General features: G+C 35.8%; 3 protein-coding genes across 5 annotated transcripts; 1 reads left to right on the plus strand and 2 right to left on the minus strand.

Moving 5' to 3' along the window:
• Positions 1 to 6,973: 6,973 nt before the first annotated feature.
• Dnaaf10 (dynein axonemal assembly factor 10) lies at positions 6,974 to 29,326 on the minus strand. Of its 3 annotated transcripts, none has more exons than XM_076833450.2 (8): positions 29,063 to 29,326; positions 22,440 to 22,540; positions 20,010 to 20,140; positions 17,163 to 17,264; positions 13,983 to 14,098; positions 13,047 to 13,181; positions 10,750 to 10,847; positions 6,974 to 8,093 (listed from the first exon to the last, which is right to left on the minus strand). In XM_076833450.2, the coding sequence occupies exons 1-8, from the start codon at positions 29,243 to 29,245 to the stop codon at positions 7,886 to 7,888; spliced, it is 1,074 nt and encodes a 357-aa protein (XP_076689565.1). In that variant the 5' UTR covers positions 29,246 to 29,326; the 3' UTR covers positions 6,974 to 7,885. The 3 variants fall into 3 exon arrangements, with proteins under 3 accessions (XP_076689565.1, XP_076689566.1, XP_076689567.1); XM_076833451.2 differs by lacking the exon at positions 29,063 to 29,326 and adding an exon at positions 23,932 to 25,499; XM_076833452.1 differs by having other exon boundaries at positions 7,969 to 8,077.
• Positions 29,327 to 29,670: 344 nt separating this feature from the next.
• On the plus strand, positions 29,671 to 39,871 carry Pno1 (partner of NOB1 homolog). Its single transcript, XM_076833070.1, has 7 exons — positions 29,671 to 29,944; positions 30,161 to 30,310; positions 32,962 to 33,045; positions 33,225 to 33,285; positions 33,519 to 33,636; positions 38,156 to 38,226; positions 38,788 to 39,871. The coding sequence occupies exons 1-7, from the start codon at positions 29,741 to 29,743 to the stop codon at positions 38,853 to 38,855; spliced, it is 756 nt and encodes a 251-aa protein (XP_076689185.1). The 5' UTR covers positions 29,671 to 29,740; the 3' UTR covers positions 38,856 to 39,871.
• Positions 39,872 to 43,465: 3,594 nt separating this feature from the next.
• Ppp3r1 (protein phosphatase 3 regulatory subunit B, alpha) lies at positions 43,466 to 102,894 on the minus strand. The gene is made up of 6 exons (XM_076833205.2): positions 102,328 to 102,894; positions 74,427 to 74,466; positions 52,520 to 52,696; positions 51,303 to 51,362; positions 50,515 to 50,699; positions 43,466 to 45,606 (listed from the first exon to the last, which is right to left on the minus strand). Exons 1-6 carry the CDS (start codon positions 102,328 to 102,330, stop codon positions 45,559 to 45,561), a joined length of 513 nt encoding a protein of 170 aa, XP_076689320.1. The 5' UTR covers positions 102,331 to 102,894; the 3' UTR covers positions 43,466 to 45,558.
• Between the last annotated feature and the right edge of the window lie 33,583 nt (positions 102,895 to 136,477).

Raw genomic sequence — 136,477 nt, forward strand, 5'->3', positions numbered from 1 at the left:
AACAGCAGTGATATAGACAATGAACTTCCTAAGAAGTTCCATTTAGCCAGGCATGGTGGTACACACCTGTAATCCCAGCAGTTTGGGAGGCTGAGGAAGGAGGATTGTGAATTCAAAGCCAGCCTCAGCAAGAGCAAGGCGCTAAGCAACTCAGTGAGACCCTGTCTCTAAATAAAATACAAAATAGAGCTGGGAATGTAGCCCAGTGGTCAAGTGCCCCTGAGTTCAATCCCCAGTATGCCCCCCACCAAAAAAGTTCCATCTGGCAGATTTGGAAAATCCATAGCATTTGCCTTAAGTGGCACTTAGTGGATTGGTAGAGACTGTGGCCACCAATGTTGCCCTGCAGAGACTTCTGTGACTGTCTTCTAGCCTGTAATCTGTAGGAGTTCAGCACCTCCTCTGAAAACTGGCATAATTTCTCCTAGTCCATTGTTCCTGAACTCTGGTTCAGGCAGGTATGCGGACCAGGCCAGTGCTCAATAGGGTCCCAAACCTGTTTACTGCAACCACATTCTCCCTCTGAGTGTGAATGCTATCTCTCACCAGATAAGGAATGTGCTCAGCCCAAATCAAACACTTGTTTATCTATTGGGGCGGTGAGAGCCAAAGCTCTGCTTCTGTTCCTCCCTGGTGGTTTATTTGCTTACCCTTATCACCTCTGAATGGTGGTATTGTTTGCACACCTGTTTTTAGTTTCCAGCTGGTTAAATTGAGAGGTTCCCTGGCTTCTTGGGGGAATGGAGGATTGAGCAGCCTCCTCAGGGAGGCTCAGAGGAAGAGCTCTGGACTATAGGGTCAGGACACCGAGGGTACAAATGAAGAGAGAGGGTACAGCAGTCCCAAAGTCTTCCTCCAGCACTGACACTTGATTGGCTATTAAAGACTTAGGTGAGATAAAGAAGAAAAGGCAAAGACGACTCAGAATGAGGAGTAGGACATGTGAGGGTCCTCAGCCTCCTGTATGAGGGAGAACTATGAATCTCTTTTGATCACACCATTTATTCTATGTTGCTTGTTCATGCTGTTGGGGATGGCAGGGGGAACAGGTTGAAGGCTCCTACTCACTAACTTGCTAGTGCAGGAATGGCTTTTAAAATATCACACACAGATTCTGGGGCAAGGAATGTGGGGAGAAATACTAAAATTCTTGCAGAAAGATAAGTGATGGTATAAAGGAGTCCTTGATTTGAGACTACCTCATTAAAATCAGAACTTCAAAATAAATTGGTGGAGGGAGGGTGAAAAAAATATATATATATGCACACACATACAAACATACATATATATATATATATATATATATATATATATATATATATACTATTTAGTTTATAAAATAATTCCTTGCTTTATAAAAAGCCAAATCTTTTCTCTTGGAGGAAAACTTTCATGATGCTAGAGATAGATTGTATCTATAATAAAACAATAATAAAAGTTGTCTGATATACCCATTGTGTAAAATCAAACAGCATCCTATGTTGTGTTATCATATACGAAGTGATTTTTAGGTGTACATTTTTGGGGAAATTTCTATAAAACAATGTATTCCTCAATGTCCAATTTGACGTATGTGCCTCTTGTGAATTAGTGCAGATTTTTGCAAAACCCATTTTGTGGTGAAATGCATGCAATGCCCACATTTCCCACACGGGGGCAGTGCACCCTAGGGTCTTCAGTTACAACAAAGGCCTGGGACTGGGAAGGCGCCTTTCTGGGAGACAGCACCACCCTCCCAGAGGGAGGACAAGTCACTAAATCTTTTGAGAGGCAGATCTGACAGCGCCTCTGCAAAATTGAATTTCATGTTTCCTGAACTCTCAGTATATGCCATAAAATTTTGCCTTCCCAGTAGAAAAAGGATAAAATCACTTTTAGTGTTGGGTAGTCCTTTGGGGTTCCCAGAAAAAAACAAAACAAAACAAAACATTATTTTTCTGTATAAATGTAAAATGTACCCCTTGAAATCACCCTCAAAATTATTTAAGGCAGGTGCAAATATACACTGGATCATAAATATACTGTTATCCCTTCAAGTTTCATTTGTGTTTATGGGAATACCTGAGTGAAGTGCTCCATTCACCTTTGGCATGTGTCTAGACTATCTCTGAACAGAAAAAGTATTTAGAAATTAAAAGAAAGTACAAGGTTAAAAAAAAATCCAAAGAAAAGAAATTTAGAAGATCAATTCCAGTTTGCGGGGGCAGGGGGTTCCTTTCATATTTTTGTACTGGACTGGGCTTCCACTGCATGTGAGTAAAGGATAATAAGCCATAACTGGGTTGATGGTGCATACCTGTAATTCCAGCCACTCTGTTCAGGAGGCTGAATAGAGGCCAGCCTGTTCAAGGCCAGCCTGAGCAACTTCAGGAGACTCTGTCTCAAAATTAAAATTACAATGGGTTGGGAATGTAGTTCAGTGGTACAGTTCTTGCCTAGCATGCTAGAGGCTCTGGGTTCTATCTCCAGCAAAACACACACACACACACACACACACACACACACACACACACACACACACATACACAGAGAGAGAGAGTTAAATAATGATAATAAAAGTGATTCAAAGGAGAATGAGGAGTGGATCCTCTGTGTCTTATTTATACCATCTGATAGAGAAGATTCAAAAGGGAGTATTTAATGCCAAGACCCAAATATGGCCTTAGAGAAGCATGAATAAATCACACCCTAATTTTTACCTCATGGGAGAACTTAGCTGGGGAAATAATATGCTGGACTGACTGGTATACTGTGGCAGAATCCACATATGCCTACTAATATCTACTTCCCTGTTTTCCTCAGGACCAGAACTCCTGAATGTCTGTTGATTATATTTCTTAATCTATGATAGGTGCTACTACATGACTATCATTACCAATATGCAGAAGTGATATTCTTTAAAGTAACAAAGTGTCCTTTCTCTTACATTTTCCTATTTTCTTGCTGATGTGGATGTGATGTTTAGAGCTGGTGTAGCCAATTAGATGGTGAGTTGTAAGATACATAATTAAAATGGTGGAGAAACAAGATAGAGGAGCTAAGGGCCTGGTCATTGTGGAGCCACTGTAGTAGAATAGACTACCTATTCAATTTTGATGAGAGAAAAGCAAAAATCTATGTTTTTAATAACTTACCATCAAAACTAATCCTACTCAATAGTGATGAGTATAAGAAATCAGCCAGAGGTAAGACTGACCTTTTTTCCACTAATTACTTATTTTGTCATTATGTCATTTTTATTACACATCACTGAGTGATATAGATTGATTTTTGTTCTTGTTGTTTTGTTTTTTACAATGCTAGGGATTGAACCAGGGGTGCTCTATGACTGAGCTACATCCCCAACATATTTTTATTTTATTTTTTAAATTTTGGAACAGGGTCTCACTAAGTTGCTGAGGCTGGCCTCAAACTTGGTATCCTCCTACCTCAACCTCCCAAGTGGCTGGGATTATAGGTGTGTGCCATGGGATACCCTGCTGTGACATGATTTTAAGTTGGCTGAAGGATGGGGTTGGATCGTCAGGACACCATAAGCAAAGTTCAATTGTTACAGAATTCTTGTAAAAATTGCCCCAGCATTCCTGCATAACTGCAGCCATATTTGGTCACAACCATGGCTGTAGTTGTCTCTAGTTTTTCCATAGGAGCAGAACTTGTGTTTATCCTGAATCTCTCTTTATCATTTGAGAGCACAAAATCAAAATCCTCTTTCTTCATTCGAGCTAGATGTTTGATGCAAAATATATAAAACCTGTGGACAGCTGCATTCATGGCTGTGGCGTGGTGAGGACAGCCTGTATCTACCCTCCGGACTGTTCTGATTAATCACTGCTGATGGAGGATGTTGTGGAGTTGAGAATGGAGTGGAGTTTCCCCCCCTCTCGACTCTTACCCAGGGGCACAGATTCACAGGGTCTAAACAAATCATTTTCAGGCTACCACTTGTTCCCCCTACACCCTTAGGGAAGATAGAGGGGCGCCTTCGGGACAAAGACTTTCCCACCACTCCAGCAGTATTCAGGGAATAGAGGCCATCGTCCTAGCAAGAGTCCTCAGCTGGCTAGACAAGGGATGGAACTTCTGTTAACAGGTTCCAATAGTCAGAGCAGCACAGACCAGTGTCTCCAGGCTATCTCAGGAGAACAGCATCAGTTCCCCTGTTTTCTTGGGACTGCTGGTTCTGGCCCATCTCACAAGGAGAGTTCTGTGCAAATAGGAGCCTGGTAACTTAATCCCATCAAGAGTAGTGAGGTGGGGTTACACACTCGATGAGAATGGCTAGAAATATAGGGATGGGGTTGGTAAAAATAACCAGTGTCTTTAAAAACAAAAGTAGGTAGGTCAGTGGTGCATGCCTGTAATCCCAGCAGCTCAGGAGGCTGAGGCAGGAGGATTGCAAGTTCAAAGCCAGCCTCAGCAACTTAGTGAGGCCCTAAGCAACGTAGTGAGATCCTTGTCTCTAAATAAAAAAGGCTGGGGATGTGGCTCAGTGATTAAGTGCCCCTGGGTTCAATCCTCAGTACCAAAAATTAATAATAATAAGTAAAAGCCAACTGCACATTTATTTTTCAAACTAACCATAGCTCCTGATTGCAGATTATTATACTATAAAAAGGTTGCACAACCAGCTTCACATCCAAAGCCTACATACTTCACTCACTTTAGGGCACAATCTGGTAACCTAATGGAGAAAATTCTTACCTAGAAGGTCATAAGCTCCACAATATAATTCTCCACCACAACTAGAGAAGTGCTATATGTGGATGCTGAAAAAACAGTGCAGACAGACTTGCACTAAAAATGTGCACAAAACCCTAGAGCTTCACTGTTCAAATATATGTCTTTAGGTTTCAATGAAGCGTGGATGAGTTATTTGAGACTGTCAAAATCTATGTCTAATTCTACACTTACAGGAAGCCTTCAGAACCATTATATAGCACCTGAGACAAACTGACATGAACAAGAGGGTGCACGAGTTGGCAAACTTGGCATTATGGTACCTGAAGGGCTCACCCCTTATTACTTACGAATGAAGTGCCATTTTGGAGTTGGCATCTGTTTGTTTTACATGGCAGAGTGTTGGAAAGTCTTTTCATCTCTTGGCTTACTCAAATACAAAGTCAAGGATGGGGGAGGGGTTCCAATGACGACTGGTCTAGAGGATGGCTGGCTTCTTTAGGCATCATTCACTAGACTTAGGATAGTAAATAAGTTTGAGCTCACCTGTCAACAGTTGGTAGGGTCTCCTAGAAGTGTGATAAGGCTTCAGAGACTCAGTAATTAAGTGCCCTTTAATCAGGCTCAGGAAAAGGGAGCACCATTAATCATGTCTGACAGGTAAGGGTCAGAGAAGGGTGCAGAGAGGTGGGTGGGATGCATTCTAAGTAACGTATTTCAACAAGCACATCCCCTCACATGTATGTGTCCATGAAATTGGATGTATCATATAATCACTGCCAGATTGTATTTTCCAAAAATAATCACACTATTTCAAGTCTTACCTGCTCTTCCAGAACCTAGCCAAGTCTCCATCAAGGAGTGGAATTTATGTCTCCTCACCTTGAACTCTGGGAAGGGGGTTGTGATGGCCTCAACTAATGGAGTGTGGTGAAAGTGATGCTAAGTGAATCATGAAGCCAGGCCATGAAAACACAATGTGGCTTCTGCCTATTCTCTTGGAATGCTCACTCACATTTGGAATCTGGGCACCATGCTCTAAGGAAGTCCATGTCACATGGTGAGTCACCAGAATCTCAGGTCTGGATGAGGTACCAGCTATCACCTAGTACCTGTACCTGCATCATGCAAGTGACAGCTTGAAAGCAGATCCACCAGTACTAGGTCAAGCTGCCTGCCTGGTACTGCATGGAGCACAGATGAGCCTCCCCTACCAGGCCTAAATCACAGACACCTAAGCAAAATAAATGATTGTTACTGTTAAAAGATAAAATATTTTTCACTGGTTTCCTAGGCAGCAGTAGACAACTAAAGTTAATAAGGTCAGCCAGGCAGAAGCCATGACAAGTGAAATTGCTTGCATCCATACAACAAACCTGGTAGAATATCAATTAATTGAAAGAAGACCCTGAAGACAATAGTGTATCAATAGAAATGGTACATTACCAACACTTAATGTACAGAGGACAATATTATAAGGAAAAACACGATTACTAATGACTCTGAATTCAAAGTGATTTAGAAGAAGAAAAGAAACAAGATAAAAAAAATTTTGAGTGATAAAGAAGGATGAGACTCTGAATTTGGAAAAATGTGAGGAATGCCCTACCAAATTAATTTTGCATATATTTTTTTCTTTCAAGGATGTGCAACAGTGATATAAGAATGAAAAATTACAATTAAAAAATTCTATTTAAAAGAATACTCAGGAGCTGGGCAGTGTAGCTCAGTGGAACAGCATGCACTTAGCATGTGTGAGGCTGTGGATTTGATCTCAGCCCTCCACACCCCTCAAAAAATTCAATTAATATAAGATAATCACTAATAAGAAAAGCACTGTTATCATAGTTTCATTGGCAACACTGTTTTGCTCAGTGGTATAGGACAGTTCTATTGGGAGGGAAAAAAAACATGGCAGAAAATAGACTTTTTTAAAGTTCAATTGATTTTTACTTTTATAATTATGCCCACAAAGCTGTCTTATAAAACAATTTGGGAATTAAAAGTTAGTTTTCTGAACTTAAGAGTCCAAACAAGCAACTTAATCCTTAAGCCCTGAAATCACATGAATTTTTACATACTGTACATGTTCAGTGGCTCTGTTCTCTTGAAGGGGTTGAGGAGAGGAGGATTAATGAGTGTGTCATCCGTCAGTACCTCCCCAGGCTTAGCTAAGGATGTGGGAACAGAAAAGAAACAAGGTGAACCAAGAGGTACTTGTTAAGCACTTATAAAGCACAAAGAAGTGATGGTGTTGGCTTTATTACCACTGCTAACAGAATCAAAGCTTCCACAGGCTTCAAAAAAAAGTTTATTTATGAAATATATTTAAAACCTTTAACAAAAAATAAAGCTACAAAATCCCCGGTCTTCTAGATCTCATCATCACTTACCACAGTAAATGACCAAATCTCACTAACTCAACTCCCATATTTTAAGTAAAAAGAGGTCTTTGTAAATCACAGTATTTCATCTTATAAGTTATACTACTGAAAGCAGTGACATAAATCCAGTTTGACAGTGCCATTTTTGATACATCATAAAATAATATTCTGTACAGAAACAGACACTAAAATCTCTCAAAATGTATCTACAAAGGTTAATTCAGAGTAGTTTTTCTAAGGCAAGTTGTTTTAAACCAGGTGAAATGATTCCTACAACATAAAACACCAAAATGCAACACAAGTCTAAAGATAAAATATGGAACTCAGGGGATACAGAACAAATTTAAAATATATTTAAGTATAAAGAACTATGAATTTTGATTTTTTAAAATATATTTTATGTTATTTATTTAGAGTGTGTGGGGGGGTCTCACTATGTAGTGTGGGGGGGTCTCACTATGTATTCCAGGCTGGTCTTAAGCCTGAGGGCTCAAGTGATTCTCCTGCCTCCACCTCCTGAGTAGCTGGGACCACAGTAGGGTGCCAGGGTGCTGGGCTCTTGACTTTGATGGCAAAATAGAGGGGAGAAGAAAAGAGCTAGTCCTGGAGATGTGGTGCCCCCAGATGCAGCAGCAAGCCAGTGTCCTGTCAGGCCACCAAACATGCCCACAGAGAGGCCAGAAACTGGCCTGGAGGTTTATGTCTGGGGCCTTTACTCGTTAGCCAAATCCAGCATTGTTCAATGAGGGTCAGAAGATCTCAGAACATATCCTGAATTCTCTTGAGGCCTTCTGGAAATTTTCAAGTCCCAAGTCTTCACATCAAATTGTCTGGAGTTTTGTAACGATCAGGACTCTCACCGTCTGGTCAAATGAACTACAGATGCACAACCCTCTTTTGTCTGGACTCCAGTCCAGACTTGAAATGGGCTGAGTAGACAAGGTGACGTTCTGCAGAAGGCTGACAGAACCTGCGACTCCCATCTCTACTCCCTCAGAATCTTTCTTAGACCGCTGAACAGGGTATTCACTGAAAACAAGATCAAAGAGGGAAGAAAAGACAAATCTCCACATTCACCATTTTAGTTTTTTACATCAACTCCAATGACTCTACTTTATTTCTCAGTTACTTACTAACACTTCAAGAATCTTTCCAATATTGAGTTGTGAGCAAATAAAGAGAAGTTACTTCAACCTCAACCCTGTTCACAAAAGGTTTCACAAAAAAGGGTTATTTCTATTAAAAACTTTTAAATGTCATCTCTGTTCTGCATTTGCTATATTTCTTTTAATATGAAAGTTGTAGGTTATCTAGCATCTTCAGTAAACTGTCTTGGTATATAATCTTTCATTGTAACTGGAATTATCTCTAAATTTGAACTATACATATGGGCAAGCAGCACATGGAAAGGCAAGAGCTGTAAGAACATTTGCAGAACTTCATCTAAACACCTCCAGAATGGAGAACTGACCCCACTTTCTGAGATCCATCATATAGATCCAAGCCTAAGGATCTTTTGTGTACCATTTCCATGGGAAGGAGCTACTGGGGAGAGATTTTAGACCTAAACATCATTGCTTAAAAAAAAAAAAAAAAAAAGAACAATTCCATAAAAATACTTCTTGATTTAGATTTGGGAGTGGTGGGGGAGAAATCCCTTCCACTAAGAAGATGTGTTCTATTGAATACAGGGGGACTCCTCCTCAGAAGGCCTTTTAAGCCTTTTTGGTGCAACGGGACTTTTTATTTGATAAATGTTCAAAAAAAGGCCCAAAGCTTAAGAGCACAAAGCACATCAGGAGCAGAGCAGAAATCAAGGAAGAGGCTACAGGTAAAAAACCTACTATTTCTTTCTCTCAAACTTTACATGTTATTTTAACTAGAAGTTATGAATAAGCAGTTTAAATATAGACTTTTTTCATATGTCTCTTGGCAAAGGCTGCAGTTATTTACTTGGAAAAAGGTACACAACCACCGCACCCTGCTTGACTCCCAGCAGTTTTTATCAGATCTTTTAAAGATGTGTTCTAAAGTGTCCATATTATCTATTAAAATTTTAAACATATATGTGCATATGTGTTTCAAATACTCAAAAAATCAGCATGTTGATGACTTTTCATTCAAGAAATAAATTTCAAATAACTAGATGAGTTTCTCTAGGAAACCTTGGTTAAGTTTAGCTCAATAAATATTTACAATTTAATTGCACTGCTATCAAGGCAGATTGGCAAATGGAAATCAAGATAAACATTTTACTTAGGCCAATTTTCTTTTCTGGTACAATACTTCATAGCAAAGTTCCAAACCACTTGAAAATTAGACTAGACACTTGATATGGTAAGAATTAAAGTTCATATTAAGATGAATTTGAAATTCTAACTCCATACAGACTCAACTTTACTGATATAATTAAATCCTTTATAGTAAAAAATTCTAGTTGCAAACATGTCCATGTGTGGATACAAAGAAAACTGGTACTTACTTATTCTTCAGGCGAGCAGCCCAAAGAGTTTGGTCATCATGGTGCTACTGTATAGCTTAACTAAGTGCCTGGCAAAGCCTAATATGGGGTAGCCTGCTTTGGCAGAATCTAGGAAGAACAGTGGGCCAAGGTCCTGGGCAAATTACCAAATGATCTGTCCACCTGCCATTCCCCAGAACGCCTAAAACTTTTCTTCTGTCTTTTGCCCACAGAAACCTATTGTTTTAGTCAAAAGCATTGCTCTGGGATTTTTTTTTTTTTTTTTTTTTTTTTTTTTTGCCAGTTATATCACTTAAATACTTTAACAAGCACTTTCCGATTGTAGCCCTGTTCTTCCTTCCAGTTTCTTGAAGGAGCTAATACATAGAAAAGGATTTTGTATGTGAAAGTCTCAGACATTGAAGATGGTGATTTTCTTCTTACATTATTAATCAAACTTCACTTATGGGCTTCTGTTTTTGTTGTTTTTGCTTTTTACTTATTTTTAGAGATGGAGGTCTTGCTGTATAGCCTGGGCTGGACTTCAACTCCTTGGCTCAAGTGATCCTTCTGCCTTTGCTTCATGAGTAGCTGAGACTACAGGTGCAGGCCACCATATCCCACTTGACTCCTATTTTTTTATCAGACCTTTAAATAAGTATCTAACATGGTATCTACTACCTTACGACCCTTGGGATTCTCAAGGGACAGTGCATGGTCACAGCTCTAATTGTAACTCTTCATTTGTCTATGTATGTGGAAAGCAAATTTAATGACAAAGTTTCTCCTGGAAATCAATCAGGAGCCCTGGGCTCTTGTTTTGATTTCATCTCAATGATGTCATATGAATTTAGGCAAATGAATTATCAGGATCTAAAACTACAAAATTTAATTCTATTCCTACCTTATAGAGGTAGTGTTCTAATAGAAGAGGATATTTGACAAATTCTTGAGTCAGATTTATATATATACATACATAATACTGTTCCTAATCTGTTTCGTGTATCGAAGGCACAATATGTCAAAAGAAGGCTAACAATTATTAAATGTAAAATAAATACATCATTTAAAAATACTTAAAAAAACAACAGTTATGTAACACCTTGAATGTTTAAATCATATCAAAATGAAGTCAAAGGAGGAAAAAGACAAAAAAGTTCAATCTAATCCTACTTTACACCCACAAGTAACTTAAAAAGGAGCAGTGTGCACTGGTAGACTTACTACTTCCAGAGGTGAAGGCTGCCGGCGCCTCCAGCTGTCAGAAAGAGCTCTCTGTTCTGCGGCAGGTGGCGGACCTGCCATACGGTCGATTTATGGGCCTAGACAGGATGAGAGACACACAACTGGTTTATACGCCGCATGGCATCCTAGATGAGAACCTTGTAAACAAAGAATTTTTACTACCATAACTTCAGCTGTTAGAACAGGAGCTAAGATTATTTTCTGGCACATCTCTTTATAAATGGCTATAGAACTTTATAGGAGTCCATCAGAAATTAGGAAAAGCATCAGTTTTCTTATTGCTCTATGGAAAAAAAGTTCTAGTGGATTAAAAAATATATTAAATCAAAAGTTCATTTAGTTTATAGTAACATGCATTATCAGAATAAATTTTATATATCTAAAAATCTCTTGTTACATTATTAATCTTCTTACATTATTAATCAAACTTCATTTATGGGCTTCTGTTGTTGTTGTTGTTTCCTAGGGGAAAAAAGTAGCAACTGATTTTTTAAATAGACTTTCATTTTTGAGAGCAGTTTTAGGTTCCCAGCAAGACTGATCAGAAAGAGTAGAGTTCCCATTTATAGACTAAATTTTAATTCATAGTTCCAAGAGCTATATCTTCAATTTACTCCCATTTGACTTGTCCAGTCTTCAAAATGAGGACCATGAGGTTTTAGACAGTGTTTACTGTCTTAAGAAGCCAAGGCCTTTATCAGTCTCATTAAACAAAAAGAAACATGACAACCCAAAGGTTAAGGGTTTGTTGGCACCTCAACAGCAGCCAGTAAATCAGTCCTGGCAATGCTATCTATGTTTCCTGGGGCGGGGTGGGGGGGGGGGTGAAGCTTGAGCACAACAAGAAGGGAGGAGGGAAAGAGCAAGGGATGAAAGAATGACTTCAGCTTTGCAAGCAGTGGGGCTGGCGGGCCTCATCTAAGATAAACTCATACACTTCACATTGGTGAGGGATCGGATTTGACATTTGACATTTGTAGTAGTCTGTGGAGGGCATTACAATTAGCAGATTAAAAACACATATCTCAAAATATACACTTTAAGTATATGAAAGTTCCCAAGTGATTAGGTTCAAGCTGTCAAACCTTAATAATATTTTACTTTAGCTTAAAGTTCTCTTTTTTCTTTTAGAAGTTGAGGAAAAATACAAAAGAGGGGAAATGCCCTCTTAAAATATACCAGAGTCATTTATTTCACAGATTTAGCAACTATTAGATTAAATAAACATAACAAAAAAATTTGGGAGAGGACACTACTATTTGTAGATAAGGAGAATTGGGTTGCCAGCTGTATATGGACAATTTAGTGAAGTGCTATATGTTGTGGATAGACACTTAATATGTTCTGAAATGACAAAGGAAAAGCAATATTACAATTTATGACTCCCTTGTTAAGAACTTAGCTCATTAAGCAGTTACAGTAGTTTATACACAATAATAACTGAAATCACAGATAGACAAAATAGAAACGTTTGAGAAATCCTACAGAATCCACAGTGAAGGAAGAGGAAGCAAGGAGGTGAACTGCTCAGCAACTTGTACATTTTAATCTTATGGAAACCACCAGTCTGTTGATCTCCCTTTCTTTTTATATCAAGGAAACTCAGAGTCATATTTTCAACACATCTCCTGCAAGTAACAGGACATTTCAGCATGAATTTTATGTACTTTCTTTACTTCAGAGGTTATCTTCTTCTTTTTATCAGTATTTTCCATTTATCTTGCTTTCCTCTTCTATTTTTCCAATGCTATAATACCATATTTCCCTTTAAGCTACCCCAAATATATGGCAAAGTAAAATCAATAAATTAAATAACTTTGAATATTTGCTGTGGTCTAATGACAATCATTGGTGCTTTAAATAATTTCATTTAATATAGTAAACTAGAATATAAAATAAAATGTGATAAAATGACATAATAGATATATACTGATATATTTTGAAAGGCAAGCCATTAGGTATTCATGCAAATATATTTATTAGAAAACACAAGGTTGGGTTTTGTTGATCACATTCCTAGGTTTTTTGTGATTGTTCCTAAACTACAAAAGTAGATTCCTATCTGAAGACTTTATTATAATCTAGAAATCTAAAGTTGAGACATTCTAGGAAAGTACTCTTCACATAAAAAAATTTGTCAAGATCCCACAAGAATATAACAAAAATAGCTCTCCCTTCACATAAAGACCTGGAGGAACCTTGGTGACTAATTGTATTTATTCGCCTAAAACAAGTTATTATTCCACTTCAGAGAAAGACATTTCCCCCATATTTACCTTTTCTGAGACAGAGGCAAAACCCTTCGTTGGATGCTGTGTTCTCATGTCAAAAACGTGGAACTTTCCTTCTAAAGATGTAGCTACTAATTTATTCATACTTATGTCTTTTCTGTCAAACTCCAAGCTGCATACCTGAAAACAGAGAATACTTTATTGGTAGGTTTGCTATTATTCAAGAGGCTCTTTTAAACTAGGTTAAACAGCTTTACTAATATAACATGATCAAGTAAAAGCATTTAATCATTTCATCTATTGCATGAATACATGAAGTATTTCTATTATTAAAAAAAATGATGGGGTAAAAATGGGAGCTCATATCCCACTTGAATCAAAGTGTGAAATATGATATATCAAGAACTATGTAATGTTTTGAACAACCTACAATAAAAATTAATTAAAAAAAAAATGCTTCTCTGTTAACACAATCAACAAAACCATCTTGGGTTCCCATGATCAGTGACTGCATTTAGAAAATCAAAATGTAACTTTTTACATTATTTAACACAGGTTAGCCAGAGTTACCTTTAGAAAACAAGAAGGAACCATGTTTTCCAGTCAAAGTGCACAACTCAGGAACCAAAATTCCAAGGTAGTTGGGGATGCTGTTATTATTTCAGAATTTCTGATATTAGCAGACAACAGGGCTCTTACTTGCTTATTTTAATGTCATACTACATGGCCTACAGATGGGCCCTCTGGGGCTGGTGGACTCCCTGGCATTGTGCATACCATATTTGAGTATGCATGCATTTTCTGAAGAAAGGATACATGATTGGCATTAGATTCTCAAAGGAGTTTGGCCCCAAAAGGTTAAGAATCATTGGCAGAAGAGTTAACCGAGATAGGTTAAGAGAGGTGTTCTCAGAACTTCGCAGTAATTCAAGGTGGACAAAAACATGCAGAGAAACTAAATAGCATCAGAATGTACATTACCCCATTTTTTATGTTTGTCTCCCACCGCAGTGACATATTTCTGAGATCAAACAATTTGATATCCCCATTGTCATAGCCAGCACAAACAACACGTTCCTCTTGATTATAAGCATTGCCTAGAAACCAAGATACAACATTTCAGAAAGTCTGGCATGATGGTAGATGTCTGTAATCCCAGCTACTTGGGAGACTGAGGCAGAAGGATCATAAGTTCAAGACCAGCCTAGGCAACTTAGGGAGGCCCTGTCTTAAAATAAAAAAGTAAAAAGGACTAGGCACATTAGGCACATTGCTCAGTGTTAAAATGCCCCAGGGTTAAATCCCTAGTACAATGAGGGGAAAAACTGTGTGTGTGTGCGTGTGTGTGTATATATATCTATATATACACACATTTATATATATGTATATATACATACATTTATATATGTGTATATATACATTTATATATATTTAAATATACATTTATATATGTATATATATACATTTATATATATATGTATATATACATTTATAAAGAAAGAACTAAATATATATAAATGCTAATTTGGAGGCTGCTAAAAAATATTAAGAAACTACACAAATAACTTATACCAAATCTAATTTTAAAAAATCACACTGGATGGAATCCCAGTTTATCAATCCTGACAGGCTAACAAGATTATTTATTTGGTATTTAATATTTTTAAAAAGTTGACTCATTGAAATTCTATACTTCAGGGGTACATAAAAGGGTTTATGAAATTCTAAGTTGAAAAAAAAATACCCCATACTATATCTGCAAAGTCTAGTAGACCAACTACAGTTCAAACATAGTAGAGTCTGGGAAGACAAATGCAGCTATGTTTCTAATGCTTTCTTCAGCAGTAACTATATGTGAGTGTAAATAGAAACTACTTGAAACTTATATGTTTTAATGTTGTTCTTGTGTTATTCTGTCTTTGCAAGGAATAAAGCCAAGTAGGCTGTAACATATGTTTAATATATGGATGATCACACCTGAAATAAGTTCATAATCTAGTTAAATTCACTATGCGAGGATCCAGTTTTATTTTGTTTTCTTCTTTTGGTACCTCTTGCTATGAAAAGAGTGACAAGAGAGAGGTAGGCTATCTGGACATTTTATCCCAATGCCTTCATTCTGTACTGCCTCCAACTTCCTCCTCAAGAATTGCAGCCCTGCATTTCCCTCTGGATGATACACCAGCATCTTAACTCATAATATCCCAACCAGACCTCACCATTTCCCTTATAAACCATACCACCCCTTCTGGAACTTTCCATAATCAGTCTCAAAATTTAGTCATTTTGGACATAATTCCTTTTCTTGTTGCTCTTTTCCAAAAGATTGTCAGATTCTATTTGTTCTACCACAATATTATCTTCTGAATCATTCCCTCTGCTCCATTCTCACTGCTCCTAACCTCTCTTTCCTGGAATACTGCACTCATATCCCCAGCACCACTCATCTCTACCATCAGACATCACCAGTTAATATTTTTAAAGCTCAGACCACATCTCATCCATGTAAAAACCTTCAAATGCCTACTATTACCTCCAGACTTTCAAACGCCTCTGGCCACAATCAGAGACACCTGGAAAGCTATGACCACCGCTGTTCCCTCAAGGTACTTTCTTGGGCACTATCCAGTTATTCCCCATGCTTGAAATTTCCTCCCAATTTCAGTGGTTAAATCCTGTAAATCTTTAGTCTGAGTTCAAAATGCTCTTCCTCCCCAAGAGTCTCTCCCTCTGGATTCCTTCGACATTTACCTATCCCTCTTGGGATCTTTTATTACTGCTCTCTTGTACTGCATTTAGTGAGGATGTCATGTCCTCTTCACTGAACTGTAAGCTTTTTATTTTTTTTCTTCCTGGTACTAGGAATTAACCTAGGGATGCTCTAGTTCTAAGCTCTTCCCCCAGCCCCCTTTTACCAAAAAAAAAAAAAAAAAAAATTATTTTGAGACATGGTCTCACCAAGTTGCAAGGCTGCCCTCAAACTTGTGTTCCTACTGCCTCAGTTTCTTAAAGCTAAAATACGTGCCTGTTCCATCCCTGCATGCCCCCAGTGCTTTGCACATACTTGTCATTCACACACACAAAAAAAATTCTCAAGGCAGGCATGACGCTATACGCCTGTGGGCCTAGTTATTGGGGAGGCTGAGGTAGGTTAAAATCTAATGTCCTTTTATGTTCACGTTGTACTTATGTCCCTGAGATCAACAATGAAAAGGCTTTCATGGATCCAAAGATAATAACATATCAATTCAAAAATAATCATTCTAAATGCTGATCCTAAAATTTCCCTAAGTATATATATCTTAAGTTTCTATTACTGCTCACAGTTATTCTCATACAATAATCTTTTAGAAGTTGGAAATCTAAAATTTTTCTAACTAAATAAGTCTAATTAAAAAAAATTAAAAATTGAAGTGTTCATATATACTGTCAAATCCTACTTTTTATCCCTGTTATCTCTATAGGATTAAACTAAGTAAAAGCAGGAATAAAATAGAGGATCAAAACTAAAATTGTCACATGTCCTTTTCGGTGTTCAGTAAGAAATCAAAAATCAAGCCTCAATTCATCCTACAAAGCCAATATTAATATATCAATAATGAATAAATGAACAGTTATTGAATTTTAAGAAATAATTTTGTAATGGCACGTATTTTCAAGAAAATAAACACTCCGCATAAGATGTAAGATTTGTTAGGTTATCATTTGCATTTGAGTTTCTGCTTAGGCCCATTAATGGTAGTGGTTTCTAAATTAGGTTAATATCATCTAACTAAACAGAAGCACATAATAATAATAATGGAAAATTCTTTGAACATTTAATAATCTGAACATAATTCTAAACACTTTACATGTATTAACTCACTGAACTCCAATCTTACTAATTTGTATAAATCAGTAGCTTCTCCTATTAGTTTCACTTTGTAAAAGAAACAACCATGGAACAGAGTAATTTGATAGCTTGCCCCCAAGCCACACAATAAGTAACAGAACGAAGATTCAAATCCTGGCCCTGGAGGCTGACATTAATCACTATATTTGCCTCAATAAACCATCAGAATAACCCACAAAACAAACTATTAAGGGGCTACTGGGAATTTTCTGAAGCACTGGGCTTTTTTCCTTCTGGACTTCAAATGTGAGAGTTCTTCAACGATTTACCAAATGCCACAGTCCAACAGTCTCTCTTGTTTTCTCCCTGCACAGGCTCCATATTTGCAACAGGATCATCTTTCTGCCTTGGGTCCCATACCTTCACAGTTCCTGTCATGAGTAAAAATCAGTTGGCAACATTAAATAGTGAATGATCACATTTTCTTTCTGTATTCTCTTGCAATGGCTTCCTGGGTACATGGCAATATTATAGTTATTAAGATATCTGAAAAATATTCACTTTTTAAAAATTCATATGGTTAAGTTCTATTTGATGAGAAAAAATAACACATATGTTACCGTCTGACATGATTTCTAAATTAATGAATACACAGAAAACCTAACAACTGTTCCTAAGTTATCTACAAGTTATGACTGATAACACAAACACAAATGTTATGTAATTCAAACCAAGCCTTATTTTGTTTGGGCTTAAAACTGATGTATTATTTATTCAGAATAATACCAGTGTGGTTTTCATTTTTATTTTCCCTTACTATCCATATAGCCTTTGACATTTTTTTTACACAGAAGAATAAGCACTAATTTTTTACATCCAAGGTTTTTTATATGTGTTTAGACTACTATTTCATATACAATTAAGTTTAATTTCCCTGGAGCAATAGTGAAGAGGGAACTATAAAGTAAAATTAACAAATATTTCTTCTCAATTTAATTTCAACTTCCTCCTGTTAATTCATATTAGAGGAAGTACTAACCAGTGTCCCTGCTTATAAGAAATGCAAATGCATGAAATAAAATGCCCCCAAAGGCAAGTATTGGGGGAGAAGAAGAAAAGGGCAAAAAATCCTTCAAAGGAATAATAAACTCAGAAAGGGGGAAGATAGCCTACTGGATTTATCTTCAGGGATAAAATTGGTCATTAAAAGCCTCCTATAAGGAGGAAAAAAATTCCCATAAATATCACAAGAGATTATCATCTTACTCTACAGGGTTTATACAAATTAGTAAGATTTATAGTAAATTTGCAATAGTTAAATTAGCAAAGAACATAACAAAAATTCTTAAACTAGTAAATAAATGTAGAAAAGCACTTATACAAGTTGGAATGAAGTGCCATTTTCATCTATAAAATGAGGGGAAAAACAAAAAGAAAGTCAATGCCTGTAGGATAAAATAAAAATCTACCTTACTCACTATAGCTGACAATGTAAATAGGTACTTTGGGAAGTTTGACATCAAATTTTAAGAATCATAAAGTATGTTTAATCCAAAAGAGTCACATACATACCAATAAGCATTTCTTATTATTTTTATGTTACTCTCTTAAAACAATAAACAAAACACTTAAAGCACACTGAATGATTTTTAACAGCAGCATGGTTAAGTACACTATGGTAAATCCAAACAGAGGAATATTTCACCGTCATTAAAATAATAATATGGAAAGAGCAACATTTGCATATGACAAACATTAAATGAGCAAAGTAAGACACGTAGTAGCATTCATGCTTATAACTATGCAAATTATATATTGTGGGAGACCAACCTTGCACGTGACTGGGTCACACTCCCCGGCTGGGTGCTGAGGTGCTCAGTCACAGAAATGTGGCAGAGCTTTCCCCACCCTTCTTGGGTTCGAGGGTCGGTGTCCCGTGCATGGGTGTGTCTTGCTACAGCCCCATGGGTGGAGCTAGGCTCACCTGTTCCTTTGTAATATAACCTCTTGCCCTGTTTAGGATAGAATCTTCCATGGAAGTGTCTTGTGTGTGTCCCCTTGTCTTACTGTGCCCTTTGGTGTGTCCTACCCAGGTGTCAGTCAATCTGCTGACAGTGGACATCATGAAGATAGACTCAGCCCCCTGAAACCTGACCCCTTGCCTCATTTGAATAGCTTCTCCTCAATAAAAGGGGTCAGCACGTGCTCTTGCTCTCTCTCTTCCTGCGGACCCTTAAGGTCAGAGGAGCCGTCACAGCGACCCTAAAGAAAAAGGTATTTGTGTCTCTTGTGTGGTTATTTCGTGCAGCCCAGTCAGCCCAGTTCAACTGGAGTGACCCCTGAGCCTTTTAGTCACAAGAACTGAAACCTGGCAATATATAAAACTGGAAAGGAAAAGAAAAATCTAATAGTGGTAGTAATGTGATAGACTGTTATTTTTCCTTCTGTTCCATGTTGCTTTTATGATTAGAAAAAAAAATTGATTTCTAATACACAGCTGCCCTCACATAACTAACAGAAAAATCACATTTTACTTTTCTTTTAAAACAATTTCGTCAGTTTTGAGCAGCCATTTAAAAACTTGCCAAACCAACTAGGCTACCAATCTCTCCTGGAGCCCTTGTGAAAGCAACAAAAACTGCAGATTCCATGAGACTGGTTCAGAACAAGTTTGAACACCAAGAGATCTGTCCCCTGTCAGCATTGTAGGATTCACAAGCCGCACAGGTGCCCTTGAAGCTCTCCCTAGTGCTCAGTGGATGGACTGCAGACTTCAGTTTTCCAGCAGCCGTCAATATGACAATTTTCACAAGTACTGATTCTGCTTTTTAAAAAAAGAAAATGAAAAGCTGCCACCCACATTATATCGTCAGCTGCCTCAAAAACCTGTAAAGACATTTTAAATCCTTCAAGATTTAGAGGAAACTATCATTGTTAGTAGTTGAATTATTCAACACTAAAATAGTAAGTGCTATGCCTCTATCTTAAAATACCAGAAGTCTGAAACAACTAGGGATATGCAGTCAAACTTGCTTATTAAAAATGTGGAAGCAAAACTGTTAGATTTAGAGGATCAAGGTGACCAAAGGGGATTTCTAGGTAGAGATGATATACTATTGCACAGAGATCTCCATTTAAAAAAAAATTTTTTTAATTCATAGAATACATTGACTCACCATCTCGGCTTCCGGTCACAATTTCGGGTGCTCCTTCCCCAATTCCTAGACCACCTATACCGTCTATAGTATTTATAATTTCCTTATGACCTTTTACAGAATACACTGGTATCTCTGGAGCTTCCAAATTCCTAAACAGAAAACATAGCTTTTTACTTAGATCACATGTCCCAAACATTTAAGTCTTCTACTAAATTATAAAATGAACACCATACTTAAATTTTTGTTTTAAAAACAAGGATTTTGCTATATTCAAATTCTAAATTTCCTCTCCACTTCAGGTTCTTTCAAGCCCCCAATGAGAAATGTCATTGTTCAACCTAGAATTTGAATTCTTGAATCTTCTCTACTTAGTGTTCTTCAAAGATGACCTATATAGGTCTTCCACAAATGAATGATCAAGTGTGCTTGTTAATAAATGCAGATTCATGGGCTCATCCCTAATTATCATTAATCAGGATCTCTGGGACTGAATCCCAATCTTCTAGTTGGTATATTGCAGTCTGATAACCACTGCTTTAAATCTAGAGTAAAATCAAAGTGATTTAAATGCTTCCAAAATAAGTCTTGGTAGTTTGATCTTGAGACCCTTTCAAAGGATAAATTAAGAGTAGTGTTCACTTTGTGTATGTTCCTCACTTTATAATGTATTCTCACTGAATGCCATACTTATTTTCATCCACTGACATAGTGTTTAATGGTTCCTTATGCCTGTCACAATAAATATATCCCACCTGGCTGCAGTTCATCTATTCATGGTTAGTGCATAAAAAGGCATCCAGATACCACCTACCACGTGGGCTTATATCTACACTAGCTGGCTGGGCCATGATTGGCTGGCCAAGATTATGCTCACACAGACCTTTATTGCCTCCCTCCATTTCCCTCTTTCTTTTGCTTTTCTATGGTAGCTTCTTTCCACAATTTTCTTAGTAAGTCAGTTTTCAAAAACTTATATTTTTTAAAAAAGGTAAGTGACTATTTATGAAAAGTAATTTCAATTTATTATTAGATTAAGACAAGTAAAATCTCACTAAAAAATTTTGAGCTAGTTAGATGTTGTTTAACTTTTATACCATCATTATGAAAAAAATCAAGACACTAAACAGGATTGTACTTCCACTTAAAAGAACAGTTTTACAATTTTTATAGACTTTAAAATGTGACTTATTTTAAACATGAAATTAAAAGACATCAATGAAAATAAGTTGGTAATATTTGTACTCTGTTAGGGAGATGTTTAACCATTATGTTACATATTCTTGTATAGAAATATATTTATTTAAAATGCCAGTCTTCTTTTCCAATTTCTTTGAAAGTACATGATACAGTATATAAAAAATGAAAAATAAATACTAATTACTAAGCAGTTAAAGCAAGGAGAAATTAGTTTCATTCTGTTTTATGTTATGATTTTAAAATAAAGTAGCACATTCTAAGTGAGAATAAACAAAGGACATATTAGAAAACAGAATGAAGGGCTGGGCATAGAAACACATGCCTGTAATCCCAGCCACTCAGAACGTAGAGGCAGGAGGATTGCAAGTTCCAGGCCAGCCTGTGCAACTTGGTAAGACCATGTCTCAAAAAATTAAAAGGGCTAGGGGTATACCTCAGTGGTACAGCGTCCCTGGGTTTAATCCCCAATACCACAAAAAAGAAAAACAAAACATGATGTGAGAAATATAGATTTTCCTAGAGCATTATTTTACAGTTTAAATAATCAAAATAACAGATTTTCCTGAAAAGTAATTAAAGAGGAATTTCAATTCATTTAACTATAAATATGAAAAAATAGCTCTAGGGAAGACATGAAAATTAAAGTCATTTGACAACAATTGTGATTATGCTTGTTCAAAACAGATTTATCTTGAGTTGTTCAACAGATGTGTTCCTAAAAAGTTGTGCTTAGGTGTTACAGCATTAAAAAAAAAAAAAAAAAAAAAAAAGCAAACTTTATGCCTAGCATGTATGAGACCCAGGGTTCAATATCCAGCACCACACACACACACACACACAAAGCAAACTTTAAATGATTAAAAATTAATAGAAAACTCAGGGCATCATTCTGCAATGCCAAGTCTTTTGCTGAAATGTAAACAAGATCTAGTTTTTCAATGTTATATATGTGTAATTCTTGTTTACTGTATCCTAAGCAGGAATAGAGTATAAAATGCTAGCAACAAGCAGCATATGAAAAAATAAATATTGAAAATATTATTCAAAATATCTAAATGAAAATAGGTTAGAATTTTAAGTGGATTTTCCATGTGAAGCTTAGAAATATATATAAAATAGAATTTTCCATACTTTTATAATTAAAATTGAACAAGGAAAGGGACATTTTACAATTAAAATTCCTTCTGAGAAAGAGTAGTAAGACAATCAAGAAAGTACTTATCTGTCTGAATACTGATTAAATAATCTTACCATATATGAAGGTTTCCATCAAAATCTCCAGTAGCTAAATATCTCTGCTGTAAAGATGTTGCACCAAATGTTCCACATTTAATGGGTTTGGCCTTTTCAATCTTGATAGCAGCAGGGAAGAGGGGAAACATTATTTATGTAAGCAGTTATTTATAATCCACAACATTACAGCTCTATTATGGGGTTTAAATAAGACACATAATATAAAGGCAATTAAAACATTTTCTGATTAAAAATTATCATGTTCTTTCTTTAGTCATTTTCTCTAATTTAAAAGTATATAACTGTCAAAGAGTTTTAATTTGCTTTTCTTATCTCTCTAATGAGACATTCAAATGCTGACAACTCTGCCATCTCCACTGGTTTGCAAATATGAGTGTCAGCATTTAATGTGATAGAGCCTCAGTAGAAATGAGACCATAATGGAGATACTATTCTTTCCAGATGGCTGCAGGAACAAAGATATCTTATAGTTTTCTTATAAACTGAAGATGCTTATGTCCCACTTGCTCTGGGAACTTTTTTGGGGGGTAGGCAGGTACAAAGGATTGAACTCATGGGCACTCAGCCACTGAGCCATATTTCCAGCCCTATTTTGTACTTTATTTAGAGATGGTCTCACTGAGTGTAGCTTAGCACCTAGCTTTTGCTGAAGCTGCCTTTGAAGTTGTGATCTTCCTGCCTCAGCCTCCAAAGCTGCTGGGATTACAGGTATGAGCCACCAAGCCTGGCTTGGAAACGGTTTAATGCAAAGAAATTTGTACACCTGTGTGTACCAAAACACTACTATGAGTATGGATTAGTTAATCTTTTGAGAGTTCTTTCAGTTAAAAGGCTACTGTGTTGCATATAATCACATTAGTAAAACTGCTTTTCCTGCTGCTTTGGCCCCTAGAAACTCTGGAATCTGGAATTCGATGAGGCTACTACTGATGCCTGCTCCACACCACACTCTTGTCCTATAATAACAACTCCTATTTATTGACAGCCTCAACAAGACACAACTACTCACTTATTCAGTCTCTTGTAATCTTTCCAATTGAGAATTCTTAATGTTTACAAAGACAACACATTCTCTACAGAATTTAAACAAAACAAAAAATGGAGGAGAAAGATGAGTCCTTTTTACATTTTTCAAAAATAATCCTCTTCATTAGAGACCATTTTCTGCATATTTAGGTTTATTTCCTATGCTGAGACAGAACAGACTACTCCGATATTTCACGATGTCCCCAAGAGTGCCACAAAGAGCAGATTCTACCAGTTAGGCACACATCTGACAATTGATACCTTCCAGAGAAAAAACTGAAGACCAGTCTATTACATAACAGGCATTATATAGACTAGATATTTTCAACTTTGTCACCGAACAGATTCTAAAAGTAAGGAAAGAAGTAAAATGTGTCTATGTTTAAGAGGCACAGGCTCATGGAGTGGCTTCCAAGTCCTAGGAGATACCTAATATACAAAGTGCTTTGAAATCTGCCCTCACCTGTCTGTGACTGTGTCCTGCTTCTCCCTTTCTCTCTACTACATTCCAGCCACACCAGTCAGTCTTCTCTTTGTTCTTCAGACACATCAAAGTTATTTCCACGGAAGGTCATCTGCATTTACTGTTTCCACTGTTTGTGTTGCTCTGTTACCAGATCATCATGCTTCCCTCCTTCTTCTATTCAGATTTCAGTTCAAATGCAACATCCTCAAAGAGACCTTCCCTGCCCCTCCAATCTTAAGTGGAAACCTCAGATCTATCTCTCTCTATCTATCTCTCTCTCTCTCTCCTTAGTCTTTTTTTATATATACCTTTATTTTATTTACTTTTATGTGGTGCTGAGGATCGAACCCAGGGCCTCGCACGTGCTACATGAGTGCTCTACCGCTGAGCCACAACCCCAGCCCTCTACTTAATCTTTATTGTACTTATTCACTGAATTATCTATATCCTTCCTTTCTAGAATGGGAGTCCCATGAGAACAGGACCTTCTCTCATGTGGTGAACACCTAGTTGGTGCTAACCCTTGTTGAATGAAGGTATACATGAACATCTACAAGTCCCTCAGCTCTAGTGCTGGGGAGTGAGAAACCAGTGCTGGAACTAACTTTTTTCCTTCTCTTTTGTCCCAGCAGGTTTTTATGTGCCACAGCTCTGAAGCTGTTTCTGGTAATCATTTATGTGCAATCATGAAAATAGCATGCATATATTGAGCACCTATATATAAGGTACTGTTTTAAATGTTCTTCCAAAAGAGACCACCCTTTGTCTTAGTAACACTACAACACTGCAAACTAAGTATTGGGAACACCACTTTCAAGAAAAGGAAACAGCTTCAGCAAACTGAGTGACTCGCTTTAAGTCCCAATAGCCAGGTAGTCTCCAAGTTCTTTATATTAAAGGATGCTACTTATGACAGGTCTATATGTGAGTTTTTAAATGACAATTTTATTATTATATAATTCCCATTCTGTAAACAAGAGTCATATCCCAAATACCAAATAAATGAGCCAGTCCTAAAATGAATTAGTGAGCTAAATGGCACAGGTAAACCTACATTAAACCTACATTCATATTTCTCTGTATTTTATCCTTATTTGTCTTTTTTGGGGGGTGGGGAGGGAATGAGATTTAATCCATCTGTGCTTTACCACTGAGCCATATCCCCAGTCCTTTTTATATATTTTAAAAAATTTGAGACAGGGTCTTACTAAGTTTCTAAGGCTGGCCTTGAACTTGTGATCCTCCTGCTTCAGCCTTCTGAGTCACTGAGGTATATTCCACTATACCTTGCTCTCATTCATACCTTTACAGGATCAATATATGGTATTGTGCTCCCATGTGTTCTTTTCTGTCTTTTTGTATCAAAGAAGCACAGTTGTATAGGTACTAATGATCTGTTGGGCAAGAATCAAATTAAACTCAAAATATATTAAAAGCAAATAAAAATATATTAACACCTTGTCATCTGCATGCAGTGAGGTCTGCATTTTGCACAGAAGGGCTGAGCTTGTGAGAAAACAGACTCCTAAAAACAGGCACCTAATTCTCTTTCCTCAAATATTCATGGAGATCATAATAGCAACTAAACTGAGATGACACTATGGAAACTTATTTTTTATATTTTACAAAAGGTCTCCCTCTCTAATTGTCAAGTATTTTACTTATGGAAAAGAAAATATGCACAGAATTTGTTAATGACTTAAATTTTTTTCTTTCCAGAAAACTGACTGGTTAAAATTAAATGGAGATCTATTTGGCTGAAGATTCTTTCACACACACACACACACACACACACACACACACACACAGTAATATAAATGATTTTTGCTATTTGATACTGAAAAGACAATCAGTGATGGTTTACCTGGCTTAGCTTTTGGTATTCTTTGCTACAATGATATGTTAACATGATTACAGAAGCCCATGATCGATAATTCCCATGCAAGCTATTTTTGTTCTGTCTGTGGGTGGGTCTAGTACAGCTTGTCAGTATTTCCTCCTCCACATCCTGGCACTACTTAATTAACATTAAAAGGTTAGTCAACCAAATGCTAACAAGCAATGAATTCAGTTGCATGGGGGCTAAAAAAGCAGAACTTTATTAGGTTACTACTAATTTTTATAGTATAAACATCCACAAGCATGATTCCATTTTTCAGGGCCATCCCTGTCCTTATGGTACTTCTGTGCCAATTAGAAAAAAAGTGGCACTTTATAAACTGATGAAGTCTCACACAGGGAAGACTTGCTGAAGGGAATAGAGATGAAAACACCGGCTACTCATACTTGATGTTGTACAATAAACTTTTCAACTGTACTTGGAGGTCCTGTACTCTGTTCCGTACCAGTCCTTTGAGTAATGAGACAAGGGTGACATCAACAAAGACTGACTTGCTTCCTTTGCATCTTATCTTAGGTGCATAGACTTTGGAGCATATCTTCAATAGCTCCAACATGATAAATAAAGTATGTTTCCTAATATTTTAATAAATTATCCATCTGGCCCAATGTTTCTCAACTCCAGAAATCATTAGAATCACCTGGCACAAAAGAAAAAAAAAAAAAAAAAACATTGAGACTTTAGTTTAGACTAGATGCAACAAACTACCACTGCATCAAGAATTTTTATGGGTGGGACCAAGACATCAACATTTTAAAACATGCACACTCATATACAATAACAGCAACAAAACATACTCAGATGATTCTGATGCACAGTAAGAGGTGTGAATAAAGAAGCTGTTCTCTTTTCACTATAGCTAAATATAAATGAAATTCTTAAATGCATTTTTTATTCGCTTTATCCTCTTTTTAGGCAGTAGGCTTTTTATGAGAAGAGACTCATCTCCCAAGTACCTTTGGCCCTTTTTTAGCACAGAATCTTGAAACAGAAAGTTCTCAGTAATTGATAGTAGAAAAAAAGAAGTTAAGGATTAAGTTGAAAATTTTAAAAGTGGTTATACCCAAGATTGAGATTATGGGTGATACTTTCTTCTTTTTCCTATCTGTATTTTCTAAGTGTTCTATTATGAACAGATACTACTTTAGTTAAAAATATGTGATTTGCTAGAATTATCTAGAAACTCTAAGAGATAAAGAATGCTATTTCACTTGCTGAAATAATTGTATAACTGAAATATGTACAAATCATAATTCTTATTAATAAAAAGATCACAAGTCTATAGATGCTTTCTGGTTGAACTCCAATTAGCACTTGTTCCTAATACTTCATTTTTAGGTTTCTGGTATTTCAATGTTTCCCATTTGTTCAAGTCCCTGACCCCAACTTGACTAATAAACACTAAATCAATATTGAAAATTCCCAACTTATATCCTATTTATAGACATACATTCACTCATCCTTTTAATAAATAGTTTATAGAGCAGCTGCTTCTTACAAACCATACTAAACACACACACACACACACACACACACACACACTGTCTACTCTCCAGGAGCTTACAATCCAGTTAGACAGAAATGGCTCAGAATATATATTTCTGCACAGATGATAAGTACTATAGGAATGCAATGTAAAGAAAAGTTACTTTGGGTGCAGATCAGGAAGGTCTTCACACATCAGATCATCTTAAGTGGGCACTGGAACAGCAACAGGTGGCCAGGCATGGTGGTACACTAATACAGCAACTCAGGAGGCTGAGACAGGAGGATCACAAGTTCAAGGTCAGCCTCAGCAACTTAGGCAGACCCAGCAACTTAATGAGGCCCTGTCTCAAAACAAAAATGTAAAAAGGACCAGGGATGTGGCTCAGTGGTAAAGTGTCCCTGGGTTCAATCTCCAGTACAAAAAACAAACAAACAAAACTGGAAGCTAAGTGATGAAGAACATAAAGAAAGGTGGAAAAAAACAAGCCATGTTTGGAATCTCTGAGTAGAATTCCTGGCTAGAGAACTAAACAAGAAAACAGGCACTCGGGAAAGTTTAGAGTAGGTAGCACCTCAAATACCTTCTTATCTAAGTTGGCCTATCCAAATGGTATTCATCTGTCTCCTTTAAGTTGGTTCTCTCCCTAGCTTTTGATTCCTAGAGTTTCTCAACTTTCCCTGCCCTGGAAGTCTATTAAAACTCTATGCATGCACCTGGTTAAGGCTGATAATTTTTTGTCAGGGAACCAAATTTAAAAAATTGTAAACAGCTATAAGATACTAATTATTAGTCTGGCATGGCATTGTGTGCTTGTAGTTAAAGCTACCCAAGATGTGGAAAGGATCCCAAATTCAAAACCAGTCTGGGCAATATAGCAAGACCCTATTTCCAAAAAAAATTTTTTCAAATGCTAGTGTCATTATTCTCTAATTCTTTCATTATTAATCTTTACAAAACTTGTAACTCTGATCTTGCTAAACCTGCAAGAATGTCCTATTTTTCTTTCTTTAAAAAGAGATACATTTTTAAATGTTCTACAGATCTTGCTACTTACTGTTCTTATTTCTTAAAGATATAAACCATCTTCCATCACTGAGCTTCCACACATGCTGTTTCCTCTGGAAACGTCATTCTCTACTCTAGTCAGCATCTATTCAGTCCAAATCTGTTTTTATTCTCACAGAACCGTGTTTGTTTGCGTTAGAGAACTCGGTTTGATTTACGCATTTTGGTTCGTATTAAACTGATTATCCCTCCCCCTAGAAAATTTACACATGGGAGAGGCAGCATTGCCATTCACATGCCTGGGCATACCAGGCACTGGGTTGACACTAGTTGAAAGAATGAGTGTTAGGTTTCTCTTTCAACTACACTGCAGGTATGAATGAACAGCCATTTCTTACATGTGCTTACTAAATACTCTTCTACAAACAATTGCAAAATGCCTAAAAAGTCCTGAATTACTTGCGAAATCTTAACGTCACTTGGGTTGGCAGGGCCTGTAGGTAGTAGCCCGAGGATGAGAATTCAGGACTTGAAAGACATGCTTTAAATCCGAAGCATTTCTCAATCTGCAATCAGCTTCTTTCGTCCCGCGCAACTCAAGATATGCTTTTGGGGGACGCTGGACGAAGACTGTGACAAAGAGGAATGTATTCACCAGGAATGACCCCAGGAGATGCACTCGCCCGCAAAGGCAGTCCGTAGCCTGGAATTAGGTCATCTCGACCGGCACCCACCTCCCGAAGCAGCTTCAAGTCGCCGTGTTGGATCTCGTACAGCTGAATGACGCCAGTGCCCCGAGCGAAATTGCCCATAGTCACAAATTTGGCGCTGCAAGGCACCCACTTACAGTCAAACACCGTGTAGTTGAGGCCTTTCTGGATGTGGGCAATGATCTGAGGCTTCTCGAAAGCCGACATGGTTTAGCTGATTTCACTTCTAACAACAGCCACACCCAGACAGACAAAAAACTAACCTGGAAACCAGGCTCCAAACATTAAAGACAGTTTGTCCTTCCCGCTAGCCGTACTTGGTCTCCAGAAGCCCTAACAAGTTGGACATAGTTATCTCCAAAAAGGACAGATGTATTACTGAGATCGCACGAGACGTTTCTGCACAAACACAACAAATGATTTATCGCTTTTACCAACCATCCTCATACATACACATGTTAGAGATTATTAAGTGGCTTGGCTGTGAGTTGAACGGCTAGAAGGCAACCCTAAGAATCAGGCATATTTTAGGACAGCTCAGGCATACGCTCTCACAAATTCTGCTTCAGGACCCCGGCGTGGGACCTCTTAGAAAGGGGGCGGAGCCCCGGTGTTGGTTGGCGAAGGCTGGCTCCTGTGCGGCGCGCCTGCGTAGTGCAGCAGCGCACGTGTTGGAGTTGGAACTTCTGGTCCGCCGTAGAGATGGCCGAGATGGAGACACTGAGTGCTGGGGCTGAGGACGGCTTCACCCAGGTCACCCGCAAGGGAGGCCGGCGGGCGAAGAAACGACAGGCAGCGCAACTGTCCGCAGCAGGAGAGAGCGGGGACTCGGGCTGCATGGACACTGAGGAGGCCCGGCCGGCGAAGAGGCCCGTCTTCCCGCCCCTCTCTGGGGACGGACTTGTGGTACTTGTTGGGGGACCAGAGGCTGATCAGGCTGGTAGTCTTTGTATGATATTGAATGTGGGGGCTCTGTTGCCGTGAAGTGACTCTTCTGAAGTTTAACTTGGTTAAAGAGCAGCGTTTTGTAAGTCTGCTGTCATTTTACAACCCCGCCCTCCACCCTCATTCCTCCTCGCGTCTCCTGAGTTTTTTTTTTTTTTCTTTTTCCTTTAATTGCAGGGTGGAAAAGAAGAAACGCGGAAAATTCCAGTCCCAGCGAACAGATACACACCATTAAAAGAAAACTGGATGAAGATATTTACTCCTATTGTAGAACATTTGGGACTTCAGATACGCTTTAATTTGAAATCAAGAAATGTAGAAATCAGGGTAAGGAGAATGTCAGCTATTTCCATATACAACAAGTTTTTCTCTACTCCAGGGATGAAAAAGTACAAGCAGATTTTTTTTCAAGGGACCTGTTTCATTAAATGGTTTTCTTCAGTTTTTAAAGATATCATAATGAGTTTGAACTTACCAAGTGTATTCAGAATCTGCATTTAATACAAATTCAAATTGCATTCCAGAACTGATTCCGATATCATATTAAAATACTGGTTACCTGTGTGTATTTTCTATAATGTTTTGTGTTGATGAAAAGCAAAATAAAGAGATTGCCATACACCCAAGGGTATAAATAATAAATTTAAGTCCTTGCTGTAGTACAAAACACTTTATTCATTTGCCTTTTTATTTATTTTTGGTACTGTGGATTGAACTCAGGAGTGGTTTACCACTAAGCCACATCCCCAGCTCTTTTCATTTTTAAAATTTTGAGATAGGCTTGTCACTAAGTTGCTTGGGCCTCCCTAAATTGCTGAGGCTAGCCAAGGTCTTGAAATCCTCCTGCCTTAGCTCCCGCGTCACTGGAATTACAGGCATGAACCTCTGTGCCTGGCTCAAAACACTATATGTTTTAAAGGTACCCTTTTGATCTGTGTTACTTTGAGAATGAATGTTGCACACATATGTGTACATGTTGTCATTCCATGGTGTCACTCCAGGAGTTAGACATTAAAATTTTATTTTAGACTTTTTTTCTGGGTTCCAATTTTGTATGAGAATCAGTAACCAACATTAATGTATTTTCCTTTCTGAGGATTCTTATATTGGCATTAGGACAAAGAGGCACAACTGTAAATAATTGGTATGTTTTAAAATATCTTAGCTTGTGATGGTAGAACCCCTCTTTGTTCCCATCATCACTTGCATTCAGGTGTTTATGATTTCATGTGAAGACTTCTTGTTTCCTTGTAATTCCCCCACATCATTGTTTTAAGTCTTTCTCTATGTCATTTGTGCCAGATTTTCTTAGACCACAGTACTTATATTTTGATGTCCTGGTTTCCTAAGCATTTCTAAAGAATAAATGTTAAGTGTTTCACAGCCTTTCAAGTAGGAGACCCTATCATAAGTTCATCTCTCACCGTTTCTTTATGTCCATACTTTTTGGTTGCTTTGCTTTCTGAAAAAGGTCTTCACTTCCCTGCTCATTTTCTCTTCCTTCTTCAGTTCCAGTCATCTTTCAAGATCTAGCTCAAGTTTTTTCTCCCTTATAAGTCCATTTTCAGTCTTTTCTTCAGTGCCTAAGCTTTTATTGTATTTTGCTCTTGTTTATTATAGGGTCATCACTTTGGTGATCTTCAATGATGCTGCCATATAGCAGGCACATAGTGGTACTTTAACATGTAGTACATTATTTGGTCTTTAGGGCAGCAGCTCTGAGTTAGATGATTATATTCCACTGTTATAGATATGAGGACACAGCATTAAAGAAATGAATTATCTTGGCCAAAGTAATCAGGCTAGTGTGACTATTGATGCTAGTAGGAACCCTTAGGACCTTCCTTTCTGACTTTATTTTATAAACTTAAGTCCTGGAGTACCTGTGAGACTTGCCCAGAGTCATGTATAGGAATCGTATCTGTAGTCTAGTTTTAAATGTGAAAATGCAGGATACTTTCCATTATATAGTCCTGTATGGTTTTAAATTTGTTAAATATGTGATCTCTTCAAACAGATTGTGAATCTGGGTGGGAAAGTAGAAATAATAGTTTTGGAGTCAGTGTTTAAATCTTATCTATTTTTACTGTTTAGTATTTTAGTTTTCTAACATATAAAAGTATTTATAATTAGCTAGGCACAGTGGTGTGTATCTATAATCCCAACTACTCAGGAATCTAAGGTGGGAGGATTGCACGTTCAAAGCCAACCTGAGCAACTTGGCAAGATCCTGTCTCAAATTTGAAATATTAAGGTCTGAGAATATAGCTCAGCGGCAGAGCACTTGTCTAGCATTACAAGGCCATGGATTCAATCCCCATTAATACAAAAAAAATTTTTTTTATTTATATCACTTAACATTCAAGGTTGCAAGGTTGTTACATAGATCAGAGGTATAGTGTCAAGTATGGTATTTACAGTGTAGGCATTTTATCAATAGTGGCTGTTTTTGCTATTATTAAGTAAATAATTTGATGTCAAAATCCCTGCTTAAAACTTTCTTGGTTTCCCCTTCAGTTCCAGGCATGCATGTAGTTAGGACCAGAGTTATTGATTGGAAGATATCAGCATATATATAATTGAATAAAGAAGATTAGGTCAGGATTCTTAGGGAAGACAAAGGAGAAGAGAAGATGATGAGCTTGCGCATTGAAAGGGTGGAAAAGATGGAGGGCTTTCAGAGTGTGATCCTTTGGGCTGGGCCACAGGAATGTTGTGGTAACCTCAGAAGCCTGATCAGTAATGGAATGCATCCAGTCATTTGACAATCTTTGGGTGGAACTGCCCTGCTAGGGAGCTAGGAAAGTTTTGTTTTGCAAACTAAAGACAGTGTTCCCAAAACTGGGTTGTAGACTATGCTGGAGAAGGGTGATGGTGAATGGAGTTATAATAATGGGGAAAATTATTTGTAGTATTTTGTTAAAACTATTTTGTTTTTCATTGCTCTCTGTAAATCTGTATTCTTTTCCCCCACCCAGACTTGTAAAGAAACCAAGGATGTTAGCGCTCTGACAAAAGCAGCTGATTTTGTGAAAGCCTTTATTCTTGGGTTTCAGGTGGAGGTGAGTGATTTCATGACATTTAAATGGGAACCTGAAAAATATCCAATGTGGACATTTCATTGGATTAATCAATTTTTAAAAATGTGTCTTCTAACTCTAGAGTCTGAATTTTAGTTCCTGTCACTCATTCTTGGTGTCTAAATGGGATTGCCCTCACAGTGTTTATTTTTATATTCTAGGATGCTCTTGCCCTCATCAGATTGGATGACCTCTTCTTAGAGTCTTTTGAAATTACAGATGGTAAGCATGTCATGGTCTTCTTGTGAAATACTTTTCTTTTTTATTGCTGACTTTGTATCATGTTGTAACTTTAAATTTTCTAATAGCATCAGTAGAACTGTTATTAGCACTTTTTAAAAAAATATAAGTCTATATTATTTAATAGGGAAATTTGGTTAATTATTAAACTTTATGTGGAATGGGGTGATGCCCTGGAGTAGGTTACCACCTGAGGTCTTGCTTTTCTTCTCTAGTTAAGCCCCTAAAGGGAGACCACCTGTCAAGGGCAATAGGAAGAATTGCTGGCAAAGGAGGAAAAACCAAATTCACCATAGAGAATGTGACGCGGACGCGGATAGTTTTGGCTGATGTGTAAGTTTCTGATCATGAGAAAATTATTTTGTCATAATTTATATTTGATCTTTTGTTAGTTTCAAAAAAGTCATGTTATATTTTATGCTTAATGTTGCCACTAAATATTTGTCAATATATGGTTCTGAATGAGTAGTCATCTGTTTTGAGATTAAAGTTGTTGAAAAAAATTTTAGTAATTTTAACTTTTTTCTCATTTAGCAATAATAGAAATATTTAGAATCACTATTAAAAGAAACTGTATTGCAGATAAATTAATCAGGGAATCTATTGATTCGTTAGGAGAGAATATGAAGTAGGTATTTCAAATATCATTGTGAGGTTTTCCTTTAAAATCCATAGCTTGTATTTTTTGTAGATTTATATCTGTGTGTGTTTGTGTGTGTGTGTGTGTGTGTGTGTGTGTGTGTTTATATTTCAAAGCCTTTCATAAAAGGAAGATGCATATTGTGCATTGGGTAAAAATAGCTATCAAGTAGTTATGTGTGATCATAAATAAGATGATATGGGCTTAATGAGGATAAGGGTGCTGAAAGCAAAGCTGGGATTACCCCTCTCTAAGGTTGAATCTTCTCTGCTGCCAGGTTGTGGATTGTACTGGTACATGACTTGAAGCTTATATAATGCTATGAAGTTGAGAAATGAAGCAGTTGATTAAGGGGAGGAGGGACCTGCTTGCAATTAAATCCAGAAAAATTTTCATTTAAGATCATCTCACTTTTGCTCTAAACTCAGGAAGTCATCATTATTTAGATTCTAAATTTTAGACTTCCATTGTACTTTACAGATAACTACAATACTGTGTTGGTGGCCCTCTACCTGACGCCAGGTGTATTCTGTTTTTGATCTTTTATGGATTGAGCCTAGAGTTGTTAATTTAGAACTCCAAAGATAAAAATTATTTGCTTGGGAAGTTATGGCTTAAATTTAATTATTGTTAAATTGCTAATTTGTAAATTTAGAAGTGTTAACTTAAAACTTAAATCATTCTTTAACAGTTTACTATGGCATAACTTATATACGATAAAATTCACCTATTTAAGTGTCTGGTTCAGTGACTTGGGAAATGTAGTGTAGTCCTGTTGCCCCATTACAACCTCATAGTTCATACTGAAAGTTCCTCTGTGCATCTTTTCAATGTTCCTTCACTCACTGTGTTCTCAGGGAAGCACTACTTTACTTCCTATCACTGAGTTTTGCCATTCTAGAAATTCATGTAAGTAGAAATATACAGACAAAGGCTTTGGTGTTTGACTTCTTTTAATTAGCATGTTGTTTTGAGTTTCTCCATTTTGTTAGTAGTAGTTGCTTTTTGTTGCCAACTGTTATCATCACATAGACATTGCATTTTGTATATCCATTCATAGTTGATAGATATTTGGGTTATTTCATTTGGGGGGGTATTATGAATAATGTTGCAATAGAATTACTTTTTATATCTTTTGTATTTTTGTTAAACTTATTTACAAACTACTTGAAATTTGAGATGTGCTTGTTTTTATAAGTTTTTACTATAAATAGACTAATTGGAAACCCAATGTGTAACAGTTTATATTGTGAAATAATCATAAAGTAGACTATTATGCAGCAGTAAGTGGTTGTTTTTAGTTTAATGAATTGCTAATAACCTGGCAAAGTGCAGTACAATGTGAGCAATATATAAAAATAAAAACATTTTTTTTGAGATATATTCAGAATACCAGATCCAATGCCTATGTGCCCTGAGACCTTTATTCCTTTGCAACTATTACCCCCACCCCAGGTTACTTTGGTTATTTTAGTAGCAAAAGTAATCCTATTTTATCTGTTCTTGTTTTCTGTATTTCTTCATCTTTCGTGCTGCATTTTATCAAAGTGTGATATACATGTAATTTGAAAAACCAAAAATGTCTGGCATATACCTCCATTTCACCCTCTTCAGAGGAAACAAATTTCATTTCTCTTAGCTAATTTTAAAATGTATTTTTCTTGAGCCAGGTGCAGTGGCAGGTGCCTGTTATCCTAGTTACTTAGGAGGCTGAGGCAGGCAATGGTGAGTGTGAGGCCAGCCTGGATAATGTGAGACTCTGTCTCAAAAATAATAATAATAGGGCTGGGGATATAGCTCAGTTGGTAGAGTGCTTGCCTTGCATGCATAAGGCCGTGGGTTCAATCCGCAGCATAATAATAATAATAGTTGCTGTTGTTGTTATTATTATTATTATTTATATCTATATTTCCATATGTCTTCCTGACATACAGCTTCTCAATTTATTTTTCAGCCATGAAAGATGATATAGCTTTCTTTCACACCCTCTTCTGTCTGCACTGCATACACTCAGCTTCACTAGCACTTCCAACTTATTCTTCACCATACAGCCCCTTTGTTTTTTCATTAGTCCAGGGTCAGTGTCACATGAAAACAGAAATCAGTGCTCAGTATATTCTATAGCTGAACCAGGTGGTCTCTCTCCTTTGCAACTTTGACTTCACTTGAGCAGGTGTGTCAGTGTGTTTTCTTAATTTTCAGTGTACTGATTCAGCAAAGAGCTACTCGTCATTTATATCTCCTCTTGGTCTGTTTGGATGCATCAGACATTTTAGAAATCTCTCCTGGAGCCTTCTGTTCCCTAAGCACCCACCCAGCCTCTCTCTATCTCATACTGACTTCTCCTTTCACCTTTGCCGTTTTTGCTATTAGAATCCTTGGTTCCCAGTGTCTTTCCTTGAGTTTTGCTTCAGGATGTTCCCACTGCCGAGTTAGGTGTCAGGTCATTTGGGTCTACAAAGTTAATTCCCACACATCTATCTGCCTTCCACCTCCCAGAATGTATTACTTTCATCAACTTCTTCCTTTGGGTTTAGGTCTGAACTGTCATTTTAGTGGCATTTGAGGAAGGAACATACTTATGTGTTGAGTCTGTCTGCTGGTATCTGGAAGAGGAGCATTTTAGAGAGAAGGAAAAACATGAAGGTCCTAAGTTGAGGGCATGTCTGGCAGCATAAGGATGCCTTATGGGCCTGGTAAAGTAGACCACAGGGGAATTAAGGATGTGAACAAAAATCACTGCACCATGGGGTCACTGTAAGAACTTTAGCTGTTACTGTGTCAGTGGGGAGCCATTGGATGAGTGTGTTCAGTTGAGGGAAAGCAGGGTGTGTGTGTTGGGGAGTTAGGGATGGGGAGGGAGGTGTAAAGATTGGTAAGATCAATAGATCAGAGGTCCTGGCGGGGCTCTGGACTACTGATGTGTGTGCATTAAGTGGTATGAAATGAAATGACAGAAGGTGATGGAGACTGAATGTTTGAAATTGAAAGTGTGGAGGGGTTGTAGTTTTTAGTAATGACAAATCCAGACTGTGACCACAGAAGTGAAAGTTTGTGGAGTAGCTTGGAAAACAAGATCCAATATTGGTATAAAATATGTCAGGGACCCAGTAGGCTAGGCTAGGGTGTTAGAGTTAGTTATCTTCATAGATATTGAAATTATCAGAAATTATGATGACAGTAGTCAAAGACAGTGAGCCAGGAGTGAGCTAATGTTTTTGAGGATGATCTGTGGGGACAGCTGAGGACCACAGCAAAGCAGGTTAGTAGGTCTGAAGAGAGTAGATTCAAAGCTAAAGGTTTTTAAGGTGGTGAGTGTCTGAAGATGGCAAGAGAAGTCAAGAAGGCCCTACCCCCTCCAGCCTCAGTGGTATATGATTCATAGAAAAAAAACTGGCTGCATTTGAGAGGTACGTTTTTGTTAAGAAATGATGTAAAGGGGATGTTAACAAAAGTTGAAGATATGGCAGATTTAGCTCATGACTATTGTAGAGGACACAGTGAAAATAGACTCAAAAAGCAAAATTATTACCAATCATTTGAGTAATTTCATGATGAATAACTATTAAAAACAGTCCCATGATCCTCACCAAAAAAAAATTTTAGATGATCTTTAGAAAGCTTTGCAGTTGAAACTGAGGTATGATGTTATTTAACTACACTTTTACTTGTATTTCTGAGTGTTCATTCACCAATTTTGCCAGTGTATAGTCTTGGATAGGCTTCTTGATTTCTCCCCAGTCTGGGTACTGATGATTGAACCTCAGGGCCTTGTGCATGTGCTAGGCAAGTGCTCTAATACTAAGCTGCGTCTTCAGCCCTAGGTTTCTTGATTTCTTATAACCTTCTTATGTGTGCAATGGGAATAACTTCTACCTAGTAAAGTTTATGTGATGATTATGTGAACATATATATAAAGCCCTAGCACATGAAAGCACTTGATGGTAGCCCTAGTAAGAAAGAATTTTGAAGAAATCTTAGTTTTTAATTTTTGTCTTTTCTGATAATTTTTTATTGGGATACAATTCATATATCATAAAACTCACTCTTTAAAAATTTACTCTTTAGGATGTTTACAGAGTTGCATGGCCATTACCCTTGCCTTCATGTAGAAATGGGAATCTTATCATGATTCTCCAGAGTCTTTGGATTATAGGATTTAGGTAAGGAAATGCTGTTTGTGGCTAACTGGTCTCACTTTATCTCTTTCAGGAAAGTTCACATCCTTGGCTCTTTCCAAAACATCAAGATGGCAAGAACTGCCATTTGCAACCTCATCCTGGGTAATTGCAGTGTACATTTTTTTTTTTTTTTTTGTATTTTCTCTTGAAATAATAGGGAATTTAGGAATTCAAACCCCATTTGCAAATTAGTTTAGGTACTATGGAGAAGCTCTTCTAAGTTAGCAGATATGGACCTAGCGAAAAATGTTGAAGTATTTGCTTAGATTCATTTGTCTTCTAGAGAAGATAAAGGTTTTATTGGGTAATATTACTTAAATCTCTGGTGCTGTTCCTTGAGTAAGTACATAATAAACCATTCCAGAAGAGAGAACACCAGGGGAACTGCTGAAAAGCTTTAGTCAGTTTGTTTCCCTTAATCCAAGTTGCTCAGAAAACCTGGGGATTCTCCTGTTGCTGACAGGCTCCTTTTTGAATTATCTTGATGTTCAGTGCTTTTAATTGAGAATATTTGGGTATATTTTTCTGTAGGTTCTTTTCATGATATAAAGTAAATCCAATTTTAAAAATGGATCTTGGTCTTTAATGAGTTGTAGACTTTTTTTCCATAGAGTCTATGTGAGTATATCAGTGTATGTAAACTACTTATTTTTTCCTTTACAGGAAATCCTCCATCAAAGGTTTATGGCAATATTCGAGCTGTGGCTAGCCGAGCAGCAGATCGGTTCTGATTTCAAATCAGAGACTTTTTATCTCATCTTTGGACTCTTAAAGAAAAAGACCTTGTACCCTGAAGGTGATCGCATGAAACCATGTGAAGTATTTTTTAGTCACTTTGAGACTGGATCCTTTCTTCTGTTCTCAGCAAGAAGTATAAACAGGAAAGATTTAATAGAATTCACACTGAATAGCTTTTTGGATAATTTAAGTGACAGAATCTAATATTATTATTATACCTACACGTTAAGCTTTATTTTTTTGTTTTTTGGTTTTTCTTTTTAATGCTGGGAATTGAACCAAGAGACTCCTCGTGCATAGTAGACAAACATTCTTCCACTAAGCTATAGCATAACCCTTCTTTACTCTTTTTTTATTTATTTTTTTTTTTTTGAGATAGGGTCTACTTAAGTTGTCCAGGCTGCCTCAAACTTGCAATTCTCCAGCCTCAGATTCTCAAGTAGCTGGGATTACAGACTTGTGACACCACAACCAGCAATTTATCGTGTTTTTTATTTTAAATCATAGAAAACAGATTTGCAATTTGGAATTCTCTCATGCAGAGGAAATTTCTTGCTTCTGTATGAATTTTTAAGTTTTTATTTATAAATTTATAAACATTTCTGTAAATTGTAATTAAAAGAATTACCTCAAATAACCTATGAATCATGACTTTTCCTTAATACTGGTATTATGGAAACACTTTAGAATCAAGTCATGAGCAGCAGTTTTGACTCTACTGTATGAACCAATAACTGATAATCTTTTATACCAGTTTTGAAGTTTGTAAAATTAAAGACCTGCATCACAAGGTTGATGTGAAAGTTTTTCAAATATTTAACAAAGTAGTCAAAGGATGTTGAATATATTTCTCCTAATCAGCAAAGTAGTAAAAAAAAAAAATCCCCTCCTCAAAAAAGCTATTCTGCAAATGCAGTGATAAACTAGTGTCTGAAAAGCTACCCCATAACTCATTTGATGTTGATAACTATTCTCTGGTACAAATGAATAACACTTGACCAAACTTTTAATGATGGGAGTAACAGAAAGTTCACTCAAGAATTAAACATATTCTTATTAAACTTTGTTTGTACTCTATCAGTTACATGTGTCCCAAACTAAACTGCTTTTTACATTGCATTGGTTGGAATCCAACCAAAAATCCAGCTGGAAATTGCTGAGTGTGTCCCACCCATTGGCATGGAGAATGTGTATGTGTAGGTATTATAATCCTGTACTTGCCTTGTTGAAGTGTATCTTGGGACTTTGTAGCCTGTACAATCTTTTTTTTTTTTTTTTTTTTTTTTTTTAAAGTGCTCTACCGCTGAGCCACAATCCCAGCCCAACAGCCTGTACAGTCTTTAGGCATTATTACCCTTCCACCCCACCCTTTGCCCAGGAAGGTACTTTCAAAACTGTGACTACTCCATAGTATATATTTTTTTGGGAAACAAAGTTGACAGCTTTAATCCAAGTTCCCAAGCAGTTAGACTGAAGTGAACCATTACAAGGCAACTATAAATGTTTTGTGTTAGTTTTTAAGGAACTGAGGCAGGAAGTAAAGGGCATAATTTTGATTAGAAAACTTTGGGTTCTCTATTAAAGTGAAATAATGTTTTGGTTTTGTTAGAATATACTTCCTTTTAAGGATTTATTATGTAGTTGCAACTATCAGTAATACAACAGAGCAAACATGTTTCCTTGGTATCTAAAAATTTGGGATGCTGAACTTGAAAGACTTGTTTTGAGCCCCTCTTTAGTCAAGAATTTATCACACCCCTTCTGGGGGGTGGGGCATAGTAGCACTTTGGGTTTTAAAGGAAGACAGCATGTTAGAGGGTAGCTGATTGTTGGAACAGAAATGGATGAAGAAAGAATGAAGATAATAAATTTGACTATATCACACTGGTAGTTGATCTCAACAGCCTGGATCAGATCACTTTAAACCCTTCTCTTTAAGGCAGAGCACTAAGTCTAATCTCAAAACTTATCCAGGCTTATCCACATTTCTATAGCATTTGTTTTGTTTATTAAAATTATCATGAATGCCTATTACCCTAAGGCCTCTTATGATTGTCAGATATCAGTATCACAATTCCTATTCTGGTTTATTAGTTTACTGATGTAATTAATACATGCCTGGGGGATGGGCCCAGAAGTATTTTCTTAGGTATTCTATGGCTAAGGGAGGAGACAGGGTTTTCTCCACATTCCAGAAGACTTGGGCTCCAACTCTTAGGCTGCCTGGAACTATAATGGTAGGTAAGAAACTTAATGTTTGTTGATCATGTGAGAAATAGCCCTGATTTTCCTGATCCTAGAGCCATATTAACCATATTAAGACGGGAAGCATGTTTAATGTTAGATTCCTGAAAGTATACAGTGACAACACACATAAACATTCTATAACTTATAAAATACTTGTGCGAAAAATCAATTACTTGGTCAAAGAAACCAATGAATTCTACAGAAGGCTTGAGAGATCAAGGACTCACCCGTTTGATTTGGTTAGCTGATAGATTTTAATGCCCAATGAAAGTGAAAGATTGAAATAGCAGTGGACTTAAATGTTTAGCTAATAATGCAAGGGGAAATTTTTTAGTGTTGGGAATCTTTGAAGACTAAGAATATTTCAGGACCTGAGCTTGAACACCATTTTTTTAGTAAGTTCTGAAAACTACGAAAGAGAAATTCTCTTACCATCTATTAAAAAAAAAAAAAAAAAGTTCTAAAATAGCTTACCACTTTAAACCATTTTTGATTGTACATACAATTGGGTGACAAAGTTCATTGAAGCTGTTGTGCAGTCATCACTACTGTCAATCTCCAAAACTGTTATCTTCTGCAACTGAAACTGTACCCATTGTTTTAACATTCTTAATTCTCTCCCCCCAGCCTTTGGCAGCCACCATTCTTTCTTATTTACTTTTTGTCCAGAATCTCACATTTCATTTAACATCTTTGAGGTTCACCCATGTTATATAACGTGTCAAATTTTTCTTTCTTGTTATGGCAAAAATCCCATTGTATACCACCTTTTCTCTATCTGCAGAACACTTGGGCTGCTTTCACCTTTTGGTGGAATATTATGAATGCTGCTGCCCAGAACACAGGTATACAAATATATATTTGAGTCCCTGCTTTTATTTCTTTGGGGTATATGTACACAGAAGTGGAATTACTAGATCACATAGTAAATTGTTTAATATTTTTGAGTTTATGCCATATTCCTTTCCACAGTGGTTGTACCATTTGACATTCTCACCAGTACTGTCGTCTTTCAATTTTTATACATCCTCCCAACTCATTCCCTTTTTGTAATATTCCATCTGTTTTTGTTGATGGACATCGATGTATTTTATGGTGCTAAGAATCAAACCCAGTGCTTCACACATGCTAGGCAAGCACTCTACCACTGAGCCACAAACCTAGCCCTGTGATATTCCATCTATTACAATTAGTAAATGGTATCTTATTGTGACTAATTTGCATTTCCTTCACAACTAGTGCTGGTGAGCAACATTTTCTGTTTAGTGGTCATTTCTATATCTTTGCAGAAATGTGTATTGAACACCTTTGACCATTATTTTAATTAGGTTTTTAGTAGTTTTTCAATACCTCCAATACATGGTTAGCAAGTATTTTCTCCTATCCATGTGTGTTACCATTTTACTTAATGGAGAGAGATCCTGTCTACACTTAAAAGACAGTTACAATCAGATAAAGGAGATCGAGGGCTTAAATGCATGTTTGCTTAGGCTGAACTATTCTATACACCTCAGATATGGAGGAGCCACATAGAACTCAATGTATAAATCTCTCATAACTAGTGAGTTCCTGACAATATGGATGTTTCAGGTGTAAAACATACCCAATGTTCCATAACTTAGCTAGGCCAGGGATAACATTTACCTGTCAAGAGTATCTGAAGTACCTAATACAGTGATGTACATTCAGGGACTCTATAATTGTTGAATTAATGTCTTAATACTAATTTTCACATTTATTCAGGGTGATAAAGTACTATAAATCACATAAAATCACAAACCATTTAATCCCATTTAATAAATGGGATCACATTTATTAAATATCCAGCCAACACTACAAAACTAGGTAATAAGAACCATTGGAGCTCTCGGCAGAAAAAAGAGACAAATACCAATCTGGTGGGATTTTCATGCAATTTATTCTAGAGCCAAGGAAGACAAAATACATAACCATGTCAGAAATAGGGCGAGGAGGATGAGTGGAGTAAAGGAGACCCAGGGGTATGTGTATTTTTAAATTGGTGACCAAAAGATGAGAGTAAACTGAAAGCCCCAGGTACTACAAGGAGGCTAAGATGCCTGGAGAAAGGGTAAATATTGACAGAATAGGTAAGTAATAATGGGGGAGTACTATAGGGCTTTGTAATGACCTGCTGTTTTACCCAGCAATAAAGCAGATAAATTTTACCTATGAGTTAAAAATCTTTTTTTACCCAGCAATAAAGCAGATAAATTTTACCTATGAGTTAAAAATCTTGAAAAATCAAACATCATTTTATGAGAGCTTTTAAGAAATATAAAAGAAGGAAGAAAAACTGAGCTGTGTAAGTCTATCAAACACCACTGAAAACATTCAAGCATGTTTCAAATATTTTATTTTCTTATTCATACAGTATGAAGTTTTCTAAAGATCCCACAACATGACGTATCATGCAGAAGAAAACTAAACATTCAACATAAACCACCCCCTCCCTTGCCCACCCTTCACACAAACTAAAAAAGAGGAAGAAAAAAAAAAAAAGGGGGGGAAAGAAAACCCCTCATTCCCCAGTAAGGAAATAATGTTTGCACTATTTTTCTATAACGCCAGCCAAGATATGCACAAGCAAGAGAAATAGAAAGCATTTGCTAAAATATTGGTAACAAATAATTATGTACAAAAAATTCACAAAAGACTAGTTCCCCCTTGAAGCAGAGCACATGGCAGTTGACACTGGAACAGATCAAACCACTGGCTGGAATTGTAAGCCACGTACTGATCCAGAGGAAGAAAGTTACATGTAGTGGAGATTTTCAGTTTGAACATTAACATTTCCAAAGTTTGGCAACATCTTTTAAAATTATGCAAATTATGTAAACAAGAGGTACATTTTAAATCGATCTACATGCAAAACTCCATGTCATGCAAGGACACCAAGCACCGGGATTTTTCTCTCACAGACAGAGCCCATGATGTGCAGCACTCAGTTGAAGGAACAGCGATGGCAGGCAATTGTATTCAATTTAAGATTCATCCACCTTGATTTGACCTGCCCTTTACCACTCATGATTTCAAAACCAGTTTTTATAGAAAAACTATATAGGGAAAGACTATTGTCATATAAAGCTACCCAAAATGTTTTTCTTCCAGCCAATAGTACCTTTGCAGAAAAGGGAAGGGATAACATCAAGTGGTGGAACATGATACACTACTTTTATATCACACAAATTTATTAAGTTATCATCCATTACCAATTGTATGGGCAAACAAAAAAAAAAATCATGTGCTTCCTATGCCTTATAAAATTTATGCAGTATCAATTTAGATAAAATTTTGCTCTTCTGTGGCATATAGATTAGCAAGATTTCTCCCATTTAAATCACAAATGTGTGGGTGTTTAGATACATACATGCACATTAATGTCACCAGTTTCTTAGATTAGCTGCAAGTCTTTTGAAACACAGAAGGGAAACTCATGATTCAAACAGGACTTTAAAGACAAATTATTCATCCATATATAATGAAACAAAGAGATACCGTAAGTAGTTACATGATTATTTCAGGTTTTCATTAAGTAATGCTAAAGAGAAATCATGAATGCCTCAGATAGCTTCTGGTCTTTATAAAACCACAACTGAAAAATTATGTTTACTCAGGGACATTTAATAAATGTAATGGCTCCTACTCACAAAGTAACAGAAGGAAGCAGCCATAGCGATGTGCAGTCACTATATGAACACAAGAACTAGCTCTTGGCAGCAGCACTGAACTATACTTTCTCCTCAGCCAGAGATGGATTAAACTGCTCAACAATGAGACTTAGTCCCTGGAAATATATTCATAGGTATAAATAAAGTTATAGACTCCTTTGTTACAAAACTGTAATTAAGGTAAATAATAGGACATTAACAAATGCTTTGTCAATCTCTCAAAGGAGAAAGCACAGGAAAAGAAAAATAGCTGGCCTAACACCCGGCTCAAATTGTACAATCTTCTATCTACATATAAAACTGTGTGAAATAAAAGTAAGGATGTTTTATGTTCTGCTTGGCACTTTTGTACTCTATCGTTTTGTTTCTGAATCAAGTATATTAAATTAAAGCCAACCTACTACATATATAGAAAGCTACATATATCTATATATAAATATTTACATATGTATATATAGATACTTTCTTGTTATAAAAGATGAAGAAAAATAAATTAAAAAGCCAACCCCTTCCCTTTCTCCACCACATGGATATGCTCTTTTCATGTTGCTGTCCTTCAGACTTTAAAGTGCTACACTGAGTTATTGAGAGAAGAGAGTTCAATAACACTTAGTTGGCTTCATGAGGCTCATGTTGGAAATGTGGCTTCACAGAGAAAAATACTTCCATTTAAATACACAGAGAGCATTGCTGGACGTCTTGAGCAGATCTTCAGAGATGGAGAAGAAAGCAAAAGTGTTGGATGGTACTCTTCAGAGAGTCACACATCTACCACCATCTTTTTGTGGATATCTAGGCCACCTACGACCTGCAATAGCCAGGAATAAATCAAGGTTAGCAACATTTGAGAAATGCCTTTAGTAGTCTAGCCATCTTATGAAAATAAAAATCTTTTAAGTTTGAATTTAAGAATATATTACTATAGACATTTTTGGAGGCTGTATTTTTCACAAAAATATTTGAGTGCCTCCAGTTGGAATTTCATGGTTTCTTCCTTTTACAGTAATAAGCATTTTTGTGTTCTAATACAAGGGTCATTAAACTTGTTCTATGAAAGGCCAGTATGTAGTTCCTTTTGCACTTTATTCTGAAAACAAAACAAAAAAACTAAAAATTGTAAAAAGCATTCAGTAGTTTAAAAACAGGCCAGAAACAGAATTTGTCCTGCTCTCTAGTTTACTCCTACTCTAGTAATTTAATATTACATGACAACCAGATGTTACCATAAAAAATTGTCCTCAAAACTTAATGCAGTCTTTACTGTCACTTTAATTCTAGAAGGTATTAAAAAATTCCAGGGGCTGGGGTTGTGGCTCAGTGGTAGAGTGCTTGCCTAGCAATATGAGGCACTAGGTTCAATTCTCAGCACCACATATAAGAAAATAAAGGTCCATTTACAATTTAAAAAAAAAAATTTAAATTCCAAACAAGTTAAACTTTCTAACCCATTATTTTTCCCTGGAGTAATACACATGTTACTGATTACTGACATAGTAATCTAAAAGTGTAATCACCTGTACAATTCTGAGGGGATGTTTTATCATCAGATATAATCTATATAAAGAGAACACATAAATCCTAAATATCTTCAGCCTGTTGAGTTTCACAAAGTGAACACCCAAGTAACCTATATCCATGCCATTACCAGAATTCCTCTCTGGCCCTCTTCCAGGTAACAACCCCTCCTACCCCCAAAGCCAAGCTACTATCTTGAATTTTAAACACCAGGAATTACTTTTGTCTGTTTCATAAATGGAATCTCTTTCATATCTGGCTTCTTTCACCCAACATTATGTTTGTGAGATTAATCCATGTGTTTTATATAGTAGCGCTTGTATTATTTTTATACTTAAACACATTTTGTTGTGTTATTTTTCTTCAATATTGAGGATGGAACCCAGAACCTCACACATGCTAGGCAAGCTCTCTACCACTGAACTACATCCCCAGCCTTTTTAAAAATTTCATTTTGAGTCAGGGCTGCCCAGGCTAGCCTGGAACTTTTGATCCTCTTGCCTTAGTCTCCTAATAGCTGGGTTACAAGCATACACCATCACACCTAAGTTGTTTTTTTTTTTTTTGGAGGTGGGGTACCAAGGATTGAACTCGGGAGCATTCGACCACTGAACCATATCCTCAGCCCTATTTTGTATTTTATTTAGAAACAGGGTCTGAGTTGCTTAGCACCTCACTTTTGCTGAGGCTGGCTTTGAACTCACAATCCTCCTGTCTCAGCCTCCCAAGCCGCTGGGATTACTACAGGCATGCACCACCATGCCAGCTCTGACCTAAGCTTTTTAAAAATAATTTTTTATTTGAAAAATACAATATAAAGAGCAATTTTGTCGATAAGCCCTACTAAGAAATGAGCAGTTTTTCTATCCTGCTCTCATTCACTATTTCTTTTTATGAAAAATCACTTAAAAAATTCAGCTGACTTTCAGTATTTACCATTAGAGGTCAGAAAATAGCATTCCTACATTGTTTTTCTTTTTTCTTTTTTTTTTTTAAATTAATTTTTATTGTAGGTTGTTCAAAACATTACATAGTTCTTGATATATTTCACACTTTGATTCAAGTGGGATATGAACTCCCATTTTTACCCCATATACAGATTGCAGAATCACATCAGTTGCACAACCATTGATTTACATATTGCCATTATGGTGTCTGTTGTATTCTGCTGCCTTTCCTATCCTCTACTATCCCCCCTGCCCCATCCCCTCCCCTCTTCTCTCTCTACCCCCTCTACTGTAATTCATTTCTCCCCCCTTATATTTTTCCTCCTTTCCCCTCACTTCCTCTTGTATGTATTTCTGTATACCCCTGAGGGTCTCCTTCCATTTACATGCAATTTCCCTTCTCTCTCCCTTTCCCTCCCACCTCTCATCCCTGTTTAATGTTAATCTTCTTCTCATGCTATTTGTCCCTACTCTGTTCTTAGTTACTCTCCTTATATCAAAGAAGACATTTGGCACTTGTTTTTGAGGGATTGGCTAGCTTCACTTAGCATAATCTGCTCTAATGCCATCCATTTCCCTCCAACCTACATTGTTTTTCTTAATTCGAAAGCTCTGGCCATTTTTCATGAACTTCCCACCACAAAAGATAAAGATTTAGCTTTCACATACACTACTCCATTTCCTCCCTTATGTATTTTCCATCCTCTACATCCTTCCTAAGTTTATCTCTATTTTAATTGGCAGATATTAGGCATTTCACATTATTATGAAAATATGTTTTACATCACTATGAAAATATATTTTATGTTCTGCTTGGCACTTTTGTACTCTATTGTTTTGTTTCTGCATCAAGTATACTAAATTAAAGCCAACCTACTACATATATAGAAAGCTACATATATCTCTATATTTACATATAAATGAAATATTACTAGCAGCTGAACAAAATTGCATACTATTACTTTTTCTTTCCTACACATTTGTTTTAGTACAGTACAGATCATTTCCTCTGCTGAGTGTTCTATCGTTCGATCCCCAAATTTTGTTCTAGAAACATTCGAGTACATACAGTATGTCATTTTATTGATTTTATTGTCCTGAAGGCACTCCCAGAGCCTCTCATCTCTGCCCCTCTCCTTCATCATCATCCTGGAGGTCTCCTGCTCCTCTCTCATGATGAATTCTCTGCTTTTGAGATTCCCACAGTAAACTCTTTTTACAGTATGACATTACAGAATGAGTAAATCTTCTGATAGTTTCCAAAACAGGAAAGCTTTACTTGAAAATGTCTTCATTCTACCATCTAATTTGAATTTATAGAGAATTCTAGGTTGAAAATAACTAGGTCCCTCAGAATTGCAAAAGCAATACTCCAATTTCTTTTGGTTTCCAACTCTGTTTCTGAGAAACTCAGTGCCATTATGATTCTTGACTCTGTAAGAAGTCCCTCTCCAACTCTTCCACCTTACTATATCCCCAGCTCTGTAAATTTGCAGGTTCATGTCTTTGTTCCAATTGTTTTGAAATTTCATGACAATGTGCCCATGTCCAGATGAGTTTTCTATTACCATACTGGGTACTCAGTAAATCCTTTCAGTCCGGAAATACATTGCTTTCGGTTCTGAGATATTTTCTTGACTTATTATTGATGATTTCTTTCCCTCCATTCTCATTCTGGGACCCCAAGCATTCAGGTGTTACAGCTTTTAAATGCAACTCCCTCCCAAGTAGCTGGGATCACAAGTGTGTGTCACCACACCTATAAATACTGTTACATTTAATATTTACTAAATAAATGCAAGCAGTCTTCACTCCCCCCACCCCCAGCCACCCACCTTGTTGTTCACTTTAGCCAGACCCTGTGCTGGGGAAGAGAAGGTAGTGGCACTCAGACCTTCCAATATACTACCAGGCACTGTCACAGCAGTCTTCATTCATATGCATCTCTACCACTTCAGTCATGAGGGTTTTTTACTTATTTTATTCTTCCAAGATTTGATATTTCTTCTTTTCTTTCTTTAAAAAACTGTTGTCAACAATGCCACTACCAGCCTGGTCTCACATCACACTCAACCATTTGCCAGTCCATGAGAGTCATTCAGAGATCTCTGGCAATGGTGAAAGAGGACAAACAGAAGGGAGAGCCAACACTTGTACCAGTACCAACTGGAAACAGTGCAGTCTTAAACCCATCTAACTCTTCCAAAAAGACATAACCAATTCTTTATGGTAGTGTACCACACTATCTTGTGAAACAAAATATAAAGATAAGTATTCTCTTGCAAGGAAGGAAGGAAGATGTTCTCAGAATATCATGAACTTCTACTGAAATGCCAAAGTAGAAGTCCTTGCACAACATACAGTTAACTAACAAAGTGACCTGCTTTTCCTTGTGTGATTTAAACTGAAAGAAAGAAAGAGAGGGAGGGAGGGAGGGAGGGAAGGGAAAACTTTCTATAGAAGCATCCGAACATGACTGAAAATTTGTTACCTTTGTCTCTACTATGGATGCTTCTGTATTCTCTTCTATCTTCAGTTTGCAATTATGATTCCTTATGATACATCAAAAGCTAGTATCCTTGCTTTAAGTGTAGAAGTAGAAAAATAAATCTGAGTGGTTATATTTCTGTTTGGAAGCAATGAGTGGTGCCAATTCCATAGATCCACTGATGAAAATAACCAAATGAATATCTAAGCTATTACCCCATTTTCATGTAGATTTGGATTCCTAAGTCTACCACAACTATAGTCCCCTCTCTATACAGAGCCCTTACCCTAGAACAACTATCCACCAGAAGTTTGGAAAAGGAGGGTGTAAATCACCATATATGGCAGATAAGTTTGGGATGGTCAGGGACTCCCCATTTCTGTTGTCCTTATGAAGCAGTTTCAGTGTTCCTAGCTGAAATTCATGAACATATATTTCCCACAGAAGCATTTTTCAAATGTGCCTACTTAAAAAATAAACCTTAAGAATAACAACCTAGTTGTAATTTGGAGGCTACTAATAATAAGCAGAAGTTACTAGTGGCATTTTGTCACAAAAAGACTAAGAACATTAATTCCTGAGAAGAATAATTATGTTAATTATTAATAATTCAAACAAAGAACACATTTCAAAACTCTGAATATGGGGCTATCAGGCCAAATTGAACATATATATTTTAGGGCAAAATATCTATAAGAAATTATCTATTAAATGATCTTTAGATTGTTTTTAATATGAATAACACAAACAGTTCTTTCATACTTACAGCACAGAATTCTTCAAAGGATATTCTCCCATCTCCATCCTTATCTGCATTTATTATGGTTTTGTCTACAATTTGCTGTAACTGTGTGTCTTTCAGATTGTTCCCAACCATCATTTTCAACACCTGGAAGAGTTCCCCATTGGAAATATAGCCATCTTTATCCATGTCATAGATACGGAAAGCAACTAAAAAAGAGAGGAAGAAAAATCAATGGCAGTTGTAAGCAATCACATGAGTACTTTAAGTGAAAAACAAAAACAAAACAAAACAGTAAATTACCAAACATCTAGAATTATGACTCTGAGGATGACGCCTTCCTAAATATAGATGTTGCCTTTGGTGGGATTAACATAGTTGTTAAGATGGGCTTACAGAGTCAAGACTGGCAGGGCGAAACAGGGTATGTAGCCTAGGTTATTTAACCATATTTAGAACTAGGGATAACAACAGGCCCAATTTCTTAGGTTCTTCAGAACATTTCTTGCTACTTTCATTAGAAACAAACAAACAACAACAAAAACAACACTTCTTTATCCATACCATATATGTAATTTATATTACTGTTTTCAGTAGAAGGAAATTCTATTCTTCTTCTATACAATAAACCCTACATAACCATACAGTATTCAAACATACTAGTTGAAAATGTGAAAATGTAAAATTTGTGTTACGTCTAAACATCTAGAATAAAAGAAATTGTTTAGAATTTTTTAAAAGAAGTCTGTAATGTAGTATAGGATAGCAGCAGTTTAAGAGGGATAATGAAGTCAGTAAAGTAAAATACTTACACCGCAATTTCTGCTCCTTATCTCCTTTGACACTGAACTGAGAGACTCCCTCAATGAATTCTGAATAAAAAGAGTCAAAATGTTTAAAAATCTGAACTTTAATGTTTTACATAGAAAACCAGTATTTACCTTACATACCCACAAAAGGATATTTCCCTGTATAAGACAATTCTATACTAGCATGTTGAAAGTTGAAAACACCGAATTTAAAGCATTCACAATCAAGGCTCTACATTTCTCCCCTCCTTATTTGGAGTCTTCTAAGATTAATCAATTTGAATAAATATTTTAAGTATTATAAAGCACACTCAAAAACATATTATTGAAGCTATTTACCTCTTTCCTCTTAGGATATAATTTAAAAGGGACTAAAAAAATAAAAAGACTATAAACTGTTTTGCCGAACAAAAATAATTTTGAATTACTGTCCTAAAATTCAGTGTATTTATACACTGTAGGGATTTGCATACAAATTATTATTTTTCATCATTATCTGATAAACATTAAATCATAATTGATTTTAGATCCCTTCACTTATTCAGTTTCTCAAATTAAATTGACAAAGCCTGCTGGAAACTTACTATCGAAATGAGGTATTTACTTATTTAGTAAAGAATTAAAGTAAAATGATGTATCGTGTTAGTATTAGCAAAAGCACAATGTCCTTGTAAAATCTAGATTAACTAAAACAAATTAAAACTATGATATAACATATCCTTATCACTATAATTTAATTGCTTAGTATGTAGGTCTTACTCTTAAAAAAGAAAAGGTTTTTAAAAACTGCAATTCTGGGGCTGGGGATATAGCTCAGTAGGCAGAGTGCTTGCCTTGTATGCACAAGGCACTGGGTTCAATCCCCAGCGCAAAAAAAACAAACAAACAAAAAAAGAAAAACTGCAACTTCTAATATTATAAATTACCCTAGAGTGAAAATCATCTTCTAAAAACAAAGGAAAAAAAACGAATCTCCCTTTTTGGGGGCAGAGTGCCCTAAAGGTACCTTGATCACTTATGAATCAAGAAGTAAAATAGTTCACTAAAGTGTATATACTACAGATTTTAAGGTTTTAAGATAATGTTTTACTATAACATCACCAAAATAAAAATTTAAGAAAAAGTAAAAGTTCCAGATGTTTATGTATATACAGCTATAAGGCTACACACAACTAGTGATTTAAAAAACAAAACAAAAAAAACCCAATCTATTTTCTTACCTTTAAAGTCTACTTCTCCATTCCCATCTGTGTCAAATATATCTATTACTCGTTGTACTAAAGGATTCTGTTGTAACTCAGGCAGAGACATGAACTCTTCCACACTCAAAGAACCAGAATTGTCCAAATCCAGCTTCTTAAATCTTTTTCCTAGCCTTTTAATTTCATCAGCATCAACTAAATGCAAACACAAAAAAAAGTAGCAAGATTTTTTAGAAATGATTTTATAATGGTTATGGAAAAAATTTCAGCAGTTAAGTTCCAATTTCATTAAAAGTTACATACACTGTTAAATAATTTTTCCTAATAGAGTACAACATAAATATTTTCATTTGGTTACCTTTCTGTTTGTTTGTCCCTGCCATAACATATAACAAACTATACACAAAGTACCCAGATATCTCAGGACTGACAACACTAAGCTTATCATGGAGGTCACACAAGATATCCCAGGACTAATATCACTAAGCTGATCACAGAGGTCCTACTAGACAAGCTAAATCAATCTCTGCTCTGTACTAAAGCACCTTTATTTTCACTTTCTTAATTTTTAATTTACTTTAACAGTTTGATGCAAACTTCAAAGGCTATTCAAAATTCAAAAATTCTAACATTCCCCTTCCATCTCACCCCTTGAGATCTATTTCCTTTCTTGGAGGCAATATGACCAGCTTCTTGAATATTCTTACATTTTAGATCAGTTCTTGAAACTCGAAGTATGAGTAACTAAAAGACAGCTTCTTTTACTTCTCTGACCAAAACCAAACCAAACCAAACCAAACCAAACAACAACAACAAAAAAAGCTAACAAAATTCACTCGTCAACACCTTAAGAGAAAAAAATAACTATAATTTTTTAAGAAATGCTTGTATTACTTTGTAAGTACTCTATAAAAATTCAGGCAGTTTGTTTTGTTTTGGTACTAGGGATTGAACCACAAGCCCAGCACACACCCCCCGCGCTTTTTAAGTTTTTTATTTTGAAACAGGGTTTTGCTAAGTTGCTGAGGCTGTCTTTGAATTTGGGATCCTTCTGCCTCAGCCTCCCAGTTGATGGATTACAGGCATGTACCGCCCGCTCAACGTTCTTCAAAAAAGGTTTACGTCATTTTCCTTCAAAAAATAATACAAATATATACCAAAAAATTAAACAAAACCACCAGTTTTTTAAAAGAAAATTAACAAGGCAAATGTCACTTTGCCCATGAATATATATGTATCACAGTTAAATTAGAGAAGAGACCACAAACTGGTTTTCAGTTTAGTTTAGTTTAGTTATAAACTGGGTGTTGAACCCGGGGCACTCTACCACTGAGCTATATCCCTAACCACTGTTATTTTATTATTTTGAGACAGGGTCTTGCTAAATTGCCCAGGCTGACCTTGAACCTGGCAATCCTCTTGCCTAGGGCCCCCTCAGTTACTGGAATTACATGTGTACCACTGTGCCCAAATGTTGTTTTGATCCTCACTTTAGGAACTTAAATATTAAAGTGCATATTTAAAATATAAAGGTACTATATTAAAATGCTACGTAACTATATGTAATTTTCTGCACTACTAAAGTACAGACTGAAAATGCTACACATAGTGCTCTAGTATTTTCCATGAAAGGTTTTAATCCCTTAATCCTAAGGAGTTCTGTTTTTCATGGTGGGGGGCACCTATTTCAATTCGCTGAATTGAATGGTTTGATGTCTGGTTAGATAAGAGTTTTACTTTAAATAAGATAAGGCTCTAATATGAATATAGCTATAAGATAATACTCTAATATGAATAATTCCAGTATAATTGACAGAGGGAAATAATGTCAGTACAACATGTAAACTTCATGAATTTGTCTGATGCTCTTAGGTTTATGATGGGGTTCTATACCAATAAACTCATGATAATGCAAAACATCATAATGGAAAATGCATACAATAAACCTGAACAGCAAACATAATAATTTAGCTTTGCCTACCTCAAATATACTAAGAACACTCTAACCTACAGTTGGGCAAAATCATTTAATACAAAGCCTATTTTATACTAAAATACTGAACACCTCATATAATTTTTTGAATATATGTATTGGAAACAGTACACTGTATAACATCAGCTGTTCATCTTCATGATCAGGTGGCTAATTGTGAGCTATAGCTTGTTGTGCTACCCAGCATCTTGAGATTATTATACTGCATATCAATTAGACCAGGAAAAGATAGCTTTCTAGCTATCGTAACTCAAGGGGCAGGTTTTCTCAAAAAGGAAGTCTTAGTATATAAAAACCTAAGGTAAAAGGGTAAACAAGGAGTGCCTTCCTGCTGGGCTTGGTGGCACAGGAACTCAGGAGGCTAAGGGAGGAAGATCACAAGTTCAAAGCCAGCCTCAGCAACTTAGCCAGATCCTGTCTCAAAATAAAGAGGGCTGAGGATGTAGCTCAGTGGTAAAGTGTCCCTGGATTCAATCTACCAAGAGGGGAGAGGGGCAAGTATCTTCTTTTAGAGAAATGAACAGCAAATTTAATGGTTTCAAGAACCTCAAGGCTTCTGTTGAAAACTAAAGGTGCAGATAAAGACACAAATATAATTTCTCTGGGTTTTTTTTTTTTGTTGTTTTGTTTTGTTTTTAACTACCTGCCCTCAAAATACTATTTTAAAAGGTGGCTATTCGTTGGCTCGCCATTAATGTTAAAATTAGTTTCTACTGAAATAAATGACTTCAAGAACCTGTATCTCAAAATAAATGTTTAAGGCGCATATGTGACTAACTATGTCATTTAATACAAATGCCAGAATTAATTTGTACTTATATTTTTAAAGATCATTACTATTTATAATAGCGCTTTGTGAGTTCCATCAGTGTCCAGCCTACCAATATTTTTCCCACATGTGATTTTGCACCATGTGTGGCTTATCAGAAACACATATATTGTATTTTTTAAGAAAACTTTACATTGATTTAATGAAAATATTCATCCACTTCTAACAGTAAGATAACACACATGTTCAAAATAACCTGATAAAAATTCAAATATACACTTAATGATCACATCAACTATATAAAACATTTTATTGCTCTACTAAAGAGTAGTTGTTCAGTAGAACAGATGACAAAAGCAAAGTATTTTCCCTTTATCCATTAGAAAATCAGATACCCTTACTCTTGGGGAAGGAGTGTGACAATGTCTTACAAATGCTTTCCCCTATTTATTTACACAGCTCTTCTACCTCAAGAGTCAGCCCACAGTTTTTTCACTGGTTTTCTGTACAATGCATATAATACAATGCTCATAAATGTTTTAAGCACCAATAAATGTTTCACACTTAAAACATACTGATCAAAATGTCATCAATATTTATAGTTATACGTAGAAGCTGGTTTCATCCCAACGAAATCATACATGGAATCCGACCCACTCCATTTCAGTCCCTGCTCCCTCCTCCCTATCCCATCCCTTCACTGATCTTCCCCTTCCTCATCATTTATCCATCCTTGATTGGTACTTTCTACACACACACATGAAGGTAAGGGTTCCTGTAGTATATTTATATACTTTCATAAGGTGATTTTGTTAATTGATTCCACATTTCCTCATCTTTCCTGTCCCTCCTCCCTCCCTCTTAATCTCCGACACTCACTGATCTTCCCCATACCTTATGATATCCAATCCCTACCCCCGCACTTTTTCTTATTTTGTTCTAGCATCCACATATCAAAGAACACATTCAACCCTTGATTTTCTGAGTCTGATTTATTTCATAGTATAATGTTCTCCATTTCTATCCATTTGCTGGCAAATAGCTTAATTTCATTCTTCTTAATGGCTGAGTAAAACTCTATTGTATGCATATACACCATATTTTCTTAATTCATTCATCTACTGACAGGCATCTGGGCTGATTCCTTAATTTGGTTATTGTGAATTGTTCAGGTGAGCTTTTGAGATTATGTGGTCAGTAGAAATACCATGAAATGGAGCCAGACAAAGTAAAATCACCAAGACAAGGCCAATGAGATAGGACAACAGTCTGCCCCATTCTGAAAATAATATCAGAGACTTCCTCAGAGGATAAGGGACAAATTCCTGATGGTAAGGGAAAGACACATGCAAAGAATCATCACTGAAATAACTCAGTTACCTTTACCTTATCACAGTATGGTAAAACATTCCCCAAGATGGAGACACATGGTAATAAGAAACAATGCATGAAGAAGAATGATGTAGGCACAACTAGGATCCCACCTCTGTAAGTGAGGACATCAAGACACAGAGTTCCTGCCTACCCAGCAGACACCATAAAAGTTGTAAACTTTTATCCTTTGACATTCTTGGTTGATGCCTAATAAAATTCTTGTCTGTGCTTAAATTCTTTTCGGTCCAGTTTTTGTTCCTACCAACTTTGGACCCAAGGACTCAGTCTGGTAACAAAATCATTCAGACCAGTTTCTCAAAATTCGTAGATTTTGCTAAAAAGCTACCTGTCCATACTTGCCTTGGTTTTACATGTATACCACAGACTAGTTAATAGCTTTGTTCTCAAAATCTAGCTTTGCTTACTTTACAACCACAGACCAGAAAAGGTAATGATTGGGAAAATAGATCACTGGGAATATTAGAAGTGGAAAAGGAAAAATGACATCTCCACAAAAGTAGATGAATCACTTCCTCTAGAGTGTATCATTAATGGAAAAAGAAAAAGGAGAAATGTAGCACTATAATATTTGTGGAAACTATTATATTCTGTATGTTGAAGCATGGAGATAAATAACTGTATAGAAAGTTGTCTACCGAGAAACTGAAACTGAGGCATTGAAAGGATTGTTTGTCAACTAGAAAAAAAACCCTACTAATCAGGAAGACAGTATTTCATAGTCTTGAATAATACTAAGAATTCTGTAGGTGTAGTTCAGGGGTATAGCAGATTCTATGCACATATACAAGGTACTGGATCCAACCTCTGATACAAAAAAATTTTAATAATAATTTTTCTTTTTGGAAAAGAATATAGAAGATCATCAAATAAATATATTTGGCTCAACGCATCCTTCTTTACATTACAAACATTAATCCTTTTGTTTGTGTTTGTGGACAAATGTGTGCATGTTGCTAGGGATAGAACCCAAGGACTGGTGGCGTGCTAGCCAAGTGCTCTACCAATGAGCTATATCCCCAACCCTTTTTACTTTGAGTCTTGCTAACTTGCCCAGGTTGACTTAGAACGTCCAATCCTGCTTCAATCTACTGAGTAGCTGCGACTACAAGTATTTATCACCATGCCCAGCTAACATTAATCTTTTTAAAAGGCAAATTTATTGAAACTGCTGGCTCTTGTGCTTAAAATTTTCTTGTGGTGCTGGGGTTGTGGCTCAGTCGTAGAATGCTGGCCTAGCATGTGTGAGGCACTGGGTTTGATTCTCAATAGCACATAAAAATAAATAAATAATAAAAAAATAAAGATATCATATCCATCTGCAACCAAAACTATTTTTTTAAATTTTTCTTGTGGCAAAAACAAGAAACAAGATAAAAAGCCTAAAGCCCTTGATAATATTTAGCTTCAGTTTAAGTTTCCATCCTCTTTCCCCATTTCCTTTTCTTTGGCTACACTGCTCTTGGTACAATTCTGCTACGGTATATATTTTACACCTCCATTTCTTCATAAGCTCTCTCCTGGAAGGTCCTTGCCTGAATGTCCTTTTATGAGAATACCATCAGTTTTTCTCTAATTAAAGAAAGGAGGATGTTATTAATTACATAATCTCATAGTTGTGTGATTCAATTAACTCACTTACAAAAGACCTTAAAGTAACACTTAAAATCTATCTACTTCCTTTTGTTTTAAATATCTTGTGAAATATTACATGTAGTTCACAGTTTTTCTGGATGAGTAAACAAAACTTTCCTCAGTGATCATACTTTACCTGCACAACAAATGGCTACTTAAACAGCCCCTAAGTATAACTTAAATGGAATGAGCTCTATATAATCTTCCACTGATCAACTTTCTCCTACACCCCTTGCCCTTGAAACTCACCTTGAATTTTAAGAAGCCAGTAAAATGTGTAAGAAGGCAGTTATCGCTTTTCTAACCACCCATTTATTTCCTCCTCCTTTCCCTCCCTTCCAGCTAAGAGTTACAAAGATGAGTAAGATGCAGAATAAATACTTCACGCTTACTATCTAGTTGAGTCTAGATTGGAATATAAAGCCATGAATGTCTTTTAAAGCCAAGATCTAAGAATACTACTTTCAAAAACAAGTGGTAAAATGTTCTGTTAGATAATGAACAAAGTAACTTATTTGGCCACTGCTGTAACCAGAGAAGCAGTTATTCAAGTACCTTCACTTGACAGCAATGGTCTACATGAGTGGCAGAATATTAAAGTATGAAGCAAGATCTCAACTTCTGAAATACCAGCACTTACTAATCTACTATAAATTAGGCAGATATCTCTAAAATAGATCAATCCCATCTTGTTAGCACTTAAATAATTTCAGTGTATTTACAAACCTGCACTCAGCATCAGGTTAGAAATAAAGAACAAATTCCAACTTCTGGCAACACGTTTCAACACTTCTTTTTTTTTTTTTTTTTTTAAGCCTACTGCTTAGGATCCTGCTCCCTTAAAAAGAGATGAACAAGGAAAAACAAACAAACCTCACCCTCCTGACTCATCTTGTGACTCAGAGATACTCTTTTTCACAGGTTATTTTCCACTTTTTAGAAGGATACCTTTAGGAGGGCTACTTACTTTGATAGCTAAAATACTTATATATTCAATTGAAATTATATTAGAAAAAGCACTAGATAGTCTTATAAAGTCATATATACTATTATCTAAAATTTAAGCAAGATACTATAAACTCAAGATATTTTAGTCTGAATTTATAACATATAAAAAAGTTTTTAATAAGAAATTGCTGAAGAGCTTACAGAAAACACTAAATTAAATTGTTGAGCTCTTACCTGGATCGGTACACTCTGATATTCTCAGGGATAAATGTAAATTAGACGGCAACTTCTTTTAACAAGTGATTACAAAATCTTGTTAATGTTATCACACAAAATGTTTAAGAATTTTCTTTTAGAGAGCTTACATTGCTATAGCAAATTTTAATATTTTCAACTGTACGTATTATATTAGAACACCATAATATAGAAGGTTACATATTCATTCATCCATCTTTCAGTTGGAGAAGCATGAATGAATTCCTTTTAATATATTTCTATATTTCTCTCATTTTGGGGGTGGGGGTGGTTTAAGAGTTTCCAAAATTATAAAAAGACTTAAGTCTTTGGCTTTAAAAGTACTGCTATTGATACATATATACTGCTCAACTATTAAAAGTAAAAACAACCTGAGGAAGTCTAAACTTTTAGTTCAATTTTAAGGTTTCTTAGAATAAAAAATAAATAGAATAGAATAAAAATCAACTTTCCTCAAATTTTAGTTGGTTCTCAATAATGGTAAAGTAGAAAAATAGCAATAGGGTTATTATACCTTTAGGAAAATTATTACTATCTACTTTATACCTATCTATTAGATCAAATAATGATTTAACAACAAAAACAAAATAAAATATATCAAACTTTTAAAATTCTCCTAGAAATAGTATTTTTGAAAGAAACTAAATGCAGTGTGGAACCCTAAACAGGGTGGGAGAGCTCTTCAAATTTCACCATTTTTTCACTAAAATATGTGGTTTAGTATTATTTTACCAATGTTATTTTCTTGATTTTGATGATTAACTTCAGTTCTGTAAAGAGGAGAGAATCTGAGGAGCATTTGAAAACTCATTACTTTTATAAATTTTTTTTGCAATTTCTTTTGAGTCTCCTCCCATTTGTGACAGCTCTTAATTTTCTCCTTAATTTTTACGACCATAAAACTGTTGCTCTAGCATTGTGTGAAAGGTTCTTCAGTTTAAGCTTAATGATATTTTTCTCATGATTAGAATGAATTTAGGTCTTTGGGGAAGGAACACGACAGAAATAATTTGACACATCTCATAGAATAGAATAAAAAGTGATGGTGACTTCAATCTCTTAAGTCAAGTGGTAAAAAAGTGGTGCCTGCCAATTCTTCACTATCTTTTTGTTTATTTATTTTTTAAGTTAGAAAGTATCCTGGGGGAAGATATTTGAGAAAATTCACATATTCTATTTCTCCTCAAATTCTGACCTAATTTTAGCATCCATCAGTGGGTCATGTCTGCAACATTTATTTCTGTGATATTTGCCTAAGAGTCAATTTCTTTTCCCCTCTTTTCTTCTATATTAATGGGGATATTCCCACAAAAAAGAAAAATAAAAATGATCCCTTCTCAATTTATTCTTTTAATTATATTTATTTTACTATATGAGTTAAAGCCCAACACTATCATTATTTACTTTGTTAGTCAAACTGTTCCAGGTTTGGTCTTTAGGTGCTACTTCAGGCTTGCTTTTATGAAGCCATTCCTTTTTGTTTTTGTCTGTTTTTTTGTAGGGTTTTTTTTTTGGGGGGGGTGGGGGGAGTTTGTTTGTTTGTTTTGCTTTGCTTTATAGCATTTCCTTAATTTCTGGCACCATAAGATGTTCCAGGTTCATCCTGACTGTATGTAATATTTCTAATAAAAGATCCCCCAATCTCTTTTATATGGCAAGAAATTAAGAGCTACACTATAAAATGAGAACTATTAGTAAATATTACTCCAACACAGGATTTCAGAATATCTCAAGTATTTTAAAAAAAGAACCATCAGCTATAGCAAAATTACCTGTGGAGAAATATGTGTTGAATAGCACTTGTAAAAACCACCACAAGTACAAACTTTATAGTGTTACCAAAAGCAGTTATTGAGAAGTTTTTGAACATAAACGTTAATTTAAAATGTTTAAAGTCTTTGTCCATGTCCTACAATGGTAATGGTTGTATTTTCATGTTACCCCAAATGAGAAGTAAAAACCACTAGGGGGCGCATCAGATAAAACCTTATAAGTAGTAGCTCCAAAAAACCTCAGATTTTATAAGGGTCTTACTTACAGACTAACAGTTTAATATTTATATACTGCATAAAATAGTTCAACTACCAAATGACAAAGAAAACATGCTACCACTGTTTTGAAACACTTAATATATTACAAAACAAATAAGAACATGAGCACATATTTGTACTGTATTAGATATGAAAAACTGCCATCCACTTAAAATGTGTGGCTTTTAGGAATATGTTATAATTTTAGAATGGAAGAGGTAATGTGTGCTTTTGGTGCTTCTAGAATATAATTCTTATATACCTCAAAATGTATCAAGCAATTATCAAACATGCAAAAGATAGGCATCACCAGCAACAAAAGAATTGCCAAATTATAATTAAAATGCTTTTAAAAAAAAAAGTGAAACCAACTTGGTGAACAAAACTCAAAAAATAAATTAAGTATATAGTTCTACAGGTTTTGACAAAACTATACACCTATGTAAGCACTTCTACATTCACAATAAAAGAACACTTCAATCACCCCAAAAATGTTCCCTTTGACCATCTCTCCCCCTTTGCAGTCAATCACCCTCCTTTCACCAAACCCCAGCAATCTAGGTTTGCTTGCTACAACTGTGTTCTGTCTAGAATTTCATATAATGATATGTACTCTTGTGTCTATCTTCTTTAAATCCCCAAGGTTCTGCTGTTAAATCATATCAGTATTGTGCTCTTTTTTATTGGAAAGTAGTGTAGTCCACCATATGGATATATCACAATTTGTTTATACATTCACTTGTTGCTAGACATTTTTGTTGTTACCAATTTGAGCTATTGTGTTTTTCTGGAATTCTAGGTCACAAGATAAGCCGGTGTTTAACTTTCACAGAATCAGTCTTTTAAGGGTGGTTTTACACTCCTGTCAGCAGTATGAGAATTCCATCTTTGCCAACATGTGGTTTTGTCTGTTTTTTTCATCTATTTTTTTTGTTGTTGTTGTTAATTGACTATTCAAATCTTTTGTGCTTTTAAAACTCAGTTATCTTTAAAAAAAAGTTTGAGATTTTCTTTGTGTACTGATATAACTTCTTTGTTAGGTATAGCTTTTTCGAGTATTTTATCCCAATCTGTGAGCAAAAACCTTTAATTCTGATGAAATCCAAGCTTGTTCCTTTATGATTCAAGTTCTATGTACAATAAAAATCCTTTTGCAACCCTGGTCATGAAGATTTGGTCCCATGCTTTCTTCTAGATGCTTCATTATTTTAGCTCTTATACTTACATCTATGACCCATGTAATTTTTATGATATAAAACAAGCACAGAGGAAACATTCTATTTCATACAAAAATATAGCTATTTTGTTGAAAAGGTTCCCCTTACAATGGTACCTCTGGAACTTTTGTCAAAATCAATCACACACACATACACACACACACACACCCCTATGGACCCTTTTGTCTGTTCCATTGATTTGTCTATCTAATGCTGTGTCTTATGTTTAATGGCAAATCTTTAAGTTAGGGAGCACTGCCTTCTTTGTTTTTCTTTAAAAAATTATATATATATATATATATATATATATATATATATATAAAATATCTTTATATATGTGTGTATATAAATACATATACATACATATATATTTCTCCATAATTCCACACAGAATTATCAATCACTTTGAAAACTTTTACAAAAATATTGCTGAGAATTTGATTGGGATTATCTGAAGTTACAGACCAGTGCAAACAGAATTGATCTTTTTTTTTAATTTTTTTTTTAGTTATACATGGGCACAATATCTTTATTTTGTTTATTTGTTTTTATGTGGTGCTGAGGATCAAACACAGGGTCTCACACGTGAGAGGCGCGTGCTCTACCGCTGAGCCACAGCCCCAGCCCCTAGAATTGATCTTAATATCAAGTCTTCTAATCTACAAATATGGTATATCTCTCTATTTATTACATTTCTCAGTAAACATTTTTAATTCAGTATGCAGATTTTATACACATATGGCTAAATTTATACTTGAATGTTTTATGACTTTTATTATAAATTATACTTGTCAATTGAATTTCCTAATTGTTCTTTGATACCACACAGAAATTCCCCTAATTTTTGGATAACTTCCTTACAGTCTACAATCTTGCTAAATAAATTCACTTACTGTGCTAGGTTATGATCTGTTATGTAAGTAAAATAATGTCATCTGAGATTAAAGACAAGTTTATTCCTTCCATTCTAATCTCAATATTGATTTACTTCTTTAATGTAGTATCTAGAAATCCTAATAAAATGTTGACAGGAAGCAATGAGAATAAAAAATCCTTGCTTTTTCCCCCTTAGGTCAGGCCTTGTGTTAGCTATAGGTGCCCCTTACCATGCTGAGAAAGTTCCCTTCTGTTTTTAATTTGCTAAGAGTATTTATAAATGGGTAATAAACATTCTTTTTCCACATTGCTAGATTTGACTTGCAAATATTTAAGGGTTTTGGACGTATGTTCATAGAGAATGTTGATCTATGTTCTACACTACTTTTCTTATAATGTATTTGGTATTACTATCAAGGTAATGTCACCTCCTATTTTCTGAAAGAACTTAGGTAAGCTTGGTAATTTTTATTTTCATTAAATGTTTGGCAGAATTTGCCTGTAAAGTCCTTTGTCCCTGGAGTTTTCTTTGTAAGAAGATTTTAAATTAAGAATTCAATTTCATTAATAGAAAGCATTTAAGATTTTCCATTTCCTCTTGTGTCAGTTTTAGTAGTTTGTTTTTCAAGGAATTTGTTTATTTTATCTAAGGTGCAGAACTAATTGGCACAAAATTCATAACATTCTCATTATCCTTTTAACATCTGTAGGATCTATAGTGATATTAATTCTTTCATTACTGATAATGACAGTTGTGTTTTCTTTCTTCTGGAATGCTCCTTCAAAATGTAAACACCATGTACCACTTACTTCCTCCTACCTTATATAAAAGATATGCCCCCAAATTACCCAAAACATTAGAATTCACTCAGCCAAATGAATGGTGTCTATCTAAAAGACAAGCTAAACACTTGACAATAATCCTAGAAATACATTTTTTAAATTATGTTCAGAGCTCAATGAGTTTCATAAGAAAATTTGTCATAGAAAAGCCATTTAATATGCTAGGTACAGCAGTACATGCCTGTTAATCCCAGCAACTTGGCAGGCTGAGACAGGAGGATTGCAATTTAGCGAGGCTCTTTATTGAGACCCTGTCTCAAAATAAAAAATAAGAAGGGTCGGAGATATGGCTCATTGGTTAAGCACTTTGGGTTCAATCCCTGGTACCAGAAAGAAAAAAGAAAAGAAATGCCATATAATATAAAGACTGAAAAAAAAAAAACAAAACTTGAGAATGAAACACTTAAGATGAGGAAACAGATCCAGAAAGGTAAATGCCGAGTGCTCAATGCTGTAAAGCTCGATGGCAAAACTGGGTAATTTAGACTTCTTGAAATGCTTTCTCATCTAATTTCTTTTATTGAAGACCTAGCATTGGGGCTTAGGCTAAGGGATACTACACATTACTGCTAAAACCCTTAATCTGCATTTTGGGTCTAAATGTGAAGAAAGGAGAACAAGTATTCCCCAACTTCAGGTAGACAAAAACAGACCACATATTTCTAAATGTTCCTCTTACCTATCTCCCTAATTTGAACAATACTGGTTTTCTTGCTGAAGGTTTGTATTGTTGGCTTTCTCCTTTTGGTTTATCTATATTGTGGTTCAAATCAAAACAGACAATGAGTAAATGAAAAGGCATGTATTTATAAGATCACAAAAGCATCTTCAATTTTTCTGTCATTAATAGCCCTATTTAATATACTCTTCATTTTTAAGCCAAAATGTGCATTGTCTGCTAGCTCAATAATCTTATTTGAATGACTTAGTTCTCAAATAATTTGTTTTATAAGTCCAACCCAATCTCATTCCATTACAGCACCCTCTCCAAGTTTTCCTCTTATTTTATCAACTATGTTCTGCTGCATCTGAATGCAAGTTGCATTTTCACTTAGTTTCTTTCACTCTCCACCCCAATCTCTTGGTAAAAAGAAAATACAGCATTTACACACACAAACACACAAATGCATATTCAAGTGTCTTCTTTTACTTTGTTCTAATTTGAACCAATTGCTTTCTAGATCCATGGTATCGTTACCCTGGGATTTTTACTCATATCTTAGGGGTACTCATATATTTTGGTAATGGTACATTTTCTGATACCATTATCTTTTTGAATTTCATTTCATTCTTGTTATTGAACTTTTATTTCATTTTACTGGGTTTATACTCAACAACTTATAGAAAGTAAATTTCTTAAGTCTTTACATTTCTGAAAAATGACTTTAATTTGCTCTCACACTGATTGACTATTTGGCTGGTATGATATCAAAATTTGGATTTAGGAACTTAGAACTTTCGAAGATTCCACTGCTTTCCAGCATTTGCTGCTGCTAAGAAGTCCATTGCCAGTAGATTCCGATTCTTTTTAGATTTTTCAAGGTCTAGAAGCTTTTAGGATTTCCTTTTTATTCTTGGAATTTTAAAATTATAATGAAAGTAAAGAATAAATAAATATGTAACTCTTTTCATTTAACTTTCTCTGCAATCAGAAAAGATTTTTTAATCAGATAATTCATTTTTTCAGGTCAGAGAAACTTTCTCCCACTAGTTCACTTTCTATTTTATGTAACACAGCTCCTGGAATCTCTTTTGATCAGATATTATTTTTCTCCGTATTCATTTAACCAAGTCATTATTTTCTTATACTTTTCCTATCTTTTATTCTTTTGCTCTAACAGTCTGAAAAAACTCCAAGAGGGCTGGGATTGTGGCTCAGTGGTAGAGCACTCGCCTAGCACGGGCGGGACCCCGGTTCAATCCTCAGCACCACATAAAAATAAAGGCATTGTGTTGTGTCCATCTACACCTAAAAAATAAATATTAAAAAAAAAAAAGATCCAAGAACTTATACTTTTCTTAGATGAATAGCTAGGCCTTTTTAACCACCTAAAGTAAGTGGCTAACCATATTACAAGTCATGGACCTCATAAGTGAAACTATAATTCTGTGAATGCTGCCATGATACTAAAATCTGACAGTATGGATAATAAACACAGCTAAACCTTACCTTTACTTAAAGACTACTTTTCTACAACTTGAAATATTCAAAATACAGCAGAGAAACCAGGAATGTTAAAAAAGGGGAGGGAGGAATATAAGAGCAAAACAAGGTTAACAAGACAAAGTATATAAGTTTGTACATCATATTTAAGAAGACCTTTCATCTTTCTTCATTATGTAACTCCAGTGCTTTACTAAAAAAAAGTATTAAATAATTTTCATTAAAAAAAATAAATGATTTCATAGAAATAAACTGTTTCAAAAACACTTTCACCTGTTCACATTCAAACTGAATTATCATTGGCAGTAACAGGATTTCCTCCAAAGATTTCTGAGATAATGAATAAAGGCTTGGTAAACTAGACATGAAAATTTCAAGCACACATTATTAAAAAGTGAAGTGAGTTAAGCCAATCCATAATATAAGAACAAAAATAAAGATATGTTGAAATGAAGGAAGAAATCAAATGAACTTTAGTTTAATTTTTTTTCCTCCAAAAAAGTTTTGCTTTCAAAACAAAAACAAGGGACTAGGATATATCTCAGTGGTAGAGCATTTGCCTGGCGTGCATGAAGTCCCAGATTAGACCCCCAGCACCATGAGGGTGGGAGGTAGGAATCAAAACAAAATAAATCTTAGTCTAGGTAAAGAATAATGAACTTTTAAACCTCTGAGACTTGATTAAAAGCAGAAATTAATTGCACAAAATCACTGTTGAAACTTTTAAGTCATTTGTAAATACTCAAAGTAGAAACAAAACTGTTAGTACATTAAAATTTTTTACTCAAAGTTGGAGCACTATTCTAATGGACAGAAAGTCTTCAAAGTTTCTACAGATTATTACCACCACCACCCCAGGAAAACAAAAACAAACAAAAAACATTCTTTTAGTATCTGCCTAGCTCTTCTTGGGTCATCTTTTAACAAGAGCAAGTTAAGAGATCTTTTTAGATACAAGAATTTTCCATCTGCATTCATTCTATAAAACAGACCGTGTATTTACTAATTTTATCAAAACCATTCACCTTTATAATGGTTTTATCAACAGTGAAAAATTAGATTTTCCACTCAGATTTTCACTTTTGCCCAATCTAGTTCTCTGCTTAAACTACTTAAAGTAGTATCTTGTATTCAGTCACTTTTTCAAGTTATCATGCCAAGTTACAACTAAGCTCAACTTTGAGGAGGTCCAAAGCATAGCAGAAAAGCTAATCTTAGTTACAACTAAGCTCAACTTTGAGCAAATCACTCCAAAAGTATACATTTCCCAGTCCAGACAGTTAGCCAATAGACAGAAACAAAGTCACATGGCCTAAAATAACTTAAAGAAACAAAACCAACCAAACTGAGTGACCATGAGAAAAAGAAAAAAAAAAAATCGGAGAATACCTATATCTCAGATCAATGTAATTTTTTTCCCCAAACCATTTATGTAGACAAGTTAACATTAATCTTTTAGGATTTACTACAAAATAGCCAGGTGCAGTGGTGTGTGCCCATAGTTCCAACTCTTCAGGAGGCTGAAGAGGAAAACTGCTTGAGCCCAGTAGTTCAAGGCCAGCACAGGGCAACATAAAAAGACTCTTGTTTGTAAGTAAGTAAATAAATAAATAAATAAATAAATAAATAGAAGATTTACTACAAAGAAAGGCTTTATAATACTGTGATTAAAAAAAAAATGACTCTCAGGCTGGAGGTATAGGGTATAAAATTCAGCAGCAGAATAAGCTGAATCCCACACCCCCATAAAAAAGAAAGAGAGAGAGAAAGAAAGAGAAAAGGACCGTGAGGCATGTTTGCCCAAGATCAAATCATGGAAATGTTATTTTGCCTGCTTTGGGCCAGTTAGTTAAGGTCTCTCACTGCCTCTCATCTGTACAATCGGGAAAATACTGCATTTCTCAGGAGGCTGTTGTAGAAATTTAAAAGATTAATGTAGGCCAACTGGTTAGAATAGTACCTGGCACCCAGTGGTTTCCAAGTATGTGTTGGTATTATTTCTGACAACAAATGGGGTGAAGTTTCCCCAAAAGTACAGCCTTTAGTTGTCTATATAGTCCAATTCTGAGCTCTTACTAGCTTATTTTATCAATATTTACTCAGCATCTGTTTGATGTCAAATATTGTACTTATGCTTTTATTGTTGATACCTCAATTATTTTATTGGTGAATAGTAGTTTACACAGCCATTTATTCTTAATGCTTACAGAATGCATGCCATATTTAATTATAATGAAGTAGTTATTTCTCAGTAATTTAATCAATAACTCCTTTTACTTTTAGTTGCTTCCCTTTTCCTTTAAAAAAAGAAAACTACAAAGGAAATTTTCATACTCATGTTTAAAGAGTATAATGAATCTCATATATTCATCATTGAGTTTTAACCATTAACATGAGAAATATTTATACCACTGCCCCAATTATTTTAGAGCAAATTCCTGACATATCATTTCCTTGCAATTATTTAGCTAACTTATTATTTCTAAAAGATAAACTGTTTTTAAAAATGTATCACAATAACTTTATTACATATGAAAAGTAATAATTATTTGATTTCAAATTTCCCCCAAAGTCAAAAATTATTTTACAGGTTTTTTGAGTCCATCACACTTGCCGATTAGGGAATATGTCAAAATAAAGTGACCTTAATAACAGTTTCAATGGAATAACAGCAGAATGCCAGATTGCAGCAGGCCAAGAAATGAGCAGAAATAAGGAAATGGAATAATTTTGTACATTCTTCTTTTGAGAAGCTCAAATACAAGGAAGAATGGAGAAACAATGAAAGGTGTATACAGGATTGGAATTGAAGAGAAGTTGACTGTATTTGTAAACTAAGAGAAAGACAGAAGCTGAAGACATAAGAGAGAAACTAACAAAGTAAGGTCCTAGAGATGAGAGAGGAGGAGGTTCAAAGCATAGCAGAAAGGCTAGCCTTGAATAAGGGAAGCAAAACTCCAAACCTAATACTGAAGGAAAGGAGGTTGAGAGTGAATGGCAGGTGGGGATGAGGAAGCAAAGAGGTTAACACTTAAAATGTCCTCAGTTTTCTCAAGAATTAGAAGGCAAAATCATTTATTAAAGATAGGAAACTACAAAGAATTATGTAGAGGTCTGGACAGAATGTTGATGATATGAGTGAAATTTGAGCAGACTGAGAGGGAGAAATAACCAAGACAAGTCCAACAATTTATCAACGTTCAAATCCTATACAGCTTTCAAAACCAATTTCAAACATCAGCCCTTCCATGAAGCCTTTCTTAATTTGCTTACCCAAAGATGATTTTCCCTCTTTGGAACCTGTGCTTTTATTTCTATTAATACTTTACATTGTTATTTTATGCATGCCTCTTTTTTCAGTATTTAGACTGTAAGCATTCTGTGGGTGCTTACCTATAGCTTATGATCCAGAGTCTCTCTACCTTTTTAAAGGTAACACAATTTATACACAAAAAGGAGGAAACATTAACTTGGTGAAAAGAGACACTGAAAGGCAGGACAATTATAGAAGGTCTCACAGAGAACAATGAGCTGGGTTTTAAGGCATGAAAAAACATCAGAGGAATTAACCTGAATGGAGAAGTATAAATTATGAAATGCATCAAGGATTGGTTTTAACAATGTTATAAATGATAGTAGCTGTTTACAGTAACAACTGAGTTCTTCCAATAATGAAGAGGTTTTGGTAAAAAGTAAAGAAATTTACTATAGTTGTTGGGAGGGCAAAAAAGTGACTGTTTTAACATACACAAGTTCATTTGGGGGAAATTCATCCAAATTATGCATAAAATGATAAAAATATATTACATTAGAGTAAAACAAACACTGAATAGAGGGGGGAAAAACTTGAAACAGGTAACTTTTAGATATTCAGAACTGATAGAATGATCATTGTCAACTATGATCCCTAGCAACAGAAAGGGACTGCTTTCACAGTGAATGAAATCTTTAAATGTTTACCACACCTTTAAAAATAAAGTAAAACTGACATTTTGGATGTGTAAAAGGGAACATACATCAGGTCTTATGCTTTAATATATTCAGTCTCAAATTTAAAGGGAGAACAAAAAAGAAATATCTGGGAACTATGATTTCCTTACAACCTCTGTTACTTGACATCGAAATAAAAACCAACTTTCTCAGGATGTCATCACTATCAGAGTTGTACTAAGCAATAAGGAAACCTAACTCTATTACAGCCTGAAACCTTGCTAATTACAGACTCCACCCCCTTTCTATCAACAACTAGAGGAAGAACTGTATCACATAATTTTGAAAGGAATCCCTCCAATTCAGCTATAAACTAACATGTTAACATTGCCAGAATAAGAATTAGAGATCTATGTAACACCAAGAGCACCATTGTGTAACTTCTCTGTCTTGATCGTATCCCAGAGATGTTAGCTGGGCTGTAGTGACAGAAATGATAGTTTTCAATCCCAGAATGCTACTATAGGCTATAACAGGATTCAGCAATTTTTTTTTCTATGAAATGTCAAGTAGTAAATATTTTAGGCTTTGTTAACCATATCATATAGTCTGTTCCAACTACTAAACTCTGCCATTACAGCACAAAAACAACCACAGACAATATGTGAACAAATCAACATGACTACTACAACAAAACTTTTCTAATAAAAATTACAAGCAGGTAGCTTACCAACCCTGGTATACAGAGTCAAACTTAGGTTTGGTTTTCATCAATTCAAACAACATTCTCAATGTTAACATTTTATTCACATTTAAGATGGAAATGCATGCCTACCTACAATCCTAATTAACTAAGAAATTCATAATGGAAAGTCTGGGAAGAAAAAGTGAAGTGAAATGCAAATAGTGGTTGAGATGGAAAGAATATGATAATTGGTCATAAATATCAGCATTTTTAAAGACACTGTAGAAATATAAAAATGAAAGATTAATAAGTAATTTCAGTTTATGGTCACTGCTACAGGAAAATAAACAGGATACTACCCATGACAGAATCCAAGGAGGGTCAGGAGTGATAAAAAGTTTCATTTACACAAAATTGGAAGCAGCCAAGTGAAGAGCTGACAAAAGGGCACTGCACTCAAACTCATGAACAGGTAAAAAGTGGTGATAGGAATAAAAGAAACAAGTCTTCTGGGAAAAGAAAGGAGACTTTTTCAAAACATAAACAGCAACAAGTGGTTTTAACAATATAAAAGAGAAGTGACACTTCATTGCAAAGGTAAGAGGTCTCTAAGCAAGATAGGACAAAGACTCATCAAATAGGCTGAAAAGGGCTGCTTCTCTGAAGAGCAGAGTGATTTGGGAATCTCATGGTATCTTAACAATGATCTCCATTTCAGGTCTAAGGATCTCTCCTTTTCCTATCATTGTGCTTTCAAACCAGACATCTGATTTTTTCCAAAGAATACATATAAGCTCCCTAGTCAATCAAATGATCCTTCAAACAAAATTACTTAGCATTGAATTTCTTTCTTTAGGTTCTACAGTATAGTCAGAAGTAATCAGCCAATTCGTGTTCCTCAAATTCTCCCCAGAAAATTTTTTGCAATAGCTATTTGTTCCAAATTTTGCATTCAATTAAGTATTTGATTTTATGCAATCACAAAATAAATAAGTTCACATTTTATTAATTGTGCCACAGTTTAACGAAGTCCCCACCCACTTTCTTTCTTCATGACAACTGGATCCTCACCACTTTCAAGTCCAACAAGGTCAGAGAGTCAACCCAAATTTCCATTACTTTTGATAATACAGCCTCTATACCATTCCTGAAATTATATTGTCTTATTCAAGGTTTAACTAAAGACAACAAAATCAAACTCTACCTAGTTGAAGCAGAAATTGTTTTTTAATATTAGAAATTACTAAAAGACAACAACAACAAAAGGGTAGGTAGTGTTTGGGAGCAATTTAAAAAGCTACACTGCAGAACTGTGTTTTCAAAAGACATACTGACCATCCTAAAATCAAGAAGCTGCATAGTGAAATTGAAAGCTTCTGACTCCAGAACACCACCCACACAAAAATCCAAATACAACCAGAATCTTACCAGCCGAAACAGTAAAACAAACTTCACCTCATTTTCTACTTCATAAATCTGACATGAGTACATCTGTGGCAGAAATAAAAAGAACTCTGGTCCAAAGGACTCTTGAGATATGTACTTATCAGTTTTAAAGTTTCTAAATACCAAAAGGTCTAAATGATGTTGACCACCCTTAATATAAAATAAAGTTCAGTGTCAACACCAACAGACATACTACAATTGAAAAATACTAAAACAACTAAGGGAATAAAGTTGTTTAGAAGATATAAAGAAATTAAGATTTAAGGATGTAGGGGGAATCAGGTACAGAAACAGTAGGGCAGATAGGACTGAACTAATACAACCATAATAAAGGCAGAATTGTCAAGGACTTAAGAGCTGCTAAATCTTATTTCTAAATATTGGAATATGACTAGCATAGACAATGAGGAAGAATAAATAGGTGTGTTCTCTACTTATCAGTGATTTGTTGTTGTTGTTGTGTTGCAGTACTGGGGACTGAACCCAGGTGAGCTCTACCACTGAGTCAGATCCCCAGTCCATTTTTTATTTTGAGACAGGGTGTTTCCAAGCTGTTGAGGCTTAGCCTTGTACTTGCAATCCTCCAGCCTCAATCTCCCAAATCTCTGGGATTACAAATGTGTACCATCATGACTAGCTCAAACAGTTTTTAAAGACTTAATTCCTAACACCCAAGGGCTAAGAGTAATAAAACAAAACTAAAATATGTTGAAATGGAAAACTGTAGAGATACATACTATATTTTTTAAAAGGGTATCAAAATTAACATGGCCTTGATAAAACATTCCATTAAAGAGCTACCATCATATATACCGTAGGTGATCAGACACTGGCATAAGTCTTTTTTTTTTTTAAGCTCTTATTGCAATTTAAACACAAGTAAATTAACTCATTCCAATAGTCAATCTTTCAACTATTAAGCTTCTATCAAGCACATATATAAAAATGTAAGATTTTTTTCAACTTAAAAACATTCTAAATATTAGAAAAGGGTTTTAGGCAACAGATTTTACTCTGAAAATTTGCTGTTTAGTCAAATAAAGACAGAGAATTCACCCCTAACTTTACCCATTAATACTTTCCTTATTTTAAAGGATTTAAAACACTAACACAAAAGTTAGTGATTCCATTTGTTTAAAAAACAAAACAAAACCCTAGACTTAATGGGTGCTATTATGCACCTTCTGTTTCTCCTTCCTCAATACAGGGGAAGTATATTTTCCAGTCCTGTGGCAGTTTGGTTGGGCTGTGTGACTATTCTGGGCTACAAACTATGAGCATAAGCAATGCAAATCACTTGGTAATCATGCATAGAGTTGTTGGCATTACAAAACACAGAAGTGTGGACCCCTGAGTCATCAAACTGAAAAAGCTCCAACAAATTCACACTGACATCTGCTTAATCTGAAAAACTTGTTAAATCACTGAGATTTGGGGTTTTCTTTATAACTACAGAATAGTACAGATATTAATAATAAAGTCTATTTAAAAATCTCCTTATTCTGGTAATTTTAAAACTAATCTGTCAACTCCATTACCCATTTTAAAACACCAAATGGCTAACTTTGATACGTGGATAAACATTTATTACAGAGGTCTCTCTCTCTCTCTCTCTCTCTCTCACTCTCTCTCTCTCTGTCTCTCTCACACACACACACCCACACCAAAAAAAATGTATGTGTATATATATATATAGTTTTATAAATAAAAGAAATTCTTGAAAACAAGAATTTACCACTTACAGTGTGAGCACATTTCCAAAGGATAACTTGCCTCATTTCCCTGGGGAAAAAAAAGAAAAAATCATAAGATTGGCACCAAATTCTTTAAAATACGCACCAAATATTTTAAGTCACAAAGGAAAGGGAAATAAGCCATAAACTAATATATCTAGATTTATAAACTGTACTTAATAAGGAAACAAGTTATACAATATGGTAGAAAGAGTTCTTCAAACAGGCTTGAGTTTTGGCTCTGCTACTTAAAACTTAAGTAAGCATTTGACTAAAATATATTTCGAATATTTGTGTACCCTAAACACACTATACACCAAATTTTCACATATTGGATACTGTCAGTGCTCTAACTTATATTGCTGGGTGAACTCATTTTGGAAAACTCAGAAGAGAGCCTCTCCTACCATTTCTATTTAATTAAAGAGTTTTACTGAAATTGCAAATGAATGGTTAAAAAAGAAAAACCAGAAACTTACTACAATTTATACCTACATGAAAGAGAATTTTCTATATGCTGTACAATTTTGACATTTATAATTCATTTATTCCTTACTTAATCCCCTACACTTTGAACTCCATGAAGACATCACGTCTTATTACTTTTTAATATCCTTTGCCAGATTTAACATTGTCCTAAATTTATTTTGAGAAAGGATTTTATAGTTACATGGTAACAATCTAGAACTCAGTGTAAACAGCATTTTAAATATCAGTGAATTAAAGACAGTTGGTTTAAGAATCAATAAATTCTTATAAGTCCAAATATTAAAGTAATTTAAATTTTCACTTTCCTTAATGTTTCCTTTTCATAATAACTATATATTGCATAGTTGGACCTTCTACATATATTTTAATTAAGCAAGCAGCACTCTAGTACTGAAACAATATTTATAGTTCACAAGGACAGCCTATAACCTAATAAGCCAATGTTGTCACCTTTTTTTTTTAAAGAGAGGTGTGAGAGGGTGTGTGTGTGTGTGTGTGTGTGTGTGAGAGAGAGAGAGAGAGAGAGAGAGAGAGAGAGAATTTTTAATATTTATTTTTTAGTTTTTGGCAGACACAACATCTTTGTTTGTATGTGGTGCTGAGGATCGAACCCAGGCCGCATGCATGCCAGGTGAGCGCGCTACCGCTTGAGCCACATCCCCCAGCCCCTGTTGTCACCTCTTAAGGTCTACTAGTAAGAGAAAGATAAATGTCTAAATATTCTGACAGCATAGCCTTTAAAAATATTCTGATCTTCACAGAATACATTGGTAAAATTTTTGTTCTCCCAAATCTTGACAGTTTGATCAAAGTAATTCTAAATAAAACAAAATAAAGATCCAAAAACTATTTTCTTCATTTATTTACCAGAAATTTTCTTTGGAAATTTTTTCCTAATTCTACTAATTTTATCCCCAAATTGCCATTCATTATACAGTAAAACAACAACAACAAAAATCTTTAAAATGCTAAATTACATGGACTTTAAAGGTTATCTTGGAAATCAACCCAAATATCTTTATCTGCTGAAAGATGATTTGCCTGCTTCCCAACATTATTGTAATTATCATAATTAAATCACTTTTTTCCTGAAATCGCTGACCATCTTGAAAACTGTTTTAGAACAAATATGCCTTATTCTTAGAAATATAAGCAAGATATAAAATTATGGATGCATGAATGTGGGAAAGAGGAAGTAAAAAGATCATAAGATAGGAGTAGCAAATAAAAACCAATGAATGCTACTAGAAGACTTCCAGGACAAGTCTGTCTCTTAAAAAGTCACATGGCCAGAAATATACCTGAAGGCACTGACTTCTTCATGGGAGAAAAAGACATGACTTTAACAGGTCCTTTTAGCCAAAATGACTGATTACTAATGAAACTTCTAGACATATTTAGATATAGACATTAAGAAAAGAAGGGGAAGAAGGTGGGAAAGGAGCGAAAGGAAGAGGGATAGAAAACAATGTCAAAAAATTATTCCATTGGTACAAAAGACAAACGGTTTACCAAATAGAATATATGACTGTCTTTTATAGGCCTGTGCAACACTTTATGTAAAAAAGAAAAAAATCTGTAGATCTCCAGAGTACAAGTTGTTGCCAACATAAATCTATCAGAACCTTAGTTACAGCAAATCTGATATCAGGGATTTTGTGACTATCCTATGATATCAGTTATGACATTATCACATGGCAGGAATATTCATTAAAATAGTGTATCATTATTAAGTGACTAATTTTCCAATAGAAATCAAATGGTGTTAGGAGAAAACAAAACCTAAAAATGCCTAACTAAAACCTAAATTGCTATCATAAGTACACTCTATAACTTGTTAAATCAATCTAGCAGATGTCTTAAGGCACATAGTATATATTAAGTTTTTGAAAGAGTCTTAAATAATGGGGCCAGAGATAATCAATGTTACCCTTAAAATATATCTCCTATTAAATAAATGATATCTAAACTACCCAACCATGTTTTTCTCTGCTAGCCAACATCAACCACGATTTTTGTATGTTTGTCTTGTATCCTGCACAACCTTGCTGGGCTCACTTATTAGTTCTACAAACTGTTTTTGTGGTTTTTTCTTTTCTTATGTTTTTGTAGATTTCTTAAGATTTTTCTATGTAGACAATTGTGTCATTTACAAATAGGGAGTTTTTCTTCCTTTCCCAATTGTAAGCCTTTGATATTCTTTTCTTGTCTTATTAAAATGGGTAAAACTTCCAACACTATGCTGAAAGAGTAGTACAAGCAGACATTCTCACTTGGAGACAGATTGTATGGGGAAAAGCACTCATTTCTAGACCATCAGATATAATGTTAGTTTTAGGTTTTTGTAGATGTTCCTTAAACAACTAAGGAAGTTCTTTATTTCTCTAAGTTATTGTTTTGTTACAGGTATTTTTGGTTTTACAATGAATAGGTGCTCAATTTTATCAAATGTTTTCTCTATCACCTAATACATGATCATAGGATTTTTCTTCTTTATCCTATTACTATATTGGATTATAATGACTGAGTTTCAAATAATAAACCACGTTATATGCCTGAATTAGCCATATCTGTTCATGGTACAGAATTTTTTAAAAAGTAACTGTTTAACTCTATTTGTCAATATTTTGTTAAGGATTTTTGGGATCTTCAATGATAAAGGCATGCTCCCATCTGTTTTTATTTTTATCGTGTCCTTTTTAGATTTTGTTATCAAGGCAATTGGCTGTAAAAATTATGTATTTCACATTGGGAGAAGTGTAATAGTTTGGGGATTTTTAAGGAACTGCTCGCTCCAATGCTTTAAGGTTAAATTATGTGTACAGAACTTTTCAAGTTCCCTTTTGCTTTTTTTCATGTCTGCAGGGTCTATAATGACACTTCCATATTTCATTCATGATACTAGAAATTTGTGCCTTTTGTTATCAGTCTTAGTAATCTTTTTGAAGAATCAGCTCTTGTTTCCTTGATTTTGCCTATTATTTCTCTATTTCACTGATTTCTTCTGTTATCTCTGCTTGTTTTAGGTAGATTGTTTTGTTCATCTTCTTTCCTACATTCCTGAGGTAAAAACTAAAACTTTTTCCTTAGTGGAGAGATTGAATCCAGGACCCTGATACATACATTCTACCACTAGCTACATCTACAGCCTCAGAACTTATTAAATTTCCCCTTTTTCCAAAGTGTACATTCAATGTTATAAATTTCCCTCTCTGCACTGCTTTGGCTATGCCCCACAAATCGCATATGTTGTATCTTTATTTTTATTAGGTTAAATGTATTTTTTACATTTCCCTTAAGACTTCCTCTTTGACCTAGGGAATATTCAGAGGTATATTCTTTAATTTTTAAGTGGTTATAGACTTTTTCCAATTTTCTTTCTGATTATTGATTTCTAGTTTGATTCCACCTTCAATTCTTTGACATTTTTTGTTTTTTGTTTTTATTTTGATACTCTTGGTTGAAAGCAGTAGGGGCACTTTATCACTGAGCTATATCCCCAGCCCTTTTTATTTTCATTTTTTAAAATCTTTGGTACCAGGGATTGAATGCAAGGGTGCTTAACCACTTAGCCACATCCTCAGCCTTTTATTTTTTATTTTGAGACAGGGTCTTGCTAAATTGCTGGGGCTGGCTTCAAACATGTGATCCTCCTGCCTTGGCCTCCTGGAGTGCCACTGCACCCACCTTGTGATTTCTTTTTATGGCCCATAACATAGCCTATCTTTAGTAGATGTTCTGTGGTCACTTGAAAACGTGATTAGTTCCATTGTAATTCAATGGTGTGTTCTGTAAATGTGAACTAGATACTACTGATTGACCATATTATGGAATATTTCTTGATATATCCTCATTGATTTTGCTGCTTGGTTGTTCTAATGTTAAATGAAAAACAGGTGATGTCTCCCAACTATAATTTTGATTTTGTCTATTTCCTCTTTGAGCTCTATCAGTTTTTGCTTCATGTATTTTGCGGCTCTATTGTTTAGCATACATATTTAGGACTACTATGTCATCTTGGTGAACTGACCTTTATCTAACATAATGCCCATTCTCTATCTGAAAATTTCTTTGTTCTGAGATCTACTTTATGAGATTTTAACACAGGCACGTGTGGTCCCTTTGAATTAATGTTTGCATAACACATCTTTCTCCTTCCATTACGGTCAACCTGTCTATTCTGTTATATTTAAAATGAGTTTCTTGCAAACATCATATAATTGGGCAATGTCTTCAATCACTTGCCAGTATTTGTGTTTTAACTGGCATATTTAGACAACTTACATTTAACGTTATTATTGGTATATGAGGAACTAATTTGCCTTCTTAATTTGTTTTATTTGTTCTCTTGGTTTCTCATTTCTATTTTCTTCACCCTATCTTCCTGTGGGCTACTTAAACATTTTTAGAATTTCATTCTGATTTATCTATAGTGTTATAGTGTTTTTGCATATATTTTATTTAGTTTTCTTGGCATTTATTCTATGTGCTACATTATATTTACATAAATTTTCATAGTCTACTTGTGTCATAATCTTACCCACCCCTTAGAGCCGTGTTAAATATTTTCTCTACATAAAATCATACCTCTGCTAAAACTGTTTCAACTGGCAAACAATTTAGAAAATGCAAAAGAAGAAAGTCAATCTACAGCTTTCAACCTTTTATACCTTATATTGTTTTTTTCCTTCTTCCTGAAGTTCCAGAAGTCTATCTTTCACCACTTTCTATTTTCAGAATTTCCTTTAGAGTGAGTCTACTAATAACAAATTCTCTGTCTTCCTTTATTTGAGAATGTCTTGATTTCCTTTGTATACCAGAAGATATTTTCTCCCAGTTCAAGGTTTAGGACTGCTATATCATCTTGGTTAACTGACCTTTATCTTACATAATGCTCATTATCTAATAAAAGTTCTTTACTTTCAGCATTTGGTTTCTATCACTTCTGATGAAAAATCTGCTATCATTTGAACTGTTGATATCATTTATATAAAACATCATGTCTTTCTTGCTGATTTCAAGATAGTCTTTACTTTTTAGAAGTTTGACTTGGATTTCTACGAGTTTATTCTGTTGAATGCTTGCTTGCCTAGCTTCTTGAATCTGTAGGTTTCTCTTTTGTCAAACATGGAAAAATTTAGCCATTATTTCTTTAAATTCTTTTTCAATCTTGCCCCCTTTCCTCTCCTTTTTGTGCCAATGGCACAAGTGTTAAATTTAATTTTTATAGTCCCACAGCCCCCCACCCGACCCCGCCTCCAGGCACTGTGCATTGCTGTTTCCTACCGCTCCAGTCTATTTTCTATTTTTGTTCAGTTTGGGTAACTTCTGTTCTCTCTGTTAATTCACCAATTCTTTCCTCTAACTGCTCTATTCTGTTGCTAAGGCCACTGACAGGGCTATTATACCAATTATTATGTTTTTCAGTTCTCAAATTTTTATTTGTTTTTTTTCTTTATATCTTTTATGCTTTGCCTAAGTATTCTGTTTTTTTTCTTGTTGTTTTCCCTGAGTGATACTGGTTCACTATTCAGTTTTGAAACAATGTATGCCAAAGACACAAATCTAAATAACCAAATTGCTAATTATTTTTTCAAGTAGTTTTTTTTTTTTTTTTTTTTTTTTAAAAGCTAGCTCAACTTACAAATTATGTAAGTATTTAGGGACTGGGGATGTAGCTCACTGGTAGAGCACTAACTTAGCAAGTACAAAGTCTTGGGTTTGATCCCCAGTACCACTAACCTAACTCAGTAGTTGCTCAGTAAATATTTGCTAATTCTAAATTATGTAAGTACTTGTTTTTCCTCAAAACTATCATAACTTCACATATAGAAATGGTACTTAACACATATATCACCTCATCATACAAAATATTTAGAATACATGTACTTTTAAAAAATATTTTTAGTTATAGGTAGACACAATACCTTAATTTATTTATTTTTATGTGGTGCTGAGGATTGAACCCAGTGCCCCACACATACTAGGCAAGAGCTCTACCACTGAGCCACAACCCCAGCCCCTAGAATGCATGTACTTGATGGTTGACATTTAATAAAATACTGCTTTATCAATGATAAACTTTCTTAAAACTGCAATTACATGGCAATAAGGAATACAATGACTATTACTACAGTATGATGGTGCACTGTTTGGATTCATGATAAGGTATCAGCAGTTTCACCAAACATTACTTTTGTACCATCTATAAAAATGTACACACAGTAAGTAAGCAATATTTTAGTTTTGTTATAAAAAACACTCCAACCTGGCAGACTCTCTGGAAAACATCTTGTGGATCCCCAAGTATCCCTGAACCACATTGAAAATTTTCAATCTTAAAAACTTCTTTAGATTTCATCAACAGGGAATATCAACATTTAAAGAACTGAAAGAGAAAATCACCAAAGAAAATAAAAATAATCCCATTTAGCAAAAGAACCAGTAGACCATGGATCTATCTATTCTTAATTGTCCTAATAGTCTACTGTGTTTCTACCATATTTGATATTATTCTATAATACATATAAAGAAATCTCAGTAGTATTCTTTATAGCAAAAATTTTTTAAAAAAGAAAAACCTGGATTACTTTTACTTGTTGTAGTCTTGCTTCTGTGTACTCTTTTTTTTTTTTAATATTTTTTAGTTGTAGTTGGATACGATATCTTTATTTTATTTTGTGTGGTGCTGAGGATCGAACCCAGGGCCTTGCACATGCTAGGCAAGTGTTCTACCACTGAGCCACAATCCCAGCCCTTCTGTGTACTCTTAAATTGGAACAGTTCCTCAGTCTGTTCATGTGTTTCATGACTTTGACATTTAAAACAGATTTTATAGACTGCCCTCAACAGATATGTCTGATGCTTTCTCATGATTAGATACAGATTACGCACACTTCATGTAAAATACCAAAGAGGTGGTAATCATGTGCTCTTTCCAAATATCAGGAGGCAAATAATGTTGATTTCTCTCATTACTGGTAATGTTAACTTTAGTCACTTGGCCTTCCATCAACATTCCATTAAAAACTGAATTTTATGGTTGCTAACAATGATGATAAATGAATCTGTGTAAAATATCACCATGTTATAGAATGCCTTAATTGCCCCATATTTAGTCAGTGGTAGTTCCTCCCCTTCAGGCACAGTCTTACGTCCTTTTGACAAGTCCATATCATTCTGATTACTTCCTTACTCTATAAGATATTAGAGACATGCATTGCACTTTCCTAGCCCCAATCCTAGAATCAGTTATTTTCTTTAAATAACCCTAGCTTCTTTTAGTGGAGAACCATTAATGGTATTTTTAAATGAAAAATTCTAATTTTAATGTAGTATAATTTATTCATCTCCTCATTTATACTGTGATATATACTCTAACACACCTGATTACTTTTACTGAGCTGTCTTGGTCAAGTACAACTTTTACTATATAAATTTGTATCTCTTAGTATTGCCAAATTAATGTTCTGAAATATATTTTTCTACATGTAAAGAGGGTAAGAGCCTACCATTTATAGCCTTTAACAGAATCACTGGTGAACAAAGGGGAAAATGCTCAAATGTAATACTATATGCTAGGCATTATCAAAGTATACACACCACATATCCTCAGTAGCCCCAAACATGTAATTTTGATATTGTGGGGAATCTATGGATATCCAGATAGATATATCCAGCAAGTACTTAGAGAAACTGGGCTTAGGAGAAAAAGCACACCTAAGATACAACTTTGGAAATTATCAGTTTATGATCATGTTTCCCAACCAAGGGAGAGATCATTAAAAATGGAACATGAGGCTGGGTGCAGTGGTGCACACTTGTAGTCCCAGCACTTGAAAGGCTGAGGGAAGATCTCTTGAGTCCAGGAGTTGAAGACTAGCCTGGGCAACACAGTGAGACTCCATCTCAAAAAAAAAAAAAAAAAAAAAAAGAACAAAACTGGAACACGAATCCAAAAGTAAGATACCAACATTTAAAGAACTGGGAAAAATTCACCAATGACAAAACAAATAACTGAATACAGGGGAAAAATCAAGAGCATATGATTCTATTTGAAGGGTTTTAATATTCTTTACTGCTCTATCACAATCTATATTATTTATGTTTTCTTATGCCATAAGAGATAAGTGTGTAGGAATTTTTATGTGTGTCTACATATGATTATATATTAACTATATATTAACTATATAATTACATATATTCAAATATTAGAATTCACATTCTAATAGGGTTCTGGAAATTAAACAAGGGAAATGTTTAATATGAAGGTGTTAAAAGTAGCAAAATGAACAAGCAACAATTACTCCCCATTTTTGTTAGTTCTTTCTATAAATCACATTTAAAGCACAGTATAAATTTAATCTGATTCAGTTCCAATTATGAAGACTTATAGACATTATGAAATTACAAGCACTATCTCTTTAAAATTATCTTTTAAATGACCTTAAGAGATACAATTTTCACCAGGTACAGTGGTATGCACCTGTAATCCCAGCTCAGGAGGCTAATGCAGGAGGATCTCAAGTTCAAAACCAGCCTCAGCAATTTAACAAGATCCTAGGCAATTTAGCAAGACCCTGTCTCAAAATAAAAAAGGGATGGGGGTATGGGTAGTGGTTAAGTGCTCCCTGGGCTCCATCCCTAGTACAAAAATAAAAAGAGAAAATTTTCAAAGTGGATTGCTGATTTATTATAACATAAAATCACAAATACTTTCATATTTATTGATCAAAGAAAGGTAGACTACATTATTCTGAGCCTCCCTCTCAGAGAAAAAAAAATCTTTTGAGTAATCACTGTGGCTGTGGATAAGCAACGCAGTGACTATTTAACTATAATCTAAATCAAATGCAAAGAGATATTTCCACACATGGTATCAGTTTCCCATCATTATTACCTTACTATACTACAAACTTCATGACAGCAAAGCACTTGTTCACTTTAGTTAATGCTTCAGTGTATGACATGTGGAAGATACTCAAATATTTTTTAAGTATCAATGAAATACGCTTTTGTAAATCCTTATTTAAGCAAACCCCTTTTTTTCAATGGAAAAATATTGACTCCCAAACAACTGATATATAAACTTTAAACAGTCCATTTGCAAATGGCTACTTCTTCTGTATGGCAACCCTTAATCTGTCCAGAAATGAGACTTCCAACATTTAAAGAAACTCTTAAGATATTGAGTATCATGTACAAAAAGGTAAGAATGGTATTTTATAAAGTGCTTAGGATACTGAAGGAATCAATTAATAAATTGAACGATTTAAGAATACGATTTCACTCCCAAAGGTATAAAGCTATCTCTTAAGCAGCAACAGACACACAGAAAAAGCTTTATTAGAGATCTTTCTAAGTTTACCAAAACCAACAACAAAAAGCCCATTAGCTCTTTTTATCTGGTTTTATTCTGAGAACAGAATTGCTCTTTCGAATTAATTTCATCTCACACCAATTAGAATGGCAGTCATCAACAATACAAACAAGGCAGGCAGGGTGGCGCACACCTGTAATCCCAGTGGCTCCGGAGGCTGAGGCAGGAGGATCACAAATTCAAAGCCAGCCTCAGTAATTTATCAAGGCCCTAAGCAACTCGTGAGACCCTGACTCTAAATCAAATGTTAAAAAGGGCTGGGGATATGCCTCAGTGGTTAAGCACCTCTGGGTTCAATTCCTGGTACCCGCGCCCCCCCCAAAAAAAGGAATACAAACAATATAAATGCTGGAGAAAATATGGATTAAAAGGAAAATTTACATTATTGGTGGGATTGCAAATTAGTACAACCACTATGGAAATTAGCATAGATGTTCCTCAAAAGACTAGGAATGAAACTACCTTATGACTCAGCTGTATCATTCCTCTGTATTTATTCTAAAGTCGGCATATTATAGCAATACGTACAATACCCATCTTTATAGCAACACAGTTCACAATAGCCAAACTATGGAACCAGCCTAGGCGCCCAACAACAGATGAATGGATAAACAGAAAATATGGTATATATACACACAATGGAGTTTTACTGAGCCAAAAAGAAAAATGAACTTATGTCATTTGTAGGAAAATGGAGGAACTTGAGAACTTTTAAGTGAAGTAACCCAAACTCATAAGGTCAAGGGTCATACGTTTTCTCTCATATGTGAAAGCCAGAGAGCAAAAAGCAAAAGAAACATGTCAGGGGCTGGGAATCTTATAAAATCAAAGGGAGACCAGTAGAATAGAGGAAAGGGATCAGAATAGGGGAAAGGGCAGGTAAAGGGAAAATACTGGGGAATGACATTGAACAAACTGTTATATTGTGTGTATGTACGAATATGTAACAACAAATCCCACCATTACGTACAACTATAATGCACCAATAAAAAAATGTGAGAAAGGGCTGGGGTTGTAGCTCAGCGATAAAGAGCTTGACTCACAAGCATGAGGCCCTGCATTCTATCCTAGGTACCACATAAAAATCAATAAAGATAAAGATATTGTGTTCATTTACAACTAAAAAAGTTTTATTAAAAATGTGAGGAAAAAAACCCCAATTCTTAAAATATATTCAGGCACCTCAGATAGTGTATTAATTTAAAAGGGACTACTTTTAGTTTAAACTAAGCAAATTCAATGTTATTTTGTGAGGTTTTGAAAGTTTTTTTAAAGGTAAAAATTAGAAAATAATCTTTAGAAGTTAACTCTGTGTATACAAATATGGATAAAAATGAAAGTTAATGTTTACAAGATGCAAAAAAAATGAAATAACATTTACATGTTGGGCATTCTGTTACAGACTTGGCATTCATTATCTCATCTATCCTCCAAACTATCTTGGGGGAAAACAGGAGTATCAAGATTAAGCAGCTTGCATATGATCATAAGCAGCTTGCACATGATCATAAAGCTGGTAGTGGCAGAAACCAAATTTGAACTTAAATTAAGATAATTCCCATAATATTTTTACCTTTATATCATAAAGCCACAGTCTTGTTCTCTCACACGAGAAGCAATGTGTTATTGAAGCCATTTTCTCCTCATCTTAGAACACTTAAATTCAAGTGGCTTATCACTATCAACTCACAGGGGCATGCACAGCGATTTTAAATGTGTCATTCCTTTAACACAGGAATCATAAGCACACAAACATAACAATAAGAGGGTGTAAGATAAGTGAAGACAGCTGACAAGAGGGGTAAAAGGATGAAAAACATAAAATACTTTAACATGAAAATCATCCAGCTACTTGTTGGCTGCAGAACTAATTTGGTTAGTATATTTTAATTTTTAAAACACATATAATCACCCAAACCAGAAAACTCTACAGGCACAGCAACTGCAGTAACTGAAATTGATAAAATAATCTCAAACAGAGAAAATAAAGTTCTAGCAGTGAGATAGTTTGGGTGATGGTAAGAATCCATACTGACTATGGCCAACATAAATAAAGTAGGAAGAAATTATAAGTTAATCAAACAGGTGGGTCAAGGAACCTAAAGCTTGGATACCAATAAACTTAAAGTAAAAGCTGAAACTAGAAGGAAGATGTGAAACAGGACTTAAATTTTGAGTGAAAAACTGGAGTATCCAGAAAAAGGTAGATGAAAAAATAATTAGAAGAGATATAGTAAGGTGCCATCCCAAAAAAGGAAATTCCTTCCCAGGAGAATGAAGAATAGTCTATCATGACTCATCAAACAATGGACCCAGGCCAAGCCAGTCCTACCACTAGTTTGTTTTCATTACAACTTGATTACAATATAACTCACATAGCATACAATCCAGATATCTAAAGTATAGGATTCAAGGGTTTCAGTATATTCAAGGATTATGCAGCCATAACCACAATGAAATTTATAGTATTTTCTTCACCCCTATCATCCAACACCCCCACCACAGTCCTAAGTAGCCTCTAATCTACTTGCTAGTTCTACATATTTGCTTATTATGGATACTATATATAAATGGAATCATATAATATGTTGCCCTTTGCTAGTGACTTCATAGCAGAATATTTTCAGGGTTAACCCACGCTTACTACAAGAATTAGGAGCTCTTAATGCTGAGTAATATTTCATTGTATAACTATATCACATCTTATTTATCCATTCACCAGTCAAGAGACATGGACTATTTCCTCCCCCATCCCCCATTTTGAATAACACTATTATGCTATTATGAACATTCAGGTACAAGCTTTTTTGCTTCATTTCATACTGCATTTCTTTTGGATATATGTGTGAGTTTAGGTTTAACATTTGAAGAACTACTTCCTAAATAGCTACAGTTATATTCCCATCAGCAATGTATAGAGATGCCCAATTTCTTCATATCCTCAATGACACTTGCCTTTTTGATAACAGATACCATATTAGGTATGAAGTAGTATATCTCTGTGGTATTGATTTGTAACTTCTTAATAACTAATTTTGCTCAGCATTTTTTCATGTGCAATTCACATTTGTATATATTCTTTGGAGAAACATCTATTAAGACCCTTTGCCTATTTTTAAACTGAGATCTTTTTATTGCTGAGTTGTAAGAATTCTTTATATATTCTGATAGAAATCTCTTACTAGATATGATTTGCAAATATTTTCTCCTGTGAGTTGTCTTTCATTTTTGTGTGTGTGTCTTTTGAAGCATAAATTTTTATTGTTGATAATGTTCAGTAAATCTTTTTTGTTGCTTGCGCTTTGGCATCATATGTAAAGAAACAGTCCACCACCTGTGTTTGTAAATATGTTATTTTGGGAACATAGTCATAATCATTTGCTTTTGAATTGTCTATAGGTGCTTTGTACTATAATGACAAAGTTGAATCATTGCAACACACTGCATGGCCTGCAAAGTCTAAATATTTACTACCTGGTCCTTGGTAGAAAACAATTTCCAACACAATTTCCAACTGGTCTAAAATAATGCCAACAACTCCCACCCACTTCAAACCCAGAAACAGCCCTCTTTACTTGCAAGGGCTAATAACAGAGATGATATCCTTCAAAGGGGAAATAGAATTTTGGTTACAAAAAACCAATAGAGAAAATATTTTGATAAAAAGGCTGATCACATGAGTGGACAGCTATATAATAATAGCGAGGCAAGAAAAATGGTATAACATCAGAGGCCAGATACAGCTTTCACTATTTATAATCCATCAGTAATCTGTGACCTTTGCTCTGAGTATCAAATAAAATATTGATGAGGCTGCTTTTAGAACTGTAAGGCCCAGTCTCTGGTGATGGAAGACAAGCAAGGGACAGGTTACAAAAACTTCACTAACACAGTAAGGATTTGGTCATTTTCTAGTATGAAAAGAGCCAGGGAGAATATAATGAGACCTTTAAAAAAAAAAAAGGCCTACTATGAGACTTACAAGAAAGGTTTTCCTCCTTAATAAGAAAGACACACTAGGGAATAATCCCTCACTCTTTAGTCAGATGTTGGTGTCTGATGTTATGGCAGCCCTCTCCTGGCAAGTAGAGCTTTAAAGTAAATAGGGCTTGTCCTCAATAAAAGTGATGAACTGCTAAACTACTTCTTTTAACTCTCTAGCTCTGTGCTTTTTATTCTTTCAAATAATAAATTCCTGTTGTTTAAGCCATTTTGATACATTTGATACATTTTTTTCTACTTTGATAATCAATGTTACTGTACAGAGAGCTCCACCGAAATACGAACTGATTATGAAACCCAAACCTGCCAAGAAAATTACATACTAGTTTCTAGTAGTTTCATTCTTATAAAGATGTAAACAGCGTTTTGCAAGTTATCAAGTATCTTAAGATAATTACCTAACTCAGTACCACAAGAATTCTGAATTGAGCCGGCAGTCTTGTGGCCATTTTACAGATACAGGAAAAGGGAAAAAAAAAAAAAAAAAAAAAGACTTCCGTGTACTACAACTTAAGTATTTCGATTCTGCTTTCTAGAATATCAAATAAAATTCACTGAAAAATAATATAAACAAAACGATCACAACATTCTTTCAGATTTTAAAACTACTGCTTGACATTATAAAACTCCATGAATAATGTGACTATAATAAGTAATAAAAAGCCCAAATTGCTACATATTAAGTTCAAACTGGGCAAGCAGAGTAGCTACAAAAAGCCTACCATCTTACAATAGTGCTACTGAAGCATTCACTTTGTACTACAGTTTTTCCCTGCACATGGCTAACTCACTATGCTATGACATTCTGTGGCTGTTGCCTTGTTTCTTTTCTTTCAGCTTTGTATCTTGACATCGTGTTTGATATATGCAATCTGTGAACATTATATGATGGCTAATGAAGGAAATCATAAGATTTTAAATTGTCACTCATTTTATCAGCTGTTCCTAGACTCTCAGAAAAAAAAAACGTTAAGATAAATCACCTTAAGTAAACAAAGGTATTCATAAATTTTGAGTTTCCTTTATTTAATTAAAGATTAAATAAAGGAAACTCAAAGCTACTCAGATATGTAAGGAGAATCTTGAAACACACACACACACACACACACACACACACACAGTCCTATTATTTTTACAATCAATGGCACTTTCCTTTCTGGAAGCTTTCCTGTTGTACCTAACTTACTTATGGCCTTAAAAGCATTTATTTACAAGACTTGCAAAGATCTACCTAGCTCTAGATGATATATATAACTCTATCCAATGCAGCTCTGCAACACATGAAAAACACCATGATGGGGACTAGATTTATAAAGATATTTTTTAAAAAAATGCATCCTCTGCCCTTGAAGAGTTCACAGCTTAGAAAGGGTGACAGGTAAACATACTGATAATATGGGTGGGCAACAGTGAAACTTACTTATAAACAGCCACTAATTGGCTGAGAGTTGGAAAGTTTTCACAAAATGCCATGGGCACAGAATCTTGAAGTATACCAAAAAGAAAGAGAAGACACTTCAGATAGAAAAAAGTACAAGGACACCAAATAAGTGCATTTAAAGCATTTAAAACAAGCACTTTGACTGGTCACAACATAAGGATGACTAGAAATAAGGGTCAGGGTCAGGGTCAGAGTATAAATACCATGCAAAGAAGTTGCAGATTTTTAATTCTATAAGACCTAACAATGACTTTTAAATGAAGTCAGTGACAGATTTCCATTTCAGAAGAAAAACTCTGGTGGCAATATGGAAGACAGAATAACGAAGGAAGAAACTAGAGACATTAAAAAAAAAAAAAAGAAAGAAAAAAAGCAGTAAATAGGCTATAGAGACATAGTTCACATGAGAAAGAAATGGGTCAGTGACAATGGGAACAAAGAAGCAGCTGATTGAAGAAGCATTTAGGGCAGGGCCAGGGTTGTGGCTCAGTGGTAGAGCACTCACCTCGCACGCTTAAGACCCTGAGTTCGATCCTCAGCACCACATAAAAATAAATAAGCGAAATAAAGGTATTAAAAAAAAGAGGAAGAAGAAGCATTTAGGGGATCTAAATTGAAGACCATGTTTGCTATAACATAATTATGTTCCCCCCAAAAACCTCATGTTCTAAAACTACACACTGAAAATAACATGAATTAAGGAAAATGGGAGTTGGGTGCAGACACTTCAATGTCACTCTTGTAATCACAGTAGTAACAAAAGCAATAAAAATTCTAATAAAAATATTAACATAAAAATATACTGAATAAGGAACAAGATAATATGATAGGAGTTTTTAAAGGTATGAATAAGAGTAATTTAAAAAAATATTTGAAGCTAAGTTATGGAAAAAAGGGAAAAATTTTCAAACATCTAAGGAATTGTGTAAATTTTTCTAACACAGATAAATAGCCAAACTGAGTCAAGAGGAAGAATGCAAACTCAATGAACAATACATAGTATTCTTCTATACCATACACAGTACCATATCTTCTATAGCTTGCTACTTTTGGATTTAGATGCTGTCACTTAGTTAACATTAATATGTTGGGAATGGCACAAAATGTTAATATTCTGGGGATGGCATACATTATCCTGTCTAATGATACTATATAAGCCAATTTATGTTACAGAAATAAATACTGTATGGACTGCTATTAATGATGGCCTTATAACATAGGTAGTAGTAAAAGGGAGAAAAGAGTATGACCATACCAAGTTTCCATTTAGGAGTGAATATTTCCATTCAAAAACAGAATAATTATGGAGTTTATAGGTTGTGTAAATTTAACCTTTAAAATATATGGTATTTTTAAATGGGAAAGTGATACAATCATATTTAAGAGGGACTTGAACCAAACTCAAAAGACTAGCAACAAAGACTAAAAATGGTCAGAAGGGAAGAATAACAACTACTAAAAAATGTCAACAGAAGCCAAGAGAAGGAAGAATTCCAAGAGTTCTCAAGAAGGTCCAATATTACAAAGAAATCAAATAAGAAGGATGAAAAGCCAAGTATGTTTAATGAGTACCTGTTAGATTTCCAGACATGCTATACTGTCACCAAAACCTGAGGTGGAATTATTCCCATTTCACCTATGTACTAAATAAAAGAGCTCTGGTATTTGTCCAAGATCACAGTGCTAATAAGACAGAGCCAAAATCTAAATTCAGATCTTTCCCAACTCCAAACCTCATGCTAGTAATTAGCAGATTACTGCAAAATGCAGATGCACAATCATTCTAGAGTGGTGCAAACAGAAATTTCTGTAATGATGGAATTAACATGGCAGTATAATTTGAATGTCCCTTGTACATGTTTAAACTGCTGTTACAGTACTACTAAGAGGTGAGACCTTTAAGAAATGATTAGGTCATGAGGACTCTATCCTCACAAATGGATTAATACCATGTAGGTAAGGGCTGAGAAATAAATATTAAAAATTGGAGCAAAGAACGTCCTAGAACTTTATGGAACACAGAACTGAAGAGCAATGAACTAGGATATCTAGTGGAAGAAATATCTAAACAGCAAAGTTTGGAATGGGAATATCTGTCCCATCACTGTATTTTAAAAGCATTTTAATTTTAATTTCACAGGCTCACCTATGAAGAGGAATATTGCTTTTGAGTCTCACTTAAATTTGATTTACATGAGACTGGATTTTTGCAATGATGCTGGAACTAAGACTTGTGGGACTATGAGGACCGAAGAAATGTATTTTGATAGTATTTGAAGATAAAATCTTTGAGAGGTAATAAGGGTTGCATAATGTCATGAGGGTGGGATCCCTGTAAATAGGACTGGTGGTTTTATAAGAGAAAAAGAAATTGGAGCTTCCATACTCCTGCTCTTTCACCATGTGATACCTTCTCATGTAGCTACTGAGCACTCCTAATGTAGTTATTTTAAGTGAAGAACTGAATTCACATTTTAAGTTTAAACTTTAGACAGCTAAAAATAGTAAATATCTGTAGAATTTACATCACAGAACTGCAGTGATCTGAAAAACAAGAAAATGAGAAAAAGAGATAAAAGTCAAAAAGTAAGATTGTAAAGATAGAGGAACGTCAATCAGGAAGGCAGACCTGAAGTACACCTGTGATCATAAATTTACTTGGTAAAGATTTTTATGACCATTTAGTTTATAATTCAAAAAACTATTTAAGAAAACAGCTGTACTATAAACATAAAATCACTAATTTCTCTCACTATTATCACTTATTTTTCTTTGAGAGTCTAATCTTTATTAGACTGAGTACTGCCGAAGAAATACTAGAGAATGTCTGCTTATTTTTACCTAAAAAGGAGCTTGCTCGTGGCATCACACTCAAAAGAATATGAAAAAAAATTTTTCCTGAAACTAGATAAATGATAAATAAATAAAAAGTGCTAAATAGTTCTAATAAGCACCAAGGATAAAGGTTTAATCCTTTTTACAGGTTGCAATACTTTATTCTCTGTATCTAGGTTTTAAAATGCTTACTTAATTCTAACATACAAATAAGTGAATACTCTGTATTGTTTACAAAAGAGACCTGGCCAAAGCATAGGTCTATTTAGTAACATTACCAGTAAAACAAGACATGACATCTCATCTACAGGAAGGTTTTATGGGAAACCAATAGTACTACCTACACGTCACTCCCTGCAAGACTCAGTAAACAAAAGAAAACTCAACTCTGAAGAAGGAAACTGGAAATGTATGATTTGTTGGAATTAGTACTGAATTTTCAAGGATTTCCTATTTTTGAAAAATTCAACTATTATAAGTATTATAGTACAAGATTTTGAAAACTAAAGACAAACAAAAAACATGTATTAGTCACATTCCATTTATCAAAATTTTATTTCTGCACCAGACCTATACATTAGCTATAATTACACTGTTAACACATGACCATGAAGGGAATATGGAACGGTAAGGAGAAAATTCACAAATGGAGAGAGTAGATGAGAGCTACTGAAGAAAAGGCTTATTTGGTAAAATGAAAATGAAGAAATTTTAATCTAGAAAGTCTAAAATAAAATAGATGCTTTATCCATTATACTTTGGAAGTCATGTTCTTTTTTCAAGAATTTGGTATCTGTGTAGTTAATGCTTAATAAGATGATAAGTGAAAATAATAAATACGAAAACTCTACTAAGAATAATTTCATAAGAATACTGTCATAGTTCAGACTCTTAATAAAAAGTACCAAAAAACTAAATCATTATAAAATTGCTACCTAGTTAGAATTATTAGTTGTTCTTGGCTCAATGTTTACATTTAAAATTCAATTTAAAACTATGGAATAAAACTGATTATAATGAGTGAATTGGAGCAAGCTATCATTAAAACCCCTTTGTAAATCTTTATAATAAAAATTATTTTTTAAAAATCCACACACTGGGCTGGTGTTGTAGCTCAGTGGTAGAGCACTTGCCTAGCTAGTATGTGCAAGGCCCTGGGTTCAATCCTTAGCACCATATTAAAATTAAATAAATAAAAATAAAGGTACTGTGTCCAACTACAACTAAAAAATAAATGTTTTTTAAAAATCCATACAATAACATAAGGAAGAGGAAGAAGGAAAAAAAAATTAAACTCCATCCTAGAAGAATACACATAAAACTTAATACTAGGGGAGGAGTAGCCAGGGAAGATTTACTTTCCATTTTATATCTTTCAGCATCATTTGAATTTTTAAGCAAATGTACTGATAAAATAAATAAAATTTTAATAAAACAAATACAAATAAAAATAAACAAAATTTATTTAAATTTTAAATAAATTTTAAATAAAAATTTTAAGAATACTGTTCAATAGCTACATGTTCCCCCACGTAAAATGTGAACTCAGAATGGTTCCCTCTAGACCTATGTAACTTGATCAAAAGCACGAATAAATTGGAATGACTAAAGCAAAAGACTGGCAAAGTATTAATCTCTCTTCTTATTAGCATCCCAGTTTCCTAGATTCATTTTCTAGGTCACTGACCCACTACTGCCCTCTCCTAGATTCTATCTACTGTTTAATATTTACTTTAGACCCCATTAACTGATAAGCAAATTCCCCCAAATCAATAACCAATCCTCTTCCACAGCCCTCACCCTTAATAGTATGTATCCCTTTTGCCTCAGCAAATGATCTTGCTTCAAACTATTCTGAGACTGAGACTTGGGACACCTGGTATGAACTGCATTATTAAAATATATCTATAGTCAGGACCTAGTCATCTCTTTCTGACTTTGATTTTTTTTCTCTCTTCTGATTTTTTTTCTTTTTCTTCTTTTCTTCTTCTTCCACCCCACTGGTGATTAAACTCAACAATGCATGCTAGCCAAGAACAGCACTCTTTACCAGAGCTACATCCCCAAGGCTTTTAAAAAAATGTTATTTTAAGACAGGGTCTAGCTAAATTGCCCACACTGTCCCCAAATTGGTGATTGGTCTGCTAAGCTGAGATGACAGGTGTGCCATAGAAAGGCCCTCCTTTCTTTTTACTCCCTACTCTTTACTCTTTACCTTTTCCAGAGTTCATTCCATGAATCATTCTTTTTCCTAGCTTCTCATTTTCTAATTCTAAAGAATATCCACATCCTCCCCCATCCCAATAATAATTTACTGCAACTGTAAACCACAAAAGTTAACTATCCTTTGTCCTTTTTTTTTCACAAATGTCTCAAAAAAGGAATTGACATTACCTCCAATGTCTCATCAGCACCTATTTCTTTGCTTTACTTATTTATTCACATGTATTATCAAGTATTTGGAATAAAACAATGAAAAGACAGGTTTCTATAGTCATATAGATTATATTCCCTTGAGATCTTATTTTCAGTTCCTAGCACTAATCTGAGTTGTCTTAAAGATTATCAATACTATTTTAATGGTAAATTCCACCAATAACAACTACTGAGGATTGAACCCAGGGCTGCTTAACCACTAAGCCACAGCCCTTTTTGGTATTTTATTTAGAAACAGGGTCTCACCAAGTTACTTAGGGCCTCACTAAATTACTGAGGCTGGCCTTGAACTTGCAATCTCCTACCTCAGCTTCCTGAGCCCACAAGTAACTTCTTAATCCTAATCATAACCCACCCATCAGTAATCAACTTGACACAAACATTCCAACTCTTTTTCAAGTATACTATTAAATTTCTTCATTAAGAAGTTTCAATGGAATGTCTCAAGCCCATCAATTTACTTTTTAAAACCAAACTTCTAATAACTTCTTTCAAGAAGCAACTTTCCTACTTTCCTATACTGAATTAATAATTTAGAATTATCTTTACAGCCAAACACTAGGTTGTGTCATCTTTTAATGACTTTCTTCATAGTTTCTTTTCAACTCTATATTTTTTCCTTTATTTTATTTATTTTTATTTGGTGCTGAGGATTGAACCCAGTGCCTCACATGTGCAAGGCAAGTGCTCTGCCACTGAGCCACAACCCCAGCCCTCAACTCTATATTTAAAATGTCCCCATCTCTATTCACTTTCAAATCCTCATAATTTCATACCTGTAATACCACCAAGCTATACTCCCACTTACAATTCCCAATTCTTCCAAAGCAACCAGCAACTTATTTCCAGATTAATCAATAGGGGCTGGGGCCATGGCTCAGTGGTAGCACACTTGCCTGGTATGTGTGAGGCACTGGGTTCAATTCTCAGCACCATGTATACATAAATAAAAGTAAACATCTATCAACAACTAAAAAAATATTTTTTAAATAAATAAATAAAAATAGTTCCCCAAGGGAATCAAACTGAAGTCAAACAGTTAAGGCCACCTGCAACTTAATACAACTTCCTTTCTAAGATATAACAGTTCTTATCTTTACTTCCTTCCCTTTTATGTTAAAGGATGAGAAAAATACACCTCTTATTTTAGGAGTCTTAGTCTTATTCCATCCTACTTCCTTAGGGACAGCAAACTGTCAAAATCTCATCCTTTCCCTTTGAAATCAAAAGACAACTTCATCCTCCTTTTCCTGGTTTATTTCTTTTTATCTTTTTATTTGTTTTAATTAGTTACACATGATAGCACAATGACCTTGATATATCATAAGAAAAATGAGAAATTATATTCCTGGCTTATTTCTTTGACCCCAAAATAAATCCTTTCTCAAACCTGAGTCTTCTCGCTTTCATTCTCTCTGCTTCTATTTGAAGCTTTAAAGAATAATCAATACTCAACATCTGGCCACCCATTTATTAATTAACTCACTACATCCTGGCCTTCTTTGCTGCCATTATAACAAACTATTGCACTGGAACTTTCCTTAGCCTTCCAAAAGACAACCAACTACTACTTTCCAGATCTATAAAGTATTATTTACTTCTGACTCCTTCCTTCCTTAAAACTCCTTTCAATCTGGGCAGTACTAAATTTTCAAGGATTTCCTATTTTTAAAAAATCCAACCACTTTAAGTATTACAGTACAAGTTTTTAATTTGAAAACTAAAGACAAAAAACATGTATTAGTCAAATTCCATTTACCAAAATTTTATTTCTGCACCAGACCCATACATTAGCTATAATTACACTGTTAACACATGACTATGAAGGGAATATGAAACGGTAAGGAGAAAAAATTAAGAAAATTTAATTTTCCAACTATCTCTCTGGCTGTTCATTAGCAAACAACTATCAAAAGTTCCTCACCCTCTGTCTGCCTCTTACATGCAATGCGCTTTAGAGTTTACCCTCTTTGCTTCTCATTTTATACTCTCTCTGTAAATTTAATTTGGTTTCATGACTTTAACTACTGCCTAATATAGACAATTCCCAAATCTTTAATCCAAGCCCAGATTTCTCTTCTGAACTCTGGATATAGACAGCCAAATACCTGTTGGCCATAGCCACATAGATGACTCATGTCCAAAACAGAAACCCTCATCACTCCCCCAAATTTCCTTTTTCTATATCTCCCAGGAGAATATGCATTTCTATCAAAGTCCCAAATGATGCTGATTAATCAAGATCCACACTTTGAGAATCACTACACAAACATATGTGCTGCTTTCAACCTCCAGGCAATCAAGATTCTGCTATTTCCTAAAGTCATGATATCTAGTCAATATTTCAGAGCACTCCACAGAACTTAAAATCTTGCAATATAGCATTCCAAGCAATAATTACCAAAAGGTAAGACTCAGAATTGAACCTAACACAAGTAGATGCTCAACAAACAGTGGCTTAAATGGGCAGTATTATCACCTATCGAGTCACCAAAGCCAAAAACAAAAGCAGGATTCACTCCTTTTCTTTCCCATAATCCAGAAGTAATCAAGTCCTTTCTTCTACCTCCTAAATGTATCTCATAATCTCTTCTCCATCTGCACTGTCACTATATTCTCTCAGGTTTTTATTTCTCATATGAATTACTATAATTAATTCTTAATAGATTCCCATATCTAGATTTATCCATCTTAATTAATATCATAAGACCACCAAACTGATGTCTTTTTAAAAGTAAATGAGACAATGTCATTCTCCCAGTTAAAAACACAAGAGTGGGGCTGAGGTGGTAGAGTGGCTCAGTGGTAGAGTGCTCACCTAGCATGCATGAGGCACTGGGTTTGATCCTCAGCACCACATAAAAATAAAATATTGTGTCGACCTAAAACTAAAAAATAAATATTAAAAAAATAAAATAAATAAAAATACATGACTGGAATTTTGGGAGGGGAAAAAAAACTACTGCCTCATACAATATACAAGCCCATCTATAATCTTGCCTAAATCTCCCTGACATTTTCTCCCTTCCACCCTACTCCACTGTTCTCCAATCATGCTAAACTAATATACTTTTAATTTACAGTGGGGTTACTTTCTGATAAACCTATCATAAGTTAAAAAATACCTTAAATCAAAAATGATCTTAATACAACCAACCTATTGAACATCACAGCTTAATCTAGCCTACCTTAAAGCTAGATGTTCAGAACACTTCAGCCCATAGCAGGGCTAAAATACAACAAAAAGCCTATTTTATAATCAAGTAATGAAAATTTCACGTAATTCACTGAATACTGAAAGTGAAAAACAGAATGGTCAATGTATGTTAAAGTACAATTTCCACTGAATGCTTACCACTTTCACACTACCATAAAGTTGAAAATCGTAAGTCAAACCATTATTAGTCAGACTCCATCTGCACTTTTCTTTAAATGCTTTGTACAGCTCATGGCTCTTATGACTTTGAGCATAAGCTCCCTATCAGGAGTGTCCTTCCCCCTTGGCTAAATACTCATCCTTTTAAGACTCAGCTCAGGCACCTTATCTTCTAGAAAGCTTTGAGTGATTTCCATCCCAATTTGGATTAAGCCTCTTGCCTGCCACAAGCTCACATGGCACCTTGTTTTGTGTTTGTTAATTGCACATATCATACTGCATTATCATGGTCTTGTTTACCCCACTTGATTAAGTTGCTTAGAGATAATAATCATATCTTATGTTTATAAAATCAGTGCTAAACAGATTAACAGACACTTGACTAAAATTTAAATACATTCCTTGATATTCTCCAAACAATAGCTCTCAAAATTTAGAAAACATCACAATCACCTGGAAGCCTTATAAAACCTAGACTGCTTGGCTCATCCCCAGTTTTGGATTCAGTTGTTCCAGGGTGGAGCCAACAAGTTTCTAGATAGCTATTGATTCCACAGGTCCAGGAACCACATTTTGGGAATATCCCGTCTCTCCCCACCTTCAGGATTTGAAGTGTTTTCTAGATGTTTCCAACTATCCCTTTTACAATTCTGATAATCTTTTTTTGGTTTGTTTGTTTGTGAGTGCTGGAGACTGAACTCAGGGATGCTCTACCACTGAGCTGTATCTCCAGCTCTTTTATTTTTATTTTGAGATAGAATCCTGTTAAGTCACCCAGGCTGGCCTCAAACTTTTGATCCTTCCAATTTAGCCTCCCAAATTGCTGGGATTACAATCATGGGCCACTACATCCAGCAATCCTAATAGAGCTAGCACAATTTTTACCTCCTTCAATAAAATTCTCCCTAATTCCCCAACTTATCTTTCCTCGATTTTCTATCATGTTTTGCGTGTACTCTTACAAGATTCATCACATGCTAACTTATTTTACAATTAGTGGCATTTATCCAATGTTTTCTACTTAAGTGAGTAGAAAACCTGCCTTAATTATCTTAATATTCTCCACAATGAAAATCACAGTAACCAGTAATCAGCAGACAAAAAATCTACCAGTATTTGTTAATACTAATGAGTCCCTCTTGCTTGCCCCAGACTCTAGGCCCATGGTCTGACTTCCTTATAGCCCCTTACTATCAATGACAGATGCCTGATTCTTCTAGGCTTATCTGTTGTTCTCCCTAGCTGACCCTTAGCTTCCTTACCTTTATCCTGAATCATTTTAATTTTCTCATCCACTATGGGACATAATGAGGGGAGAAACTGTCTCCTAATAACTGATGTAAATTTTAATTCTGTGGTCCTAAGACTGGTTGCTTGCCATTATCAAGAAAAAAAAAAGTCATAGCAGACAATAATAAATTTAAGTTCTAGCTACAGAATCATGGAGATAAAGACTATTTTAGTGAAAAGTTTAAAAGTACAAAGACATAAAGTCCTTTGTAAAATATAAAGTTGTTTTAAGAAACAAAACTTAATAGACTGTGTTTATATAAGTATCCAAAACAAAATCCACATTATTTATTCCAACAAAAACAACTTGGTTCAGGGAAAATTGTTAGGAGCTCAGTACTTCAGATTTTTAGACGCATATACCGAAACACTCATACTTCTGGGTGCTTGATTCGAATAGGAATGAAGAGAGGGAAAGAATAATGCTCAGGATAAAAAGAAAACTACTTTTAGGGCAGCAATTAAGATACTTCTCAGCAAAAGTCCTTAAGAGATTGAACTAAATCCCTTTTATTTTGTCCTTATTTGAATTATTCAGTTATAGAAATACTATAAAATCTATTACAAAAATATAAGTATGTTCATGATACCAAAAGCAAGAGTTATAATAGAAATTTCCCAAAGAGAGTGAAAATTTTCAGAATTCCATGTTCAACTCATTAGAATTACCAGATCCCTCTCAAGCCTGACTTATTTGAGTGAGTCAATATCCATATGGCAAAATTGAATTATAGATAGATTATTAGTCTTCACATTTCTTGGTTAATGCTATTTCAACAGACCAAAATCCTAAAGTTGGGAAATCACTGTCATAACAAATTATGTAGGTCCTAAAATGGTACCAGGAGGATGGAAGAGAAAAGAGCCAACAGTATACTAGAAAACTTAAGAGGAAATTTGAAACAGCAAGAAAATAAGGACTTGGAGTGAAAACAATATCATCAGGCACATCTTAAAAATACTATAAAAGGTTAGGAAATACTGAATACCAAGAAAAGATAAATTTAAGAGCTAAGGGATTGGTGTAGAGCTTATGCACATTAACTGCAACAAAGATCTTCAAGATCCTGATCTTTCAGTAAAATACATGCATTAGAAGTTCCATTAAAGCACTGCAGTGCAATTCATAACTTCAAAGACTAAGCTAAGAGACAGACCGTATTCTAGGTCTCATCTTTCCAAATTGTTTTCTGTAATAGCATGAAAAAACAAATAATTTCGTGCTTTGGCTGGGAAAGTTGTCTCTAAACTGTCTCCCCAAACTGGCAGGGGAAAACTTCCTATACATATCAAAATCACAAATCATTTATTAAGTCTGTTCCTAATCTGGATTTAAGTATGCTAGTTAAGCATACTTAATCATTCACCCTATATTCTAAATAAATGTTGATTTGCTTAAATATTTTAATTTCCTTTTCTCCCCTCAACAGAATTCTTCCCTTCATTAATCCACTCCGTATTCTGAAGTACTTAAATTCTACAAACAGGATTGGAAGACTACACAATTAAAGGTGCAAAGTAATATCCAATATTAGTCTAAAAATCTGACAACTTTTCGAAGGCTTTTTAGAGAAAGTGAACAACCCAGTCTCATGTTCAAATAACTGATACATACGGAACAGCACCGAGAATTTCTCCTACTATGTACACACAATTCTTCATTACAAAGAGGAAACTACACCGGCTAAGCGGAGTTAGTAAACCGGTAAAGTAACAGGCTAAAAGGGCGTCGTTGATTTCTTGGCTACAGTGACAGGCGGGAGACACACCCCTAGCGTCGGTCTGAAACACTACAGCAGTGAATTCTACCTAGGGATTAATGTGCGGGTAAGGAAAGATAAATTTAAATCGCCATGATTCAAAAACAACCACCCCAAGAGAGACAGACGCGAAAGTAACAAAGAAAATGAAGAGCCCTGGGTAGTTAGGAAACTAACAGAAACCCACTATCCCCATTTCTCCAAGACCAAGCTGTCCTGTTTTAATGACTATACACCTTGAACCTTTCCGGTTCCCAAAGCAGAGGGAGAAGCAGCAACGAAAGAAACCCGCTAAGGTTGCACACAGCAGCGAGATAAATACTAACAGGAGAGGTGGGAAGTAAATGGCAGGATTCCTGCCAAGGCTCACTGGTAGAAAATGGGGACTGAGTGGGAGAAACAGAAGCTCTAGAGAGAAAGTGGGTCTTACATAAAGCGCCATTTGCCACATATTTTCATTTCCATAGGATTTCGGAATACCCTCCAACTTGAGTGAGTGAGTCTGGGGGCGGAAGGGGGGACTCCACGTGGAGGAGGGCTGGGAAAGGAGTAACGCGCAGCGACGAGGCTGTCGGCGAGGGCGGGGGGCGACGGGGGTCGAGGCCGGGGCGGGATCCCGGCAAGCGCGGGTGGGGCGGCCGAGGGGCGGCCCGAGGTCCCGGGGGCGGGCGCGGGGGCCCTGCCTTAGCGCCAGGCCCGCCGCCGTCCTGTCAAGCAGGCGGTCCGCCGCCCCCGCCGGCCGCCAACGTACCCGGGCAGTGAAGGCACCCGCGGGGCACCGGTGGGGCCCGGGTCTCTCGAATTTTCCACCGGGGGAGGCCGACCAGGGTCGTCGGGATCTCCCCCGACCCTGGCAACGGCGGGCGGGGACGCATAGTGCACGGGGGAAGCCAAGGTCTCACCATTTTGCTCGGCGGGTCGGCGGCTCACTCGCGCGGTGAAAGAGTCTGCTCTAACAAGCTCCGCAGGAAGCGGCGGCGGCAGCGGCCCAGCTGCGGCCCTCGGGACGCCCGGGGAGGGGGTGCGGGCTGGGGGAGGGGAGGCGGCGCCGCGGGGCCCGCGCCGGCCGGGTGACTGGGCACGCGAGAGAGCGGGCAGGGCGGGGGAAAGAAATTAAGGTCGCGATTCAGAGAGCGAGCGCGGGAGGAGAGGCGGCGGGAGGGAAGCGAGGCGGAAAGGCGGAGAGGAGGGGGAAAAGGGGCCGAGAGGGCCGGGCGGCTCGGGGACTGCAGCCTTACGCTCGCGCCGGAGCCGTGACGGACTCACTGCAGTGGCTCGCGCTGACCCGCAACCTCAAGGCACGAAAAAGGGGGAGGGCAGGAGAGGGAGGGGAGAGCGGAGCGCAGCAGCGCGCGGGGCGGAGGGCGGGGGCGCGCGGGGCCGGCGGCGGGGGTGGAGCTTCCGCGAGCGCCGCACATCCGGGAACCCGCGCTCCCGACTCGGCGGCTGCAGCCGCGGCACTCTGGCGAGCTCTGGTTGGGGAGTGCGGAGCGCGAGGACCACGTTCGCCCTCCGCCCGTCGCCCCTTGCGTGCGGGGCGGGTGGGGGGAGGCTAGGGGCGGGGGCGCAGACGTCCGTGACGTCGTGTGGCGGATCCCTTCCTGTCATGTGGCTGGAGGCGGGCGGGGAGGAAGGTAGGGTAGGGAGGAGGAGGAAATGCGAGGGTGCCCCGGGAGGGAGGAAACGCGAAGGGGTGAGCGGGCAGCGAACGGAGGGGGCACCTGGGCCCACGAGTGGGAGCCTCTTGGGGGAGGAGGAGCGACCGAGCGGCCTTAAGGTGTCAGAATCACCCAGGCGCCGCACCAAAAAAGAGGAAAAACAGCCAAGTCCTGGGGCTAGAGGAAATCAAAGGTATCTTTCCATCTGCGTACCGACTTGAACCGACTACAGAATTGCAGGGCGCATCTGGACTGTCGTCACTCCAGTGCAGCACCCTCAGGACCACGCTATAGTATAAACTGGAGGCCAGCAGCGCAGTTGGAAAGCAAAGCTGGCCGCAGCTTAAGGTGTGGGGAGCCAGTGAACAAGAGTGGCTGCTTCCCACTCGCGCAAAGAATTTCCTACCCATCTCTAATTTCCGTAAACCTTCCAGGTTGTCCTTTGGCAGGGTGCAGCCGTGTTTGTTTTTTGAGAAATACTCCAAGGCAGATTGCCCACTTACTCCCTTTATTAAAGCTATATCCATTCTGGTGGCAGGAAATTCCAACTACAATAGGAAAAGAAGTTCTGAAAAGCATAAGGAGAAAAGTTATGTTTGAGACAAAAAAGAAAACTGTCAGGAGAGGTGTGATAAGGATAATGAAAAGAAAACATTTTGCAAATATTTTAACCAATTATTCCTTTTTAAGTCTTGATATGCAAGCAGGCATGTATATCTCAGCAGATAGAATATTTTCCGAGCGAATAGAACTTATTTTTATTAATCCTTTGGGTAGTTTTGTAAAAAGTTAGAATACTGTTTTTAAAGACAGTGTTAATAGGGGAACTTTATTCTTTTTCTGTGCTAATTATTTTTCTATATGATAAGCACCTGTTTTCTTATAAAGGCACTGTGTGTGTGTGTGTGTGTCTGTCTGTCTATCTATCTATCTATCTGTCTCCCTACCCCCACCCCTCAGCTTCTTTGGTTCTGTGTCAGGTTGAAGGAGGAAAAGTGATTAGACATACAAGTTGTATCACATAGTGACTCTATCAAGGAAAGGCCAAGAAGTAACACTGTTACTTCCACCATTTGATCTGGGTTTCTTGAGTTAGATGTGTATAAAATTAAGATATACTTTTTTATGTAAAAAAAAAAAAAAAAAAACCCTTTCTCATCTCTGCTTCTTAGAGATATTGTTATTGCATTTTTTATGTCCCTTGGACACTTTCAATGAAAATCAAATTATTTTGGCCAAACACTAAATACTAAGGAGTTCGAGCTATATAGAATGCAGTAGATTTAAGTTAACACACAATTTTATTATGTTTGTGGCATGTTAGACTATAATCATTCAACAAATACCTATTGAGAACCTCAATCAGAAATTAGAGATCTGTGAAAGATTGGTTAGTCTCTTGTTACTGGCCAAAACCAGAAATAAGGCCAGTCTCCTATTCTTCCTGCAAATCCCAAAGTTTACCACTTAACATACTTTCATGGATATGAAACACAGGCATATAGCAAGTGATATCTCTGACCTGAAATGAATCATTTTGAATCCAGTGAGGAAATAAGTCCAAAATGCAAATTTAATACCCAGGTCCACACCCCACACACACATAGTCCTGCTAAAAGCACATACATTTTTGTTTTAAAAAAAAATAGGCAAATTAACAAGCAGTAAACCTCATATTTTTGTGGGTAATGTTTCCTAGAAATGTTAGTAACCAAAAATGATTATCAGAAAATGCTACTCAGATAAGTTGGAGGGAAAGATACTAAAAACAGATACCAGTTAAAAGAATCATAACAGGTAGGCATGGCACGTGGTAATAAGAAATACCAATGACAGAGGAAAGAAGGGATGAATATGAAAGACATGAAGCAAAATGGACTGGCAATGTAGCTTAGTGGATGTGGAGAGATAAAAGATAACTAGTTTGAGTTTGGGTGATATGGATTGAGAGGATAAGAGAAGTCAGGAGAAGTTTGGTTTTAAAGATGTAACGTTTTGAGTTAGGGATATAACTTAGTGGCATAGTGTGTGTTTAGCACGTGTTCAATCGCCAGCACCCCCAAATTTTTTTTTCAAGTTTGAGTTGATGAATTATCTCAGTAGAAATGTTGAAATAGAAGCCAGATGTGAACATTAGAATAAAATAGAGCTGTCAAAGTCAACTTTGAAACAGAAATTGAAATATATTTTCAGCTTTTTCCTTATTTAGTGATGGGGTAGGGGGATGCCAAGATAGTAGTATAGTTGCAAGGGAGAAAGAAAATTAAGGGAAAAGTTTTAAGAAAGAGAAAAGAGTGTTTACAGTCATATTTGACCATTGGCAACCTCAGACTTTGGTGTCTTCACAATTATTTTTAAGAAGGTTATAAATGAGCCAGGCACGGTGGCACACATGTAATCCCAGCTACTCAGGAGGTTCTCGGGCAGGAAGATTGTAAATTTGAGTCCAGCATCTGCGATTTAGCAAGACCTTGTCTCAAAAGATAAAAAAAATAACCAGGTGCAGTGTTGTGTTCCTGTAATTGCAATGACTCCAGAGGCTGAGGCAGGAGGTTCTCAAGTTTGAAACCAGCCTCAGTATTTTAATGAGGCCCTAAGCAAATTAGGAAGACCCTGCCTCAAAATAAAAATAAAAAGGGCTGGGGATGCGGCTCAGTGATAAAGCACCCTGGGTTCAATCCTCAATATCAAAATAAATAAAAATTTTTGAAAGGCCAAAGATGTACCTGAGTGGTAGAGTGCCCCTGGGTTCTAACCCCCGAAAGAAAAGAAAAAAAGTTTTAAATGCCATAGAATATTATGTGATTTGTATATCTTCTCAGTCATAGGGATATCCAAACTACTGCTTTATTCTTTAATGACTTATTGCTGTCATATATTTTATATAACACTTAAGGGTTATAGAAGAAACAAATCACTGTTCCTGTTCTTTATGGTATTCCAGTACATCATTCCTCCCAAATGTCCATTTTTTTTCATGACTATATTTTCTAATGTTAACTACAAACCATGCCTGATTTTAATACTCATACATAGGAAAACAATGCCAATGAAAAACATTTATCAATTAAAACCACATGAAAGCAATTCCTTTTGAGTACATACATATTGTTAACACAGCTTTAGAGGAAACATCAACTCCCTTCCTAGATAGAATGTCCTAGCTCAAGAATCCGAGATTTTAAAACACTTTTTACCTTTGGTCACTTAGTGTCATCCCACAAAATTCCTTTGTGAGTGGGTGCTTAGGTTGCTTGGAGAATAGATCGCCTTCCTTCCCTGAATACTTTTTTGTAGTGAGGAGAAAGCATGAATGAAAACTTAACTCCCTGCTTCAGGGCGTGATCAAGGAAAGGTTCCCTGGCACCTGAATTTGCAGAGAAACGGGGCCATTCCCTTCTTGGTAAGTAGCAGAGTTTTGTGCTACAGATTCTAAATTCCATCTTGGAAACTCATTTCTCCATAGAAACCATTTCACGAAGGATCCTATAAACAATGGCCTTCCTAGAAAAGCCTGCCTAAATTATAATGTAACTGAAATTCTATGTATTTGCTATTGAATGAACATAATAGTAGAAAACAATGCTCTTAAAAATATTTATCTTTATAAGTAGAAAACATATCCCAAGTACAGGATGGAATATTTTCTTCATTTTAAGCATAACCACTTTTAAAATTTATGCAACTTTTCTAATTCCACAAAAGAATAGTATTGAATTTGTTCAAAATAAAACCTCTATCACGTACTTAAGTGAAACATGATTTAGAACAAATTTTGTTGACTTTTGGTGTTGTTATTTTTGTGGTGCTGGGACTCAAACCCAGGGTCTTACATATGCCAGGCAAGCACTCTGCCATTGAGCTATATCCCTAGTCCTTGTTTTGTCCAGTTTTTGAGACAGAATCTCACTATGTTGCCCAGGCTGTTCTCAAATTTGACAAAAATGGTCCTCCAGCCTCAGTCTCCAGAGTAGCTGGAACTATAGGTGCCACCATACTGGGCAGGAAAGCTTTTAAATTAGGAAAACTTTTGGGGGAAAAAATAAATTGTGTAAGTTGTTTCTATATTAAACACTAGGCCCAAAAGAAAAGGGATTGATGGGGGGGGGCAGTTCCTAAGATTTATTCCTAAACCTCTTATATCCACATCTAATGTGTGTTGGAGGGGGAAAAAAACAGTGTTTTTAAAGGCAGTTTGTTAACACTCTTTATATAATAAACTTTATCCTCTTTTGTGCTAATTATTTTTCCACATAGGAGTATGTTACAACTGAGTAATTATCTGCATAAAGATGACTATTAAATTCATAAAATAGAGGCCAGAGAGCAGAGAAGCAATAGAACCAGGCCCCAAACAGAAAGAACTAAAAGTGGGCTACGAGGTAGCTCCATGAAAAAGCACTTGCCTTGCAGTCGTGAAGCCTTCCCTAGGTTCAAGTCCCAGTTTTAAAAGGAAAAAAGAAAAGCCAAAAAAAAAAAAAAACCCACCAAAAAAAGGAAGAACTAAAGGTAATGTCTCCATATAAGTGTAGTAAGGAGAAAGGAATAATAGAAAGGTGATGGGCTACCAGAAGTGCAGAAGACCGAGCAGTGAAGCCTGCAAGCTGAAGGAGAAGAGTTCAAGATCAAAGGGTACAGTGCTGCTGAGTGGTCAGTCCAACAGTGTGGTCAAAGAGGACCAAGTCAGATGCAGGTGTACAGGTGATTCTCAGTGTATGTCTATGTATATCCATCAGGACAGAAGATGATCTAGATCATCTTGAAGTTTTTCCTCTGAATTAGAAAACTCGCTGTTTCTTTAGACTCTTGTACATAAAAATAAATGTCAATATAAAAAGTCTGTGATTGCTAAGAAATAACCTGTTCACTTGGGCTTTGAGCATATTTCCATTTTACTAGTTTGCTAAGAGCACTTAACTTATACAGTTTACCTAAACATAACAGAAAATAAGATTTTAAAGTGAAACAGAAATATTATGGCACTATCTATCATAGTTCTTGACTAATACTCATATACTCAAAAATATCTGCAGGTATAACTCCACACATGAGATCATGTTCAAGGCCAGAGTGAGGCACTGATTCTAATCTTACCTCCAGTCCATTTCTATGTGAAATTTGGATACTTATTTGGTTCAAATCTGAGCTATTTTAAGATGGTAGCCAGTAGCAAGGCTGAAGACAAACTTGTTAAAGAATGTCTTCAGGGGGCTGGGGTTGTGTAGCTCAGTGGCAGAGCACTTGCCTCGCACATATGAGGCACTAGGTTGGATCCTCAGCATCACATAAAAATAAACCAATAAAGATATTGTGTCCATGTATAACCAAAAAAAATGTTAAATCATCAGTACTTTTGCCAAAATGCATAGATTCTATATTAAAATGTATCTAATGTAGCTATTTCAAGATCAGTGCAATAGAGCTGGGGTTGTGGCTCAGTGGTAGAGTGCTTGTCTCGCATGTGTGAGGCACTGATTTTGATCCTCAGCACCACATAAAAAGCAAACAAGAATTCATACCCCACTTGAATCAAATGTATGATATGTCAAGATCATTGTAATGTTTTGAGCAACTAATAAAAAAAGTAAATAAATAAGGGTATTGCATCCATCTACAACTAAAAAAATTTAAAAAGAATAATTGCAATAAACATAATGGAAAATTTTAAGTTCTTAAAATACTTGAGGAACTAAATAGAATTAATTTGGTTAATTGAATTTATAACTTGTATTTTGTTTTCACTAAATGTTCTGAAGTTTTGTTATAATCCAATTTCCACCTTTTATCCACGGCATTTGTAGATTTCAAGTAGCAATAAGAATACTATAGAGAAATTTTAAAATGGGAAGAGAAAAGGCATCAAGGAAGGAATCTTTGTATCATTTCACAATGGTTCTTAGGAGATCTTTAATAAATAAAGTATTAGGATTTCAGTTGTATATAGTTTTATAGAGACTATCTAAAAATAAAATTCTTTTAAGTGCTGAATCAGGATTTTATGCATGCGACATGCTGAATCAGTTCTTTCAATGTAAGCATTTTTCACAGACTTTTCAAAGTAGATTATGGCTCCCAAAGGGGAAAAGAGTAAGAATTCTCAACCCCTCCATTATTGGGAATCAAACTCATGTCCTGGTGCATGCTAGGCAGGTGCTGTACCACTGCAACTATGTCCCCAGCCAGCAGGCTATTCTTGAAAATAGAGGAAATGAGTAAACTAGAATATTCATTAATTTGGGGAGATTGAACCCAGGGGTGCTATACAAGAGCTATATTCCCAGCTTCCCCTCACTACCATCTCCTTTTCTTTCTTTTTTCTTTCTTCCTTTCTTCCTTTTTTCTTTGAGACAGAGTCATATTAAGTTACAGAGGCTGGTCCCCAACCTGCTATCCTCCTGCCTTAGCCTCCCAAGTCACTGGCATTATAAGGCTATGCCAACCACACTCATATCTATTTATTAACTCATTATATATTTGAAAAGTTATATACTTCAGGATCAGGCTGACTTCTAGAAAAGGGAACATTTTATTGATTATAAGTCATATATACTAGGGCCTAATTGATTTTAGATAGTGGACTTCAGAAATCCCTGCTGAGTTCTCTTAGGAATAGAGAGGAAATGCCACTATAATGCCATTTAGTTGTGGGTAAACCATAACTGGAGAATAGTTTAGGATGGCATTTTCTAAGTGGGGTTATGGAGGGAATGGAGGACACCAAGGAATAATTAGTAACTTGTCTTTGCCTGTCCTTTGCTTCCACTGTTTCCACTAGAAGGAACTACGCTGAACATTGCTACACTATTTTTGAGCAAGACTGTTCTCTTTTGCCCAACTCTGGACACTGAGTAATTGTTCAGTGACATACATGGAATAGTTAATTCTAAAGGATCCCTTGGGGGAGAGGGCTATTGGATCAATAACATGATTATTATAGAAAATATTTTAAATACAGAAATGTACAAAGAAAGGAAAAATCATCTGTAATCATACTATCATAAGCATTGTTTATATTTGGATTATATACAATCTTCTGTATATGCAGTTATTAATTGGGAACATAATGTTTTATTACTTTTCCATTTAATATTTAAGTGTTATTTCTGATGTATTTTGATATTCTTCAAGAATATTATTTTTCATGTTTTTTATATATTCAATAATGTTAATGCCTGCCTTTTATTTATTTTAAAAACCCCTCTGAATTTTCATTTTTGTTGTTTTTAGGTTTTCCCTAATACGGACAATGATATATTAAACATCTTTGTAAATCTTTTTGCCATCTCTAATTTTTTTTAGGATATGTTTATAGTAATAGAATTATATACCCAAAGGATAAAAACATTTTGTTTGTTTTTTGAAATGGCCCAAGCTGGCCTTGAATTCCGTGCTCAAGAGACCCCTTGCCTCAGCCTCCATAGCAATTGAGACTTACAGACCTGCACCACCACACTTGGTGGTAGCATTTTAAAACCGGGTGTGAGAGTGAGTTTTAAAAATACCTAATATATTTGGTCAAATTACCCTTCAGAAAGTTTGTGATATTGTACATTTTCACCAGCAGTGCCCTTTCCCCACAGCTATGCATACTGCGTATTGATATTTCTTCTAAATGTAGGTTTTGTAAGTCTTTAAGCAACTGGAAACTCAACTTGCATTTTTAAATTTACTGGTTTATTGAACATTTTTCCTAAGTTTTGACCTTTTAATGTCTAAGAATGTATCCTTTTGACTTACCTGTTCATTGTCTACTTTTCTTGGGGAAATTTTTCTATAAGAATTTTTTGTAGATGAAGGAAATGATCCCCCTGTCATGTATTAGGATGATTTCCTTGTTTATTGATTGACTTTTGATTCTGTTTTGGCATTTAAAATTTTTCTATTCTATATACAGGAAAAAATTCAACATGTGGATGACACTAAAGAGTTTATATTCTTAACATAAATATTCCCCTAAGAATATTTATTTACGGTCTTTTGTTACTATTAATCCATCTTGCCTATGCTGAGCATTGCATATATATCCTCTGGCTAGATTTGAAGACAATATATCTAGTAAATTACCAACAATTTTTTTACTTACAGAGTATGGGTTAAATAAGGCTGTCCTAACATTGGCTAGTTACTGCTGAAGAGACAATCCTATTCATTCAAAATTTCAGTATGACCTTAAAAATAAGCAGAACTGATTTATCAGTTACTTCTTAAATGAAGAGGCAAATAACCTATGCAAATACTACAATAAGGCCACATACTGAAGTACCCATACAATTAAAAAATGAAATCTTGAGGGTTGAAAATACATCTGAAGGTTTTTTAAAAATGTCTTATGATGCTGGGTGTGATGGCTCATGCCTGTAATTCCAGGGGCTCAGGAGGCTGAAGCAGGAGGATTTCAAGTTCAAGGCCAGCTTCAACAAATTAGCAAGACCCTATCTCAAAATTCAAAACTTAAAAAAGGCTGGGAATGCAGTTCAGTGATTAAGTACCCTGGGTTCAATCCCTGGTACCAAAAAAAAAAAAAAAAAGAAGAAGTTTTATGATCTAGGGTGGGGGTCAGCTATGTATAATATTTGATTATAATCTGAACCTATTGTTTATATAGCCCATCTATTCGTATGGTATAAATATTTTATATGTGACACACAGTGGTTGACAGTGTTTCTCTAGCCAAGCACACATAGCACTCTCAAAATTATATAAAATTTTGTACCATTTTTCTCTCTTTATGGTACCTACATAAAGTAAAGGACAGACCTTTAAACCAGCCTACATTGTTATTTTTTCCATGTTCTATGAGATTAAAACAATTTTGCTTTGACAAAAGTAACATCAAAACTAGATACAGTTACAAGCCTTGTTTCCATTCTAGTCATTTAATTCTCATTCTCTTTTCCTGGTGGAATGGGTTCTTGTTTGTGCAATATTCCTAATTAGAAATATCTTCTATATAGAAAAAGAATTGACTGATTAAATCATTACTTTTTATATAGTGATTTCAACTATCATAGAAATTTGTTTTTTCAGGGTCAAATTGTAAGCAAGTTTAAAATATTCACTAGTATATGCTCTATAATGTTATTCTTTCAGAAGATATAAGAGTAACTATAATGGCATATTTTGAAGAAATGTACTAATAGAAATAAATATATACAATATTGTAAACTGTGAATTTAGTAGATCAGCCATACCTGTTTATTAATTATTGTATTGCTAAAATTAATCAATACACTCTGTAAAATGTGCTCTTTAAAACAATTTATAAATGTGTACAAGATATACAAAATTATGAAATTTTAAATAGAACTTATTTCTGCATAAATGGCAAATTACAATAATGGTAAAATTCTCAAGGTCACAACCGGATATTACAGTGCAGATATATTTTATGCATTTTGACAGAATGAGGAAATTGACTGTAATCTCTAAGAAAATAATTTTTATAAAAATGAGCAAAGTTGAAATGTTTGCTAAGTAGTTTTCTCCAGTGAATTCTATATGTTCTATAATTTTAAAGAGCATGTTCAAATCATAATACATGTGTGTACACACGTACACAAAATGATTTTCAATTATTATGCATTTCATTTTATTCTCTAAATGATATAGGATCCTACTGTTCTGTAACTGTTTCTCTCACCAACTCATGTGCTCTTGTGACACATTTGACTTGGAGAGCTCTGGTAACAATGGTTCAAGACACCTAAACCCAAACTTTTTAAAAGTCAATCCTTTTATTAAGAACAGGTCCAGAAGTTCATATAATAGCTACAATGGCATGTCTATTAGCCTGTCAGACAGCAAGCCCAGATGCTGAGATGAGAAAAAAAGCAATGGTCCAACTTCTCTAACTTTGTGTAAACACTTATGGAGACATTTGGAGACATTCATGACCACAAACTTACCCACATTTTCTCATTTGGAATGTCTTGAGCTATATATAGAAATAGCAGAAATACACTCTTCTCTATTGTTTCCTAAACCAGTGTTTTTATTTATTAGATAATAATATATAACACTGAACATTTTTAAAATTACAGTTTTGTTTATATAGTAAATGTGTTTTCAAGATACATAGGAAGCAGATATGTGAAGTAAGAAAATTGATTTTTAACTATCTTTTTTGTTTGTTTGAACTACAACTGTGGTTTATGATTCCATTGCCTGAACATGTAGCACTCCATAAATACCATTTTATGATTATACTTCATGTTTAGAGTTTGTAATTATATATATAATATAAGGCACTAAAATGAAAATCTGAGAATAAGGCATTAGTATGAAAATCTGAGAATTTTTTTTAATATTTATTTTTTTAGTTGTAGTCAGACACAATACCTTTGTTTTATTTATTTATTTTTATGTGGTGCTGAGGATCGAATCCAGGGCCCTGTGTGTGCTAGGCGAGCGCTCTACCGCTAAGCCACAATCCCAGTCCCTGAGAAATGTTTTTTAAAATTAATTTTTGTTTCTCAAATTTCTAGTTTTACAAGTTTAGTTGTAAATCTTTTAAGAAGTTCCATGGAGTACATTACAGGAGACTGGAGCAGTAAGCAGTTAATAAATGCAAGAACCTGAAAGAAAAAGAAATACAAGAAAACATAGAAGAGGAAGATGGAAAGAGATTTTTTGGTTTGGTTTTATTGTTGTTGTTGTTGTTGGCTTTTTTGTGTATGTTTTTGGTTTGTTTGTTTTTGTGTTTTCTTTTTTGTACTGGGGATTGAATCCAGGGGTGCTCTACCACTGGGGTACTGAGGTACATTCCTGTTTTGAGATAGGGTGGAGTTCCACAGTAGAGAGCTTGCCTAGCATGCTTGAGGCCCTGGATTGAATCCCCCAGGATGGCAAAAAGCAAAGCAAAGAAAAAAAATGGTTTTTAAATTTGAAACTGCCTTGGTGTCAGAAAAATGAATTTCTATTTTGATTTGCATGTTTAAAAATGAACAAATGTTTGCTTTTTAAATGGCCTGCATTTTTCAAAAGAGATACTTTGTGCCTATTGTGCTGTGTCTCCTATTTGTGGGTTGGACAGAGCACTTTAGATGCCCTGCCATAGTCACACAATTAAGAATGTGATAGTTGGAGGATGACAGATGTGTAATTAAGGAGAAGTGATTAATTCTTCTGAATATAAAACTGAGCTCAATATGCTTATCTTATTTTGTCATTCTAAAAATGTATTAAACCTAAGTTAATTAAGAATGCTAAGGAACAGAGTGCTTGGTGGGTCATGGTGGCGGGTGCCTATAATCCCAGCAGCTCTGGAGGCTGAGGCAGGAAGATCACGAGTCCAAAGCCAGCCTCAGCAAAAGCGAGGCCCTAAGCAACTCAGGGAGACCCTCTCTTTAAATAAAATACAAAATAGGGCTGGGGATGTGGTTCAGTGGTCGAGTGCCCCTGAATTCAATCCCCAGTACCCGTCCCCCCTCCCCCCCCAAAAAAACAAGAACAGAGTGCTCACAGGGGCTGGAGGAAGATCACTCCTAAGTTCCTTTTAAAACTTGATTTGGTGTCTTAATATCCATTCTTAAATCTGACTTCTAGTCTTCAGCTTTTTCAAATGTGTTTCAATCAAGTCCACTAGTTGGCTAATTAGACTTACAAAATGAAAATGAGTGTCCCTATGGAAGGATTTCTTGGTGAAGCAGCCTGAAATCCGATAATGTGTTTTACTAATATGGAGGTAGGTGAATTCAATTCATGCATTTTTAAGTTTCATTCTGTGTTTTGCTCTATTTTTTCAGGTCTTTCAGGGGATCAAACTTGAACTTCCCCCTTTTTCTTCTACCATGTGGGCAGAGCAATCACAAGAAATTTTGGGGTCCCAGCACCTTAGTAGTACATGAATACTGCTAATGGGAACTTGAGTTTAAAATAACTTTTTTTTGAAAAAGAATAGAAATAGAAAACATGCCTCAGAGAATCACAATCCATGTCTGGGATGCATTCTTATCATCTCTGAAATAAAGGACTTAAAATAGATGAAGGCCCAGCATCATCCCTCCCAGCTCCAAAGGTTTAGGCTCTTATTGTTTCTAAAAGACCTATGAAACTTGCCAGGGCAAAAGCAGGCAAGTGTGTACCCTCTGGGAGGAACTCAGAGGTTTTTATTACTTTCAGCAACCATTTCAATTGAGAACCTCATTTTATTCTGCTGGCTATAGAACAGAGGCCTGCCACTTTCATTTCCAATCTGAATCACTTGGATCAATGTCAGAGAGAATAGAGCTTTCTCGTTCAAGATATGCACATAAAAATAATATTTAAAAAAGAAAACTACAAAATATACTAACATAAAAAAAGCTCAAAAGCTCTTAGAGCAAAATATTTAAAGGGGGGAATGTTAACCCTTTATAAAAGGATCATGGGATAGCCCTTAATTACATATCACTTATATTCCTGGGAATAAGAAAAACCTTAAAAGACTGGATCATAGAAAGCTTTTGCAATTTAAAGAAACCCTTTTTTTCTGCACTGATGTAGTTAATGGAAAACTAATCAGAACTTTATTTTCTTTTTAAGATTTATTTATTTTCAGTTGTAGTTGGGCACAATACCTTTATTTTATTTATTTATGTGATGCCGAGGATCGAACCCAGTACCTCGTGCATGCTAGGTGAGCGCTCTACCGATGAGCCACAATGCCAACCCACTTTCTTTTCTTTTTAAGAAGAAAAGCCACTAAAGAATAGACTCTAATGTTGTAAGCGATACCTTGTCATAGAAATAATTCACGATGCCCAGATGAGTGAAGAGATAGGGGTCCATGGGGAAGGAAATGGTTTGAAAATATTTAGAAATAAAAATCTTCCTAATCTGAATCTAGCTTTTCTATGGTAGAATTAGATGTGTTTTAATTCTAGGTGACTGATTAAGTTTAATCATCAATATTAAAATCGTCTCATTTGTCAGCTAAGTTATAACTGGAGCACACCAGCAAAAGGTAGCACTAGAATTAACACACACACTGGAATGTTAACTCACCCACATTCTGCCTACTATCCCCATTCTCCTCCCGAACTACACCCCCATGTGTCTTTTGCATGCAGAGTTCTCTTTAAAACCAGTGAGAGTTTCTTGCGTGGGAAATCAAAGCTACCTTATATAAAAGCATATGGTTAGGAGTCCAGAGGACATTGAAAAATACTATATACTTGTAGTCTCCCTGGGGGGTGCTATCCAACAATGAAACCCTTCAATTTTGCATTTCTTATGCCTACGCTGTTTAAATTGGTGGCCTCAGTGCTATAGCACCAGGGTTTGTTTTTACATTTAGTTCCCTTAGATTTTTTTTATTAATCTACTTACACACACACACACACGCAAAATAGGGAAAGAAGGCAGGAGGCAAGGAAAGAATAAATCATTATGCAGCTCTCAACCTACACAGGAAAATAGCAGTACAAACCCACAGATCCAGAAGTATCAAGTAATGGGGATGTTTGTTTACAAGTCACAGATTCAATTACATAACTAGATCAGTTAGGGGACTCTAGTGAGTGTATCATGGGTGGGAAAACCTTTGCTTTTGAGTTACTCAACAGACTTCACCTCTGAAATAGGTTCATACAGAATGTTTACTTGTTTTTACTTTATGAATTTTTTTAGTTTTGTTGTGCAAAAACAAAAAGTACAGTGTTTCCATGTAGAATAGCCTTTCATTCTTTATTATTAAAAATATTAGATTGCCTTAAAACACATTCTCTTCATGAGAGTTGTTAAACCAACAGCATGCACTTATAAGGAAAATTGGAATAGCTTTTTATTTGCCAGCCTAGAATTCCTGTCTGATTTCACAGGGGAAAATGTGTTATATGACTAAGGGATCAGTCCTAACTCTCCTCCATTCTTCACCTTATAACTTCTTTTATTGGTGGTTTATTTTTTTATTTAAGTTTTATGACTACATAATGTTTAGAAAATGAAAACCTTTAAAAATATTTCCACATTGTGCTGGGGGTGATGGTGCATGCCTGTAACTCCAGCAACTTGGGAGGCTGAGACAGGAGGATTGCAAGTTCAAGACCAGCCTCAGCAATTTAGAGAAGCCCTAAGCAATTTAGTGAGACCCTGTCTCAAAATAAAAATTAGAAAGGACTGGGGATGTTGTTCAGTGGTTAAATGCCTCTGGGTTCAAAACAAAACAAAATCATCTATGTAAATAAAAACTTCTTAGATCTGAGATAGTATAAAAATTCAACTCTAAAGAAAAAAGTTAAAAAATCAAATAAATCATTTCATTGGACTATAGTAAACTTCGTAAGTACTTACTTTCAACAAAACTCTTATTAAAAAATGGTTTTATGATCTTTTTAATCCTTACACTTATAATTAATCTTTAAAAATATCTTTCCCTGAAAATTTATAGCCAGATTTCATTGCTACATTGATAAGAATGGGAATTAATTCTGAAAGATTATAAGTAACCAACTTTTTTTGCGGGGCGGGGGCGGTACTGGGATTGAACCTAGGAGTACTTAATCACTGGATCATATCCCTAGTTTTTTTATTTTTAATTTTTTAATTTTAGACAAGATCTCACTAAATTGCTGCATATGGCCTGGAACTTGTGATCCTCCTGACTCCAGGTTTTGAAGTTGCTGGGATTACAGGTCTGTGCCACCATCCCCAGCTAATTAACCAACTTCTGATAGCAAATTAAACTAAAACTATGGTTTCAAAGTCAGAACATTCATATAACATTGTTTTTCTTTCTCATTTCTCTAACTTGTTATTCAATTGGGTCAGTTTAGTGTTATATGCTATTCCCTAGGGGAAATCCTAAGGGAATTATTACAGAAGAATATGTTTTTCACCAGGCAGACAAAAGCACTGAGTTAGGTCCCTCAGGGAACCTTCTCAGGGCGTTCTGTTAATGGTGCAGGGCTAGGAGGGAGCTTCCCAGGGCTGAGACACACTACCCAGAGGGCTGCTCAGCTCTTCTTTCTAGTAGACATTGAGGACAGGTATTAAGTCCAAATTAATTTGGCAAGAAATGGCTTGTTTGGTTTTTTTTGTTTGTTTAAATTCAAGTCTTGGCATAGAGCATGATATTTCGTGGCCTATGTCCTACTCAAGTTAAAGATGGGACTGAAATGATTTATTGTCTAGAGATAAGAATAGTGCAAGCAACTACAATAAATGATCTAGAAGAATAGTTAAGTAGATTGTGTGTTCCCAATTCAACAATATCATAGTGCCTCTGTGGTAGGATTTTGATATTTACCACGTGGTGAAGTTGGTTAAGGTCCTTCCATCCATTGAACTGTCACTGAATATTAGGCAGAGAAAAATGAGTCAAAGGACAAGGATAGATATCTACTACAGATGGATTTCTCTCAACTGCTATTCAAATTCTTGGTCCTTAGAGATTTTAATGCCATGTTGTTTCAATAATAGGTGATAAAGATGAATTATGCAATTTATGTGGAGGTTAATTATATGAACAAGATTTTACACATCTGTAAATGTGGTAAAACAATGCCAGTGTACAGAGGTGCCTACTTTGTCTGCTACCCAAAGGCATAAAAAAATCATCATATAAAATGATAATCAGAATTATAATATTTTATCCATGATGCCTTAATTTAAATATTGAGCCTAAATTTTCAAAGCACTCTTAAGTACATAAGCTAATTTATACATAATCAGAGTTCTTTATTACACAAAGTATTACTCTGAGGTGTGAAATGGGAATGATACATACTTGTCTTTTTATAGGATGAAAGAGGAGTGGATTTTAGACAGTTTAAAATTTTTCTTCATTGCTGTATGTATGCTATACTTCCATACAAAGTTTAAAAGTCTCCGGAAACATTACATGTCTATTAATTTGGTATAAAAATCACTAAAAATGAGTGGACTAAGTTCTTAAGAAAGGACATGTGTTTTTTTTAATATTTATTTTTCAGTTGTAGTTGGACACAATACCTTTATTTTATTTATTTATTTTTATGTGGTGCTGAGGATCGAACCCAGGGCCTCTCACGTGCTAGGTGACCACTCTACCACTGAGCCACAACCCAACCCCATGTTCCTTTTTTTTTTTTTTTAATAAAAATGGATAGAGATGTCTTTAAAGAGTGATTTTTATCTATCTATTCTTCAAAATGATTCTGATGATTTGTGGGTGGTCTTAAACTCTGGAGATATAACTGAGGTTTTATTAGGATACCTTGCATTAGTTTTTTAAGTTTAGAGAGACAGAATAGGGACAAAGGAGAGAGTACATTTCTACCCAGACAGCATGGTTTCTGGTGTCACTTCTTGGTGATCTGTTTGAGATGGTGCAAAGGGAATGAATGAGGCTGAGGCAGAATGATTAAAAGGCAGAATGATTAAATGATTAAGGCTGGGCCTTAAAATTGTAATCATTAAGTGACTCTGTTAAAATAAAAAAGAAAGGACTGAGGATGTAGCTCAGTAGTGAAATGCTTGCCTAGCCAGTATGAAGCCCTGGGTTTGATCCCCAGTATCACAAAGAGGTAGGGGATATGAATGAGCTGTGGGGTTTAATTCTCTGCTCTGTTTCTGCATCTCACTGAACCTTGGTTTCCTCATCTATAAAAGGAAGGTTGCTTTACGAAGTAGGTGCTGGATACTATTATTGCAGCAGGAGAGAACCACAAAATAACACCTTGGGTCTAAGTATTAGAATTATGTAATTGTAAAATAGATGAACTGATTTCCTTTCGATTGTAAGTAGTTTTAAACACCACCAAAGATGGTAAGGCTAAGCCATTAAAGTGGCTTTTATAAAACTTTTTTTCTTTGACTTTTATCAACTATAAATTAAATCTACTTTATTCATAGTTTGAAGCTGAGGAAGTAAGCTCTTGTGACCTGCAAATATTTTCACCCCAGGAAAATGATTATTATTCCTAGAAAAGCCAAAATATTTTACACTCAGTCCTCCTGTTTAAAGTCTAAAGATGTGATATATATATATATATATATATATATATATATATATATATATATATATATATAATGTATACACACATATATACATATGTACATTTTTTTCCTCAGTTGAAAAATCAAGAATTGTTTTCAAAACCTTAAACAAAGATCAATATAAATTACATAAGTCATATATTGCCTGAGGACCTTAATGGAGCACATAATAAATACTAATTAACTTTAGCAACACCCCTGTGGTAAAAATGTTATTACTCTACCTCCCCTTTAAACAGGCAGGGAGACAAAGATTATATGAGACCAAGCAATTCACTTGGGATGTGTGGAAGAAGTTGCTAAACCAGAAAAAAGAACCCAGGAGGTTGGAATCTGAACCCCATGTGCTTACATTTTAAGATATCTCATTATGCATATCATCTCTACTTTTCTTTACATTGATATATCTGAAGTAGGGAATAGAGTATATATACTACTGAGAATCACCCCCAATCTCAAAATTTAGCTACTCATTTTCCAAGGCCTATAATTACAAATTACTTATTCATAATACAAACACTTCAGTAGTTTAGATCTGAGTTTGTTTTGTAAGCTTCAAATTGTTCCTACATTTGGAGTAGAAATGGAATTTAATAAGAAAATGAGGACTGAGAACAACAATGAAAATAAAACAAATTCTTTAAGCAGATAAATGATTTACTTGTTCATTGTTTTTATAAACACATGCTGTTTATTATTATTATTAGTGTGTGTATGTGGTACTGGGGATTAAATCCAGGGATTAAATCAACAATGGTAGGCAAGTGCTCTATTACTGAGCTACACCCCAGCCCCAACTTTTATACTTTTGTCCCCATAGTTGTTAATTCATAAGGTAACCCAGGAATTGCATTTTGATCTCCTACCTTGTCTCAACCCCTTTGTGTATAGAGACCACTCAATAAAGACATTGTCAGAAACATAATAGTTCTCCCAGTCGTAGATGGACCAGTAATGAGCATAAGGTAATGTAAAATGGATAACACGATCTATAAACTAGATTTCTTACAAAAGTATTCACTTAATATAGCATATTTACTCATTTAAACAAGTAATTTGTAATTTAAACAATCCTAGAAATGAAACTGAGGGCCTGTGTTGATTTTAACTAGTTAGCTTTGGTAAATAAACATCAGTACTATTTCTTTTTTAAAAATAAACATTTAACAACGGGGGTATGATTTATGATTTTTTTAAAAAAAAAACAACAAAGATATTGACTGTGTCAAGAGCCCGCATAACTTACATCTGTCCACATTTTATTTTACCAGAAATCACTTCTCCTACATAAGAAGAAATATTAGAGGCTGCTTGATTACCAGTATTTGGTAGTATGAAAAGTGGAACTCATCACCATTTCCTAGGGTTTTTTCTCCCCCGCAAAAAGGCAACATTGGTTTATTAAGCACTCACGTGTGTCCTTTTCTCTCACAATTTTGGAGTTGTAATGCATAAAATAATACCTTGAAATTGTTGATTATAATACAGAAAACCAGAATTGAATTTGGTTTTATGAGATAGGTTTCAACTTTGAGGTACTGCAGTGTACTTCTGAAAATGAGCCTTGCAAGTGTTTTTCCACTAGAATATTTATGGATATAGTAATTTAGGCAGTCATTCCCTAGAGTAGATTATGACAAGCCCATAGCCGAAAGATAAGAATAAAACATAAAGTTTCCAGTTGCAAGTAGAGAAAGACATTTTATATTTTATACATACACATACTTTTTTTTTTAAAAGAATCACTTTCTTTTTTAATATCATTGGCACTAAGTTAAAACAATCCACACATTTGGAAAACTGTCTTTATGACTATTTCTGATAGACCACATTCTTTCCTGTTTCTAGGTTAAAGTTAAATAACTCCCGAGACTTTAATTTTAGTTTCTCAAACAAGATAAAACCAGTCGAACTGCTTTTTATTATTTCCTGAGCCAGGAACTGAGGCCAACACTATTGAAGAGGTAACCACAAATTGACTTTTTGTGTTTTGTAGGTAAATATTAGCAAATAAAGGGAAGTAAGTTGTTGATGGCCTTAAAAATAATTTCAGAAGAAATGGAAGAGTCTTCATATTACTATTAATCATATTATTTCCCACTGCTTTTTCTGGGGAAGAATTTACAAATGTCAGTAAAACATCCACGCACACACACTTTTTTTATGGTGCTTGGGATCAAACCTGGGGTCTCAAGCTAAGCAAGTGCTTTATCATTGAACTATGGCTCCACCCCCATAAAGTCCTTCATATGTAGAAATTATGGTGTTTAAAAACATGCTAAAATGTCATTGCTGCTACTGACAGCTATCTCTGCAACAGGACTAACATCGTTAAAATACATTTTAAGAGTCTTGGCAGATTAGTGTTCCTACGATCATCACATTTTAAAGACCTTTCTAAATCGTGAGTTACATGAAGTAAAGAACCAAAGAAAAAAATTAGGCGAGGTTGTTTCATTCAGCTGTGTCTTTTCCCTCTGGGGCCTATTAAGTACTATACAAACAAGGCTGCCTCTTGGTCTGGCTGATTTGGCTTTGGTACACACCTCTCAGGCAAGTGGAGCCAATCCTCCAGAACACTCTGTCTGGTCTTGAACAGCTTGTTATTCATATTTCAGGCCTCTTTTTTTCACACCTGTTTTTCATTTCATGATGTCATCAGAGCATCTGATACTGATCAACGGAAGGTAGGCCAGGATGCGTGTATTCAGATAAGGACATGCTGGGGCTATATGCAAGCTTTTCAGAGTAGAATAGTGGTACAGGGTGTGTTTTACTGGCACAAGTTGTTTAACATCTGAGCAGAAAAAAAAAAATGTGTTCAGAAATGTCTTTTTACCTCCCTCTCAGGGTTACAGTGGCTTTCCAGGCCAAGCATTGAACAAAGAAGAAAGGAACCCATTTTTAATAGCAATGGACAAATGCAGAAGCAACATGTGTTGGCATTTCATCATGTGGAGTCTTATTCAGGTCGTTTATCCTAACACAGAGGAGGATGATTCCAAGAAGCAAAAATGTGTTTACTTTGGCCTCATGAAATTCATGCTTGGGCAAATCTTAGGGGTATAGAATCTTCTGTACATTCATGCATAACACCCATTACTGTTAATAGGAGATAACCAGATACATAGAAAAGAAAACATGCCCTTTAGAATTGAACTTGGACCTTAGGGATGAAAATATCTCCCTCGCTAATAGCTGATGGGAATTATACAGTCTCGAATTTACTCCCTGCTGACCTGACATCATTGAATTTGGAGAAGCAAAGCCAGGTTCATCCAGGGGTAGCAGAGGAAAAAAAAATGTTTTGAAAAAAAAAAAAAGGTGATTATAAATCTGTCTTTTAAATTAAGTCACAAAAGTCCCTGCCTAATTATATCATAAAAACAAGTTCTAGCTCAAAGTTCCAAGGCAAGAGAAGCTGCAACAGATTTGTTTACTACTTTTGACCAATCACTCTTGATTAATTTTTCTTAAAACCATAAATTTAACTCCTTTAATAAAAGCAGACTCATCTAATAAAATAAAATAATTTGGAGATTAATTTACGTTTAATTTTTCAGGGATTCATGGTTAGGGAAAACAGTAAAAATAATTTTGATCCACAGAAAAACACAAACTTTGACTTATATACGATCAATGATCTTCTTGACCCCCAAAGTGAACAAAGAACCAGCCAATCACTGAAGCAACATGGTATTGAGAAATTGCAGTGAGTAAATAACCAGGTATGATGACACGTGTCTATAATCCTAGTGACTCAGAAGGCTGAGACAGGAGGATTGCAATTTATAGTCCAGCCTCAGCAATTTAACAAGGCCCTAAGTAACTTAGGGAGACCCTAAGTTGAAAAGTAAAAATAAAAAGGACTAGGGATGTGGCTCAGTGATAAAGCACTCCTGAATTCAATCCCCAGTGCTAAAATATATATATATATATATATATATATATATATATATATATATATATATAATGAGTGAAACATTATGGGAAGTGCTGAAGGGAGACAAAAAACATAATTCTTTCATTTAAAGAAACGTAGGGCTAAACCTGAATGTCAGTCCAAAGCATATGGATAGTTTTCCATGCACTTTCTTGCTTTGACCTTGTCTCTCTCCTTTTAATAGGATTGTGAACAAAAGGGTAAGGAGGAGAACAAGGCAAGGTCCCCAGTAGTCTATTGATTGGTGTGTGTGTGTGTGTGTGTGTGTGTGTGTGTGTGAGAGAGAGAGAGAGAGAGAGAGAGAGAGAGGTGGGGGGGGAGAGGGAGAGATAGGAACTCCTAGAATCAAACTATCTTAAAAAGACAAGTTTTACAATAGATAAATCTGAGTTGTTCATCTCAACCTTTCCAAGTCTCTGTCTTTGCATCTGTGATATGGGAGCAATGATTCTACTTTACAGGATGGTTATTTTATTAAATAAGATAGCATGTCTAAAGTACTTAGCATGGGACTTGATAAATAGGAAGAGTTTAAATACACAGTAGTCTTCATTAACATTAATGATGGATAGTAGCTAATATCCATTTAATATCTAGTATGCCTTTCATGGAATATTCCTGACTATTGAATTTGCTAGTGTCTCAACTCTCCAGGCAAAGAGTATGAATTATAACTCTATGAGAAATTGGTTGATCTCTTCTGCGGTTTGTTCCAAGGACTAACTCAGCAAATTACCCAGACTGGCAGTGTGGGGTAGAGGATGGGGTGGAGTAGAGGGTGAAGAATCATGCCTGTTCAGAGAGAATTAAGGCCAGCAGCATGCCTTTGCCAAGTCAGAGCTACCGCAGACATCCCTCAGCTTTGCACACTATGGGATTGAGTAGCTTTATTTGTGCCAGGCTGGCCTTGTGGATAATCCCAAAGAGAGTTAAGCTAACTCCAGCATTGGGACTCTCAGGCGCTTAGTTTTGTAATGAAGCTTTGTTTTGGAGCAAAGGACAACACAATATCTAGCTCAGTCCAATCAATGACATAAGAGGAGATAAGTTCTGCTTAAAAGGAGGAAATCCAGAAATGAAATCACAAAATCAAAGTTATGCAGGGTGCGTGCAGAAAGACACCTCTGTCTCCTGCCCATGTCAATTGAGGTGATATAAGACTTAACACTTTAAGAGAATTAAGGGTGAGTTGTTGAGAAAAGGCTTGAGTCCTGGAATTGGGGAATCTCAGGTGAAGGTGCCATCACAGCAAAAAGTTCAATTATGTTTGTGCATCTGATAAAGATATGACTTGGGAAAATAACTTTAAGATGGAGAGTTTGGAGTTAGCCTAGATATATGTGAACCAATCCGGGAAATTTTATATTGATGCAGATTTTTTTAATTGTAATTTTTAAAAATACAAATTAAATAGAAAATCCTGCATTTCATATCTAAGGGGAAAGAAAAGGAAAGTTATGGGGAACTTGACCCCTAAGCTCTGAGGACATGTGCTAATGATAATTCACAAAGGCATGTGTTTCATTCTGTAAAATTTAGAAGTTGAACCCACATGTCTAAAGTTGGTCGCAGATGCAGGTATCCCAGATCAAGAGGAAGCTTGAAGGCCATCCAGTCTATCCTGCCACTAGTACCACCTAGTGGTCGCCAAGAAGATATGTAAGCATCTTTCTAAAAATTACTTCAAAAAATTGTAAAAGCCATGGATCAATACAATAAAACTCCTTGTTATACCAAGGGTGGTGGTGCATGCGTGTAATCCCAGTAACTCAGGAGGCTGAGGCAGTAGGATTGCAAGTTCCAGGCCAGTCTCGGCAATTTAGCAAGGCCCTAAGCAACCCTGTCTCCAAATGAAAAACAAAAAGGACTGGAGATGTAGCTCAGTGGCATAGCATCCTTGAGTTCAATCCCCAGTACCACAACACAAAACAAAACAGAAACCTCATTGTTAAAAACAATTGAAAAATGCATAAGAATTCAGAGCAAATTGTCAAGGGTTCTTCCTAATTAACAGTAACCCTGCCTTTCTGACGTAGTTCACCCAGTTTCAACCTTCCTCCCCTCTCTCTTTCTTTCTGCACTTAGCTTATAAAAACATAAATGGACTCAAGCTACATACTATGGGGTGATTTTCTGCACTTAACAGGTATCTTTAAACCTATTTCCCGGCACAGGGGAAAACATGCTATTGAGCTCAGACACTAGGATTTGTCCACGAGTGTTAGGCCTGCTTTCATATTCTGAGCTGGAAGAGTTACATGGATGTTAATGCCTTTCCCTGGATGAGGTTCTCAGCTCTAACTGGCCATTACTGAAGGGAAAGCGAGGAACAAGAGACAGGTAAGCAAGAAATGAAAGATGGAGACCAGGCAGAGATACACATAGTTTATTTGTCAAAGCTGACAAATAAAGGCTATCTCTCCGTAGGAGAGAGAGATCCCAAGATGTTTAGGTGTGGAGCTTTTGTGGGGCAGGGGCTTGGAGTTGTAGCTGTGGCGCTGTGGGATAGGCTCCAGTGCTTGTGTTTAGAGCGAGGCAGGTGGGAATAGCATGGATTGGCTTAGGTTGATGGTACCCTGGCGCTTTCAAGAGCAAAGGGATGGTGTCCTTCTGGGATTGGCTAGGGTTATGGTACCATGGGGTAGGTCACTGATGGAGGTGGGGGGAGTTTGAGTAAGAGGAAGTACAGGAGAGCGAAACTTTTAAGGTGGCCACTTACAAGGTGGAGGTTAACATTCAGGATGGCTGCTCAGATGTTAAATCAAGACCCTATAATTACTACTTCCACTGCTGAATCCTTCCCGATCTTGGGCAGTTGTTCCTCCAGCCCTCTACCCTGCACCCTAAGCTAGCAATCTGTGGTCTGTCTCCATGCTTCCTCCTTTTCTCCAGTATTCTCAGTGTGCTGACCCTCTCACAGGCCTCTCTGCGGTTGTCACCATTTAACCTCCCCACCCTTCACCACTTCAGAAGCCTTCGAACTCATCTCCCTGCCTCCAAATAGCCACCAGGAAGATTGCTTTACAACCAGATATTACTGGGTCATTTTATGCTTAAAAGAATTCCTCTAGCTTTTACTTTCTCTACAGCTAAAACTAAGTTGCTTAATATGTATACAAGGCTCTTCAGAGGCCTCAGCCCACACCTCTTTTCTTCCCCCACAACTTCCTAGGCTCCAGCCCCACAGAATCCCTTCCTTCAGAACGAATCATACACCTTCATATGCCAGCACCCCACAGGAACTTCTCTAGGCCTGAGATATGCACATTCTTGCTCGTCCTCCTGATTAGATTCCTCTAATTCCTCAATATACAGCTCAAATATCATCTATGAAGCTGCCTCCTATTCCTAGCAGACTCCTCCTCTCTGCTCTCATGTATTTTATATCCCTTTCTAAACCATATTTTATCATCGATATTTAGCCATAAACAATTTGATTACATATCATGACACTTCCATTACCATCTTCTGCCCCCAGGGTACCTGGCAGGAGAATGCTTATTGAATGAATCTGTGCACATCCTGAAGGACTTAGTGAATAAACCCTGTAGCAGTGATTTCCAAACTTTAATGTGTTAAGACTCACCTAAAGTGCTCATTAAAACGCAGATGCTTTGGACCTACTCTCTGAGAGTTCACTTGATTTGACAGGTCTACAAAGGTGGAGCTCAGGGGAATGTACATTTTAACAAGCGTCCCAGATAATTCTGATGGCTGTGAGACGCCTTCCCTAGGAAGGCACAGCATGTAATTTGAAGAAAAAAAAAAATGGCGAAGAGCATTTGTTCCTGGAGATGGCACTCACTGAAGAATGTTCTTATGCCCTTAAGAGATCCCTTGAGGTAGTTGTTCTTGGCACTCCTGAGAATAAATAGATACCAGCCTAAGTTTGATAAAACGACAGTGAATTCCGGGAAGATTATAAAGAAGCATCAAGCAAAGTACAGGGCTGGGCTGTTTCTTTTTTGAGACGATTGTCATCAATCCCCATATGCTTGTTTTGTTAGAATCGTCACTGTTTAGCCAAGCCCAAGCTGTTTTCATTAATATGTTGCATTTGTGTCAAGCATCTCTTTGGAGGTTCTCCAAGCATTTTAGCAGCTTTAAAGCCTGTCTTCCCTCATTCCCTGAGGGAGGAACAAGCACAAGTTCATGCCGCCAACTCGTTAGAGAGGCATTGCTCAAGAGCAGCTCCTGGGACACCAGATGCAGGCAAGAGCAAGAGTGGGCTAATTCCCAGCCCCCTCCCCTCTGCTCTGTCTCATTTTCCCCACCCACCCTGCCAAATGCTCATATTGTCTTTAGCAGGTGGCTTCCACCCCTGCCTTCAAGTCTGCTCAATTTCCCTCCCAAGATAGATAAGCTCCAAAAAGATTCACAGGTTCTATGCAATGCAGAAATGCATCCTGAATGCACATTAGGCAGAACAAAACCTTGAACAATTAATCCAAGAGGTTTTGCAGAAATCATGGGAAACATGGATTTGGTTCTGGATCAAAAGATAAGAAATTTTAGGCAGCAGGTGTCCACTAGTCTCCTAGATGTTTGGGGGATCTAGACTTAGCTAACTGGATCTACCTGGACTCACATGCAGGCTCCTCATTCTTATGATTAATCTCTGGACAAGCCTCCTGTGAGTTCTTAATCTTGCATTTTCCAACAGACTCTGATTTCTTATATCTGTTCTCAGGCCAATGAGGTTAGCCCAGTTGAGTTAACCCAGTGTTGATCAAGGCACTACTCTGACTCTGCTTTTTCTAGGTTCTGCCTCCCAAATCATGGTACCTACTTCCCAGCTCCATTACTCCAGATTAAATAAAGTACTACTTAAGAGCCAAAGCAAGATACATATATTCAAAGCAAATCAGCTAAGGGTAAGAGGAGAGAACCACACCGGCAGCTACACCTTGGCGTGCTTATTCAGTAGTCTGTATGCTCCTCTGGGGATAATCATTCATGCTTTTTGGAGTTGGCCTGACTTGATGGCTTGAGCTCTGGCCTTGTGGGTCACTTAGTGCATTCGTGTTTTTATGTATGTTTCTTTGTTTAAATAAGCATACAGTAAAATTAACTTTCTCTCTCTCTCTCTCTCTCTCTCTCTCTGTGTGTGTGTGTGTGTAACTCTATGAGTTTTAACATACGTATAGGTTCATGCAATCTCCATCATTATCAGGGTGCAGAATACCTCCATCACTTTATAAAACTCCTTCATGTTGTCCCTTTGAGTGTATTCAAACATTGTTTCAAGGACTTGATCTCAAAAAAAAAAAAAAAAAAAAATCTCTTGGGAAAGGTTAAGCTCTATAGAAAAAGTTAAAAAAGAAAATAATTTTGGGGCTGGGGATGTGGCTCAAGCGGTAGTGCGCTCGCCTGGCATGCGTGCGGCCCGGGTTCGATCCTCAGCACCACATACAAACAAAGATGTTGTATCCGCCGATAACTAAAAATAAATAAATATTAAAAAAAAAAGAAAATAATTTTGACATTTCAAATTTTGCTTCAAACAAGGAGGGAGGATGTCACTAATGTCATTGTTACCTATTGGGCCTTGGCCTTCACAGGAATGGTCATCTCAGAGGAAGGGAGATGTCAGCCTCTGGGGTTGTCAGAAGCCCAGAGTTCAGGAGGAGAAGGGTAAGTATGTTTGAATCGTACTGATTTAGGTTTCCATTCTGTCTCTTCTGCTCACACAAACTATGTGACCTCTGGCAGGCAGCTTAACTTCTCTGAGCTTCCTGTCCTCATTTTTGTAATGGCAATCATATATATATATATATATATATATATATATATATATATATATATATATATATATATATATATATATATATATATATATATTTAGAGAGAGAGAGAGAGAGAGAGAGAGAGAGAGAGAGAAAGAGAATTTTAATATTTATTTTAGTTTTCGGCAGACACAACATCTTTGTTTGTATGTGGTGCTGAGGATGGAACCCCGGCCGCATGCATGCCAGGCAAGCACGCTACCGCTTGAGCCACATCCCCAGCCCAATCATATATATTTTATGGGAGAGTTTGGAGGCTCTAATGAGTAGTATATATAAAACCTCTGCACACAACAGGCCTTTAATGCCTGCTAATTTTGCCTCTTCTTTCTCAGTTTAATCCACCCCTTGACCTCCAAATAGAGCCACATCCAAACTAGCTCACTCTGAGTTTATCTTATTTTTAAGAATTTCAGAGAAAAAAAGATGGGTTAATTCTTCTCCTAATCCATCCTATGACTTTTAACTGTACCTGACAGGAAATGATTTCTTGTCACTAACTTAAAACAATTGCTTTTTCATTTGAGTCTAGTTCCACTGTAGGTTCCTCAGCAAAAAAAGAAGAGCAACTGGTCTAGATTCTCCAGATATTGTAGACCATGCTATTGCAATGACTGAGCCCCAAGCGTTTTGATAATTTACCAGAAAAGAAAAAAGAAAGAAAGAGGGAAAGAGGGAGAGAGAAATAGAAAGAGAGAGAGAAAGAAGGACTGATACAGCATAAGGGGATAGAGAAATGACAGAAGCAAAATGTCAACTGCAAAATCCAGGTGATCGGTATGTGTATGTTTCTTGTGCAGGTTTTTCAAATATATATATATGTGGTGTGTGTGTGTATGTGTGTGTATATATATATTTCAGCATTTTTCACAATAATATGTTGGGAGAGAAGTTCATTGTTTCTTTTATGCTACAGGTCCAACAAAAATTAATAGGGTTCTACTCCCTATCTTCTCACTCCAGGGCCCAGGATGATGGATCCTCTTGGAAGTGGCTGGTTACCACAGCAAAGGGAAAGAGAGCTCTGCTGAGCATTGCACAGATAGTCAGAGGCTGTTCCAGCCTGGAAGTGACACATGTCACTTTTGCTCACAACTCATTGGCAGGGCTACTGGCACAAGAGCGTGCTGATGGCCACAGATGTACAGTCTTGTCATGTGCCCAGATCGGGGAGGGCTGGAAATATGTGGTCAGCAGCGCAGGTGGTTATTACCCATAAATAAACAACTTCAGACACTCCTTCAAAGAACTACAGACCCCGGCATCATTGTTGTTCCTGCTGCTAACATGAAAAGGCAAATTCACAGGAAGCAATGTCATAAGAGAATTCAGAAGTGTTTTCTTCCTCATTTGCTTTCCTTCTTTAAAAGTCTCCTTTAAATGGAGCAGGAGAACTAAGCCACTAAAGGCTAATATATTCCAAACTTCTCTCTGGCTGGTGTTTCAATCAACCAGCCAGCCAGCCAGCCGGCCAGCCAGTCAGCCAGCTAGCTCTTTCTAGAATCTCATCACCTTTTTATTGAGTCAGCTCATTTTCACTGAGTCAGAAAGATGTGGAAGTCTTCCAAGGAACTTAAGAAAAACAGAATTTTAGATAGAAGGAGCCTGGAGAAGCTTTTCAGAAATGGGATAATAAAATAAAATATTTGAATAAGCAATATTTCAAAATTATTCTTGACTCATCATTTTAGAGGAGTCGGGAAAGACTTCATAGTGGAGGTGACATTTAAGCTGGCACTTTGCTAGGTAGAAAGTGGAGCTGGGCATTCCAAGCAGAGGGAACAGGTTGTGCAGTGGCAAGGAAACTGTTTGGGTTTGGGATATGTGAAGGAGAATAAGAAATTCACTGTGGCCAGAGGCTTATGTGTATATCAGGATTACATAAAATACTAACATAGGACCAAAAATGTTGTATTTTTTATGTTAGCAAGCAGGAAATGAAATACCCTTCTTTCCAAAAAAAAAAAAAACTTTTAAATTTATCTTTATTTAGTGGTCTAATGGCAGTCAAGAGAAAAAAGACCATCTCTGAGTAACTTGCTATGTGGAATACAGTAGTGCCCCTTTATCCAAGATTTCACTCTCCATGGTTTTAGTCAGCTGGGTCAATGGTGCTCTGAAAATATTAAATGGAAAATTCCAGAAACAAACAATTAATAGGTTTTAAACTGAATGCCTCTGTGTGATGAAAGCTCTTTCATTATAGCACACCATGCTATATATTTGCTCTATTTTATTATTGTTGTTGTTAAATTCTTACTGTGCCTAACTTATAAACTAAATTTTTTCATAGGTATAGAGTTATGGAAAATATAGCATTCAGGGAGGGATCTTAGAACATATCTTCGACAGATTAGAAGGGGACTGCTGTACTACAGGTAGATGAGTTTCTAGAAATAGAATCTTTCTGGCTTTTAGGCAATAGTTAAGTCATATATATTTAAAAATATATCCACAGTAATTTTCTTTGTGAAAAGCAAGTACTCTACTTGGCTACAAACAAATTAAGGCAAAGCTCCCAGATTGAAAACAAATACTGGGATCTGTGGTTGTGGCTCAGTGGTAGAGCACTAGCCTTGCATGTGTGAAGCCCTGGGTTTTATATATATATGTGTGTGTGTGTGTGTGTGTGTGTGTGTGTGTGTGTGTGTGTTGTGTATGTGTGTGTGTATTTGGTATTTGTAAAAAACAAAAACAAACACCACTGCAGGAGTGTGGACATGTAATGAGGTAATTTTAGATAAAATGTGTTTTTCAAGAGGAAGGTGAGGGAAAGAAGAGAAACTTACATATTAGATGCGTCATTGAATCCTAACAGACTTTTTTCTCACCATTTTATCAATGAGAAAATCAAGAATCAAGTACAGAAGTCTCTTATAGAATTAGCTGCTTAAACTTGAGCCTCATATTCAACCTCTGAGACTTATTTTTTCTCTGCAAAATGAGGATCTGACACATACTGCTTACCTGCTTACCTCACAGGCTCAAGAGGATTGAAATAATAATAAATAGAAATTTTGGCACCATTCTTGACCTTTACCTAACTTAGATTCTCTGATTCTCTCCTGATGTTTGTATATTAGTCAAAACTGGATCTTTATAAAAGTGACTTAAAGAAGCCTGTTTGTGGAAAAAGTTTTCTAAGGACATTTGTCCCTCGATGACCATAGAGGACTGGTTCCAGGATGCCCGAATCCACAGATGCTCAAGTCCCTCATGTAAAATGTTGTAGCATTTGCATCTAACCTGTACACATTTAAAAATGTTTCTGGGTTACTCATAATATCTATTGCAGTATAAATATGATGTAAATAGTTACCATACTTTAGAAAATAATGTGAAAGAGTCTATACATATTTAATACAAAGCAATTTTTTCCCAAATATGTTTGATCCATAGTTGATTGAATCCCCAGGTGCAAAACTTTATGATACGGGGAGCTAACTGTATATTACTTCAAATATTTTTTAAAAAATTTTTCTTAGTTATGCATGGATACAATATCTTTATTTTGTTTATTTTTATGTGGTACTGAGGATCGAACCCAGTGCCTCACATGTACAAGCAAGCACTCTGCCAATGAGCCACACAACCCCAGCCTGCAAATCATTTATTTTTAGGTGGACACAATACTTTTATTTTACATTTATGTGGTGCTGAGACTCAAACCCAGTGCCTCGTGCATGCTAGGCGAGCAGCTCTACCACTGAGCCACAAACCCAGCCCCCCCCTTTTTAAAAAATTTTTTAATATTTATTTTTGAGTTTTCGGTGGACACAAGATCTTTATTTGTATGTGGTGCTGAGGATTGAACCCAGGACACGCGCATGCCAGGCAAGCGCACTACCGCTTGAGCCACATCCCCAGCCCCATCATTTATTTTTAAATAATTTAAAAAATGAAATCTTCATGTATATTTTCCCCAGTGTGTGTGTGTGTGTGTGTGTGTGTGTGTGTGTGTGTGTGCATGTGTGTATATACATAGTGAGTCTAATCTCTGGCCATTAATATTAACTAAAGTCCATGCATAGAATATTCTAGGGAAATGAATTTTATTTCTTTAAATGCCTTTAGTTTTTCTCCTTGCATTTTAAATAATTTTGTCTGGAAATATATCTCTCCCTTTTGAAAAATATTTTTAGTTGTAGATGGACACAATAGCTTTATTTTATTTACTTATTTTTATGTGGAGCTGAGGATTGAACCCAGTGCCTCATACAAGTGAGGCAAGCACACCACCACTGAGCTACAATCCCAGCCCTACTCCCTTTTCTTAAAATGTACTAAATAATGATGTTACATACACAGCACTGTCCTAAAGGTTTTACATATATTGACTTATTTAATCTCCAAAACAACTCTACAAGATAAATATTATCATCTCTATATTGCAAATGAGAAAATAAGGCTCAGAGATATTAAGTAACTTGCCTAACATTACATAGCTAATAAGCATCTGGGCCAGGGTATGAGTGAAAGTTTTTGGGTCCAGAATCTGAACTTTTAAACACTGACCAGGCATGATATATTACTTAAGATAATGGACCATCTTCCTAAATAAATCAGAGCCCCAATTATATATATATATATATATATATATATATATATATATATATATATATATACACATATTTTAATATCTACAGAAGCTAATGTAGTTTAGTACAGGACTGTATTCCTATAGTATAAGAAATGTCCCCATCTATTATATTTTGACTTTGGTTTACATATTAGATGCAACATTTTTTTGTCCTACTTCTATTAGAAAATTATTTTCCATATACTTACCTTTACCAGTTACCTTCTTTCCTCTAATTATTCTGCTTTCAATTTCCAAAGAACCAGAGACCCAACACCCTACCTATTAGAACTGTGTCTAAACTAGGAATCATGAGGCTTGAGGGAAAACCCAAGTCTTTAGTGGATGGACTTTATGACATCTGTGACAGGGATCTTTAGTTTGGGGCATGTTTTCTGTTCTCAATGGTGTCCAGATAGTTCAGACAGATTGATAAGTGACTTCTCAACAAGCAAGGTGTCACAAAATATAAATTCAAGGGATTTCTCCTGTTCCACCTGTTCAAAAATGTTTTAGTCATCATCCTAATTAGAAGGGTGGCCTAGTTCCTCAAGCTTCTGAGTAGCCATCTGATGCTTGGAAGTAGAGAGACGTGGCTACAACTTGAATAAAAATAGCCCTTCCAGATGGCTGAGGGGCAAAGTTACAACTCAGCAGCTTGATATAGCTGAGCCCTCATATTTTGGAGTGGGAGGAGAGCTGTGAGAGAAGTGGCCAGAGAAACTGGGCCTGAGTCCAATCCTAAGGAGAACAGTATATGCCAGGAGCGATCATTTAACGTGGCAGATTAGCCGTTAAGATTTCCTGTTACTTCATCTCCATCTCCTCCTCACCTCCCTTGATTCAATCTTGCCTCAGATCTTAGGGAAAACACATACACACATACCCTCCCTCCCACAGAGGAGTGGGAAGATAAGCCATGCAGAAGCAGGGGGTCATGATTCCCACTAACACCCCGGGTGAGCCTGAGTGTTTGCTTTACCTCTCTGTATTCCAGTTTGCTTGTCTCAGAACGATGGACACTTCAAAAATCCTTTAAGATGTATGAGTTAGTGGATAATCAAAAAATGCTTAAAGATGGGCACAGTGGGACATACCTCTAATCCCGGTGGTTAGGGAGGCTGAGGCAGGAGGATCACCATTTCAAAGCCAGCTTCAGCAATTTAGCAAGGCCCTAAGCAATTTAACAGAAGCCTGTCTCAAAATAAAATATAAAAAAAGGACTGGGGATATGGCTCAGTGGTTAAGAGCCCCTGGGTTCAATTCCTAGTACAAAAAAAAAAAAAAAAAAAAAAAAAAAGATATGCTTGAGCTTTGTAAAATTCTCTATTTATATTTATTCTATATTCCACAGTTTCCCTAGCCCTGCCTTGACTCATTTCAAACCTGAAATGAAGCCTTTAGTATTTTAAAGCATGGAATATTGCAAATGTCATGATATTATTTTTACCCCTGAAAACAAATATTAAAGCTCTGAGAGATGAATCACTGGTTTAAAACCTTATTTCACAAATGAAGTGTTTACAAATCAAATGCTTAAATAGTACAATAGACACAGTTCTCTCATTTTTCTACTTTCTAACTGCCCTGTATTTCTATTGAACATTCCGGAAGAAAACTGCAGACTCTGTAAAACTTAATGTACTCTATTAAATCTCTCAAAGTCTGCTAAAAAAAAATGAATGTTGGTTTTAAAAATATGGTCATAAGGAATGGGTTAGTGCTTATCTTTGGCAGTTGTAATAGATGGTTATTTTTCAAAAACAAGCTAATCGAGAAATTCTTTTAACACTGCTCTCTTTTAACACCATTTCTTAGCCCAATGCCAGGGCATGACTGTTCCCTGGTGGCAGTACAGACTCATTGCAAGCAAGCTTCTTAAAGGGGGAAAAGAATTTGATTGCTAGCCTCCCAAATTCAGTATTATAATAATCCAACTCTTCAAAACACTCCCACTTGTCTTGCACATTCTTACACAGAAGATTTACAGGTATCAAAAAACATCTCCTACCACCTTATGCAACACCACAAAATTTGTGCTGCCCAAGGGAATAGCACAATATTGTTGGAAAGCAGGATGTTACTTTTCAACAGGAAGTTTCTTTTCCTCTTCTGGAACTGTCTGAAGTG

This window comes from Callospermophilus lateralis, chromosome 14 (assembly GCF_048772815.1).
Source record: "Callospermophilus lateralis isolate mCalLat2 chromosome 14, mCalLat2.hap1, whole genome shotgun sequence".
Taxonomy (NCBI): Eukaryota; Metazoa; Chordata; class Mammalia; order Rodentia; family Sciuridae; genus Callospermophilus; species Callospermophilus lateralis.

Coding starts and splice junctions, on each gene's coding strand:
- Dnaaf10 (XM_076833450.2), bottom strand. CDS start 29,245: ATGTCGGCTTTCGAGAAGCCTCAGATCATTGCCCACATCCAGAAAGGC. Junction 20,141..22,439: donor GATGGAAACCTTCATATATG/GTAAGATTATTT, acceptor TTTTCTGTTTAG/GAATTTGGAAGCTCCAGAGA. Junction 17,265..20,009: donor TGTGACCGGAAGCCGAGATG/GTGAGTCAATGT, acceptor TACTCATGACAG/GAACTGTGAAGGTATGGGAC.
- Pno1 (XM_076833070.1), top strand. CDS start 29,741: ATGGCCGAGATGGAGACACTGAGTGCTGGGGCTGAGGACGGCTTCACC. Junction 30,311..32,961: donor CAAGAAATGTAGAAATCAGG/GTAAGGAGAATG, acceptor TCCCCCACCCAG/ACTTGTAAAGAAACCAAGGA. Junction 33,286..33,518: donor GTCTTTTGAAATTACAGATG/GTAAGCATGTCA, acceptor TTTCTTCTCTAG/TTAAGCCCCTAAAGGGAGAC.
- Ppp3r1 (XM_076833205.2), bottom strand. Junction 52,697..74,426: donor TTTGGAAATGTGCTCACACT/GTAAGTGGTAAA, acceptor GTTTGCATTTAG/TTGATGCTGATGAAATTAAA. Junction 51,363..52,519: donor TGGAGAAGTAGACTTTAAAG/GTAAGAAAATAG, acceptor CTTTTTATTCAG/AATTCATTGAGGGAGTCTCT.